The sequence below is a fragment of the Toxorhynchites rutilus genome, chromosome 3 (assembly GCF_029784135.1).
Source record: "Toxorhynchites rutilus septentrionalis strain SRP chromosome 3, ASM2978413v1, whole genome shotgun sequence".
Taxonomy (NCBI): Eukaryota; Metazoa; Arthropoda; class Insecta; order Diptera; family Culicidae; genus Toxorhynchites; species Toxorhynchites rutilus.
In genome coordinates this window covers 53,635,740-53,779,918 of record NC_073746.1, presented here as the reverse complement: position 1 = coordinate 53,779,918, position 144,179 = coordinate 53,635,740, and positions in this window count along the sequence as shown.

Sequence of the window (144,179 nt, the reverse complement as noted above, 5' to 3'; positions counted from 1 at the left end):
CATGTGCTCACTCCTTCCTGAGCCACGATTGATCTTGGGAGACTTCAACTCTCACGGAACTGCCTGGGGGAACAGTACGACGACAATCGTTCACTGTTGATATATGATCTTTGTAACAGCTTCAATATAACACTTTTGAACACTGGGGAAACAACACGTGTACCTAAACCTCCTGCTAACCCAAGTGCTCTTGACCTCTCGCTTTGCTCGAATTCACTATCGTTAGATTGCAAGTGGAATGTAATCCAGGACCCCAACGGTAGTGATCACTTGACAATCAAAATTTCCATCACCATTGGGTCGAATTTTTCTGAATCTATAAACATGGCATATGACCTCACAAGACACATTGACTGGAAAAAATATACGGACGCGATTGCTCTAGCCATCAATTCCAGAGATGGTTTACCTCCATTGGAGGAGTATAACTTCCTTTCTCGTTTGATCTATAACAGCGCGGTTCGCGCTCAAACGAAACCCATCCCAGGTTCCACTATTCGTCGAAGGCCTCCCAATCTATGGCGGGATAGCATATGTTCCAAGCTTTATGTAGAAAAATCGAATGCATTTAAAGCTTTTCGGAAACGTGGAACCCCTGAAAATTTTCAGACGTATTTGGACCTTGAAAATCAATTTAAAAACTTGATCAAAGGGAAAAAACGTGCTTATTGGCGAAATTTCGTGGGAGGTTTGTCACGAGAAACGTCAATGAAAAAAATATGGAAAGTGGCTCGAAACATGAGAAATCGCTCTTCAACGAATGAAAGCGAAGAATATTCACATCGATGGATTTTGAATTTTGCACGGAAGGTTTGTCCTGATTCCGCTCCTGTGCAAAAAATTGTTCGAGATATACCACAAGATAGGTGCGATCTTGATTCCGAGTTTTCGATGGTAGAATTCTCTCTTGCTCTCCTTTCATGTAACAATTCTGCTCCGGGATCGGATAGAATTAAGTTCAACTTGCTGAAAAATCTCCCTGATGTGGCGAAACATCGCTTGTTGAACTTATTCAATTGGTTTCTGGAGCATAATATTGTTCCAGATGATTGGAGACAAGTACGAGTTATAGCTATTCAAAAACCCGGAAAACCCGCGTCCGACTTCAATTCGTACCGCCCAATAGCAATGCTGTCTTGTATACGGAAATTGTTGGAGAAAATGATCTTGTTTCGCCTTGATCGATGGGTTGAAACGAATGGCCTACTCTCAGATACACAATATGGGTTCCGCAGGGCCAAGGGGACGAATGATTGTCTTGCGTTGCTTTCTTCAGAAATTCAAATGGCTTACGCCGAAAAAAAACAAATGGCTTCAGTATTCTTGGACATAAAGGGGGCCTTTGATTCTGTTTCAATAGAGGTTTTGTCAGACAAATTACACTCTCGGGGTCTGCCGCCTCTATTGAATAATATGTTATATAACTTGCTTTGTGAGAAACATTTGAACTTTTCTCACGGAGATTCGGCAGTAAGTCGGGTCTCTTACATGGGCCTCCCCCAGGGCTCATGTTTAAGCCCCCTTTTGTACAACTTCTATGTAAGCGACATCGACAATTGCCTTACACAAAATTGCAGCCTAAGACAACTTGCAGATGATGGAGTGGTGTCTGTCGTAGGATCAAACGAATCCGACCTGCAAGGACCCTTACAAGATACTTTGAACAATTTTTCAACCTGGGCCATTGGGCTAGGGATCGAATTCTCCACGGAGAAAACACAGATGGTGGTTTTTTCTAGGAAGCATAGACCAGCAAAACCAAAGCTTCAACTTTTGGGTAAACCGATCACTCATGCTATGTCATTCAAGTATCTTGGGGTCTGGTTCGACTCCAAATGTACTTGGGGGGCCCATATTAGGTATCTGAGTAAAAAATGTCAACAAAGAATAAACTTTCTCCGTACAATTACCGGCACCTGGTGGGGAGCCCATCCCGAAGATCTTATAATGTTGTATCGAACAACTATCCTCTCAGTGATGGAGTATGGCAGTTTCTGTTTTCAATCAGCTGCCAAAACACACCTCATAAAACTCGAGCGAATTCAGTATCTTTGTCTCCGTATTGCGTTGGGATGTATGCCCTCAACGCATACCATGAGTCTCGAGGTTTTGGCAGGCGTACTCCCACTAAAAGATCGCTTCAATTTATTATTTCTTCGGTTCCTCATCCGGTGTAAGGTTATGAATCCATTGGTGATCGGAAATTTTGAGCAATTGATCGAGCTAAATTTTCATTCTGGATTCATGAGTTCATATCATGAATTCACCTCTATGCAGGTTGTTCCTTCTTCGTATATTCCCAACCGTGTTTGTTTTCCTGACTACATCAATTCCTCTGTACATTTCGATCTGTTCATGAAGGAGAAAATCCATAAAAATCCAGATTATCTTAGATTGGGGTTCGTTCCTACAATCTTCAATGCAAAGTATGGGCGTATCAATTGTGATAATATATACTTTACTGATGGGTCCTCTATGAATGAGTCCACAGGATTTGGAGTGTTCAACGTATTTTTAGCACCTCACACAGTCTTCAGAATCCTTGCTCGGTATATATTGCTGAATTGGCAGCGATATACTGGGCGCTGGACAGCGTCGCCTCACGACCTGTTGAACACTATTACATTGTAACGGATAGTCTTAGCTCTGTCGAAGCTATCCGTTCAGTGAGGCCGGAAAAGCACTCGCCGTACTTCCTTGAGAGAATACGAGAAATTTTGAGTGCTTTATCCAGACGCTGTTATGTCATTACCTTTGTCTGGGTCCCTTCACATTGCTCCATTCCGGGTAATGAGAGGGCTGACTCATTGGCAAAGGTAGGTGCAATTGAAGGCGATATATATCAGCGCCAAATCGCTTTCAATGAATTTTATTCTTTAGTTCGCAAACATACCATCGCTAACTGGCAACGCAAGTGGAATAAAGATGAATTGGGCCGGTGGTTTCACTCGATTATCCCAAAGGTTAGCCTCAAACCGTGGTTCAAAAGTCTGGACTTGAGTCGGGACTTTATTCGCACCTTCTCCCGACTCATGGCCAATCACTGTTCGTTAGATGCACTACTCTTCCGTTTCAATCTTGCCAGCAGCAATCTCTGCGTTTGTGGCCAAGGTTATCACGACATCGAGCACGTTGTTTGGTCGTGCGAGGTGTATCTGGTCGCCAGATCGAATTTAAAAAACTCCCTTCGGGCCCGAGGAAGACAGCCCAATGTGCCGGTGAGAGATGTGTTGGCTCGGTTAGACCTTGATTACATGTCCCATATATATGTTTTCCTTAAAGCTATCGATCTTCGTGTGTGATTGTCCCTACATCCTTATACCCTCCTTTCCTTCCTTTGCGGGTAATTCGTCCCCTTGCTATAAATAGTAGAATAAGTTGAAATGTAAATAAACTATAGATATACGAATAGATTTAAGAATTGAGTGCTCATCAACATTGTTACAATTTCCTTATATCCCATCCTTCTCCTAAAAATATGTCACCCTTCTAAACTCGAGTACACCGCGAGTAATCGGTTTTCCACCTTACTAACCATAGATGTAAGAAAATTGTTTATATATATATATAGTTTTAAAAATATATTTAAGAATTCGGCTCCTTTAAACTTTAGTAACTGAGCCTGTAAAAATAAACGAATTAATAAAAAAAAAACGAGGACATCAAACGCAAAGTCTCTTTTGATGGGAGACCTTTCTTCGTTACTGCATATTGACTCTCTGCTATGTTCATCATAATGATGTTTCCGAGAAAAAGTGAGTACCAGGTATTTCCAAGAAATGAGTCCAGATTTTTATCATGAATGATCAAAGTTTTTCGTGAACTCAAATGATACTGGTAATCTATTCAAAATCCTCCCCCGATTGTAACAGCAACTACAGAAACAGTTAACGTCAAGATGAAAACGTGTTTGATGCATGCTGGTTGTGATTCAAAGATGTAATGTTTCAGGTTTAAGAGATAGAAAGGGAAAACTTACGATATAACTACCGAAACAATATCCGGAGTACGTGTAGGCAAGCATCCATGATGTCTTGCTTCTGTTTTTATGAGCTTACAATGAATACATACTACGTGACAGAGTGGCACCCCAAACGTAAAAGGGCTTGGTTGTCGTTTGCCGTAAGACTTGATACAACAACAATGATGGTCTCATCCCAATGTGAATCAGCAGTATCATAAAATAGTCATTGGCACGATCTCGAGGGTACAATCACGGAGTTCGCTGCTAAGCAATGGAGTAAAATGAGATCCAAGCTGAATCTTTGATAAGTGCCAGTGCTGACAGCGCTCGTCAAAAAACGTGTGCATGTTTGTAGGGATAATGTTTTGGGATGATTAAAACTATCTGGTTCGCTTTACTATTGGGACTGTCTCGAGAACGAAATACAAATAGAGGAAGGGTGGTAAAGGCGAACACCGTAAGTAAACGTTGATTTTTTTCGTGAATTTTACGAAAAAACATATATATATATATATATATATATATATATATATATATATATATATATATATATATATATATATATATATATATATATATATATATATATATATATATATATATATATAGATATATATATATATATATATATATATATATATATATATATATATAGATATATATATATATATATATATATATATATATATATATATATATATATATATATATATATATATATATATATATATATATATATATATATATATATTTATATATTTATATATTTATATATTTATATATTTATATATATATAATCTCACCATAAATTGATAGTCTAATTCTATTTTTATAATAAAATTTGTTTTTGAGGGAGAAATTATGCAAAATGGATGTGTCCGGCATCTTTGAAAAAATAAGAATGAGTTGGGAAAGACTATGTATTCAATATGATTTTTCCACATTTGGAAAAATTATATTATATAAAATTATATACTATTTTTATGTAGATCCTTTCCATGAATTCTTCTCACTTTCCTCTGAGATCTCACTTCCTCTTCTATGGACCAATGATTTTTGGCACTCTGAAATTTGGCTTTTTGGTGCCTAAATTTTAGGTCAATTGGAATGGAATGTGTCAATTGTTCCTTATTGACGGTACGAGTTGGTAAGTACACAGAGCAGAGTAAATATATAGGGAAATAAGAATAGGTATTTTGATCAATTACCGACCAGGAGATTGTCATGTATAACATAAACTCATCCTCTTATATGGTAAGTTATCCTTGATATGAATAATAATCAAAATGATTCTTTTACTACGAGTTTTTCTTTGGCTAAATTTTGCAATGAATATACCATATACATCAGTCTAAACCAGAAGAAATACATATATTTTTATTTCACGAAACTGTCTGAAGTCAATTAGTACCGTTTGTCATTTATGGTACACTTGTTTGCTATATATTGTTGACCGATACTAGAATCTAGAATGAAATTATTGTTCATTGTTTAATTGTCTAGTGCTATCAATGTTCGCCGATTCACTATTCGAGAAAAAAAATGGATCGAATGAGTGTTGCCCTAAAATGGAAAATCATCTGAAATGAACATGATTTTATATTTTTAACATATTTAACATAATTAAATTTTATGAAACACATATTTTTGAATTTCAAATTTTCAAATTTTGAAAATCCATACTTCCAAAAAAATTATAATATAACTGTAATTATGATGTAAAATTTAGAAAATTTTAAATCAGACAATCTAAAATTAAAAAAAAAAAATCTAAAATCAAACAATATAAAATTCTTAGAACACTTTCATGAAAAGCCATATCAATTTCCATTCTATGTAATGCAGAATAATTAGTTACATTCAACCCGCTGTAACAGTTTTTACTTTGTAGAATATTTTTATTTAATGCAATAGTTACTATTAACTGTATATAAAGCTCAAAATATATTATTTCGTACAATTTGATAAGGAGATATATTGAGATAAGAGATTTGATATATTGAAGAATACACTGATGATTTCTTTAAGAAAAGTACCAAAGACAAATGACGATGAGGTAATTTTATTTGTATAGTAATTTTGAAAAATGGAGGCGATCTGGCGTAGTGGTAACATCCATGCCTCTCACGCTAAAGGTCACGAGTTCAATTCTCACTCCCGACATTCTTCCAAAAATGGAAGTAAAAAGTGACGAACCAGCCAAATGAGTTGAAAATCACTATAATACAGACAAAAAAAAAAAAAAAATTTTTTTTTAAAAAAATTAAAAGGGGTCATTTGACCCTGCCGTGGTATGTTTAGTGTTAAAATAGTTTTTAAATTCATTGGGAACAGTTGCGGACAGTTCCCTACAGACCAAATGTTATGCCTCGTATTCCGTAAAAACGTGTCAAAAAATCGATTTTTGACATAAATGTTTTATTTTTTTTTAAATTTTTTTTGGCAGACTTATCTCACTTCTTAACTAGGCGAACCTAGCCAGAATTTTCACCTGCCCCCGGGCTTCTGAATGCCAAAGGGGGACTAGGCTCTGCGGAATGCACGTATCTGCATGCTCGTGCTGTTTCAGTCCTGACCGAGAAATTGTCGGACAATCGCGCAGGTGCTAAGGATGACCGACTTTTGGATGCCGGCCAATTCCTTCTCCATATTCAACACCTTTAGCGCTTCCAGAAGTGTCTTCGGGACAATTCCAGTTCCAGAGAGAACGACTGGAACAATTCTTGGGACCTCCCTTAGCCCCCACAGTTCCTTGAGCTCCACGGCCAATGGTCGGTACTTGCAGATTTTGCGACCGTGGGTCTCCTCCAGATTCTGGTTCAGTGGAATAGCGACATCGATGATGGTGACTTTGCGGTCGCTCTTGTCGTAAACCATTATATCTGGGCGGTTGTGGTGGATCGAGAGGTCGGTCAGAACAGTGCGATCCCAGTACAGCTTGAAACGGTCATTTTCCAGGACAGGTGCAGGCAGGTACCGGTAGTTTGGTACGTTGTCTTCCAGTAGAGCACATTGGAGCGCCAGTTGTCGATGAACAATACGGGCCACGTTGTTGTGGCGCTCGGTGTAGGCTGCGTTGGCCAAAACGGGACAGTCTCCCATAATGTGCTCTATGTTTTCACCTGGTTGATGGCACATCCGGCAAATGTCATCAACGTCTTGATGCCAGACGTACCGCCTGCAGTTTCTCGTCGGCATTATCCTGTCCTGGATGGCTATCATGTCGGCTTCTACTACTGAAGAGAGTTCACCACGCGTTAGCCACAGATTAGATGCGGCCTTGTCGACGTGTGGCCGGTCCAGTTGATGGAGGTGGGCACCATGCACTGCCTTCTGCTTCCAAGCTGCAATCTTCTCCTCCACTGTCTGCAGATTGCAGTTGAGTTGGTACTCCGCTTGCGCCAAGTGCAGAGCGCTGAATCCTCTGTCGGCGGCGCAGACAGCCCGGTATAGCGCGTTTTGGTTGGCGCGTTCTGCGAAGTACTCGCGCAGTTGTCGTACCTGGGCAACACACAGTGCAGATATGTCGACTATTCCAAGTCCCCCTTCTTTGCGTGGCAGTGAAACTCTCTCCTGTGCCGATTGAGGATGGTGCATTCCGGCCTCTTTGAATGCTTTCCTCATCCTCCTCTCAAGGTCCTCTAGGTCAGTTTTGCTCCATTTGACTACACCAAAACTGAAGGTCAGCAGGGGAACCGCGAATGTGTTGATCGCGCGTACCTTGTTCCCCGCGTTGAGGAAAGTCCTCAGGACACAGTTCACTCGACTCAAGAACTTGTCTCGCAGCTCCGTCTTGATGTCGGAGTGGCGAATCCCGGTGAGCTGTCGGAATCCAAGATATTTATAGGATTCGCCACGAACCATGTCTCTTATGAACTCGCCGTCATAGACCTCGTAACCTCCGGATTCGGTAAGCAGCCCTTTCAGCAGATGGACACAGCGGCACTTGTCGAGGCCGAACTCCATGCAGATGTCCCTGCTTATGTCTTCGACAACCCGGATAGCTACACCTAGACGCTGACGTGAATCAGCGTAGACCTTGAGATCATCCATGTAGAAGGTATGGGTCACTTCTTCGTGGGCGCCGTCGCCATACCTTATTTTATAGCCATGACCGTTTCTATTGAGCGTCCTACTGAGGGGGTTCAGTGCCAGACAAAACCAAAGCGGGCTGAAAGAGTCGCCTTGGAATATCCCCCTCTTTATCTGCTGCGTTCTAGACTGCAACACATTTTCCCCATCACTGAGGTGCAGAGACGTACTCCACTGCCTCATCGCATGCTGCAGGAACCTAACGACGACGGGATCAATTTTGTAGAGCTCCAATACCCGGACGAGAAACGAGTGAGGTATGGAGTCATAAGCCTTCCTGTAATCGATGTAGGCCATACTTAGGTTCCGCTGGTTATATACCGCCTGGCCGACTATGGCTGCGTCGATGATGGCCTGGTCTTTGCAGCCATGCGTATTTTTCCTGCATCCTTTCTGCTCTTCTGCGATGATGTGATGCTGATCGCAGTGAGCAGAAACTTTGGCGGTAATTATGCTGCTCAGTATTTTGTACAGACTCGATAGGCACGTTATCGGTCTGTACTTTGATGGGTTCAATGTGTTGCTGTCTTTCGGGAGGAGGAAGGTGACGCCACGGGTGGCGAATTCAGGAAGGTTGTGTGGGTCACGTAGCACCTTGTTGAAGCACTCAGCTATCTTTGGATGTGCGACGGTCAGCTTCTTGTGCCAAAAGTTCTGGACACCATCGGGGCCCGGTGCTGCCCAGTTCCTCAGGTACCGCGAGGCTTCGCGGACATCGTTCTCTCCGACGATGATAGCTGGCATCTCTCCAATTTCACCACAACTCTCCTCCTCCCGTCTTAACCACATTTGCCCGTCGCGATGTTCTACTGGGGTCTCCCAAATACCAGCCCAGAAGTTCGTCACATCGCTAATATCTGGCAAACCTTCGCGGTAGTCGGGCTTCTCGTCGCTAATGTGGTCGTAGAACGCTTTCTCGTTATCTCTGAACATCCGATTTTGTTCCTGGCGCTTTGCAGAGTCAGAGTAACGTTTCAGCCGTTTTGTAAGGACGCTCAATTGCTGTACCAGTGTGTCGAGTTTTTCCGTCAGCTGGTGAGCTGGCGAAGTTCAGTAGGCCGCACGATCACAGCAACTTGGCGACATAATTTCACCGATCTGCTGCCTCTTTTGTACGCCATCAGTCTTCCAATTGCGGCGCGCTTGTTTAGGATCCGTTGCTCCAATCTCCTTCGCCATGGAGGCTCACGCCTTTCACGGAGATGTTGGAGCAGTCCGCCTCTTTGCCTAATACGGTATCCTAAACTTTTGGCGGTCGCCACAGCAGCACAGTAAACTTTCAGTTGCAGCTCCTCCATGTTCTCAGCATCAACCAAGTGCAGCGGAAGAACGTGCTCGTTCATGAGCTTTACTGCACTTGTCAGCCTGCGGGAATGCTGCAACTTCGGGATCCTGGGGCGCGACAAAGGGTCCGTGTCGCGGAACTGTGAGATCGCCTCGTCGTAATGGAAGACCAGATCGCGTAGTAGTTGTTGATCTGGCTGTGGATCTTCCGGCTCAGAGGGTTGTTGTACTGTGGCCTCCACTGGTGCTGATTCGCGTGCCCCACTCGCGAATGAATTGCTCAGCCGTACTGAACTTCGTCTCGACACATCGCTTGCTCTGCTTGTTCTGGAGCTTAGTTCTCTCTGCACCTGCTGCTTGATCTCGTCGACTTGCGTTTGGGAGAGCATATTGTTGCGTACAATCGCTCTACGCCTCGCGTTCATCGCGTTTTGGTCAAGCCTCCCGACGAACTCTGGATACGCTTCCTCGAACATTGCGAGTATTCGAGGGCGACCGCTCATGTCCGTCTCCAAAGCAGTGCAGATGTAATAGGCGCGGATCACGAATTCGTTCATTTCGTGTGTCCACATGATCCGTCGCCTAGTAGTACCCACAAGTGTGGACGACTGTCGTCTGACAGTCGCAACACGCCTCGTAGGCGCAGCGTTTCGTTGGTGATGTCGATGGCTGCTGTTTCCGTGTGGCGGTAGCTCTTCGGGTTGAACCCGGCTGGTGGCCCGCTCTTGCACATCGCCCTCCAGCCGCTGGCCGCTCGCTCTTACGCCCGTTCCAGGACCAGCTCCAGTTCGGGGACCCTCCTCGGGCGATCGCATTCTGAGTATTCTTCGTGAACGTAGCTCCATTTTCTGGGTGTATCTCCTTTGCCCGGGAGACAGCGGGTTGGCAAGGCCTCCATGACCCGGGAGGCCTTCCCCGGGAGAGATATAGCGCTCTGACTCGCTCGCACGCCCGATCTAAAAATGTCGTCATATGATCTTCGTGGAGGCGTGAGATAGGAACATTTGAGACCAACAGGTAGGCTCCTACCCTAGTGTTGATCCCCATTTGAGAACCATTTATCCATTTATATTTATTTGAGAACCATTTATATTTATTATTATTTATTTTACCGATTTTAAGTTTTTATTTATTTTTTTCGCATTTTTTTTTGTTTCATGTAATTATAAGACATGAGTGCACCCGTGGCCGAGTGGTTAGCGTCTCACATTATCATGCCGGGTGTTCGGGATCGATTCCCGTTCTGGCCGGCGGATTTTTCGTCAGAGCAATTTCCTTCGACTTGCACCGTGGTCACGCGTATTCTAGAGCTTGCCCCTCGGAATACATTCAAGACGTGTTATTTGGCTTAAGAAATATCAACTAAGTATTAATAAATGACGCTAGTTGATGCATACGTCGAGACGGCAATAGCTCCACAGGGAACGTTAACGCCATTCAAGAATTATAAGACATTTGGTATCAAACACATTTTTTTTGAAGACCCATATTCTATGTACTCACCCCTTGGGTAATTTTTTGGCAGCTAAATATATTTTCAGTTAGTATTGTTTTTTGGAAATTAACACTTTGCAAGAAGTTCCGTACGAAAATCACAGGTCAATATTTCCCATACTTTCAATTGCATCCTAATATACACAAATATATGAACGATGTTAACGATGATATGAAATCGCTGCGATGAATTAGTCAAACCCAAATCTGAATTTATTCATTATTTTACAGCGATCTTGCGATATTACCATTGTCAATGCCATATGTGTTATTTAGATGTCATCTAGAACACCTATTTTTCCTATTTTATGAGACACATTGATTTCGCTTCGGCACCAAAGACAGACAGTGTTTAATCAATCTTTTGTCAGCGACGGATGCGAAGGAACAAACAAAGCGAAACTCAAAGCATGATAAAACAATCAGGGAAGGAAATTTACTCGTTATTTAGTAATCTGGAGCTCTTGACGCGTAGTTTTGACGCTGAGGCCACTTACAGTGAGCGTACCATAAACTTATACCATTCAGTTCAGTTGTTCAGCAGAGCGTTTCTTTTTCGACAAGGAATAAGACTGTCAACGATCACGAGATTTGCAGATGTGTCGTAAATGCGTAATTGCAATTCAACAAGTGGAAAACAATTAGGGAAAGTGTAGTACATAGACAAAATTTCGAGTAAATATGCAAAAACCAATAAAATATGAATAATATATAGGACTATATCGACACTTCGATCCGCTATCTCCGTTAACCGATATAGTAAACTCTAATGAAAAAAGCGATAAACGACTGTTGCCGAAAAGTAACAATAGAAAGAATGACACTCAAAATGTCAATTGATTTTTATTTATAATTTCACATGCGATAGCTCAACTGAAGTCCAGGATGACTAAAAATCATGAAACTCTTCAAACATACAGTGACTATTAATACGGTATCAACAGTCAGTAGGTATGCTACTAAACAAACTACTACCTTATCCGAACTTCCCATATCTAAAAACACCCGAAATCTTCAATATATTTTGTAATTTATCATACAAACTGCGCTTCTTAAAGTAGATTACAAAATTGTTGGACAAAATGTCATATTTTCTGTATAACTCATAAATCACAGCGGTAGGATGTTTCAAACCCAGCTCTATTTCATTCAACAACCCAAAGTCAAATTCAATTACTCGTATCGCTTTCATCGAATGGCAGCCTCCCGGTATGGTTAGAAACGCTTCCAATGTGTACACACGCATGCAATTTATTTTATTGTGCGAGCCTAAGCGTGATATGAAGAGACCATTTTCCTGTCATCTCCCTAACGACAGACCGACAGTGATAAACTACACACAGCGGATGGCACTAGCGCAACAATCGCTAAAGGATAGTCAACAACAAAAAAATGACGAAGTATCAATCAATGCTATGAAGCCATGCCTACACTGCCAGTCACACTTGGATTTGACATATTTCGAATCACTGGCAGCGAAACGTGTGAAGTTTTTTTCCGTACAGCTCATTCGGCCAACGCAGTTGTGTACCACGTTGTGTCCTTTGTGGGAAGTAGGTTGAAACCGTAGAATATCTTGTTCATTCATCAAAAATAATTTTTAATAAATGTTCTGTTGAGACAATGGCGAATTCGATTTTTTTTCTATCAATCCACGTACAAAAGAGACTTGCAAATTTTTTTTGGGAATTTTCGTTTTGTTTCTTTCAAATATTGTTTTCTTCTGTTTAATCTATTTTTATTCAGATTTTTGAGTTGAACTAAACATTTATTTGGCTCTTTGAAAGAAGTTACTCGATATGGCACTCTGAAAAAAAAAATCTTCTTTCAAACCTTCCATTTTACAGATAACTGCAGGAAAATATATGTAGAAATATAAACCACATAATTTTCCTGTAGGAGGTTCAATGGTTTTTTTCCTACCTCAAAATCAGTGATCTTTTATCAAATTAATACTGTAGAAGATTCACATATTTTAATATTTTATTTGTTTCTGTAATTGAAATTAAAAACACCTTCCGCATATACTTGCTTTAAACCCAACTTATTGCCCAATATAGTGCTACAAAATTCAATTAATTTAATGATAAGTGTTTCTCATTTGGTGCATATACCTTATCATAGGGTTGCTTCCCTAAGACATGAAAAATGATCAAAGTTTTCTGGAACAGCTGACCAAAAATGGGTTATTATATTTGGCGCCACCAAGCCAAATTTATGGAACTCAAATGCATTTAGTTCATATTCCTCCATTCAACAATGAATGGTTGCTTTTGTTTTATTGTTTGTATAATAAATGTTTTTATTATTTTTACATCCGATTAACCGTACACCGTTCCTAAATTCCTCGTCTTATCCCATGTTCCTCCCGCCTTTGAAACAACTAACCAAACCGATTCAAGCCCGCTTCATCTTGCGTCATTCCGAGTGCGCCGAAAATAAGAGTAGGGGAGCCGCGGGTAAGACGGACAGTGGGGGTATAATGGACAGATGGTTTGTATAGTTGCATTATGGATTTCAAATTTCTATTGATGGGAAACCCTTCTACATGCTGCAAAAACCGAAAATCGAACATGAGTCGGCGTGAGGATGCAACTTTTGCAGCTTCGATATTAAGCATTTTGAGTGGTTTAATTGCAAAATTGAATTCGCTGATGGTTATATTACGGATTGTGAGTTAACAGAGAACGCGATATTAGATATGTACGGAAAAGTAAATTCATTCGTAAGTGGTTAATTTCAATTATTGAAATAATTGCACTGGGGGGTTGAAATGGACAGTCACATCCATAATCACATCCTATGCATAATAGAAATTGAAGGGAAGAATATTGAACTCTATTTTATATTGCTCTCAATTTTTGTTCTATATCAGTTACTGGACGCACAAACACTGAGAGGGAGTGAAATTATTTCTCTCGCGAGCGATAAACCTCTACGCTTCGTATATTATGAACCTGTCCATATTCCCCCACTACATGTCCATTACACCCGCACCGATAAAAATGTTCTTCTTTTCGACTTGTTCTAATTTCAGTAAAAAACATGGAAAAACATTTTTATAAAACATTTATTTTGAAAAGCAGTGTATTGAACTGTAAGAAACTGCTTTTAATTTTTTGAAAACATGAGTTTCCAAAGATACAGTTGAAGTTTTCCTTTACATGTCCGTCTTACCCCTATCTCCCCTACCTCTGGATTACAGGCGACAATTTTTTTCGCAGCAAACCAAACCACAGTGTCTATGAGACAGAAAGACGTCCGTAGAAAATATGAGAAAAAACGATATCCAATCAAGCGGGCAACTTACAGATTGGCTTGATTCAAATTGGCTGTTTGCGAAAACCCGTCTCTTGGTGCCCATCTTGCACTATTGAACCGATATCCAGCATGATGGTTTATCCCTTATTGGCACATTTCACGGTGCATCACATTATGGCTGCGATTTCCCTCAAACGTTACATCTATAAAATCCATTCTTTTTTTATTATTGCGGCCTAATAAATATTGTGCGAATTCGGTGTCGTTTTGATTGCGAGTATCGATGCTCTTAATAGCATTACTAATGCACTCGATATCATATAAAAAATGATCATGTTGACCGGCAACATGGATTGTTCAGAGCTGATACAGAATGCACGAATCTACGCTCCATCTAGACGTCTCCGAGGCAGACAACTCCTAGCGATCCCTCCACGCAGGACCACCTACGGTCAAAACAGTCCTCTACTTAAATGTTTCCGTGAGTTCAATGTAGCGAATAATTGTTTTGATTTTAATATATCCAAAAATGTATTCAAAAATAGAATTAAGGAACTAGCCTAAGTAAACAGTCTGTAGGAATCTTTATATCCAAGACGGTGAAATAAATTAATAAATAAATGTACTGTTTTATTTTATTTTATTTCTAGACAAACGAATATAATGAGATTCACAACCCAAATGGTGGATTGTAACATCACTCACTGTATACTTTTATCTTTTCCTCTCTCTAATTTTGATATCGATGTTGTGCCCTAGAGATTATTTTTCCAGAATTGTCCTTGTGCCACTAATTCAATGCATATCCTAAGGAAAAATCCAAAGAAAACTATAGCGTTTGTATTCGTAGTATTCGATTAGATTCACGCAATAGCGAATGAGGCCACCAAAAACAGCAAGATACTTTCACCCAATTCCGGCCGGATATAGCCCGGAGAATGTTTTTGTTTACTGCTGCCCCTTTCCAGATTAGACACCAGAGTGAGATGCGAAATGAGGCCTCTAAGAGATAGGATTTTTTATTAATCCCATAAATTACACAACTCATTATCACTCCATTGTTCGTGAGCATTGGATGAAGATATTCTCAACCGGAATGAGCTGTAGGAAATTATACGGATTAGAAAGATATACCTGAAGAACACTGGCTTTCAGTGGTCGGATTAATGGAGAATTGAATCAAGGGAGCAATTTAACGTCTCGTTTTACTCTAATGGATTAGTCTGTTTTTATGTTCTTTAGGACTGTGTGCGAGACTGTGTTAGAAGGTGTCTATTGACTGAGTGCATAACATAATCATAAAGTTGGAGCTTGAGGGTAATCTTCGAACAAATTTCTATATTTTTACCCCCTTGCCAATGCTAAGGTCGTAGACGCTTTTAAAAATACAATGTGTTTCATTACCAGCAGCGTCTAATTTACCATCAACAATGTCTCTCATTAATCTCAATTATTTTTTATCTTATGTAGGATGTAGAATAACGTTTTATGTCATCGTAAAACAAAGCACAATTAATAAAACAAATTAATTTAATAGCAGCGATAAATCTCCGACGGTTCTGTTGTAAAATTGTCAGGGTTCAATAAAAATATTGCTCAAATAAAGCTGTCTGGATTTAATTGATGATACGAGGACGTTTTCTGACTCTCCCTCCACTTGTTAATTGTTCACATAGCTTCCTTTATGATTCTCCATCGATAAATTCAGTTAATGACTCTTTTTTTATTTTTTGTAAACCTTACTACACATTTTCTTCAAACAGAACCAAACAAACATTATACACAACCATTCAAAGGATAAAATGTAGGGGAAGGGTGGCAAAGACGGACACCTTAAGTAAACGTTGATTTTTTCCGTGAATTTCACAAAATATAGCTATCTCACCACAAATTGATAGTTTAGGTCTCTTTTCTAATAAAATTTGTCTTTGAGGCAGAAATTTAAAAAAAAAGAGGGGGCCCGGCATTTTTGAGAAAAATAAAATTGAGTCGGTAAAGACGGACAATTGGCGGGAAAGATGGACACTAACTGAAAATTCAGATTTACGCATTCTATAAATGATCTAACAAAAAGGCTAGACTAAAATTATCTAGAAGGGCTTGTAATTTTTCTTATTTTTTCATGTCTAAAATAGCTTGCGGCATTCGGAATAACAAATTCGGATTACATTTTAAAACCCGCTCTGCTTATTATTCCATGATATCCAAGTGCTCTTGCAAACGTAGTTAGTGGCATCTGTTAACAAAAGAAGGAGGCGATAATCTTTTTTTTTTCTAAACAAATTGTTTGTCTTCAGTCGGTGGAGTGTCCGTCTTACCCGACTTGCTTAGTATTTTATTTTCATCAATATTTCTGGAGTAAAAATGAGAAAACTTCACCGTTGATTCGATAAATTGGAAGTGATGGTAAAACACTCACGTAACGAAAAACAACCAAAAAATTACTCGATAACAATAAGAACCTTCTATCCTGCAGACGAAAATTTACATCGCTGCTCTTTGTAGATTACTTATTCGTTTTTATTAATCATTTCAACAGAAAACCAGCGTGGTGGTAATGATACACTGTATTGAAAATTTGTACACCATTAAAATTTAAAAGAAAAATGTAATTTATCAATAGCCCCCCCTGTATAGGTGTCCGTCTTTCCTACCCTGTCCGTCTTTCTCGACTTTCCCCTACTAGCCACTTTTCAGAAACCTTCCAGAATGTTGCTAGTCTTGTTATTTCTCTCTATAATCTTTAGTTCTTCGGCCATATACTCCTGATCTCATCTTGTGTCTAGGAGGTCTAGTAGAATCGAATTGTTAATTTTATAACGTGTTCTCCAGCTTTTACTCTGAACCGGGATGCCAGATTTGTTTAACAAAAATATGTTTACAAAATAATGAGAGAGCAATAAAAGTTCGGGAATTGTCTAGCCTATTGATGGATAGCCCCGGATTCGAACGAACACTCAATCATTTCGGGCACAGAGCGGGGTTGTGAACGAAAGCACAATCCTAGATTAAGGATTATGGAAGCAAACAAACAAACGTCAAAAATACAAAGAATCTTGTCTGTTTCACTTCGTTTTACAAAATAATGTCGGCAGTTAACGGATCGCATTTCACGTGGTTTGCGAGATATTGATTTCTGTTACGAAATGCTTTGAAATTGCTACCGAAAATTTTCTATTTGATATATTTTTATTTCCCTTTCCCTGAATTTTCGAAGTCTGTAACTGCAAAAAAACTGTAACAACATTGAATTATGAATTTGTTATGAAAATTTACAGACCTGTCTCTGAAAAAGCTTCTCTAATTCTCAGGAACGCACAACACAAACGACACACCCGAAAAAATCAGTGTAAAGATAGCTGGATAACGAAAAAGTGAATGTAAAATCTTGATGTCGATTTTACATCCGTGTGAAATCTGCGATAAGAAATATAAAACCGAGATTAAACAATTAGGATAACTTGAATATTAAATTTTATCTTAATCTACAATCTGGGATCTAGTTATGGTATTAAAATCCGGGTTCTTGGAAAATATATACAGTCAACTCTCCCTAACTCGATATCCAAGGGACCATCGAGTAAGGGAGGTATCGAGATACAGAACATTTTTTAATATTTTTTTTATGCCACAAATTGCAAATATATGATGTTAGGGTAAGTGTCCCAATATTAGGGATTAAAAATATGACCCAATTAGGAATAAACCAATTATGGTACATGGGGTTTACTATAATTGGTACCATTGCGTATACAGGATATTACTATAATTGATTTGTTTTTGTGCATTAGTACATTTACCCTATATGTACTAATGCGCATGTACTATTATACATTCTTTTCTCAAGTTTTAATACAAATTTAAAATACATAGGATGTTTGTTTAGTAGGCCAATTTTATTGTAAAATGGAATTGGAAAAGGAACTAGGTTAACAAAGAAAATATTAATTATGTATGTAATTCAAACTAAATTGTAACGATCACGCAGGAACTGTTCAATCGCAAAGAAATGTTCAAATAGTTTCACGGGAACATTTTCAGTTGATTGCAATATCTCGGACATATTCTTTAGGTTCGATTTAACGTTCGAAGGTGTAATTTCAAAACAATCAGCTGAAACTTCCTGAACCTCCTCTAACTCCATAGGACTACTATTTTCAACGTTTTTTTCAGCTTCTTCAACACTTTCCAGTATATCGGTATCAGTCATTAGATCACAGCAAATCACGTTTTGATCCATTTCGCAATATTCATCAAATGACGATGAACAATCGAATGGTACTGCACTGTCGACAGCAGCAAGCTCACGACGCATTAATTCTGCCAGCGGAATATCATCATCATCATTTATGGAAAATCCGGCTTTCCTGAAGCAATTTTGAACAGTCTCAGATTAGACCTTGTTTATCCAAGAGCGTGAAAGTAATTCAATTGCATCCAATACCGATATATCTGAAGGGTCCTAGAGTATATTTGAATACAGTATGAGTGCTGAATAACATGAATGTAAAAAGGAAAAAAATACCGTTGTATCCTCCATTTCTAGCAGTCTTCGTTTTACTAATTCATGGCGATAGTACTGTTTCAGGTTCTTGATTATGCCCAAGTCCAGCGGCTGAACTACTGAAGTAGAGTTTGGTGGAAAAAACTGCAAATTTATCGATTTAAGCTTTGGTTCGAGAGATTTTGGGTGCGCTGTCTTTTTGAAACACCGTGGGTTTTTACTCTTTCTAATGACCAGCAATGGTAGTTTATCGCTTCCGTCCATGTTGGTTGCACACATGACTGTCAGACGTTGTTTCGAATATTTTCCTCCGTGGCAAGTTTCTGATCGAAATGCAAATGTTTTGTCTGGCAAACATTTGTAGAAAAGTCCTGTTTCGTCTGCATTGTAGATATCACGTGCATCATACTCGGCGATTATACTGGGTAGGGTTTGCGAAATCCAGTTGTCCGTTACACTGAGATCTACACTGGCACTCTTCTCACATAGCTTCCGAAATGTCATCTTTTGCCGTTTTAAAAATTTACTTAGCCATCCAGAACTTCCTTTAAAATTGGGAATTCCCAGTTTCTGGGCAAATTCGCAAGCCTTCTCCCGAAGAATAGAACCTGAGAGAGGTAAATTATTCTCTCTGGCTTGATTGACAAAAATTTCCATTGACCGTTCCAGCTTCTCGTTCCCAACCAACCTTATACGCTTTTTGTCTACATTCAATTTTTCCATCCGATGCCATTTTTCCTTTTGCTTGAATAGTGTTGACACCGTACTTTGTGCAATACTGAAATCTTTTGCAACTTCAGACACCTTTCGCCCATACTTTTCGACCTGCTCGATGATGGTCAAACGTTGCGCTATGGTTAGCGTTTTAATCGTTCGCTTGAAAGGTTTTCCCTGGTTTTCCATACTTGAAAAAAAAATCCTTGATAATACGAACACTTCGTCTTCACTTTCAAGAGCAATTGAAATGACAGCTAGAAACGCACAAAAACAAGTACGCGAAAATCAATCGAGTTAGCGAGGTAAAAATCCATGGAAAAATGAAACAAAGCTCATCGAGTAAGAGAGGCATCGAGTAAGAGAGGCATCGAGTAAGGGAGGTATCGAGTTAGGGAGAGAAGAATGCATGTAAAATCAAAGGTGCCATGAAGTTCATCGAGTTAGGGAAAATATCGAGTTACAGAACATCGAGTAAGGGAGAGTTCACTGTATCAAGAATCTATATAGTGGTTTAATGGTTCTCAAGTTTTCGTGAAAATTGGTAGTTTTGTTCTTTATCGCAAAATATTAGACCCGTTTTTTATAGTCATAGTGTCCATTTATATTTTCTGAAAAATCAACTACCTACAACCTTTTTTTTTTCAAAAATCCATAAAACTTTTGAACTACTGGACCATCATCTGATCGACATATGAAATTGGACCCAATGAGCCAGTCTTCTTTGAAAAAAATGTTACACTTGCAATAGAAAAGTATTTTGTCTTCATATTTATTGATTGTATTTGTTTTCGTTTGTTTTCGTTTTTGAATCTTGATTTTTCAAAGTTAACATTAACAATGTTTTAATTGCGCAGGAAGTTTAATGAAAAATATAACAGATAAACTAATAGTATCCCGAACCTGCCATGTGCGTAGTTAAAAACCATAAGATTGTCTTATCAAAATATAGTATCTAATCAAAATGGATTTCGATATGACAATAGTCCGGGATAGATGTATCACCTAAATTGAAATTATATATGAGATACAAAACCAATCATAGAAATTGATTAAGGTCTCTACGTACAATATGATAGCCGATGAATAAAAATTGTAATGAGTATTGATAATGTAACCATGTTACAGTCACTATAAATCATTGTAGGCAGATGGTAGTCAAGTCGCATAGGATTATTGAACGAAGACTAAAAACATATTAACTTTGAAAATTCATAACTCAAAAACAAAAACACCTTTCTGATTTTTGAATATGTTGGTATTTAAAAAAAACGCAGCCTTCTAGAAAAACATATTGAAAGAAACATTAAAACCTCTTGTTAGAAGAACTTTTTCCCTGTAAAAGTGTACATCTTCAAGTCAGTTGGAACAATTAAAAACAATACGTTTTTGAGAAAAATTGAGTTTCAATTTTTAAAAATTCTTTTCAGTGTGTATTTGTAAAAAATGTTTTTTTAAATATTTTTTTATGGAGTCTGAGATGGTGCTGTCATCTTCTAAGACGAGTTGGCATGAAATTCGTCCATAGTGAAATATAATTATGTCATCAGGATACAATCCCACTCTTAGAAAATGGTATATTCATGCAAATATATTCGAATTTCTTTGCCGTGTCAGTTTCTACAGTTTACAGCGGGCTCCTACACTACCCTTCCTTTGGATTATAGCCCTAAAGACCTTAACACGTCCGTCGCCCAGCGCGATTCGGTTGTGTATCTTGCGGGGTCCAAATTGTCTGTCGGTACGTTAGACAGTCTTCAGAGAAATAAACGGGAAATTATGGGTATGAAATTGGGTCAAAAATGGGGAAAGTTACTATTATAACAAATATTGCGAATATTTTTGAAAGCTGTGGGCCGTTCAATATGAGACATATTTCCACAACTTTCAATGTACGATACTTAACTGTAGTACAAATAGTTATTATTTAATAATTCATCGAAGCTTGATGTGTAAATAGCCTTCATGGCTCACCTCGGCATTATACAGAACTACTTAAATTGTAAATATTGGATATAATGATTCTTGACAGTGTTGCCAGATTACTGATTATGAGCATCAATTTTTTTTTTCTTCGAGTTTCAATATTTTCGAAATAATCTCTTATTTACACTGAGTGGGGGTGAAAATGGGTCAAGCGTAAAATTGTGATTGTCAGATTTTCATGAAAATTGGTAGTTTTATTCCCCTTCGTAAAATATTAAACCCGTATTTTTTTTCATTAGGGTGGCCATTTCCATTTTATAGTGGTTCAAAAATTCAACTTCTCTTTTTTTTTTCCAAAAATTACCTTATTCAAAAATTCATAACTTTTAAACTACTGAACCGATTTAAATGATCGATATATCAAATTAAAGCCAATGAGCTAGTTTTGTTTAAAAAACATTACACTTGAAAAAAAAAAAGATTCTGTCTTCGTAATTATTTATTACAATTCATTGGATTCAAATAAGTATATCGATCATCTGAATCGGCCCGGTAATTCAAAAGTTATGAATTTAAAAAAAACATTCTTGGAAAAAAGTGAAAATTGATTTTTCAAACCACCGGTTAATCAAATAATATGTCTGAGTTTTATATATGTCTGATTTTTAAATATGTTATGTAAAAATCCTCAGCTTTCAAGAAAAAATATAAAATTTATAGTCCTTGGTCCCGAGACTATGAAAGCTATAAAAAGCAAATACAACCAATAACTACGAAAACAAAACTCGAATTTTTACAAGTATAGTATTTTTTCAAAAAAGTTGGCTTTGATATGTCGATCACCTGAATCGGTTTGGAATCGATATGAAATTTTGAAAAAAAAAGGCATTCTTTGAAAAAAAGAGAAAAAAGTTGATTCTTCGGACCACCCTCAAATGTAAATTGTCACCCAAATGAAAAAAAAAAATAATAAAAAAATACGGGTCTAATGTTTTGTGATAAAGAACAACATTACCACTTTTCAGGGAAATAAGAGAATTACGATATCGGCAAGCCATTTATACTGAATCTGAAAAAAAAACTTCAACTGCAGGGATCTCTATTGATGTAGTCTTTGCCAAATTTTATGACACTGTACTGGATGATACTCCTCTCTGAGGCTGACAAAACCGAGCCGGACGAAGTATTACACTCTGCCGGAAAATTATACCACTGTGCCTATCATTGTCAACAGTCGAAAGGATAATGTTTCCCATGGAAGTGTGTCATAAATTGTACTGTGCGTTTTACACTCTTGCCGAAATTACATCTATAAAAACAACTGGACGAGAGGCTGAGGCGAGTTGGAGCGACTGTGGTAAAAAAAACACGAGTGGTGTCAATGAAACAACAAGCGGAAGATGTAGACAAATTGCACAACTGCCCAATGGATCTCTCCCCGAGGGGATATTCCAACAGAATCGTTCGAAGCAATGTCAAAGACCGCAGACCAATAAACTTTATGCTACACCGAATGTTGTCCGCAAATCATTCGTTATGGATTGTAAGTTTTGAAGAAGATATGCGAACCCAAATGGAAGACATAAAGTTATGGAAATATATTTCGCAGGTTTTATGGTCGGATGGTACAAATCATGAGGGTCGCCTCCCAGTAGAAACAACAAAGGAGAAATAATTTCTCAAAAGATTATGTGTTCCAATGTCCTCCGATGCTACTTATTAGATCTATCTCTAATTATTTTTGTACTTTTCGTTCGTTAAATTGCCGTTGCTAAATTGAGGATACCTTTTCAGTCTGTCCGAATGAAAGCATTTTATGTACACGTCCGCTCAGCCATTTATTCTTCAACAATTCCACAAGAGCAAGAACAAATAAATGCGCACATTATGAAAAGCTTTTTAATTAAGACCATGAAACAATCATTTGCCGTGAAATAATGGCTCTGCTTTTCGGTCTTTAGCTAACTTTTTCAAGGGCAAAGAGGATGGCGAGACTTGTGGTCTTTTCGTGACAATGAAAACTTTTCCTGTCGCAAGGATAATTAGAGAAGAGTGGGTGGGAGAGTGAGTGGTTGTGCCGAAAAGTTTTAGTTTTACGTATACACACCATTATTACTAATTTAATCCGTTAACATCGTCTGCCGTCATCTGGTGGGGCTCTCCAATCCGTTGGATCTCTGAGGCTAATCACAATCAGGACTGTGCGTACAAACCGGCGCTATTCGAATTCGTTGGACGAGTTGTATATTTCGTGTTGGGCAAGATGCCGTTAGGAACGTAACAGGAAGAACGGTACGGTAGTTTTGAGGTAGTTTTAGTTGTTTTAAGTTTCTTTTATGATTTTGATTAACAAACTTCCACCCATCTTTATTGCTGCCATTATTGTAATGATGATTATCCACACTAAGCGATGCACCTGTTTTCATCCAAATTACACACATTTTGTATTTTCTGGCTGCCTATTTAATCTACCGGGTTTGACAATCGAGTTTTTTTTCCAACCAAGTTGACTCAACCACAGAGATGCAATCGAAATAATCAATTTTGTCACCTGGCTGGCTGGCTATCCTCCTATACGAGGGATCAATTTTCATCTCTGTATTCCAGTTTCGATCAATTGAGCGTGAGTAGAAGTTATGACAATGAGAAGGTTGATACATTTTATCTCTCCACACAAATATGCAACCGTGTATTCTTTCTTTTTTCAGCAGTGTGGTTCGTTTTGGGTCACTGCCAGTGGCATACAATTTCCCTGAATATATTATCATAAACTTTATCTATTATTTGATTCTTCCATTTGCTGGCGCGTTTTGCCAATTCATGGAAAAAGCGGTGTTTTGTTTGCTTTTTTGATATATTTAGAGCCTGACCTAAGGGGGCAGGATCCATTGACGAAGATATCAGAACAATCAGAAAGGCACTTCCGCGAGAGATGGGTATTTTGGTGCTTAATCCATGTGATTCTGAATATCCCCCCCCAGGCGAAGCGATAATATTCATTAATTTTCGATGGTTGAATTTGGATTTCGTTTTGGGCACCAATTGTCACCAAAAGGGCCATATTACAGATGTTTAGGAAAATGAACCATCATTCAAATTAAATCATTTGAAAGTATTCAATAATAAAACGTGTCTCCAATTTGATTTGTCATCTGTTGATTTTATTGGCAAAATTGCGATTGTTCAGAATACAAGCTGTTCACAAATATAAATTGCAATACCAGGAAAGGATAGATTTTCACACGAATGAAACATCCGTGGTCGATCGAATAGCTAAACGTGACCGCACTACGAGTCAACCGCAATTAACCTTCAGTGGAAGATTTATTCTCTCGTTCGTTTCGTACCACATTGTACAAGAAGCTAGTTGCCCAATGGGGAAAAATTAAATCAACACCATTCCACCTGTTCCGCAAATATTTTCCTTAGCACGAACCGAGCAGCAAGAGTACCAGATAGGAGGGCAATAGTCACCGTTGGTCCCGTAAATCTTCACTCGGGTACGGGAACTGAATTGCTAGCGTTTGGAATATCCTTTTTTCAGAAACATTGAAAGAATAGTGATATGAAAGTGGGAAATATTGACTGCGGAATGTAATTAAATCCGTTTGATTGTGACATATATGTTTTAGGTACTTTGGGTTGCTATAAGTTCTATGTTGTATGTATTGAGCAAAGAGTATCTACTTCAGCAAATTATGATAAATTGTTTGCTCAACAAATGCTTCTTGTACCTCTGGTTTTTGAACAAATATCGTAACTATTGAACCTCATATCTATATACAGTAAAGTGCCAATGAATTGGTACACGAAAATTGTGTTTTCGAAAAAAAAATTTTGATGACAAATGCCCTAAAATTGATGAAACGTCGAGATCTACTGTCATCTCCAATTTTTTTTGTCAAAAATCTTCACTCTGGTACTTAGTTTTTTTTATCCGGCATACGAGGCAAAACGTTTAGTTTAAGGTGGCAATGAAAATACAGGGCGGACTCGATTATGTACAGTCTCCGATTTTCTTTTCACTGTATATGATTGAATCCTGTCAAAAATCGAGTCAAAAAAAAGTTTTTTTCATTGGTTTTTTTTTGCATATATGTTTCGTTTTGTATACAAAATACGTTTATTGATTCATCATATTAAAGTCATAAAATAACTTTCCCATATAAACAATCCATTTATTTTGGAGGATCATATTTGATCATATTTCATATTTAATGAAAAAAAAACTTCTATTTTTTTAACACTGACAAAGTTATTGAACTTTTTCTCTGTTCAGGATTGAGTTCACCTTAAACTGGTCCTAGCTCGAAAATACGCTACGTAGGACAATTCTATTGCTTCCATTTCAAAGATGAGAAAAGTCTACACAGGATACAGTTGTGCAACTTCTGAATTAGGGGGTTTAAGTAAAATTTTAGAAGTAAAAAACTCAAAAGTCAGCGGTTTTGAAGGTGTTTTCCAAAAAAATCACTTTAACGTTGAAATATTTCATCTTCCTTTGAAATAAGTCATATTTAAAATATTAAAAATATATTTCTTTTTTAACTGCATAACATCGAGTTTCAATTTGTATATAATCGAATTATATCAGGGTCTCAAAATGAAAGAGGTGTAAATGACATTATAGATTCCGCTACATCGACTCTCTCTTTCGGTTATAACTCAGTTGCAAAAATATTACCAGCTGTATTTGACAATGTGGAAGATAGGCCAGAGCCGCATCTGTCGGACTCTGTAGTAAACTCAAATTAGAACGTTTTTGCAGTTGAGTTATTAACTAAAGAAAAAAGTTGATGAAGAGCAATCGATCTCTTACACCCGTTTTATTCTGAGCCCCTCATATATAATCGAATCTGTATTTAATCGAGTTCGACCTATAGTCATCTCGATTTTTCATATGTGGATTTACACGATAAAATACCCATTGTAAAATTTTAGCTCACACGGAATTCATTTTCTAGTGTCGGAGACGTTAAAATGTTTAGGTTTTTTGAGAACCGAAAAATCATCCAAGGATGGAAACAGGACAGGAAATTGTCTAGGAAATTGGGGTCTTCAAAATTTTTTAATCCAAATGTCCTATAATTGCACGGAACGTTGAGATTTTGCATTATTTCGATTTTTTCTTCTTTTGGCTCTCGGTTGTTTTTTGTCTGGAAAGTCGTCTTTTGACATATTTTTTTTAGATAACCGTAAATGTAGTCGTTTCATGTAGTTTTAAAGCATCTGGAAAATTGTTTTTATTCGAAAATACCAACTTCATGAAACAAAACAAATATTTTTGTCTGACAGGACCGATTCTGATAATCAACATATCAAATTTAAGCCAATTATCTAGTATTGTTTAAAAAAACACTACACTTGCAAAAACATTGGATTCTAGACACATAGATCTAGTGTAGTCGCATAGGAATATTGAACAAAGACTGAAAACAAGTTAACTTTGGAAAATCATGACTCAAAAACGAATAAAACACATATCTGAATTTTAGATATATAATATTATGTAAAAAACCTCAGCTTTCGATAAAAAATATAGTGCCCTCCATGTAACCATGTAAACTATAAATAACAAATACAACAAATAATTACGAATAAAAAATCCAAAAATCCATCCAAATCCAGCACATCGACTTCAATTTGATATGTCGTTCATCTTATTCTTCTTCTTTTTCTTTGGTCTAAAGAGACTTTAAAATTTTCAGTTCATTCGCCTCCAATCGATCTTATAAATCGGTCCAGTTGTTGAAAAGTTATGATTTTTTGGACTATCGGTTATTTTTGAGAAATCAAAACTCAAAAAGGACAAAAATCACATCTCTGTTATGTAAGAAAAACCTCAGCTATCAAGAAAAAATATAAAAAAATAAAGCGCCCTGTAGTCCTAACCCATTTAAACAATATAAAACAAATACCATCAATAATTTGCAAGTGTAATTACTAAAATATCAAAAAAGACTAGCTAATTGTCTTAATTTTAATGTATCGTTTATCTGTATCGGTCAAGTAGTTCAGAAGTTATGGTTTTTGAAAAACGTCAGTTTTGGAAAAAAAATGGGAAAAAGGTGATTTTTCGCACCACCCTATAATGGAAATGAGCATCATAACGAAAAAAATAATAAATATGGGTCTAATACTTTGCGAAAAGGAACAAAACTACAAATTTTCACAAAAATATAGTACAGATTGAACTCGATTATATATTAGCTCGATTATGATTCTATTACATACAATTTTAGACTCGATAATATGCAGTTCAAAAAAAAAAATTTACTTCGCCGTTAGCTCTAGAATACGCGTGACCACTGAAAATTTTTTTTGACGAAAAATTCCCCCGTGGAAATTTAAAGCAAAAGGAAATTGTAAAGAGTCTAAAGGTAATCAATCAATGAAGAGTTTTGGACCTACGAACGATCGCTTAGTAAAAAAACATGAATTTTGAATTTATTCATATAAAAAAAGTGCGGGACGAAGTTCGTCGGGTCAGCCAGTTTCTTATATAATACAATATAAGTAATATTGTATATAGTAATGTAGGTTATGAGTTTTTGGTGTATTTCTGTGGTTTTGTAGATTGCGCTCCCGCAAAATAAATTATTATTTGTTTCAAACTTTTCGTCATTCGCTATCCAACTCTTGACGAGTAAAGTTCAGTGTCGGTATTGTGCGTTGCCACTTTTGCTATTGTGCTATTGGTACGAGTGTATCGTGTACGAGTGAAGGTCATTGCTATCCCCGACCTGACCTTTTGTGAAGTGGAACGAAGGAACAAAGGAAGCAGCGCTCTTGCAGCGAGCCGGATTGCGGCTGTTGAACTGATTCGACATAACGGGATCGCCATCGCGTGACTGTCGCAAACGGGATTCATCATCACGTGGCTGCGTAAGCTATTCTTGCGCTATTGTGTTGTCTCCGTAGCGCGTAGCCTCTGTCTCTCCCTGATTAGGGCAGTAGAGCGCATTATTGGAACAACTTATATATTAAGGTACACATATTTATTATTAATATTATTATTCAATTCATTTGTTCATTGTTTGATATTATTATCAAACAATGCTTTGCTTTTTTGCTTTTTTTTGCTTTTTTTTGAGATTATTGTTAAAATCAATAATAAATTAGAAATAAGACACAAATTTATGTAAAATGGAGAATAGTGGAGGATCTCCAGAGATGGAGATCTCCGATAATGAATCTTATACAAGATCTGGGAAAAAACATAAACGAGTCCCTCATAAGGAAGATAATTCTTCTGGGGACGAATCCGCTCATCCTACCAAGCCCCCCTCTAAGAAAATTGCAAGCCTCCCTTCTCAACCCACTGTTACTTCCACTCCCCCTCTCCCATCATCGATTTCGCTTCCCCCTTCTGATGTTTCCGATCCAACCCAATCCTCGTCCTCGTCCTCGTCTTCTCCCTCTGTTGTTTCCGCTCCACGTGTCAGAGTTTATCCAGAAGATGCACCTGGAACTAGCCCGTAGGTTGTTTTCCTCCGGCCAAAACCGAAAGGGAAAAACCTTAACGTGATTCAGATCATGAAAGATCTGGCCAGATACACTTCTGTATCTGAAATTCGCAGGGTTAGACCGAACAAATAGCGAGTTGTCGTGAATGACCGGAAACACGCAAACGAGATTGTTGCTGATCAACATTTCACTCTCGAATATCGAACATTTATACCCTCCCATAACGTAGAAATTGAGGGGGTGATAACTGAAACGGGTCTGACGAGCGAACGAATAAAAGCAGAAGGAAAAGGCAAGTTCAAGAAGCTCCCCTCAATGGAAGTGAAAATCTTGGACTGTCGTCAACTCGGGAAACTTTCCCATGATGGGGACCAAACTAAATTTACGCCGTCCGACTCGTTTCGAGTCACCTTTGCTGGTGCCGCCCTCCCTGACTTCGTTATGGTGGACAAATTGAGACTACCTGTGCGACTCTTCGTGCCAAAGCCCATGACTTGCAACAAATGCAAGTCAGTTGGTCACACTTCGGATTATTGTGCCAACAAGGAGCGCTGTGCCATTTGCGGAGAGCAACATGAGGGGAAATCCTGCAGTGCGACTGAGCATAAATGTCCATATTGCGGAGGATCCCCACACGAGCTCTCAGTTTGTGAAACTTACAAGAGTCGCTGGGAGAAACAGAAGCGCTCTTTAACGGAACGCTCGAAGCGCACATTTGCGGAAATTTTAAAGGGCGCTTCGCCACTGACCCAACAACAAGAACAACCAATCTCAACACACAATACCTTTTCCACGTTGCCAGTTGATGAAATGGAAGCGGACACAGCTAGCGGGGACACACCGTTTATTTTCAAAGGTAATCCCCGGCGCAAAAATGTGACCACTCCCAAAGTTCAAGAACAAGTCCCCACGGTTATATCCTCTGTTAGCTTGCCTAAAAAATCGAGTGCAGCGGACAAGCAAAATCAGGTTCCTCCTGGCTTCCGTGGGAATATTTCATCTTCGAACGACCCAGCACTCGAAGGGACATCAAAAACCCCAACTGTCCCTATTTTTCCGTCCAGTTCAACTTCCCAATCGGGATTTATAAAGTTGTCTGACCTTTTGGATCAAATCTTCAAGTGTTTTAATGTTTTTGACTCCATCAGAACCATTGTCATCTCAATGCTTCCAGTATTAAAGACAAGTTTGCAACAATTGATGCAAACATGGCCCCTGCAATGATTATCTCTCTTGATGTCTAATTCAAATAGAGAGGTCGGAGATATCACTGTTTTACAGTGGAATTGTCGTAGTCTTATCCCTAAATTGGATACATTCAAATTTTTAATTCATAACTTCAATTGTGATGTTTTTGCTCTGTACGAAACTTGGCTTTCTTCGCGAGATGATATCTCTTTCCACGATTTAAATATTATACGCTTGGACCGTGATGATAGATACGGAGGGGTGCTATTGGGGATCAATAAGTGCCACTCATTTTTTTGAATTGACCTTCCACCTATTGGAGGGATCGAAGCTGTTGCTTGTCATGCAAACATCAGAGGCAAAGACCTCTGTATAGTCAGCTTGTATTGGCCTCCGAGAGCTGCGGTTAGCCGCAAGTAACTTGTTGACATGTGCTCACTCCTTGCTGAGCCACGATTAATCTTGGGAGACTTCAACTCTCACGGAACTGCCTGGGGGGAACCGTACGACGATAATCGTTCATCGTTGATATATGACCTTTGTAACAGCTTCAATATGACCGTTTTGAACACTGGGGAAACAACACGTGTACCTAAACCTCCTGCTAACCCAAGTGCTCTTGACCTCTCGCTTTGCTCGAATTCACTATCGTTAGATTGCAAGTGGAATGTAATCCAGAACCCCAACGGTAGTGATCACTTGCCAATCAAAATTTCCATCACCATTGGGTCGAATTCTTCTGAATCTTTAAACATGGCATATGACCTCACAAGACACATTGACTGGAAAAAATATGCGGACGCGATTGCTCTAGCCATCAATTCCAGAGATGGTTTACCTCCATTGGAGGAGTATAACTTCCTTTCTCGTTTGATATATGACAGCGCGGTTCGCGCTCAAACGAAACCCATCCCAGGTTCCACTATTCGTCGAAGGCCTCCCAATCTATGGTGGGATAGCCAGTGTTCCAAGCTTTATGTAGAAAAATCGAATGCATTTAAAGCTTTTCGGAAACGTGGAACCCCTGAAAATTTTCAAACGTATTTAGCCCTTGAAGATCAATTTAAAAACTTAATCAAAGGGAAAAAACGTGCTTATTGGCGAAATTTCGTGGGAGGTTTGTCACGAGAAACGTCAATGAAAAAATTATGGAAAGTGACTCGAAACATGAGAAATCGCTCTTCAACGAATGAAAGCGAAGAATATTCACATCGATGGATTTTTAATTTTGCACGGAAGGTTTGTCCTGATTCCGCTCCTGTGCAAAAAATTGTTCGAGATATACCACAAGGTAGGTGCGATCTTGATTCCGAGTTTTCGATGGTAGAATTCTCTCTTGCTCTGCTTTCATGTAACAATTCTTCTCCGGGATCGGATAGAATTAAGTTCAACTTGCTGAAAAACCTCCCTGATGTGGCGAAAATCGCTTGTTCAATTTATTCAATCGGTTTCTGGAGAATAATATTGTTCCAGATGATTGGAGACAAGTACGAGTTATAGCTATTCAAAAACCCGGAAAACCCGCGTCCGACTTCAATTCGTACCGCTCAATAGCAATGCTGTCTTGTATACGGAAATTGTTGGAGAAAATGATCTTGTTTCGCCTTGATCAATGGGTTGAAACGAATGGCCTACTCTTAGATACACAATATGGATTCCGCAGGGGCAAGGGGACGAATGATTGTCTTGCGTTGCTTTCTTCAGAAATTCAAATGGCTTACGCCGAAAAAAAACAAATGGCTTCAGTATTCTTGGACATAAAGGGGGCCTTCGATTCTGTTTCAATAGAGGTTTTGTCGGACAAATTACACTTTCGGGGTCTGCCGCCTCTATTGAATAATATGTTATATAACTTGCTTTGTGAGAAACATTTGAACTTTTCTCACGGAGATTCGGCAGTAAGTCGGGTCTCTTACATGGGACTCCCCCAGGGCTCATGTTTAAGCCCCCTTTAGTACAACTTCTATGTAAGCGACATCGACAATTGCCTTACACAAAATTGCAGCCTAAGACAACTTGCAGATGATGGAGTGGTGTCTGTCGTAGGACCAAACGAATCCGACCTGCAAGGACCCTTGCAAGATACTTTGAACAATTTTTCAACCTGGGCCATTGGGCTAGGGATCGAATTCTCCACGGAGAAAACAGAGATGGTGGTTTTTTCTAGGAAGCATAGACCAGCAAAACCAAAGCTTCAACTTTTGGGTAAACCGATCACTCATGCTATGTCATTCAAGTATCTTGGGGTCTGGTTCGACTCCAAATGTACTTGGGGGGCCCATATTAGGTATCTGAGTAAAAAATGCCAACAAAGAATAAACTTTCTCCGTACAATTACCGCACCTGGTGGGGAGCCCATCCCGAAGATCTTATAATGTTGTATCGAACAACTATTCTCTCAGTGATGGAGTATGGCAGTTTCTGTTTTCAATCAGCTGCCAAAACACACCTCATTAAACTCGAGCGAATTCAGTATCTTTGTCTCCGTATCGCGTTGGGATGTATGCCCTCAACGCATACCATGAGTCTCGAGGTTTTGGCAGGCCTACTCCCACTAAAAGATCGCTTCAATTTATTATCTCTTCGGTTCTTCATCCGGTGTAAGGTCATGAACCCATTGGTGATCGGAAATTTTGAGCAGCTGATCGAGCTAAATTTTCACTCCGGATTCATGAGTTCATATCATGAATTCATCTCCATGCAGGTTGATCCTTCTTCGTATATTCCCAACCGTGTTTGTTTCCCTGACTACATCAATTCCTCTGTGCATTTTGATCTGTCCATGAAGCAAGATATCCATGGATATTCAGATTACCAACGATCGAGGATCGCTCCAACGATCTTCGATGAAAAGTATGGGGGTATCAATTGTGATAATATGTACTTTACTGATGGGTCCACTATAAACGAGTCCACAGGATTTGGAGTGTTCAACGAATTTTTTAGCACCTCACACAGTCTTCAGAATCCTTGCTCAGTGTATATTGCTGAATTGGCAGCAATTCATTGGGCGCTGGACAGCGTCGCCTCACGACCTGTTGAACACTATTACATTGTAACGGATAGTCTTAGCTCTGTCGAAGCTATCCGTTCAGTGAGGCCGGAAAAGCACTCGCCGTACTTCCTTGAGAGAATACGAGAAATTTTGAGTGCTTTATCCAGACGCTGTTATGTCATTACCTTTGTCTGGGTCCCTTCACATTGCTCCATTCCGGGTAATGAGAGGGCTGACTCATTAGCAAAGGTAGGTGCAATTGAAGGCGATATTTATCAGCGTCAAATCGCCTTCAATGAATTTTATTCTTTAGTCCGCAAAAATACCATCGCTAACTGGCAACGCAAGTGGAATGAAGATGAATTGGGCCGGTGGTTTCACTCGATTATCCCTAAGGTTAGCCTCAAACCGTGATTCAAAAGTCTAGACTTGAGTCGAGACTTTATTCGCACCTTCTCCCGACTCATGTCCAATCACTGTTCGCTAGATGCACTACTCTTTCGTTTCAATCTTGCCAGCAGCAATCTCTGCGTTTGTGGCCAAGGTTATCACGACATCGAGCACATTGTTTGGTCGTGCGAGGTGTATCTGGTCGCCAGATCGAATTTAGAAAACTCCCTTCGGGCCCGAGGAAGACAGCCCAATGTGCCGGTGAGAGATGTGTTGGCTCGGTTAGACCTTGATTACATGTCCCATATATATGTTTTCCTTAAAGCTATAGATCTTCGTGTGTGATTGTCCCTACATCCTTATACCCTCCTTTCCTTCCTTTGCGGGTAATTCGTCCCCTTGCTATAAATAGTAGAATAAGTTGAAATGTAAATACACTATAGATATACGAATAGATTTATGAAATGAGTGTTCATCAACATTGTTACAATTTCCTTATATCCCATCCTTCTCCTAAAAATATGTCACCTTCCTAAACTCGAGTACACCGCGAGTAATCGGTTTTCCACCTTACTAACCATAGATGTAAGAAAATTGTTTATATATATAGTTTCAAAATTATATTTAAGAATTCGGCTCCTTTAAACTTAAGTAACTGAGCCTGTAAAAATAAACGAATTGATAAAATAAAAAAAAACTTTTCGTCATCCCTGGTTGAATATCCAAAAATCGCTGTCAATCGAATTCTAGAAAATAAAATGTATTGAATATGGAAACGACATTCCTAACACACCGTTGGGCGCAAAATGTTTTGAAGCACGGTCGGGCGCATTGAGCCTGAGAAGCACTGCTAGATCCATTAAACCTTTCTGTCTATATAAATGTTTTTTCTTACGGTAACGGTTGCTAACTATTATTATTAAAAAAAAAACCTATATGTTCCAATAATACGCAAGAAACAAACCGGAAATGTGTGGATGACGTTTTGAGCGGGCGGAACAATCCAAAAAATTCGAGATATGCTTACCAGATCAGTTGCGCCCGACGGAGTGTTAAAGAATGCCTCTTAACAAAAAATTTAGTAGCTCTGTGTATCCTTGTGGTCATCGGTATTTATGTCAACCTGTCAACAATAAAATAAAATCATCACGACGAACCAACATTACCGCATTATTCTGTCCAAAATGTTATATGCATTGTGGTTTAAACCCCTTCATAGAAGCACAAACGTACATAACATGTTGGGCTACAGAACTTTTTTTCTCATATCACAAATAGCTTCCGGATGGATGATCTGGAACAACTTGTGGTTTGGAGTGCAATCGTTCGAGTTTTGCTGCTCCTTCTAATCGTCAGCCCTATTTTCTTCCTATTTCAATCTTTCTCATTCAAACAGTTTCTAGAAGCATATTGCACAGAATTGGTTGTAAAAATAAATATACCGTTCGTGTTCCAGCTGGTCCTGTCTCCGGAAGAATTCCCATATGTTGGTTTCATATCCGGCAGCTACTTATTTTCCATTATTTGTGCATCCTAGAGTAAAATGAATTTCCAAACTAAACCTCCGGTAGCCAACGTTTTATCACGATAAAATTGATCTCGAGTGGTTGAGATTTATTTTCCTGCCACTAGTTGGAAATGCTCTCGAATTGTGGCGTGACTTTGAATATGTTCTATCGTGACATAATTTCACTCTAGTGGTTTGAAAACTTCATTTTCCGTTCGATCGTGCTTTGTAGGTTCGTATAATATGGACGACAGGCGAGAACGTCCAACGTAGAACTTTGCTCGACAAAATGGTTGTTACTACGGAGGAAATGTCCACGGTTCCATAAATTGACGCCGACAAAAGTTAACCAATCGAACCAAAGCTTACTAAATCTCACCACCAAAAACTTTTTTATAGCTTTGGCAGTGGGCGATAACAACGAACAACGAGGAGCAGCGATTATGTCCTCGTTTAAAAAAAAAGACACAGTCAAAACTCTTACAAAATGCCTGGAAAATCGTGCCAGATCATGAAGAGCCTCGTTTTTTTTTCAAAAGGGCAGAATAGCGGCCGCCGAGATAATACTTTACGAAACGCCTACCACAACTATCATATAAAGGGAGTTTGTGGTTGGAATAACATGAAAACCATATCTCCTGTTTGGAGGAAAATGTGTGGCAAGTTATATTTCTTTACACGGCCTCACACTGTAGCCATGCCGTGCCCATTTTCCGCTAACATTCACATAATTTTACGTTAATTTTATCACCACTTATTTGGAAGCATGTACACACATGTACATTAACCTTCAAACTTTTTCAGCATTGTAGGATCTCAACTGTATAAAGTCTATTGTGGGCGAAAATTGTACTCTTTGGGGCGAAGATTGAATATATTTCGTTGATTAGGGATGAACTCTTCAGCTTGATTGATAGAAACTTTGACAGTCAATTTTAGACAGAGGATTTTTTGTTAGTATATTTTATCTCATTAGCGCATTAACTCATCAACTCGGCAAATATTTTGTTATATTGAGTTAGCATAATTATATTGCACTAAGTTGAAATAACGTTGATGGCACCACTTCATCTTATTTTACTTCCTAATATAGAAATACATTTTTGGTGGTGGTAAACATTGATTTTACAACACAAACCTAGACCCTACTGCCGCATCCAGATATTCTGAGGAAAGCACTTTTTCATATGCCGATCAGATGTTGATCCGTCTGGTCGAGGTCAACCTGCCTAATGGATGGGCAAAGAAATCGTAGCACATCTGCTGGTTGGTCCTTGTCATCTATATCTCTCAGCTCAGTTCCCAAAAGGTCGACAAGTCAACCAATTTATTCTTCAATTTGGACCGACGTCAGCATATGCCGTTCATGTTCTCAAAAGCGATGAGATTTTCGAATTCAGCAGCTGAGCCCCAATATGGGTTGGTCGCCTTTCCATTGCTATCTGGGTCATGCTTTTTCCGGAAAATGCCGGAGAGCCAGTAGTGGGTGGTGAAAGATTGAATTGTGGATCACGCTGCTCAACTACATGACCACCCCGTTTCGATACGCTTCTATTTTCCAAGGCAGTACATTCGGATACAGTGGCACAGTGAGTGTTTGCTGCCACAAATCCCTCCCACGCCAATGATTGAAACGATGCCGGTGGTTTGCTACATAATCGAATGCGTGGGATTACCATGTAGTGACGGAACAGAAATCAACCACTTCTGGCGCTTCCCCGAATTGCTTTATGCTGTATTCTTGGGTGCGAGATTTTGAAGCCGTTATTGTCGGGTGATACATAATACGATGCAAAAGGATTATCATAGGATTTGTGCAAGTTCATATGGTTTACTTGGGTTTCACACGACGGAAGCCACAACCGAATAGGGAGGGATATTTTGTGTGATTTTAGCATTTAAATTTGTTGGTATTGTGGAAGGCGTATTTACGATAGGCATGTGCAATACTCGATGGTGGCTTAACTGATATACAGGCAAACCTTTTTTCGTGCGGGGGATAGGGACCGCTCAAAAAAAGTCGCATAAAAAAAATCGTACAAAACTTCACCAGCAGCCTTCAAAACTCGTGTTCGGTACACATTTAAAAAAAAAATTTTGTGTGGTAGATAGGGACCGCATAAAAAAGTTTTCCCCAAGAAAATAACTCAAATCCACGCCATTCACCGTTCAATTTCCTTTTGTTTCCCTGCTTTGCGATGGGACACTTTGCCTTTTCGGTTGCGCGTGGCTGCTTTGTGCTTTTAGTTGCATGTCGAAACGTGTTGCTGTTAGAAATCATGTCATGCGAAAACTTAGAAAAACTTAGAGCATTTGATGAGAGGAGGGGAATGATTTCAGAAGTGGATAATTGAGACGCAAATATGAATTGCGCATTGCACTGAATTGCATATAAACCATCGAAAAAAACTAAATGGACGATAGCTTCGTGAAATATGATTCTTTTCATACACCGCACAAAAAAAATCGCACAAGAACAGAAAATCGCACAAAAAAATCGCACAAAAAAATCGACAGAATTGGAATATTTTACGAACACATTTTTATCTTGATATGCAATCATAAAATTGTGGGAAAGAAATAAAAAAAATCGATAAATTGACCTCATCAACCATCTTTGATTGTCTTTCATTTTCAATATTCTGTAACTGACAAGAGCATGGATTTCTTCTTCAGTATTCTTCATTCATTACACCTTGTAACAAAGTAACACGCTGCCTGCTCAACTTGAATAAGGTAGATTCAAGAACGTTGACCTGTCTTTTGACCGGACACTGCCCTAGCAGGTATCACTTCAAAAATTTGGGAAACTGATATATTATAATTGTCGATTATGTAATTTTGAAGCTGAACCACTGAACTGTGTCAATGAAGTGTATCAATTTAATTAAGACTGCGGTGGTAAACCTGAGTGCACTACAATAAATCAAACTAATGGTCGCATAATTTCTCTAGCCAGCGAGTAACTCAAAATCGCATGTTAAGGTTGAAATTGGACCTCCAAACTTTCAAATTGACTTCTTAAACGAAAAGTTAGGCGCACAATCGGCTAAAGAGTTATTTATTACATTCCCTTTCAAAATCGATTAAAATAATTTCGTAGTCCTACTTTAACAATACGATCATGCCTCGAACATTATCGTTATTTTTTCCATAATTTAATTCCATAATTAATTTTTTTTCCATATATTTTTTCTATCATTATGTTTAACAGAAAAGTAAGGTAAAGTCGAAAATATGATCATGGTTTGTCCGCTTTTTTGAATGCTCTAGTTCAGCGCATCTGTGTGAAATCAGGCATTCAAATTATCTTCTTCTTCTTGGATGGCTCTAACGTTCCAGTGGAACTTTTACCTTCTCAACGTAGCATTACTTGCGTCATTTTTATTAGTAATACTTGTTTGAGAACGTAATCGAAACGGGACGAAAAATTCCCCCGACCAGAACGGGAATCGAACCCGAACCCCCGGCATGATAGTGTGGGACGCTAACCACTCGGCCACGGGAGCACCTATTCAAATTATCTAAAACATATAAATAAAATTGTCTTTTTCATTATTTACAGTAGTATTATGGAATATTTTTCACGAATGAATACACATGTTTTGAAGGTTTATAAAATTCAAAAATTGGTGTCAATGCGCCCTTCATTTAAGCTAACTTTTAATCAACCACCAGATTATTATTTGACACGTATTAGGACTTTTTCTGGATTATAACACTTACAAATACAGGTCGGACTCGATTATATGTGATTCGATTATATACAATTTTGGACTCGATAATATACAGTTTGAATTTTTTTTCAAATATGGCTTATTTCAACCAAAAATGTAATCTTTCAACGTTAAAGTACCTAGTTTAAGTGGCTAGTATATGTACAGTGGGTTAAAATCGTGATTTTTGAAGATTTTGTTTGAATTTTCACCAGGAATTGTTTATATCGATATTGCAGCGAAATTAAGAAAGATAAAAGTTGGGTGTCAAGAAACAAATTGTAGAACGGTTAGAGAGATTTAATTTAATTGATAGAAACAATCAAGTTTAATATGAATTTTTAGAATAAAATTAATGATAACATGTTCAAAATTACTAACTGAAGTTCTTCATTTCCGAAATGTTATTTAAATCTACTAAATTAGATGTTCTACTACTATATCCTGTACTAAATGTTCTCATCTTTCAAATGGAAGCAACAGAATCGTCTTCCGTAGCGTACTTTTTAGTGAAGAGCCAGTTGGAGGCAACAGAGTCCGAAAAGAGAAGTTCTGGATAAATTAATTTATTTCATGTGAGAAAGGTGTTTTCTGACTTCAAGGGGATGAATCAAAAATTAAATTCTTCGTTTGTATTCAAAAAAACCAAACATATATGCATAAAAAACGAATAAATTTTTTTTTTGACTCGATTATATACAGTGAAAAGTCATCGAAGACTGTATATAATCGAGTCCGCCTTGTATTGTAAACACATGCTTGCACATTTATAGTATATCTAAATCATGTAATTAAGTCGTCAGCAGTGCAGTTTATATTTTGCTACTGTGTCGAGGGGGCATGTAAAATTGTTTGCCTGCAAATGCATTCTCAGAATTCTCTACAAAGCATGCTCCGTGCCAGAGATGCCAACCTTCCTGATTTTTCAGGATTTACCAGACTGCTCCTGATTTTTGTACTCTTTAAATTGTTCGTGATAAATATACTGGTTTCCATACCAAAGTTTTCTGTCATGATAGTTCGCCGGTCTATATATCTTACATTAAGTTAAACTTTGTACTTTTTTATCTCTACCCTCAATTGTTTCGTGGCTTCCCAAAACAGTGCTAGAAAATTTCATGAAACCAGATTGTCTGGCGAATTTATGAAATTATAACGAGATTAAGTTTGAAGAACAACAGTGCTTTATTGGGGATAATGTGTATGTAGATGTATCCCAAGAGTTATGATTGTAGGAATACATTTCAGAGTGTAAAATTACTCAAGAGAAAATTTTTGAATTCACAGTCAATATAAAAATATTTTATATGTAATTCGTTCGTCTGATTCAAAGTGGAATAAACTTTTATGATGGGACTTTGCTGAATATATCTATAACCGTACCCAATATCTTAATAATTAGGAAAAAGTCAACAAGTATTCCACTGCTGATATATTTTCCTCATTTGTTGAGTAAAGATTTATTCCAAAGCATGGATGATGAATTCAGTGAAAATTTGTATATTTTTCTGCAATTTACTGTAGTTATGCTCTAGGTGTTTCGGAAAAAAATATAAACGATCAAAAAGTCAGGCGAAACACTAGCATTTCCGCTTATGCGAGGATTTATAGCATCCTTATTATTTTTTTTTACATATTCGGTCTCCTCACAAATGGAAGATATACTCTGTTTCTGGTGGGATTTGGAATGGATTCTGTATTATGAGCTCACGCACAGAAACAAATTAGAAGAGACATACAGGGAAACCTTTTTTTGTGCGGGGGATAGGGACCGCACAAAAAAGTCGCATTAAAAAATCGTGTAAAATTTCACCAGCAGCTTTAAAAAATCGTGTTCAGTACACATTTAAAAAAAAAATTGTGTGGTAGATAGGGACCGCATAAAAAAGTTTCCTCCAAGAAAATAACTCAAATCCACGCCATTCACCGTTCAATTTCCTTTTGTTTCCCTGCTTTGCGATGGGATACTTTGCCTTTTCGGTTGCGCGTTGCTGTTTTGTGTTTTAGTTGCATGTCGAAACGTGTTGCTGTTAGAAATCATGTCATGCGAAAACTTAGAAAAACTTAGAGCATTTGATGAAAGGAGGGGAATAATTTCAGAAGTTTTTCTCACTGAAATGCATATAAACCATCGAAAAAAACTAAATGGACGATAACTTCGTCAAATATGCTTCTTTTCATACACCGCACAAAGAAAAATCGCACAAAAAAACCGCCCAAGAACAGAAAATCGACAAAAGAAATCGCACAAAAAAAAATCGCACAACAAAAAACCGCACAAAAACAGGTTTTACTGTACAGCCATTTCAAGCCAACCCGATATGGCGGTTCTCAGATTTTCGTGAAAAGTGGTAATCTTTATCACAAAACATTATACCCGTTTTTTTTATTTTTTCGTTAGGGTGACCATTTCCATTTCAGGGTGGTTCGAAAAATCAATTATTTCCACTTTTTTCCAAAAATAACTTTTGTTTTAGATTCATAACTTTTGAACTACTGAACCGTTTTAGATGATCGACATATCTAAGGAAGTCTAAATTTTTCGTTTATCCGATTATCGATTAATCGTCGGATCATTTTTAAATATTCGATTCATTCGAATAATTGTTTTTCAGTATTCGATTAATCGAGCGAATATATTTAATTGTGAACAGACATTGCATAATTAAAAAGATTATGATATTATAATTTTAAAAGTTGCATTAAATATAATTGTGAAATAAACATGGAGTAGAATCATGGGTTTTAAATGAAATGATATTTCAGTATATTGATAAATTTACCATTTTATGACTTTTTGTATCACGTTGTCTATCGGGTTGCCGATGCTAGATGGTCGCTGTTGGATAAAAAATCCATAGCCTAACTCTTATTATTTGAACTCGATCATTGGAATTAATCGAACGATTAACCGACGTCTCTAGACATATCAAATTGAAGCCAATGAGCTAGCCTATATTGAACCAGCAAAACATTTTTTTTTGTTTTCGTAATTATTGATTTTAGTCGTTTTTTGTTGTTTTCATGATTTTTTACATAACATATCTCGATATCAGAGATGCTTTTTTTTCGTTTTTAAGATATGATTTTTCAAATTTAATAAGTTTTCGTTCAATATTCCTATGTGACTAGACTAGACCTATGTGACTAGAATCCAGTCTTCCCACACGTGTGATATTTCTTCAAAGAAGCTTATTGGCTTCAATGTAATATGTCGATCATCTAAATCGGTTCAGTAGTTCAAATGTTATGATTTTTTGCAAAATGTCATTTTTGGATAAAAGGGGTAAAATTATTTTTTGAACCACCGGTTAACTTTGTTTTTTTATGATACGTTTATTTGTCGTTTGCATGATTAGTGAAATATCAAAATGAAATTTGAGTTCATGAATATCTATCCTATCATTAAATCTATGAATGGAGGTGATATAAGTCAACAATAATTTCAATATCAAAGTTCTCTCATTCGCTGCTATCCCCTCCAGTGAGAACCGGGGAAGATTATCTGAATGGAGAACACGTCGTCTGCCAGTTATCACTAGCAGCTTTTGTTATAGTGAATCGTACGCAGCCCGTACTCTAGGACATCCAAAAAAATTTTGTTTCAATTTGAAAAATATAGTGCCCTCCAGTCCAAAGCCATGAAAACAACAAAAAACAACTACAATCAATAATTACGAAAATAAAATCCTTTGTTATTGCAAGTTCAACATTTTTTAACATCATTGGCTTCAATTTGATATGTCGATCGTCTAAATCGGTTCAGTGATTCAAAAGTTATGAGTTTTTGAAAAAAGTCATTTTTGGGAAAAAGTTAAAAAGATGATTTTTCGGACTCCCTCAAAATGGAAATGGTCACCCTAACGAAAAAATAAAAAATACGTGTCTAACATTTCGCAATATAGAACAAAACTACCACTTTTCATGGAAATTTGAGAACCACTATATCGGTTTGGCATGAAATGGCTGCATATTCACCGGGCTTCTCAAGTATAAAAGAGAATTTTATATTTATTTTTCGCTGTATTCCGACGACAAAATCGTACCCAAACGAAAGAATATGATATCTCATGTATTAGAGTAGACCGTAAGGCTCAGTATAGAAATTTAAGCAACTTGAAGGAATCGTCACTGATGTGATTCAGCAGTTATCTTCGAGTGACCCGTCGACAACGATCCTCGAAGCTTTCCAAATGGGTTTACTCAAGGCCGTAAGTTAGATTTAGTTTAATTCTAATTGGCATTTTTCAAAATTTGACATGAGGCGAATGAACTGAGAAAGACTAAAGCTTCTATAATTCAAAAAATCATCATCATCATCATGTTAATGATAAAAGTTTATTTGGCAATTTGACAACCAATTCTAAATTATATTTTTATCATTCTCAATGTTATGACCGCTTTTCCGTTGTTTACAACGCAGGAAGAGTATTTTTCAGCACCAAATAAAATGAGTAGGACATTTGGGTTATCTGGAACGTAGAATAAATCAACTAGATGACGGCTATTTCTATGAATGCGATAAATGCCTTTCCAAACTGGTCAATCCCAACGATGAAAAATTTCGCTGCCGTAATCCCAGTCCTGCTCTGAGAGCGATGTAAAGTGAAACGATATCTGTTCTGCAGCTCAACGGATTCTCGGTACCAAGGCAGGTCGTAAATGGCTTTCCCAACGGCAGCGGCTTCGCTAGTCACTTCCGTTCCTACGTAGCAATAGCCGTAGGTTTCAACCAGCGACAGGAAGAAGAGTACCATAACATTGAGCAGTGATATGTTAAAGTTCTTCGAGAAAAAAATATATATTGGAATCATAGGAAACGAACAATTTTGTGGTTCGAAGATACCGTTGAGGCGTAGAACAAAGCTAAACACCAGAACATCATACAGGATATGAACTGCATCATCAGTGGGATGTTCACGATCTCTTCCACGAGCTTTGTAACTCTACAAATAGACACAGAACTTATACTGATGTTGAAATTTGTTGGTATTCGGTGAAAAACATACTCATATGCTCTGTTATGAAGACGGATGATTCGCGACATTTTCCTCACTTTCACAATGTGCTTCGGAATATGATGTAATTCTTGTATTTCAATGGTTATCAACCGAAACACTAACGCGCAATATTTGATCATTACAATCGCCGTGGCTACTTTAATGAGCAAGAAGAACGCACAGAAACAATAAGAACTCAGGGAGAGTACAACAAAAATATTATAGTGTACAAAGTCCGTCCGAACCCGCATACCATAAAACCTATAGAACGAGAGAATTGTCAGATTAATATTTGCCATTAAGTGAATTCGGTCATACCTTTGTTCCATGGGAAGTTCGAATCTCATCTCCGTTGAATTATTACCACTAATAGTGTAGTACCGCATATAGCTGGTGATTAGCGATGGGACGCAATAAACAAATGGTCCAAAAGCACAATAAATCGCATAGAATTTAGAAAACTTGTCTATCGTGCTATTTTGCTTACGAATTTCTTCATAGCATTTTTTCGGATAACCCCTGTGCGTGACTAGAAGGAAATTCAGGAGAGCTTGTATAATATGATGAGACTATTGAAATAATTTACCATGCTTAATGATTGCTGTTAACAGGTCAATAAATTCTTTAAATCTACTCTTATTTCTGGCAAGTATTACAATCGCTACTAGCATGTTGCCATCGAAGATGAATTCGGACCAACCTTTGGCAATTGCATCGAATCGATGACTTCCTATTCCTAGAACGGCTTTTGGAAAGAGGATGATAGCTACAATCCAAAAACAGCCAAACGCAAACAGATAGAGATGTTTTCCATCTCCCCAAAGACCGACGATTTTCATCATGCGGAGCAGAAACGGCATTACCGTCAGATCCGTTGGAAGTGTTGGATGGAATGCGTTGCACATGTATTGACACCAGTCTGCAAACAGTGGTTTTGTTTGGTAAATGTATTTTTATATCCTGAAAAGATCAGTACGGCGGATTAGCTTCAAGACTTTTTTTCTGATATCTACGAGAATTATTGGTGAATTCTGTTACAAAACATTTTTGTACTTACATTGATGACACTTGATTCCTGAAATTGGCAATGCTATGTAAAAATATCCGGACACTATCACTATTAATAATATTGAGATGTACGTTTTGCTATTGGGATGAGGATGATATGAATGGCCAGTTCTTTCTTTGAAATGGAAACAAACGTGTACGTTACCTGTTCAATCAATACAACAACATTTTATTCAAGCGCCTCCCTGGCGTCATTGGTTCGTGAAATAACCGGAAAAAAATACTATAAACTATTCAGTGAGAATGATAAAACAAGAACGCTCGTACAATGACTATGGGAACCATAAAAAAACTTTGGCAAATAACAATAATATTTCAAAGTTTCATTCCTCGGTTCGGTTGTAATTCCTAAAGGTATATCATATTCATAATCGTGTAACTTAGGTAATTTGTGAAAATTGAGGCGTTATGGAGTTTAGCTCGTCAAAGGTATGCCCCTGACCACTGTGCGATGTTTTAGAATAATTACCCATTGATGTGTGTAATCAGTGCACTCATTACTGCTACACGTGCAGTTGAGCTGAATATACCTATTATTTCGCAGGTTCTGTAGATGGAAACGTAGACTGAAAATCGAACATAAAAACATTGAGGATCAATTAAATGTTGGCAGAAATGCAGTAAAAACATTATTTGCATACTTCGTTGTTTTATCCACTATTTGTTTATTTTTATATTATTTATATGATAATTTTATTGCAATGAACAACAATTTTTAAAATAATATTGACTATCTTACTATTCGAAATTCAAGACAGCTGCTTTCATCCCCTAACCAAACTATGTGTATAATTTCTTTACACTATTTTGAAGCTTCAATTTGTGAATTCCGAATGCGGTAGGAAACAATGTTCCAATTCTACAAATTTCCTTCCCAAGTGAATGTAGACCGGAGAAAAGGTTTCGAACATTCGGTGCGCTTTAATATTTATAGTCGAACATTAACACAATCCGCGAAGGATGAAAAGCGCACGGCTGGATGGAGAGGTGGTGATAATTCGTGGCGGTTGATGCCAAACAGTATAAACGTTTTCAACACTCACATTGGTTTTGTCGCAGTGGACGGAAAGCACGCTGGAACACCAACAAGGTGCCTTATCATTCGCGTTATCCACACTTTAGAATTTTTTCCTCGGAACAACCCAAACACAAGAGACTATTTGAGAATTTTGAGAATTGAGCGGTAAAACGAATGAGTTCATACTATCATCTCGCACAGCCAGCGTGGAACGAATTGAAATTACCATAATTTCATGAAATTTATAGTGTGATAAACATGACTGTAACTTGTAAATTAAATTTATGCCTTCGTTTTTCCTCTCTACGTTTGCTTTTCATGGCTCGAGGAGGTACAATAATGACGTCAAATCCTTTTATGTCTGAACCCCGATAAGACCGGTTGTCAGCCCTCATTATCGACCCGCTCGCGGGAGCGATTCGCCGGCGCTGATATTGGTAAAGTGGGACAACTTTGTGCGATTATGGATGCGAAATTGCTGTCGATTGTCGCCCGTAAAACGAACATGATGGATGAGCTATTGAGAATGGAGCCATTTCTGGATAATAATAACCGAACGGCCTCGACAAAGCTATATTTTTTTTTCTCTTGTATTAATTTGAGATATCCGCCAGTTTTACTGTTAGGTGGAGGCTTGTGTCCCATTCACCCTAAACACGTTTACCAGAAGCACATTCACCCGAATGTAACACATACCCAAATGACATTCACCCGAATGTAACAAATACCCGAATGCAGCACATTACCGAATGGAATGTTTAATGTTATGAAATCAGATTATGAATTTTGTCGAATCTCCTGATACGAAGTAAAATAAGAAATTGTAATAAGGGAATTCCAAAAAGATGTTGAAGACTTCGCTGTGTCATTTTTAGAAATTAATGTAGGCACAATTGATATGCCGTCTTCTTTCCTTTCCATATAGCTTTTTTAGGCCAAGAGATCTTTCAAAAATGAGAATGGGTTATGGAATATTCTAAAAATTAAGCAGGTAACTGTACCATATAAAATTCAAATAAAAATGTGAAAAGGAATAAATAAGGAAAAATGGTATAGCATTTTACATTCAATGCGACATTTTGCTAAGATCTGTCCACCTGTGATGCGATACGTTTAATTGAACATTTTTATCACTAATTGGACATTTTTGTGAACATCGAGTTCGGGGCTCATATTATGGCACATTGAAAGTCGTCACTAGACACCGGCAGTGTACCACTCTCATCGCCAATGTCCAATTACAGGACAAAATCGCCTCCAATGCGACACTGAGTGGTGCCTCGACATGTCGCATTAAATGTAAATTACTGTACTTACGTGTTTACCATTACAACGCAGGTTTTATCATGAATTTATTATTTCGTGATGCAATTTATTGTTAGATCAATGTAATGGGGGCGAAGCCCCATTTAACGAGGATAAAGAGCCGAGGTGACGCAATCCGAGTCGGCCACCGACCCGCCGTCTGAAGCGACCGCTTCCCGCAAGCAAATTGTGTGACATCCATTACCGAGGAATCACCCAACGCGCTCCGATAAACCGAATCACTGCTTCGTTACTGTTGGTGTGTCGATGGGGAGATGCTGTACGACTCATAACGTGCGTGCGTGTGTGTGTTCATCAAGTATATGCAAAGAAGGTGGAATATCACTGTGAGGCATATCGGCAAGGTTGTTATTATTGCTTATGGTTTCACATATCTTCTCTCCTCTCCGAAAAAAAAGAGTTGAATAAAAAAAAAGTCGAGAAGACCAAATGCATGTGGGTTTTGTTTCAGTGTATTTTCCTACACAGAAAATATTTGAACCACCTTTGGGATGTATGAGTTCATTTATGACGTTTACCTAACAAAATATCGAGTCAGGTTCTGTTCTCCATACGGTCGTCTTGAGTCGTACTTGTTTTGTCCAATTCTTACATAACACGGTCATCCCGATCCACATTCTTATTACTATCAATTTATTCTATGGTCGTCCCGAGCCGTACTTATTTGTGCAGTCGTCCCGATCCGCATATAATTATTCATCCATTTTTGCGCAGCATAGTCGTCCCAATCCGCACTCTTATCATTATAATTACGGTCGTCCCGATCCGCAAATAATTTTTCTTCCATTTTTATACAGCACAGTCGTCCCGATTCACACTCTTATCAATATAATTCTTTTCATACGATCGTCCCGATCAGCATATAATTTTTCTTCCATTTTTACACAGCGCGGTCGTCCCGATCCGCTTCTTCTTCTTGAATGGCGTTGACGTTCCCTGTGGAACTTTTGCCGTCTCAACGTATGCGTTAACTAGCGTCATTTATCAATACTTAGTTGAGATTTCTTAAACCAAATAACACACCTTGAATGTATTCCGAGGGGTAAGCTCTAGAATACGCGTGACCACAGTGCAAGTCGAAAGAAATTTCGCTGACGAAAAATCACCCGGCCAGAACGGGAATCGAACCCGAACACCCGGCATGATAATGTGACCACTTGGCCACGGGTGCACTAGGGTGGTCCCGACCCGCAACCTTATCATTTTAATTTTTTTCATACGATCGTCCCGATCCGCATATAATTTTACTTCCATTTTTACACAGCACGGTCGTCCTGATCCGCATTCTTATCATTATTATTTATTCATACGATTGTCCCAAGCCGTACTTTTTCTGCGCAGTCGTCCCGATCCGCATATAATTATTCTTCCATTTTTACACCGCACGGTCGTCCCGATCCGCACTTTTATCATTATTATTCTTTTCATACAATCGTCCCGATCCGCAAATAATGTTTCTTCCATTTTTACACAGCACGGTCGTCCCGATCCGTTCTCTTATTATTATATTTTTTTTCACACGGTTCATGCGGTCTTCCCGATCCGTATTTTTTCATATTCTTTCTCATAGTCATAGCCGTTTGTGCGGTTGTCCCGATCCGTTATCGATTTGACTCGTCCGTCAACGCCTTAGATCAACATCGAACCAGAAAAATTCGGTTAGCTCAGGCTGCTACCAACAAAATCCTGCGCGGTCTTTGGAATCGAGTCGATACAGGAGAAATACTTCAAACTAAATAGTCAACCAAACGACGTCAAACGACCGTCGTAAGGGTAAACCATCACTTGGTATGATGGAGAATCATCTAATAGTATTTTGTTCCTGCGAGGAAGACATTCGAAGAAAACCAAACTTGTGGAAAGAAACCCTATTTCATACTCCTCCTTCGCCCGTCAAGAAAACAATCCTCTCCCGCCCAACGCTTTACGGCAACCATGTTGCTTCGATGATCACCAAACGAGAAGTGGTGTGGCATCAAATCGCGGATGGCTTATTTAAACCAAATATTATATGTTGAAAAAGGGGACATAAACGAATGTATTAGTGGCTCGTTATCGACAGCTCACACAAATCGGCAGAATAAATATATGGGAAAATAAGAAGACTTCCAGTTTTCATTAATTTAAACTGTTTAGGCATTAGTGGATTGTACTGTATAGTATATCAAACGAATATTAGAGAATTTCCGATTCCATTGGTGTGCAAAGTATCAGAATTGGTTCACTGTGAAAATAGTTATCAACGTTAACTTTATTTCACAAAAGCGTGACCTGTTTTCTGATTAGGCACCCTTCCTGAAAGATGTAGTTCTACGTCAAAAACAAATGAATATCCAAATTTCCTGCTAAAAATCAGCAATCTGGCAGGATCGCCAAAATGTGTGACATCCATTACCGAGGAATCACCCAACGCGCTCCGACAAACCGAATCACTGCTTCGTTACCATTGGTGTGTCGATGGGGCGATGCTGTACGACTCGTAACGTGCGTGTGTGTGTGCATCAAGTATATGCATACAATGTGGGATATCACTGTGAGGCTTATCGGCAAGGTTTCTATTATTGCATATGGTGCCACACACAAACCTGTGTTCCATCGATTGTCCGGTTTGTTTGAAACATAGGAGACGATCCTTTAGTCAGGTTCGACCGTGCGTTAGCGAGCGTCGGACGACATACGTTTACCTGGCGCATTACGTTTGCCTGGTTAATTATACATGTCATGTATTTTGATCTCAGAATAAATTTTATTGCGAAAAACTAAATTCATAATCAAAATTCCACTTCAGTCCCAATGTATTGCGAGACATTGACAGTTGCCGAGGAGTGAGGCATAGAAAGAGTATTATAATACGTGCGAGCTGACATTTCTTTTCAGGCAACCGATTTTTGTCCTATAGAGAATTCCTTACGGAGTTTCATATTTAGGCACAGTATTCTGCACTTTTGTTCAAAAATCTGTAATCTGTACCTAATATGTATAAAAAAAATCGAAAAAATCTTTCCAGATGTTAATGTTAAATTCACCCACTTAATACTCGTTAGATCTATACTTTCGAAGGTTTGTGGATTGGTAGAATGTTTTTGCATTAGAGCCTCATATGAAAAAATGTATGCGTATATTTCACTAGCTGACCCGGCAAACTTTGTCCCGCCCAAAATTTGTTTTTTGTTATCAATACCTTCAAACATTCACGTTTTTTACTAAGCGCAAGTTCATGGGTCAAAACATTGATTGATCTTCTAATCGACCCTGTTAAATTTACCTTTTACTATAAACTTCCTAGTACTTCTACCAAAACTATTATACCAAACCAAAATACTACCAAAATTATAATATCAGATTATTTTCTGACACAATTCTCGATCAAGATTTTTCAACCACTTGAAAATAACATGTTTCTCCGTTACATGGAATAAATGTTTGATACAGAAAATATGATAGAATGAAGACAGCCCTAAATCGGACAATTCCTTCCTCGAGTTTTGCTCTTATCATTATATTCGGCAATCCATGTTTATTGGAATAGATAGAAGAAAATAAAGATATTTCGTTAGCGCAAACTTCAAATGGACTAACAACGCTTGTCACTATGTAATTGTAGAACATATGGGAATTTAATTTTCCGAATTTTCCCTTTTTCCATCAGATTTTTCCGAAAATTTTCAAATTTTCAAATTTTCAACCCTTAGAAAGGGGGGAGGACTGTCTAACCACCATAGAAACATTTATTGCCCCCTAAAACCCCCACATGCCTAATTTGGTTTCATTTTCGTGATTAATTCTTGAGTAATGCTGAAATTTGTGTTTCATTTGTATGGCAGCTCACCCTTAGAAAGAGGGGAGGGGTGTCTAACCACCATATAAACATTTATTGCCCCCTAAAACCTCCACATGCCTAATTTGGTTTCATTTTCTTGATTAATTCTTGAGTAATGCAGAAATTTGTGTTTCATTTGTATGGCGGCCCCCCTTAGAGAGGGGGGTGGAGTGTCTAATCACCATAGAATCATTTATTGCACCCTTAAACCTCCATATGCCTAATTTGGTTTCATTTGCTTGATTAGTTCTCGAGTAATGCAGAAATTTGTGTTTCATTTGTATGGCAGCCCACCCTTAGAAAGAGGGGAGGGGTGTCTAACCACCATAGAAACATTTATTGCCCCCTAAAACCTCCACATGCCTAATTTGGTTTCATTTTCTTGATTAATTCTTGAGTAATGCTGAAATTTGTGTTTCATTTGTATGGCGGCCCCCCTTAGATAGGGGGGTGGAGTGTCTAACCACCATAGAAACATTTACTGTACCCTAAACCCTCCACATGCCAAATTTGGTTGCATTTGCGTGATTAATTCTTGAGTAATGCAGAAATTTGTGTTTCATTTGTATGGCAGCCCACCCTTAGAAAGAGGGGAGGGGTGTCTAACCACCATAGAAACATTTATTGCCCCCTAAAACCTCCACATGCCTAATTTGGTTTCATTTTCTTGATTAATTCTTGAGTAATGCTGAAATTTGTGTTTCATTTGTATGGCGGCCCCCCTTAGATAGGGGGGTGGAGTGTCTAGCCACCATAGAAACATTTACTGTACCCTAAAACCTCCACATGCCAAATTTGGTTGCATTTGCGTGATTAATTCTTGAGTAATGCAGAAATTTGTGTTTCATTTGTATGGCAGCCCACCCTTAGAAAGAGGGGAGGGGTGTCTAACCACCATAGAAACATTTATTGCCCCCTAAAACCTCCACATGCCTAATTTGGTTTCATTTTCTTGATTAATTCTTGAGTAATGCAGAAATTTGTGTTTCATTTGTATGGCGGCCCCCCTTAGAGAGGGGGGTGGAGTGTCTAATCACCATAGAATCATTTATTGCACCCTTAAACCTCCATATGCCTAATTTGGTTTCATTTGCTTGATTAGTTCTCGAGTAATGCAGAAATTTGTGTTTCATTTGTATGGCAGCCCACCCTTAGAAAGAGGGGAGGGGTGTCTAACCACCATAGAAACATTTATTGCCCCCTAAAACCTCCACATGCCTAATTTGGTTTCATTTTCTTGATTAATTCTTGAGTAATGCTGAAATTTGTGTTTCATTTGTATGGCGGCCCCCCTCAGATAGGGGGGTGGAGTGTCTAACCACCATAGAAACATTTACTGTACCCTAAAACCTCCACATGCCAAATTTGGTTGCATTTGCGTGATTAATTCTTGAGTAATGCAGAAATTTGTGTTTCATTTGTATGGCAGCCCACCCTTAGAAAGAGGGGAGGGGTGTCTAACCACCATAGAAACATTTATTGCCCCCTAAAACCTCCACATGCCTAATTTGGTTTCATTTTCTTGATTAATTCTTGAGTAATGCTGAAATTTGTGTTTCATTTGTATGGCGGCCCCCCTTAGAGAGGGGGGTGGAGTGTCTAATCACCATAGAATCATTAATTTCACCCTTAAACCTCCATATGCCTAATTTGGTTCCATTTGCTCGATTAATTCTCGAGTAATGCAGAAATTTGTGTTCCATTTGTATTGCAGCCCACCCTTAGAAAGGGGGGAGGAGTGTCTAACAACCATAGAAGCATTTATTGCCCCCTAAAACCTCCACATGACTAATTTGGTTTCATTTTCGTGATTAATTCTTGAGTAATGCACAAATTTGTGTTTCATTTGTATGGCAGCCCCCCCTTAGAGAGGGGGGTGGAGTGTCAAACCACCATAGAAACATTTATTGTACCCTAAAACCTCCACATGCCAAATTTGGTTGCATTTGCGTGATTAATTCGCGAGTAATGCAGAAATTTGTGTTTCATTTGTATGGCAGCCCACCCTTAGAAAGAGGGGAGGGGTGTATAACCACCATAGAAACATTTATTGCCCCCTAAAACCTCCACATGCCTAATTTGGTTTCATTTTCGTGATTAATTCTTGAGTAATGCAAAAATTTGTGTTTCATTTGTATGGCGGCCCCTCCTCAGAGAGGGGAGAGGGGTCTCAAATTATCACGAAAACCTTCCCCGGCCCCAAAAACCCCTACATACCTATTTTCATGTGGATAGGTTCAGTAGTTTTTGAGTCCATAAGAATCAGACAGACAGACAGACAGAAATCCATTTTTATATATAGATTCAAGTGTCAATTTTATTCAATCGCCTGAAATAGTAAATAAGATGGGATTAATAGTTTGGAGAGAAATTCACAGATATGGCTGATTCATATGGCTGTTCCACTAACACGAATGAACGAATGAGCACAAGTTCAAGGGAGTACTCCTGAATCATTTACTACTGTTTTTGTACCGAAACCACCGAGATGATTGAATATTGCAACAGGATAACGCATCAGTTCATAAAAGTCGGAAGAATTATTCAGCAGTTTTTTCGCATCCCATCGATTTTCACAAGAGCTGCGATATCTTCTCCCTGCTTCATCGTGTCTTGTATATAACTTTTATGAGAGAACTTAAGTCTCTTGGCTTTATTGGTTTTTTGATGAAAAGTATCTTCCGAAAATGTATGCTTTTCAAATAGTGTTTTACCACTCTCTGGAAATAGTTCGACCATTATGAGGGTTTGTCGTATTTCACTAAGAAAAAAACTTTATTCTTGTCTATATTGAAAGAAAAAATCAATTGTCGTTACACACATTTGATAAAACCGAATTATGATTACCACGAATTTCTAAATAAAGTATGGCTGAACAACTATACCAAAAATGTAACGAATTTTTGTTTTGTAAAAATGGAATATTGCATATGTAGCTTGTTGCTTAAAGCTTGGCTAGCAGCAACCGCTTGAAACTCGATGAGCATTGAGAAAGGCATTCTCAAGTAAACTCTTTCGAAAACTTTGCTCTTTTAGTTGCAGTAGAGGTGTTGAGTTACAATTCATATCATAAGGTACACTGTTTGTCCGGAGGTCAAATATTGGACACTTTTTGACAGATAAAGTATGGTTTGAAATTTTTACAAACAAAATTTTGTTTGCTAGGCACTATTCACTTATCAACAGTGGAAAACAATGTCGAACATTGAACATGGAAAAAAAAGGAGTGAAAATACATGGTAGCCTAACCATGTATCGACAGGCCAGACCAAAAAATATTGTAGGCATCCAATAACAGAATAAAGGGTGTGTTACATCAAATTGCATCACGGAAAAAACGCTGTAGAAATTTAATTTTTAGGAATTATATCTTCAGCTTTCGCTTATAATCAGATAAGAGTGTATAGATCACGTTGGTCATGCTTCACTGTCAATTTTTCGTAAATTTGGAAAAATGTCGTCGAACGAAAAAGAGCGTCGTGAATTAATCCTGTGCACTCATTTCGAGAATCCGGAGTTGTCACATCGGGACAGGTCGTCTGAGGTCAGCTCAGAACTCGAGGGTTATCGGTGCCATCAAAAGGAAGATTCGGGCGAATCCATTGAACGCACTGAGGAAAAAGACAAAGGAAAGCGAGATCAGTGACTTTACGACACGTAAGATCATAAAGAAAGATTGTGGGACGAAGTTGAGAGCACGAAAAAAAAATCGCATGATTACAAACTGCACCCGGGAGCTACAAGTCGCGTGATATAAGAAAATCTTCAATTTCCTCAAGCGACAAAATCCGGTTATTCTGTGCCTCAAGTCTTGCCTACCCTTTATCGGTTCTATTCGACACTTCTCTACAGAAGAGTATGTTTCCTTCACTATGGAAGCAGTGATGTTTCCAGTACACAAGAAAGGAGACAAACGTATCATAAAAAACAATCGAAGAATTACATCTCTTTGCGCCTGTTGGAATATTTTAGAAATCATTGTCAATGAAGGGGGTCTCCGTAGCCACATTGGTTACGCGTTCGCTTATTAAGCGATCGATCGTGAGTTCGAAACTCAGGGCCCTCATTGACCATCTTTGTGTTGTTACAGAATAACTACGTCCACGCAACAATCATCAGCGATGGAGATCGATCCACGGTCGAAATAAGATCGATTCATCCATACAACTGCTCTGCCCTGCAGACACATCGGGCTACTGTTCTATAAATAACTCAACAATGATCAATCAACTGTCTCCGCTGTCCGGTGGTCCAACTGGATAATGGAAGAACAGAAATAATACTCTTACGCCTAAATGGCTACTGTGTGAATGTACCATATGTAATGGTATAGAAGGAATACTGGCGAATGACAACTGTGTAATGTGCTAATTATAGATATGATAACCATGTGACATGTACACGATTAAAATTCGGCTCTGTTACAGCTAAAATGCTAATGAGCCTTAAATAAATAAATTGGATAAAAAAAAAATTGTCAATGATGCTGAGTTTTCCTGTTGCAAGAACTAACTGTCATCGGATCAGAACGGTTCTTCCTAAAAAAGTCTGTCGCTACCGTTTGGTCATCTGAATCGTTTCATTAGTTCAAAAGTTATGAATTTTCGAAAAAGGATATTTTTGGAACAAAAAGTAAAAAATGATTTACTCTAAAATAAAATGAGCACCCTAATGAAGAAAAAAAACCCGGTCTAATATTTTGCGATAAGGAAAAACAACCACAAAATTTTTACGAAAATATGAGAACCACTATATCGGTATGGCTGATATTAATGTTCAATGTAAATATAAAATGACTGGAACGAAAAAGGCTTAGCTCGGAGTACGCTAATAAGAACGAACATTTAATTCGTGCTCGGAGACGAATCACTCGTAAGATTTGATGTTTCCGTAAACAAAGGAAAAGAAGAAGAAGTAGAACATTTAATTACCAACGTTTCTGGATCGTGTGGATCTAAAATTCAAAGCGCCGGGAAAAAAAACTTTTAACCTCATCAAATCGAGAAGCCAAAAACAATCTTAAACGAGTTGTTGTATCGCATTCAAACTTGACACCATCTGAGTTGGGTTGAAGAGTTTGAATGGGCGATTTAAAAATAAGCATACAAACCGGACTTGTTGAGAGGGATTTTTGATGTGGGTGAAGGCTGCTAATTTTGATTTGAAAGAGCTGCTTGTTTTAAATGAATGATGACAGGGAATGCTCGTATTCATTGGGAGGGGTTTATAGCTCATCAGTGTTAATACCATTGCACTGCATTCGAGTGAAAAATATTGTTCTAATCTAATCAAATAGAATTTTGAAAGGCTTAGTGATATATGTAGAATAAAATATTTATGCTCGAGATAGAACTGGTGAAGGTAATTGATATTTTCTCCTCGCATCACAACACGCATCAGTTCAAAGCGGAAATTGCGCAGACCACTGAAGTAAATTAACTCCAATGGTCGATTATTTTAAATTTTCTCACCATACTCGAACATACAACGTCACTTTGCGATAAAAATTATCGCAACTAGCCACTATCTTGATGTCTGCTCTCCGTTGGGTTTGTTCCAGTTTTATTATGTCTCTTCAGTCAAATATTGGAATATTGGATTACACCTTTGACAAGCTTGCAAAATCTCAAATTATTATACAAATATTATGACTCTAGGTCACACATATACCCAATAATATTTAAATATTTATTTTAAATATTTTTTACCTTTGAAAAAAAAAACTGGCGTATTTTCCCATCGTCGGCCAGATTTTTTTTCGTCCGCTGCAGTGCTCTTGAATAAATTATGTGAAAAAGCGTAAATAGTACAACCAAATCGAGGGTAATACCGTCAAGAACTGTTCTTGTTGGCATCTCACGAACATCGTGTTATGTACAAGACAGTATTCTTTTGATCAGTGCATCCAAAACCATAGGGGTGGATTTTTATCTTGCCACATACGAATCCTATTCGCTGTTTTGTTTACAAGGGATGCTGAAGAGCATCTCTGAAGAGGATACAATTAGAGCAACCCCATGTTGAAGAATCCTTGCACACTGATTGCTTGCAGTTAAACAAACAAAAACCTGTAATGGAAGCATTTGTATTCACTGTAGTTCCATGCTTCCGTTAACAGTTCTTCAAATAATTGGAACCATTACACATGTCGTGAATAACTTAGGGTTCTAAATAAAAGATCTAAAAAGTAAAAAGCGAAGTCCCCTCCTCTCATTAAAGCGAAGTCCCCTCCTCTCATTCTGAACTTTGACTTACTGTTCCCCAACATGGATCATAAGTGTGAGTACAAACATCATCAGGTACTATTCTCCTGTCGCAGGGGTGAGAAAAACTAATTGCCATCTCATTATATCCAAAGCCAACCAAGCGATTCATCACTAGAACTTTACTGGCGTTCATATCCAATACTCGGTAAATTGTATTATCTCATAAACCATGTTTTATCATATTTGTCTCCGCACAGCGCGCATTACCCAACGGTGAAGAATCACTCATACTGGTTTCTCGCTGAATTGAAATTCCAACGATATGACATTGGTTCCGGGTTGGCGGGGTGGAAGTGTAACACATTCTAGCGAAGGGGTCAATGCTTTACATGAAAAATCATGAATCCGAAATCAGCAACCACCCATCGAAAACTCCCCCCATGCTGGCCTGTTTCCGGTTGAGGAGGGGTCAAATTGTTTTTAATAATTTATGGAAATTGCTGCGTCAGAAGGGGTTCCGTTTCTGAGGGACACGGTCTTGTGTTGTGCGTGTTGTGCTAGGGGACGGGAAAGCGTGCTTCTCTCGCTCAAATTCAATTCATTTAAATTGACCTTTTATTTTTACATTGTTACTTTGGTATCCACACACACTGGCTGCAATTATGGTCTAACAAATGAGATTGAAGATGCGATGAACAATCCGAGGGTGCATGATACTGTAGATCAACTCTTTATGACGAGCAATGCACCTTAGAAAAGAATACCTTTTTTATCACAACTCATAAATACATAACCCTCTGCTTACAGCGCAGCCAAACGAACCATAACCCGTGTCAAGAGCTCCATTGTCAATTAACTGAAACATAATTCGGTCCACCTTAAAACGGAAAAACATAAAGCAGCACCCGGAATCAAAATCTGATCTCAGCTCGGAGGGTAATAAAATCAAATAAAAAGGATTTTTTTCCCGACGCGGCGTCCATCAACAAAGGGATCCTTCTGAGAGCTGCTGAGATGAAGAAATAACAAAAAAGAAAAACACAATGACGAGGCTTATCACACTGGGAATATACTGACAGGCACAGTGTTCGATGATGACAGGTCATAACATAACAATTTCACGACGTGATCTCTCCTGAGAACTGACCGGCAAGTGGACCGTGTAACGAGCTTTGAATAAATTGAAAAGTCCGTGAACAGACAGTTTTTTTTAAGCTGGATACGGTAGTAATCTTCCGCAACCGAAAGGTGAGAATGACTCTCGAAGGGGGGGCTCGGCGAGGATATACGTTACGTTACGTTGGCGATGGTTATATACAGCTGGTTATGGCTAACTTAATGACAAACGAGGCGGATCTGGCTTTGATTAAATATTAAATTTTATATTATGATGCGATGCGGATGTGCTCTGCGCGGACAGTGAATGTGGCTGTAGGAATTATAATACTGCGTGCACAGTGCCTTCAGAAGATTATTTCCCATGGAGAAACAAATACAGTTATATGTGTTGTAAAATGATCATAATTTGGTGATGATAATAAATTGTCATTGCATAACCGCAATTGAATGCTATTTGATGTGTATACATAAATTGAGATAGATTAGATTTAGGAATATTCTCAAGATTTGGCCCCGTACGACTTTTTTTAGTTTCAAAACTTGAAAAAGTCACTCGCCGGGAAGAAATTTGAGTCGAATGAGGAGGTCACCGCCGCAATGGAGGCCTACTTTGCAGACCTCGAGGAAACGTATTTTTCGAAAGGATTAATAAAGTTAGAGCATCGCTGGGTCTAGTGTATCGAGCTAAAAGAAGAATGAAAGGGTGTGCGAGCTGCCTGAATTCAAGATTATTCGGCATCAAGGAATAATCAGGCCAGTAAAACGATTCATAATCAACTAGCTGTACCCTGCCACGCTTTGTTGTGGCACATTGTGGTTGCATGGTTGAAATTAATTTTTAAATTTTTCATGTTGGAACAACAATCCTAGATGTGTTCGGTTGTTTTGTATATTGTATCATAGTTTGAGCACAATCGGCTCCGAACTTTTCGAGTTTTTGACGCGTACACGAACGAACAGAGGGTTTATATATATATATGTATATATATATATATATATATATATATATATATATATATATATATATATATATATATATATATATATATATATGTATATATATATATATATATATATATATATATATATATATATATATATATATATATATATATATATATATATATATATATATATATATATATATATATATATATATGTGTGTGTGTGTGGATGGAGAACCAGACGACTTTCTTCTTTATGATAAGATCATAGATATTTTCGATTGAATCGCGATGCAATATTCGTTGTTACAAATGCTCCGGAACGCAGTGCTCACCTCCGGGTTGAACGTTGGATGCAAAACTCAAAACAATGGATCCGAAAACCACGTTTTTAGCGTTACGTAACTTGTGTACCACGCCTTAGTGAAATTTTTATACGAAGTCGAAACCTTAGTCGTAATGTCCAGCAGCGATATGAATTTTATAATATGACATTAATTACATTTTTTCAAGCAGAATCGCATGTAGATTCCATTTTTGTGTGTTACTTTTCACAAAGATTGAATTGAATTCCACAAATTTTCAAAAATTAATATCTCCATTTTGGTGAGTTTTTCACGGCCTCTTTCTAAGTCAGACTTTGTTAAATTGGAAGAGTTTACCAGTAAAAATATGCAAACAAATATCGAAGGAGGAACGTTTTGAGATATAAACGTTTTTAATATTAAATTCAATTTTTGAGTAAGATTTATGAACCGTGTATTTCAAATGTTATTGTTCCTTAATAGTTCATAAATGTTCCAACAACTTTTCCAAACAACATATTTTGATTAGACACCTGGATTTTGAGTTACGAGTTACGAAAGAATGATCAATGTTTTTGAATACGTCCTTCTAAAAATCAGTCGAAATTTGTGTGGTTCTCCTTGATCCGGAACAGGTAATTTTCGATGACTTTTCGGCACATATGGGGCGGTATCTCGGTCATAACTTCACGAATGTATCTTTTAAATGTTCAAGAGTTTGAGGAGAGTTGGCATAGACACGGTCTTTCGCATAACCCCACAAAAAAAATCTAGCGGGTTCAAATAGCATGATCTGGACAGCCAATTGGCATCACCACAACGCGAAATTATGCGTCCCTCAAATTTCGTTCGCAATATGGCCATGTTCGGTCGTGTTGTGTGGCACGTGGCGCCGTCCTGCTGAAACCACATGTTATCCGTATCCATATCTTCAATTTGTGGCAAAAAAATCGGTTAATATGCGGCCATAGCGCTCACCATTCACAGAAATACGGCCCGATGACTCCACCAGACCATAATGCGCACTAAACAGTGACTTTTGGCGGATGCAATGGCCTCTCAACAATCACGTGTGGATTTTCTGAGCCCCATATACGGAAATTTTGGGTGTTCACATAGCCACCAAGCTCGAACTGTGCCTCATCGCTGAAGAAAATTTGATGCGAAAATTCAGCATTTTGCTGCTGTTGTTCGTTCACCCAATCGACGTATGCCCGACGCATTCCATGGTCATCACGCTCTTATTTTTGTACCAGTTGGACTTTATATGGATGTAGGTGCAAGTCCAAATGCAAAATTCGCCACAATGATGTGTTTGACAAGCCCAATTGCAGAGCACGCCGTGGAATCGAAACATTCGGGTCATCCTCCACACTGGCAGCAACCAAAATCCGTCCGTAATGCTCGAAAAACATTTGCCGGTTCATTTTTATAGTATAATTTAACAAAATTAACACGTTGTGCGATGTTAAAACGATCCATATTGTAAAATGGCAGACATTCACCTAACGATATGACGCTTTGGTTGACAGCTATGTCAAACGGTTGTCAGCGCAGGGCTGTATACTTTTGGAAGCCCGAAATGGAAAACCCTGTATGACACCACTTCCTCCTCTGGAATGGAGAGGGGGTCCCGTAAAAATAATGCATATATTTCAACCAAACATATTCGATGACGTTTGAAATTTTTCGGAAAACTCCGAAGCAAAATGGGAAAACTCGAAAAATTCAATTCGCATATGTTCTTCGATTACATATTGCCAAACGTTGTTTGCGTTTTTTGATGTTTGCGCTAACGAAATTGATCTTCGCTAGAATGTGGAAATGGATTTTAATGTGATAAAACGCACTCCTATTTATTCTTCTATTTATATAAATAAGAATGGATCACCGAATGTTTAGGTTAGAACAAAACTCGAGAAAGGAATTGTCCGATTTAGAGCTGTCTTTATTCTATAATTTTTCCTGTATCAAACATTTATTCCATGTAACGGACAAATCGAGTTTTGGTAGAAGTACTGAAATTTTATAGTAAAAAATAATTTTAATTGGTAGTTTAGAAGATCAATCAATGAACAGTTCTGTGATTGGACCCATGAACGTGCGCTTAGTAAGAAAACGTGAATGTGATAACGAAAAATAAATTTTGGGTGAGACGAAGTTTGCCGGGTCAGCTAATTCTTAATAAAATATGTAGAAAATCTGAACTATGTTCCTAATACTTATAATAGGAAAATAGTTTGGTAATATATGAACACAGAGATTTTCTACCCAATTGTCATTATTGCAAATTAGCTCAATTTATTCACATTGTGTCCTGTTGGAAAGGCAAATTCACCTTTTCGCCCCGGGCAAACCGAGCGATCGCTATCGTTTGACAAACCATAGCGATTTTCCTATTGTTTGGATAGATTGAACCATTAATCACTAGACAGGCCGAATCCCATTTCTTCACTCTGCTGCTATGAAAACCATTTATGTTGGTATAGATAAACCTTTTGCAGGCGCGTTGATTCGGGAAAGGACCCATTTGTAGCAGCGTGGTATATCCATCCATCGGGAACGGGAATTGTATTCGTGATAAATGATATTCGTTATGGGTTTCAATTTATTTGATAATCACTTTTCATCCCTTGACTACGCGTGACATGGAAAACATGGTACCCTTGTCGGTGGACGTATTCGAAATTCATTCCTTGAGTTTTTTTTTGCAAGGGAAGTGTTAAAACCGTCCTACAAGTGCGGCAAACCTTATTTCAAGCTCAAGGCTTCCATATTTACTCCAGTAATCGGATGCAAAGCCCAGTCATTTGGTAGAATTTAGTCGCAAAACACGACTATCCCCCGAGCTAACGAAATGCCATAAAACACGTCACGATTTCATGCGAGTTTCATTACTTTATTGTGAATAAAAAAGACCGTGAAAATTATTGCAACTTATATTGCGCTAATAGCTGCGTGAAAGACGAGTTACAGGGAAACGTTAAAATTCATGAGATGTGGTGTTTACGATGTAAGTAATTTAGCTGATGTGGTTTTCAAAATTCTTCACCGCCAACCTGCATGTGCGCCAGCTGGTAACCATTTTCTCCCTTTGGGACTCTGGAAAGTTTAAATTGTTTGGGAGATGTATATCTTTTATTCGCTAGAAAAAAGTTTGCTTCTCTGTGTACACAGTGCATACTTCTTGCAGCAGATTGTCGGGTTGAGAGCCACCCCTATCTTCGCCAACATATTTCCCTGTGAACGAAAATATGTTTGACGAGGTCGACAATGGAATGGTACTCACGTGTGCATTTAGAAGAAGATTCCTTCGGTTTTATATCGCCCGGTTTATTTTTTGCCCCCTTTTCCCGGAAATGTATCTCTGCGGAGTCATGAAAGAGCGCAATTCTACTGAGTAGCAACAACTTGTTCGTATTTTTATTTCTTTGTTTTTGAAACCGTGGTTCGCCGTTAGCGGAAGCTGCACTTTTTCCCACCTTAGAACGGGTGCAAATGAAACGGAGGAATGAACGGAAATTTAATAGCATTTTGGGGAGTTTGTTTTGTTTTATGTTTTTTTAGTCCAGACATGCACACAGGGTAACAAAAGAGCACGTCAGTTAAAGGATTTGCAATTTAATTGTACAATTGTTATCATTTTGTAATTTTTATGAAGCTAAGGATCAGCTACTAGCCAGATACACAACTAATTAAGGTGGGGTTATTTTCAGCGGAACATAATTCTCGATTTCAATCGATTCTTTTTGGGTGAGACGAATCAAAGTAAGTGTGTGGCATGCATAGTTCTGGTAACACGGGCAGTTCAGCGATCAAGTGGGCCGGGCACTCGGCTCATTTCTCCGCCAACTCCTCAGCAGGAAGTCACCGCTCGGCTTCGGGCGGTCTCTGATTATCCCGCGGACGCTTATGGGCACACACTGAGAATTAGTTGTCTGTGTTCTTACTGGCTATTGATATATGTAGTGAATCGTATACCGAGGATTACTTCTGGTTAACGTTTCAATTTTGTTATCTTCAGTTGCGATATAAGCTTATAAGACAACCCAATATATTTTCTGTTTTCAATTTTTTTTAAATTTATTCATTGGCTGGTGATACCAAAGCCATATTTTTTTTCACGATAAATATGTACTTTATCTACTACTGATCATATCAAACATCATCTATAAATAACGTTCAATAAATGAAACGAACCGCACACCGCAAAAAATGACAACTTCAAACAATTCAACAATGCAAATCTGATTCAGTGGAACAAAAATCAAGTACAATCAACCCCAATAACTTCAATCCCATTATGCATGAACCATTTCCTCCGGCATCGTTCGATTTCAAAGCGACCGTTTGCTCGAATATATTTCATCATAAAATCTGTGCAGCTTCCCTCATGTTTTACAGCCCTATGCTTCTTGTCCCACCCCTGCTACCGGTAATTGTGAAAAAAAACTATGAAAACTATGAAACCTGGACGAAATCCAACTCTCTCGTAATTCTGCCAACAACGATTATTCGCTCGCTTTCACGTACGTGCCCACTTACATTCCACATGCATACTCTCGAATCCGCTTCTGCGAATCTCCGTAGAAGGCAATCCAGAAGCGGAAACATTACTGTGGGGAAATATCAATTTTATGCAAATTAGCCAATATGAGGTGCTTTCAGTGTTTGCCCATTCTACTGTTGAGTCTCGATCATATGCCAAAATGCAAATGTGTGATTCGGAATTTGGTACGGATGTCGTATGGAATAATCTCCCTCAACTAATCCTTCCAAGAGAAGTGGTATTCCCAGAGTACTGTTTGCAATCAGGAAATTGGATCGAAGTTAGTTTTATGAATTAGAGCGTTACAAAATTGCTTTGATACTATGGTGCATAGAAGTCACATGTATGTGAATAGACGAAAGAAGTTGGGTGAAGTGACTAGTCTTTTTTTTCCTGAAGATTAGTCAACTATGGTACTATGAAAGAGATGAATTTGACAATACGAGTTATTTGTTTTTGACGTAGAACTACGACTTTCATTAAGGGTGCCAAATCAGAAAACAGGTCACGTTTTTATGAAATGAAATTAACGTTAATAGCTATTTTTGCCGCGAACGGATTTTGTTGATTTACATACCAAACGAATCGGAAATTCCCTAAGATTTGTTTGATATGCTATACATTACAATCCCACGGTGTGTAAATAGTTAAAATTCATGAAAATTAGAAGCGTTTCTATTTTCCCATACATTTGTTCTATCCATTTGTGTGCTTTCCCTTACAGAGCTGTCAATAACGGGCAACTTATTGACGACCAACGGAGGGGAAATCGTAAGACTTAAAGTCTCCGTGAACAAAGGAAAAGAAGAAGAACGAAGGGGAATATTTGCCTAGAGTATAAACAGTGGATCTCGCTCAGGCAAACTTTCATTCTTCGCGAGGACACCGACTGAACAACATCATTGTTGGGCGAGCTGGACGGCGAGGGATCGAATTCCTTTCTCAAGGCAATGGGGGTGGAGAAGTAATACGAGGAAAAAGTCAAGTTTTCCAAGGGCCTTTTTGAAGGTTAGAGACGAATGAACTGAATAAGTTTAAAGTCTCACATGTCTTAGTTTCGGATTGAGCTGTGGACGCGACCAAATTACTGACTGATCATTGCATCAAACTGACGCCATTGCATTAAGGTTCTGAACTACACAACTATGTGGGGAATCATCAAGCTAGGCTATAGTCAGCTCACCAAGAAAATTAATGTTTTGGAATTTCGTCCATGATTTGGTTTCGCATGACGGATGACAGCTAAGCTGATCTGGATCGGCAATATTAACAAAAAGGGCTTCTGTTGAGAAGAGCGCAAAACGGAGATAAGTTTGTGTATATTCAATAGATTCAAGCCATCGATTTATGGATATTTGTGTGCGTACGTGCATGCGTTTTAACGGGGTGAACATGTCGATCCGAACGTGGCGACAACGAGGGGAGATAGCGGGAGGGAAATATTTGCGCTTGGATATTAGTAATGAATCTCTGCTGAGGCAAATATTCAGCCTTTCTCCAAGCAGTTGACATTGTTTGTTTTACGTCATCATGAAGGCTTCGTTGGTGCCTTTGAAATTGCATCAATGCATTGAACTGACGCTATGGTGAAGCAGGTGTTAAGGTTGTGCACCAAAAAATTATTTGGAGAATACCAAGTTATTCAATAAGTTATAACAAGTTATTAATTTATTTGGATTCGCGTGTCAGTTGCAAAACTCCCTTCAACTAGGATTGCATTTGCGCTGATCTTGATCATAATGAAGCAGTGCTACACTTTTCGAGGTTATTGAGATTAACAAAAATAGTTTATTTCGTTTATTTAGTAACCAAGAATGTAAACGTCGTTCTGGTATTTTGCATGTGATTTGGTTTCTCTTGCCAGTAGCAAAACTTTCTCCACTAAGGATGATAACTGCGCTTATCTCGAGCATGTATTGTTCAGCGAGGACAAGAATGAATCATCAAACAATGATCAAATGATTTCACGAGAAAAAAATTATTTCAGGGCGACCAAACGGTAGAATGGTTATTTCTAAATTTTTGTAGCATTATAAAATAAAATTCACAATTATAAATAAGCGACTTGAATCAAACTACACCGTGTCCGAGACACGACCGTCAACAATGCGGTCGTGTCTCGGACATAAGTAAAGTTTTCATTTTGTTCCGAACTAAAAATTCTTATAAAATGAACCGGCATCTATTAATATACTGAGTTATTTATTAACTGAAAAAGTGAGATTCCCGAATGGGAAGCACACGATTCGCAAATATAAGCATAACATGGTATTGCCACAATTGGGATTACAAAAACCATTTACAATTCACGATCGCACGAGTAGTTTTAAATGGCACATTGGGAACCGTGTAGTATAGATTAATCAAAAGACAAAAAATATAGCTTAACATACCATGCTAAATTTACAGATATTTTTGATATGATTGCTACTGACGAAACTTTATCAGACAGAACAAAGTTCTTCTCACTCGAGAACTTCACTCACTTCTCCATTGATCGATCTTCTAATTGGCAATAGCTAGAGGCTTCGTTGATCAAAGGAAGCGACACATTACACAATCCACGGGGCGTCTTCCATTGTTATCGGAAGCCTTCCGACTAGTTCTGTTTCTGCTAATGCTTCGAAGCTGTGCGAACCCGATTGAATGCCGGGCGGAGGTTCACTTTCACCTGTTTTTAATTAAAAAGGATTCACTTAGAACAAAGCACTCTCTTGTTTTGACCTCATTGGTCGGGCCGAAGTGTGGGTAGAGCGGGACTTCTGGCAGCAGGATTTATTTTGCTCTCTACTTGTTCCGATTTATTTGCCCAACGCGAAAGCAGAGTGTACCATCGCTTGAGGTGAACATGGAAAAGTTAAGTTTTAATTAGCACCCGAGTGTTGGATGGGACCATTGGAGAATCGTTCGTACGGAGTGAAACAATGCGAATTGAAATCGGTAGCAAAGCATCTAGTTTGAGATGCCCTCGAGAGGAACAGATGAAATAACATTTTTGTTGTTTGATGTTCCTTTTATTGCGCTTGTTTTTTATGAGCTGTCTATTTGACAGTTTGTTTTGCAATTTTTGATAATATCGGAGAGATCGTGGTAAACATTAATTCATTAATATTAAGTGTTACAATCGGGTATTTAATTGTAGAGAATGAATGTATTCGGGAAAATGTGTTTTGGATGAATGGTATTCGAGTAAACATTTAAGAATCGATGAGTTTGCTTCATTGCATGAATAATTAACTTCCCCAGAAATGGCTCGTTTGTCAATCAGTATGTAATCACAAGTAGTGCTAGTTGTCTGAATAGTATCAAAGATGAATGGAACTACTTTCGCTGCCCGTAAATGAGTCTCCCTAATCCAAATATAGCTTGTAGTACAAAATTTCATCAGATCTCTGCGGGATGACATTGAATTACAAGCGACTCCAACAATTTCAACCAACGAAAACATAAATGATAAGAGAAATTAGCATCTCGTGACAGTAACAAGGATTTATTGACACATTATGTCTGTTTTATGTGAACAGATGTTGATGTGCGATTTTAGTGCTATTCTGTCGTACAATACATACTGATGACAAACGTACAATGACTTGAAAATGTGAGCATACATTGAGCATCATTCACAACAGTAATTCCTCGTTTGTGATATGTAATCGTCCGATTGCCAACAATGGTATATCATCACTCATGGTATCACTCATCTCAACAGCATTCAATAAACTTCAACAACATTTAAACGATGTGCTTGATCCTCCATCGCTCATTGTGACAGGATTAGGTGCATGCAATGTTCCACCACTGCAAATATCTGAAGATCTGTGTTTAATTCTTCTGAGGTGATTTTAGGTAATTTTTCGAATGCTGGTTTTCAGCTGCCAAGAGTTTTAAGATTTTTCGGCGTTTGCACGACTTTTAATGTCATCCTACGGTGTTAGATAGCTTGATTTCAGGTGTCAGTTGATATCACCCAAACTCGACGTTGTCCCACGTTGTAAAATAACAAACCTTAAACTGAACAAATAATTATAATAATCTAGCTGACCCGGCAAACTTTGTCTCGCCCAATATTTATTTTTTGTTATCAATACCTTCAAACATTCACGTTCATGGGTCCACACGCAGAACTGTCCATTCTTCTAATCGATCCTTTAAAATTAGTTTTTACGATAAAATTCTTAATACTTCTACCAAAACTCATCATTATAATATCAGATTATTTTCAGACACAATTCTCGTTCAAGATTTTTCAATCACTTGCAAATAACATGTTTCTCTGTTGCATGGAATATATGTTTGATACAGAAAATATGATAAAACAAAGACAGCTCTGAACCGGATCCATTTTCAATTATATAGATAGAAGAAGATAATGATCAATTTAGTTAGCGCAAACATCAAATGGACTAACGACGCTTGTTAATATGTTATTTCAGAACATATGGGAATTTAATTTTCCGAATTTTCCCATTTCGCTTTAAAGTTCTCCGAAATTCTCAATTGTCATGTTTGGTTGGAATGTTCGATTGAAATATGTGTGGTATGTTTATGGGATCCCCTCTCCATTCCAGGGGAGGGAGGGGTGTCGTACTATCATAGTAACATTTCTCGTACCCAAAACTCTCACATCCCAAAGTTAGCTCCAATTGCTTGGTTAGTTCTCGAATTATGTAGAAATTTGTATTTCAGTTGTGTCTCGAATCACGGCTCAACGAAGAAATTTACAGATTTTGAACAAATGTAATATGATTTTGTGGATGCAACATTCTGCATATAAAACAGGCCATACTATATTTTTTATTCATATTTCGTGTTTTCTTGCGGAAACATGATCGATCCAGTTCTCATATTAGTAATTTATTTGGTACGTACTGCGAGCACACATACATGTCTCTGTGATACATAGATTCCTCCACCAGGTAGATTTAACACGTTGACTGCCACGTCAGTCACCGGTGACTGACACCGAGTTTTCGCTCAGGCTGCGTCAGTCACCGGTGACTGACAGTATAACATATGATAATAAAGGTAACTAATATAATCATATAAGCTTATAGGCATTCCCTTTCGAACAAAAATACCTTTCACTATGATAAGAAACGATGGCCCTAATTTAAAAATTGCCATAGAGTCGCTATAAAACCGTGGCACTCAACGTGTTATTCTAGTTTCCTTCCATTAGATTTACACTACATATCTCAGTAGAACACGACATGCCAGCTTGCTTCACATTCTCAGTCTTTTGCTCTGTATAACATTTCCGACAACATAAAAGACACGGAAGGTGACACCGAGCCAGCAGGTGACACCGTTAATCCACCGTAAAACAGCGTTAAATAGAGATTTATTGTCAACGTTTCGTTCCATTGCGCACCGTGTCAATTTGGTGTAGACAGGAAAGATATTTATTTGTTTACATTTTACCTTTTGCTGCGATATTCAATCATGGTTCTATTAAATATTAAATATTTGTCCCCTTGTGGCAGGCCTGTTGGGGTTTTACCTTTATTTCCGCTCGAGAGTGTCTCTGGAAAGCACCTGTTTGTGTGTGTTGGAATGGAACACTGGAATAATATAAATCATATTGCAAAATAACTCCTAAGTTGCTGATATAATTAACCGAATCCGACATTCACGATCACATGAAAGGATACTTCATTTGTTTATTACTATTAATACATGAATGAGTTTTACCTGTTCTAACAGAAAGGAGTTTATTTCGTCACATTTTAATTTTATTTATTAATGATGTGGTGTTCCCCTGTCACACTAATATATCCGCATCTCGTTCTTTTACATAAATCGTTAAACTAGTATACTGAAAGTAAATTCTGCGTTTGGGATACCTCTTTTTCAACTATACTTGCCCTTTTTTTTTTGTAAAATTCACACAAAACCCCAACATATGATTCTCTACTAAAAACAACAAAAATCAATCCTATGAAAAGTCTTATACGGACGAGCCGAGTCAACGGTTTCCGGATTACTTGTCTGCTTGTTGTTTCATGAGGTTCGTCCAGGGGACATGTGGTTAAAAATTACTTTTCACTCCAATCACTTGTGCCGCAAGTTTGCATGTATTTGTAAACTGGAATAGTGGACGAACTGTTTTTTCTCGACTGTGACGTTAGAAACATAACATCATTATGTCATCACATATGGTCGGTGTTCAGTCAGACCGGACCATGTGACATTTTTATGATTTCGAGTAAAAGAACTTGAAGTTTGGTGCTATAAGGGGTTTTCGTTGGGCATTCGAAACAATTTCGGTACGTTATTCCTGCTTTACACGTGATTTTCCGAATCTGTTAAATGTGGTATGTAGCTTAAGACACGTTCAACCTAATGTAATCAATAAATGGAAATTTTGAATCTTGCGACTCCCTTCTGATTTAACACCGACCAATTGTATTGTGACTTATATTCATTCTTGAAGGGGTAAAAGGGTCCAAAGAACAGGCGTATTTCCAGTCCTCGGGTATAGCAGAATTTGCAATGAAATGTTGCTTAATTGTAAACGGTTTTTTTAAATCACATACACCGACACTGTTAGCCTTAAAAATATCGTCATATTATCGCGGAAATAATGCAAATCAGTTTTTTCTATGAAGGTGAGAGAGTGAAGAAGACACACAAAAATATCACTTCTATCCACCTCTCCGACATGATTCCACAAATATCTTCTGCACACTTTCACATTATAGTTACAGCGGGAACTCCAAAAATATATGATTTTAATTGATAAGAAACCTACTGAAAATAGCGTTTTTACATGGATGTGGAAGGCAATTGAATAAAAACACAAATATTGACGTCACGATGTGAAAAATAAATGAGAAAAAAAAGTTCAATCAAGTAACTTTTAATTGAAAATGCTGCTATTCCAGAGAACTAAGAATGCTACTGTTCTCTGGCCCTTTTCCATCTTAAATGATGGAAATATACAATTGAGATCTATCAAAAAATATACTTTACCTACTGCTCCACTTCATATGTACCTCATTGTGCTCCACCTATAATTCCTGCTCATGGATATTAACCCCCGGAGTTAATTTCATGATTAGGGATGATCCTTTCCCATGAGTATGTTATTGGGTGATCTCAGGGAAATTGCACCGTTACACGAGCGATTTCCACCGAAGATGCATCATACACCATCCAAAACACATCCTAGTGCAAATGTCCATTTCATGATTGCTTGTCTGCTTGTTGTTTCATTAGGTTTCGCCCAGGGGACACTCCATTATTTGGGTAATAACTGTTCCTCGCTCCTGATACGTCCCACAAACGTTTGTATATGTGAACTGCAACAACGGATGGACTGTTTTCTCTGGACCGTAATTCTAGAGTACCACGGCATCTGCTCACTCAATATAACTTTTAATTGACATTTATGTTTGTGCAGACGTAGTGTAGCAAGGAGGTGAATTTTCCACTCCCAATTTTTACAATTCACACTTCAAATTTGATTAAAAACTTGCAGTTGCCATAAATTTGAAAACGAGGTGTTCGTCGTTTTCATTATTTTAGTTTATGATTTTCCACTTTTAGTAAATCGCAATTTACAATGATGCGCTAGAGACTCATCAACAATCCACGTTGTTTTTTATCATTTTGCACGATGTTTGGGTGAATATGGGTTTGGGTGAAAATAGAGTCATATTGTAGAATTGTACGTGCGACAAAAATGTTCATATGCCGCTCCACTGGCGACACTAAATTCATAAATAGTTGGAAGAAGCATCGAATGAAACTATTTGCTTCTGAATATATTTTTTTAGGTCTATTTCGATCTTTTGTGTTCGGAAGAAATAGACAATAACTGCTACATGTCATGGAGACGCATGATAATTCAATAAAAAGAAATAATGATGACCCACCTCATACCCATACAAAGGTTTGAGCAGGTCGATTTATCTTATAGATAGTATTTATGTTTGTATTAAAGTTAAGAGACCATCATTATAAAGCAAAAACAAAAGCGAACTGACTCTGTTGCAAGCATGAGTTTCTATTAATCGAACATTATAAATTGGCCTACTCTCAGATACACAATATGGGTTCCGCAGGGGCAAGGGGACGAATGATTGTCTTGCGTTGCTTTCTTCAGAAATTCAAATGGCTTACGCCGAAAAAAAACAAATGGCTTCAATATTCTTGGACATAAAGGGGGCCTTTGATTCTGTTTCAATAGAGGTTTTGTCAGACAAATTACACTCTCGGGATCTGCCGCCTCTATTGAATAATATGTTATATAACTTGCTTTGTGAGAAACATTTGAACTTTTCTCACGGAGATTCGGCAGTAAGTCGGGTCTCTTACATGGGACTCCCCCAGGGCTCATGTTTAAGCCCCCTTTTGTACAACTTCTACGTAAGCCTTACACAAAATTGCAGCCTAAGACAACTTGCAGATGATGGAGTGGTGTCTGTCGTAGGATCTAACGAATCCGACCTGCAAGGACCCTTACAAGATACTTTGAACAATTTTTCAACCTGGGCCATTGGGCTAGGGATCGAATCCTCCACGGAGAAAACAGAGATGGTGGTTTTTTCTAGGAAGCATAAACCAGCAAAACCAAAGCTTCAACTTTTGGGTAAACCGATCACTCATGCTATGTCATTCAAGTATCTTGGGGTCTGGTTCGACTCTAAATGTACTTGGGGGGCCCATATTAGGTATCTGAGTAAAAAATGTCAACAAAGAATAAACTTTCTCCGTACAATTACCGGCACCTGGTGGGGAGCCCATCCCGAAGATCTTATAATGTTGTATCGAACAACTATTCTCTCAGTGATGGAGTATGGCAGTTTCTGTTTTCAATCAGCTGCCAAAACACACCTCATTAAACTCGAGCGAATTCAGTATCTTTGTCTCCGTATCGCGTTGGGATGTATGCCCTCAACGCATACCATGAGTCTCGAGGTTTTGGCAGGCCTACTCCCACTAAAAGATCGCTTCAATTTATTATCTCTTCGGTTCTTCATCCGGTGTAAGGTCATGAACCCATTGGTGATCGGAAATTTTGAGCAGCTGATCGAGCAAAATTTTCACTCCGGATTCATGAGTTCATATCATGAATTCATCTCCATGCAGGTTGATCCTTCTTCGTATATTCCCAACCGTGTTTGTTTTCCTGACTACATCAATTCCTCTGTGCATTTTGATCTGTCCATGAAGCAGGATATCCATGGAACATCAGATTATCTTCGATCGAGGATCGTTCCAACGATCTTCGATGCAAAGTATGGGGATATCAATTGTGATAATATATACTTTACTGATGGGTCCTCTATGAATGAGTCCACAGGATTTGGAGTGTTCAACGTATTTTTTAGCACCTCACACAGTCTTCAGAATCCTTGCTCGGTATATATTGCTGAATTGGCAGCGATATACTGGGCGCTGGACAGCGTCGCCTCACGACCTGTTGAACACTATTACATTGTAACGGATAGTCTTAGCTCTGTCGAAGCTATCCGTTCAGTGAGGCCGGAAAAGCACTCGCCGTACTTCCTTGAGAGAATACGAGAAATTTTGAGTGCTTTATCCAGACGCTGTTATGTCATTACCTTTGTCTGGGTCACTTCACATTGCTCAATTCCGGGTAATGAGAGGGCTGACTCATTGGCAAAGGTAGGTGCAATTGAAGGCGATATTTATCAGCGTCAAATCGCCTTCAATGAATTTTATTCTTTAGTCCGCAAAAATACCATAGTTAACTGGCAACGCAAATGGAACGAAGATGAATTGGGCCGGTGGCTCCACTCGATTATCCCTAAGGTTAGCATCAAACCATGGTTCAAAAGTCTGGACTTGAGTCGGGACTTTATTCGCACCTTCTCCCGACTCATGTCCAATCACTGTTCGTTAGATGCGCTACTCTTTCGTATTAATCTTGCCGACAACAATCTTTGTGTTTGTGGCCAAGGTTACCACGACATCTAGCACGTTGTTTGGTCGTGCGAGCTGTATCTTGTCCCCAGATCGAATTTAGTAGTCACCCTTCGGGCCCGAGGAAGGCAGCCCATGGTGCCGGTGAGAGACGTGTTGGCTCGGTTAGACCTTGATTACATGTCCCAAATATATGTATTCCTTAAAGCTATCGATCTTCGTGTGTGATTGTCCTTATACCCTTAGTTTTTCCTTTTCCTTTTCCTTTGTGAGAGATCGGATCCCTTCTTAAGAATGAGATGAAATGTAAATACATATTAGATATAAGATAGGTTTAAGAATTGAGTGTGATGAGTGTGATTGAGAGTGTGAGTGTGATCATTGTCAACATATCCTCATATCCCCTCCTTTTCCTGAAGAAAATATGTCACCCTTCTAAACTCGAGTTGACCGCGAGTAATCGGTTTCCTATATTATTAACATTAGAATTAAGAAAAAATGTATATATACTAGTAACAATACAGTAAGGAGTTCGGCTCCTTTAAACCTATGTAACTGAGCCTGTAAAAATAAACGATTTAAATAAAAAAAAATATTATAAATTGACGAAAACTGTAAAAAAAATGTTTCTATCCGTATCAACATTGACATAATCATAGTCTCAACTTCAGATCCAAAGCTTTCCCAAGACATGTCAAGAAAATTTCCAACCCGGGAAGATCCTTGACTGATTGGGGAATTAACCCAATATCTAAAAGTGTCAACTAAGAACATACTAGAGATCTACCACTATTCAGAAATACTCGATATAACCATCTTATGAAAAGATAGTTTACGATAATTCTGAATGAGCTATCCCCATTCCAGTTTCCTCTTCAGACCCATATAAAATTTCATTGTGTATCAGTGTTCTGCTAGTGTTGACTATTAACACAGTCCAGACCTACCAAACGCGCGAGGCTCAAACTTTCGTAGACAACGTTCGTTATTATTTTTTACAATATACATTAACAACAAAGAAAAAAGAACATCATCATCATCAGCACGATGCAATTACAAAACTTATTGGAGGAAGACTCATCATGGTAGTTTTACCTGTACATCTTCTTCTTCTTCTTCTTCTTCAATGGCACTAACGTTCCTAGAGGAACTTCGCCGTCTCAACGTAGTATTACTTGCGTCATTTTTATTAGTACTTAGTTGAGATTTCTATGCCAAATAACACGCCTTGAATGCATTCTGAGTGGCAAGCTCTAGAATACGCGTGATCACAGTGCAAGTCGGAGGAAACTTCTTTGACGAAAAATTCCCCCGACCAGAACGGGAATCGAACCCGAACACCCGGCATGTTAGTTATGACGCTAACCACTCGGCCAAGGGAGCACCCCCTGTACATGAATTTTGTAAATGTCAATCAATTATAAACATAAATAAATTATTGAGCAAAAATTTTATGGAAACCTGTTTACAAAACAAATTTTACGTGTGAAATACATGTGAAATACATATTTTCTTAAACTCTGCCATTGTTGTCGCACATTCCATTTCTCTGGGCATCGCATTGAACAAATTTACACCTTTATACAAAAACGAATTCTGTGACCTACTAAACATAAAGTTTGGTGTTCTTGCACCATTTGCGTTTCTTGTATTGTATCCATAAACATCACTTCCCCTTTCAATTCGATCTACTTCGTATCTACTACATCTTAAAATCAAACACATTACCTTATTTCGCAAACGCTGCAGTCTCGTTAATTGTGTATTGTTTGCAAGGAATATAGAAAATCGACGAGCAAAAATCTATATGCGGTGAAATCAAAGATTTGTACAAATTAACTTACTGTCAGCTCTTTCTTCAAACGACACAAAACGCCATACTTCTTGGCAATCTTCTCGATGACATTGTTAATGTGAGACTTAAAAGTTAAATTGTCATCAATGATAACTCCTAAGTATTTTATATCTTTCACGCGTTCTAATGTCTCACTGTCTATTTCGAAATTAACGTCAATACTGGAGTTTACTGCAGAAATGAGCATGTATTTTGTTTTGCCAACATTTAACCTAAATTGCAAAATTTGAGCCATTGAGCCAGAGAATGCAAATCTTCGTCTATGTGCTCCGCGGTTTCTTTTATATCATTAGCTGCGATGAACAGGACAGTATCATCCACGAACAAATTAATGTCACAGACTGTGACTCACAGTATCGTAAAACTCGTCGCAGATCTTATATATATAGAATGAACAAAATAGGCCCTAAAACACTTCCCTGTGGCACCCCGAGTGAGTTACCAATGGGATCGAAAAAAAGAATCGTTGAAACGAGTCTTTTGAGTTCTGTCGCACAAATAGCCTTCAAACCATTTGTACGCCATTCCTACAATTCCAATGCGCTTCAATGTTTGTAACAACAAGGGCCTAGAAATTGTTTCAGTGTTTACATTGTGGGGACGCTGAGTATTTAATGAACCTTCTTGATTGGTACTAACTTTCCTTCGTCTTCTCAACGTATAATTATTTGCGTCATGTTTTTCTTTTACTCAGTTTATATCTCTGTGCCAAATAGTACGCTTCGAATGAGACAAGTTCAAGAATACGTGAGTACCAAGTGGGAAGTTCTCTGACAAAAGTCATCAAGAGTCACTGTAGCCATAAACCTATAAACTTGGCTCGATGCCATGTGCTACTAGTTTGTCTATGATTTATTTTTAATTGAGTGGAGTCTAAATTGTAGATATCATTTGAGACCATGCCACATGCAGTGGGACCATTCATCAACATTCGCAGTTTGGCCAAAATTTGCCCAATGGGACAGCTGAGCCTAATTTATTTCAATAAAGGAAAAAAAATCAACACTCGCAAGGTCGTAGCGCTGCTGTTATTGCTGTAATTAAAGTACAAATGAAAATCCTATAATCGAAATGAGTATAAACGAAAATCATTCCATCATAGGAGCTCTGGCGGAATTGATAAAAGTCGGAGCTTGCTTCTCAAATATTAGGCTGTCAAAAAATTCCTGCGGTATTTCCGCGAGGTGTCGTTGTAAGCGCGTAGTTCTAGTTGTATTCATTGTATCGAGTCATACTAAAGGGTGTGTCACATCAAATTGCATCACGGAAAAAACGCTGTAGAAATTCGCCCACCGATCCTTTTCAAAATTTTAGACAGTAAAATAAAAACTATTAAACAACTTTTGGCATTTCCTTTTTATTCATTTCGAGCCCAAGCCCGTATGCTCGCACCTTCCTCTTTGCCCCGTCCATAAGGTTCTGTACAACGTCAGGTTGTAGTTTTTTTTGAACAGAAATCCATTTTCTCTTGAAGTCCGCCTCCGATTTGACAACTTTTGGGTTCTTCCGGAGGGCCTGCTTCATAATCGCCCAATATTTCTCTATTGAGCGAAGCTCCGGCGCGTTGGGCGGGTTCATTTCCTTTGGCACGAAGATGACCCCGTTGGCTTCGTACCACTCCAACACGTCCTTTGAATAGTGGTACGAAGCGAGATCCGGCCAGAAGATGGTCGGGCCCTCGTGCTGCTTCAATAGTGGTAGTAAGCGCTTCTGTAGGCACTCCTTAAGGTAAACCTGCCCGTTTACCGTGCCGGTCATCACGAAGGGGGCGCTCCGCTTTCCACAAGAGCAGATCGCTTGCCACACCATGTACTTTTTGGCAAACTTGGATAGTTTCTGCTTGCGAATCTCCTCCGGAACGCTGAATTTGTCCTCTGCGGAGAAGAACAACAGGCCCGCAGCTGACGAAAGTCCGCTTTGACGTAGGTTTCGTCGTCCATTACCAGGCAATGCGCCTTCGTCAGCATTTCGGTGTACAGCTTCCGGGCTCGCGTCTTCCCCACCATGTTTTGCCTTTCGTCGCGGTTAGGAGCCTTCTGAACCTTGTATGTACGCAGGCCCTCCCGTTGCTTGGTCCGCTGGACGAATGAACTTGACAAATTCAGCTTATTGGCGACATCCCGGACCGAACTTCTCGGATCACGTCTAAACTGCTTAACTACGCGCTTGTGATCTTTTTCACTGACAGAGCATCCATTTTTGCCGTTCTTCACCTTCCGGTCGATGGTTAGGTTCTCGAAGTATCGTTTTATTACTCTGCTGACCGTGGATTGGACGATTCCCAGCATATTACCGATGTCCCGATGTGACAACTCCGGATTCTTGAAATGAGTGCACAGGATTAATTCACGACGTTCTTTTTCGTTCGACGACATTTTTACAAATTTACGAAAAATCGACAGTGAAGCATGGCCAACGTGATCTATACACTCTTATCTGATTATAAGCGAAAGCTGAAGATATAATTCCTAAAAATTAAATTTCTACAACGTTTTTTCCGTGATGCAATTTGATGTGACACACCCTTTATAGCTTGTTGGAAAGGTATTTTTGCGCGCTATAATATAGTCCTTGACAGTGTTTTGTTTGGTTAAGTCGTTCGTGAGTTATAGTGTCGCAAATATGGAGCAAAATAAAGAGAAAATCCGACATATTTTACAATACTACTATGACAAAGGCAAAAATGTTTCTGGAGCATAATATTGTTCCAGATGATTGGAGACAAGTACGAGTTATAGCTATTCAAAAACCCGGAAAACCCGCGTCCGACTTTAATTCGTACCGCCCAATAGCGATGCTGTCTTGTATACGGAAATTGTTGGAGAAAATGATCTTGTTTCGCCTTGATCGATGGGTTGAAACGAATGGCCTACTCTCAGATACACAATATGGGTTCCGCAGGGGCAAGGGGACGAATGATTGTCTTGCGTTGCTTTCTTCAGAAATTCAAATGGCTTATGCCGAAAAAAAACAAATGGCTTCAGTATTCTTGGACATAAAGGGGGCCTTTGATTCTGTTTCAATAGAGGTTTTGTCAGACAAATTACACTCTCGGGGTCTGCCGCCTCTATTGAATAATATGTTATATAACATTTGAACTTTTCTCACGGAGATTCGGCAGTAAGTCGGGTCTCTTACATGGGACTCCCCCAGGGCTCATGTTTAAGCCCCCTTTTGTACAACTTCTATGTAAGCGACATCGACAATTGCCTTACACAAAATTGCAGCCTAAGACAACTTGCAGATGATGGAGTGGTGTCTGTCGTAGGATCAAACGAATCCGACCTGCAAGGACCCTTACAAGATACTTTGAACAATTTTTCAACCTGGGCCATTGGGCTAGGGATCGAATTCTCCACGGAGAAAACAGAGATGGTGGTTTTTTCTAGGAAGCATAGACCAGCAAAACCAAAGCTTCAACTTTTGGGTAAACCGATCACTCATGCTATGTCATTCAAGTATCTTGGGGTCTGGTTTGACTCCAAATGTACTTGGGGGGCCCATATTAGGTATCTGAGTAAAAAATGCCAACAAAGAATAAACTTTCTCCGTACAATTACCGGCACCTGGTGGGGAGCCCATCCCGAAGATCTTATAATGTTGTATCGAACAACTATTCTCTCAGTGATGGAGTATGGCAGTTTCTGTTTTCAATCAGCTGCCAAAACACACCTCATTAAACTCGAGCGAATTCAGTATCTTTGTCTCCGTATTGCGTTGGGATGTATGCCCTCAACGCATACCATGAGTCTCGAGGTTTTGGCAGGCCTACTCCCACTAAAAGATCGCTTCAATTTATTATCTCTTCGGTTCTTCATCCGGTGTAAGGTCATGAACCCATTGGTGATCGGAAATTTTGAGCAGCTGATCGAGCTAAATTTTCACACCGGATTCATGAGTTCATATCATGAATTCATCTCCATGCAGGTTGATCCTTCTTCGTATATCCCCAACCGTGTTTGTTTCCCTGACTACATCAATTCCTCTGTGCATTTTGATCTGTCCATGAATCAAGATATCCATGGATATTCAGATTACCAACGATCGAGGATCGCTCCAACGATCTTCGATGAAAAATATAGGGGTATCAATTGTGATAATATGTACTTTACTGATGGGTCCACTATAAATGAGTCCACAGGATTTGGAGTGTTCAACGAATTTTTTAGCACCTCACACAGTCTTCAGAATCCTTGCTCAGTGTATATTGCTGAATTGGCAGCAATTCATTGGGCGCTGGTCAGCGTCCCCTCACGACCTGTTGAACACTATTACATTGTAACGGATAGTCTTAGCTCTGTCGAAGCTATCCGTTCAGTGAGGCCGGAAAAGCACTCGCCGTACTTCCTTGAGAGAATACGAAAAATTTTGAGTGCTTTATCCAGACGCTGTTATGTCATTACCTTTGTCTGGGTCCCTTCTCATTGCTCAATTCCGGGTAATGAGAGGGCTGACTCATTAGCAAAGGTAGGTGCAATTGAAGGCGATATTTATCAGCGTCAAATCGCCTTCAATGAATTTTATTCTTTAGTCCGCAAAAATACCATCGCTAACTGGCAACGCAAGTGGAATGAAGATGAATTGGGCCGTTGGTTTCACTCGATTATCCCAAAGGTTAGCCTCAATCCGTGGTTCAAAAGTCTGGAATTGAGTCGGGACTTTATTCGCACCTTCTCCCGACTCATGTCCAATCACTGTTCTTTAGATGTACTACTCTTTCGTTTCAATCTTGCCAGCAGCAATCTCTGTATTTGTGGCCAAGGTTATCGCGACATCGAGCACGTTGTTTGGTCGTGCGAGGTGTATCTGGTCGCCAGATCGAATTTGGAAAACTCCCTTCTGGCCCGAGGAAGACAGCCCAATGTACCGGTGAGAGATGTGTTGGCTCGGTTAGACCTTGATTACATGTCCCATATATATGTTTTCCTTAAAGCTATCGATCTTCGTGTGTGATTGTCCCTATGTCCTTATACCCTCCTTTCCTTCCTTTGCGGGTAATTCGTCCCCTTGCTATAAATAGTAGAATAAGTTGAAATGTAAAAACACTATAGATATACGAACAGATTTAAGAATTGAGTGTTCATCAACATTGTTACAGTTTCCTTATACCCCATCCTTCTCCTAAAAATATGTCACCCTTCTAAACTCGAGTACACCGCGAGTAATCGGTTTTCCACCTTACTAACCATAGATGTAAGAAAATTGTTTATATATATATAGTTTTAAAATTATATTTAAGAATTCGGCTCCTTTAAACTTAAGTAACTGAGCCTGTAAAAATAAACGAATTAATTAAAAAAAAAAAAGGCAAAAATGCATCTCAAGCTGCCACTAAAATTTGTGCAGTTTATGGACCCGATACAGTTTCCATTTCCACCGCACAACGATGGTTTCAACGTTTTCGTTCTTGTGTAGAGGTCGTCGAAGATGCAAAAACGCTGAATTAGCCGAGAAAGATCGGCATAGTAGCAGCCGTAGCATCGGCCAAGAGCTGGGGATAAGTCATCAAACCGTTATTAACCATTTGAAGAAGCTTGGATTCACAAAGAAGCTCGATGTATGGGTGCCACACACGTTGACGCAAAAAACATCTTTGACCGTTTCGACGCATGTGAATCGCTGCTGAATCGCAACAAAATCGACCCGTTTCTGAATCGGATGGTGACTGGCGATGAAAAGTGGGTCACTTACGAAAACGTGAAGCGCAAACGGTCGTGGTCGAAGCCCGCTGAAGCGGCTCAGACGGTGGCCAAGCCCTCATTAACGGCCAGGAAGGTTCTGCTGTGTGTTTGGTGGGATTGTCAAGGAATAATCTATTATGAGCTGCTTCCCTATGGCCAAACGCTCAATTCGGACCTGTACTGCCAACAACTGGACCGCTTGAAGGTAGCACTCATGAAGAAGAGGCCATCTTAGATAAACAGAGGCCGCATTGTCTTCCATCAGCACAACGCCAGGCTACACACTTCTTTGGTGACGCGCCAGAAGCTCCGGGAGCTCGGATGGGAGGTTCTTTTGCATCCGCCGTATAGTCCGGACCTTGCACCAAGTGACTACCACCTGTTTTTGTCCATGGCGAACGAGCTAGGTAGTCAGAAGTTAGCCACAAAAGAGGCCTGTGAAAATTGGCTATCCGAGATTTTTGCCAATAAGGAAGCGAGCTTCTATAACAGGGGTATTATGAAGTTGGCATCTCGTTGGGAACAAGTCATCGAACAAAACGGCGCATATTTGCCTTAAAACAGATGATTGTAACTAATTTTATGAACAAATAAAAATTCAAAAAAAATACCGCAGGACTTTTTTGACAGCCTAATATTATTAAATAATAGATTATTCCAAAAGTTGTCAGGTTTGCTGAGGTGTGAAAAAACGCTCTGGAGAGACACCATCATTACATTTTTGTAGTGTAATAGCAGGAGGTGAGGTGAGGTAATTAATCTGGTACAATATTTTTGTAGGCTTTTGAATTATTGTAAAAATATGGGTTCTAATTTATGTTTTGTTAATGCTATTCCCACATGAATATCTACTGATACGATGACATTCACAATTTATTATCATACTTGGTTTATTTCTTGATCTCAGATGTCTACTATAGGATAAATTTCTATACATATTCCCGATATCTATTTATTCCCGATATCAGATTCCAGACCAAACTTTCTGAAATCCAGTAATCAAGTTTCCAAGATCAGAAATCTTGTTGGTAAAAACGAATTTTAAAACAAATTGGTTGAATATTTGTAGATTTTATTATGTAGAGTAGGTTGTAGTTTCTTCCAGTTTCAATACATTGTTTACATCGATTTTTTAGCGATTGAATTACGTTCTCTAACTCGCTTCGAGAAATGATATGCAACCTTCCGGTTGCCTGTTTTCGCAATTTGTTGTCTTTTCTTTAATAATGCAAAATTGAATACTGAACTGTATCTTTACATTCTTTTAGAAAGAAACCAGTTAATGGCCCACACTAATACCTTGACCAGATTTTAGTTGACAAGTTTGTCATATATAAATCAACAGAAATATACAAAAATCAGAACAGCACGAGTGGATACAAATACCCACCTATCGGTCTAGCTCGAGGATCCTTCTCATATCATTCTCCATTTCGGACAGAACAAACAGCATGACATTAGCACAAAGATCGCAATTATAGCTTTCTTCTTGTCAGTAGACCCGTACGACAAACTAAATCAACCCGTTTTGCTAAACGGGTATGAAACGCCTTTTCTAGATTCTGAACAAAACACGCAGATTATTTCGGCGATAAATGCCCGCCCTAAATTCACTCCCTCGATTCGGTGAAGGAGAGTGAGTAACTAGAATGAATGCTAATGTAGAAAACGAGTCAATTAATCTCTTTCAGTCAGTTGCAATTGCTTTTGTTGTGTTCCCGGAAAATAATGCAGTTTCGTCTTTTGTTTTCCTATCTGAACTCTTATTCAAATCTCGTCTTCATTGTGGCTCGAATTTTGTTTCCAAAATGTCTAGCATTTCAATGACCTTGCATAACTTCCACTATGACATTGAACATCTTATAGCCACTTTTCACTTTCGAGCATCTGACGACTTACAAACTGAAATAATTATTTCTATTAGAATGGGAAACTTTTGCATTGAATTTGACCCCCTCGTATTACGACGCAATTTTCCTCCGTACGCTCGCTTGGCAGCATCCCACAATTTCGAACAATGTGAAAGTTTTACTAAGCTCATCCGCGCTGAGATGAGCTGCGGAGATGCGAAATCGGGAAATTGCGACCCTGGGATTCGAAAAAAATAAACGGATAATAGCGGAAGGCATCAGAAATCGATAACCATCCTTTATAGCTGCTGCCAAAGTGCCCCACTGTATCTGCAAAGTGAAGTTTTAAAGAGTTTCCGCAAAGTGTTGACTTCGGAGCGATGACACACGAAACGAGCAAGTTCAACAAGTTCCTTTCGCTAGGTTATTTTATTTCACGCAAAAAAAAATTTCATTAATTTTTTCCCTGAAGCTTTTTAGATTTTTGAAAAATAACCAACAATAAATCAATTTTCCTATCTAGACTTCCTATCTAGAGAATTTCTGCGGGAATTGGGAACGGAGCATAATTATCGTACCTGTTTTCCCCCATTCGTTTTTTCTAATTGGTCAATCGTTTCTAATAAAAAACATTTTAGTTTGCAAACAACAGTAACCAACAATTGTGAGCCACAGTATTGTTGTGTGAATGCATTATGGTGAAAATTTTCATATTTCCATTTCTTTTGAGGAAAGTTAACGGTCTCAATGCTAAACTGTGGCAATGCTATTTATAAATCCATTCTCAAATACCTCGCACTCAACTTGAGCCGTAATCCAATTCCACCTGGAAGTGAGCAATCATTAAAACTTTCTCCAGGAGTAAGCCTCGCAAGTCTTACCGAGGTGATGAATAATTGCAAAGTTTATCTTTACGCAGAGAACTTTGAAAGCAGCGTGGTAAGAAGCAACGAAGTTTTCATTATGGATATTTCAGAGCCACAACCAACGACCGATGCAATTCTCCGCCTTTTTCCGCTAAACTAAGATGCATCGCTGTTTAAGCCTTTTCATGGAAAAACGACTAGCGATGGTAGAGAGTCTACGAAAACCATTGTCGACAGACAACTTTGCATTGAAGATATTTTATGCAGGTAGAATCCCGTTTTCTTCGACGAAATACAATGCTTCCCGTTGAAGCAAGTCAAAGTTTTCCGTGGGGATTTAACGTTCAACACCACTACCCATGATCGGAGAATGGTCTGATTTTATGTTTGTTATCCGTTGATGATGGATATATTTGAATGTTTTTGCTTCATCCAGAATAGTGTAAATAGGTCTTTCCTGCGATCCAAACATGCAAAACAACGAATTAACTTATTTGTCATTTCGATAAATTTAGAAGTTCTTGTGTTGAACGGCAAACGTGCTCGTCCTACTCGTAAAAGCAGTTTCCATCAATCGTGAACATTTCATCTGCATTTAGCATTTAGCTTTTCTTTGCCGTCAACTTTTGCTCGAATCGAAGCGATTTTGATCAGAGCCCGGGATCGTTGACACAGTCAGTATTTAGGCAAAGAATGTTTCCAAAGTAATTCTAGATCTACGCGAGGTTTTGAGCTTTTCAAGGGCCGCTAATTAATCCATGTGTACTAAAGAAGTTTTGTTCGGATGTTTTTAAAATAAATAATAGAAAATACATGGTATGCGGGAAAGCGGGTAGGAGGTACAAGAAAATTATCAAAGACTAGACAGCAAGCTAATCAGATTATAATTCTTATGCCCTCAAGTTTGGATCAGATTCTAGATACTATCAACTCATTCTTGTGTAATTTTGTTTTTTGATCACCATCTTATGATTACACAAATTTTTACTATTTGTTTTAGCAAATGCACACCATGCATCCCGAACAGCTTTTAGTGAAATTTTGGAGCTGAACTGATTATTCTCGGTATTATCTCTTACTCAATACATTATGAATAATATCAAACGAACACACAAATATAAGTGAAGTGTCATAGGGGTAATAATTAAAACCACAAAAGTCACATACCAATGAAGTTCTGTAACCTGCACAAGCTCCTATCTCGAGGGGAACAGATCATCAATATCACTTCAAGTAGCAGCCATTACATGAAATCTCTTTATCTTTTCCTTTCTTTTCTCTTGGATACATACTCCCCTTTATTCCGCACGGCGAGTGAGGTGAGATGGCTCAAGTCACTGCATTCCCGTAGGCGAATGGCCTGACTATAGTTTGTCACTAAGTGAGATTTGAAGTCGTGTCCCCATATGTTATCGATTCGGGTATCATAAATAAGTTGAAAAGTAATGTAGCTTCCACAATGAAGCGTGAAACTTTGCTATCTCACGTCACTCGCCGCGTGGAATAAGGGGGACTGTTGTCAGTTAATGGAAAAAGAATTGCAGTCTGCTATGGAAAACATATATATAGCGGTACAACCCATGACAATTCTGAAACGCTTGTAGGCGAAAAAGCAAAACTATAAGCTCCAATTACCATCACACTGAAAGCAACATCAATCGACACTGCTGTTGCTTTTGCTGGTGGTTTAACATACATCACATATTGCCATCACCACTTCGAAACTGTGGAGTAGAGCAATTTGTAAGCTTACTCTCCTTATGGCATATAAAACGCTAACTGCAACGATCGTCGGTTGCTTTGGAGCGTTGGGCAGAAGACAGGGATAAACAATTACGCGCTATCTCATCCCATACATTGCCCATCGATTTAGAACCAACAGGGCTATGCACTACTTGGAGCTGTGCTAAATATTGTACAATTGAATAAGCAGAATAATTGCAACGTCTCGGTACCATGTTCAATCCGGAACCGGATAAAATTTTACCAAGCCGCCGCTTCCAACTCGTTGGTTTGGTGCCTTATCCTCCTTATCCTCGTTGGATGGGGACTTCGTCTCCATTACATTAACCTCTGAATGGAATAAATTACGAAAAAAATAAATTCATAATAAAAATTGCGTTGCGGTGGTGTTAATACGTAAGTACTATTCATTTTATTACCAATTCTTTTCACATTCTAAGACATTTATGCTTTATATTTTCCATGTTAAAATTACCTGCCTTATTTTCGAAAAATTATTCCAAAGGTCGTGTTCATTTCTAAAAGCTCTCTTACCATTGAAGAGCAAAACGGAAAGGATAGAAGACGACTTGTTAATTGAATCTGCGCTAATTTCTAAAAATGAAACAACAAACTCTCCCGCATCATTTTCTAATTTCCGCATTACAATTTTTCATTTTTCTGTGTATTTTTGTGGCTCTCTCATGATGTATTGATTAAATCTTATTTATTAGCAGGAGATTCGCCAAAACTCATAACCTGATTTGTCGAAATTTTTCCATATCGCATCCGGGAAAATGTGCATTCGGGTAAATGTTTCATTCGGATATTTGTTACATTCAGGTAAATGTGCTTCGGGTAAACGTATTCCGGGTATATGGTATTTGGGTGAATGTTACACGACCATTAGCTACAATACTACACCTTTCATTGTTTCTGTTCCAAGTATATTTTAAATACTTGTTCCACTTAGATAAAATTGCGAAAAAAGTTTTTCTGTCAATGCTGATGAATGTGGAAGAAGTAGTAACCATCATATAAACTCTCGCATCAGTTGAAAAGTCAGTCACCAGATCATTCAATCGATAATATATCTTTCCGAAATCCTACAGCATTTTATGAGGGAATCGTTGAAAAGTCAAGATTAATAATTTCTCCGAGTTCATCGTCATCATTCATTCGTCAAATAAGAAAAGCATAGAAGGACTAAAAGAAAGGAGAATTCTATTTCTAATGTTGGTGTTGCTCGCATCGATTTTAGTTTTAGTGTCTAACTAGCATTCTGTATTCTGATAAAGTTGGAAAAATCAAGATTATTAACACGTTAAGCCCCGAGTTTTTCTTGCTGCGCTTCCCATTCAGCCCGCATCAAGAGCGTTTGCACAATATCAGTGTCGGTCCCAATTCCCAAAAATACTTATTGTATAAATAGAAAATAGTCAGCAATTTGACTAGAAAGTGCTCACATTTTGTAAAACATTCGAAAACAAACCATATATATTTTTATTTTATTATTTTGTAACTGTCAGTCCCAGTAAGTCAGCGATTTTCTACATGGCCCTAACATCAAAATCAAAATAGAGGAATCATTCTACACACACACACACACACACACACACACACACACACACACACACACATACACATACACACACACAAAGGCGCGCGCGAATCTTACAAATAAGGGATGTTCAAGTTATTTTTCAATGTACATTTAGACGAATGTTTGAGCAAATTTTCGAAATTCCCATTTGCTCAATTTAAATTTGACGTACCGTCGATGTGGGTGAAAATGGGTTAAATATGGAAAAAGTTACTATTAGTAATATCTTGACAAATATTGCGAATACTTTTGAAAACTGTGAGCCGTTTCATAGGAGACATATTTCCACAACTTCCAATGCATAATACTTAGCTGTAGTACAAATAGTTATTGTTTATTAATTCATCAAAGCTTGATATATAAATTGCCATCAAATAATACCTCAGAAAAAATCTCATGCCCAGCATTATACAGAACTACTAAAATTGTAAATATTGGATAGAATGATTCTTTAAAGTCTTGCTAGATGAGCCATTACTGATATTGAATATCACAATTTTTCTACCATTCGAATTTCAATATTTTCGAAATAATCTCTTATTTACACTGAGTCGGGGTGAAAATGGGTCAAGCGCAAAATTGAATTCCATGCAAAACCGATATAGTGGTTGTCAGATTTTCATGAAAATTGATTTTCCTTAGCGTAAAATATTAGAACCGGTTTTTTTTAATTTTTCTATCAGGTTGGCCATTTCCTTTTTATGGTGGTTTGAAAAATCAACTTGTCCCCTTTTCTTTTTTTTTTTCAAAAATGACCTTTTTCAAAAATTCATAACTTTTGAACTACTGGACCGATTTAGATGGTCGATATATCAAATTAAAGCCAATGAGCTAGTTTTGTTTGGAAAACATTATACCTGAAAAAAAAACCATATTTTGTTTTCGTCATTATTGATTGTAATTGTTTTTCATAGCTTACATGGAACTAAGGTCACCATATTTTTTATTGAAAGCTGAGGTTTTTTAACTTGAATTCAATTTTTATGCATATGTGGTATTTCATGTGTCTTCAAATTTGTATATCGATCATCTGAATCGGCACGGTAGTTTATAAGTTATGAATTTAAAAAAAGTAATTTTTGGAAAAAAAAGGGTAAACAGATTTTTCGGAGCATTGGTTAATTTTGAAAACTATAATATTAATATTCACTATTTTGACCCATTTTCACCCCCATTGACGGTATATTTAAGTTGACCAACTTTTCAACAGTTCACCCGATTATTATTAGTCCCCAATATATATTTATAACGTTGGATATTTTACCATGTATCGATTATTCAAGTAAGTGCGACTATAGGAAATGAACTCGCAAAATGTTGAAAACATGTAGTTTTGACACATGTTGCAAACACACGATCTAAATGGACTAGGTAAAACATGTGTTTTACCAATACTGAAAGACGCACACTTTTATATATAATTTCGATCACGTTGTAAACATACAAGTGGTGAAAAATGGAGGCGCAGCCTTAGAAAGTGGCCGAAATACCGCGAATACCATTAAGGGAAACCAAATGCATTGTTATATTGGCAGTCACAAAATGTACTCTCTTAAGGTACAGAAGAAAAAGTGAAAGTATAAAAAACATTTTACGGCTAATAACTTTCATATAGGCGAATCTATTTTCCCAATAATTAAATCATTTACAGAATACGAATTTATAATAATGCTAACCTCGTAAACCACACGATATCAAACTAATCAAACAAATGGTTGCAGTGATTCATGGATCCTACAGAAAACGAAGCCTCCAAAAACTCTGCTATGATAAGTCACATTATTTCGATTGTCTGTCATTAGCAAATCGAGCGGAAATCCTAGGCACTGAAACATTCTTCTTAGGGCCCGCTCTTGACTGATGGTAGTGGCAATATTATTTCCACTTTGAAATGACTCTTCTTTTCGTTGAGCAAATGTACCATGGGAGAATTGATTGGGTTGTTTGCCGAAATTGAGCAGCAGACAGCGGAAAATCAATCGAAAGCAGGCTACCGCAATCGAAAGTTTGTCTTGCATGACCAATGTTTGACTTGCTCGGTAGAGAGTCGGGGCTTTCTGTTGGTTGATGCTATTGAAGTCATTTAACAAATGGTTTCTTCATTTGCGGCTTTGTGTTCGTCGGTATTCGAGTTTGAAATTGATGGTACTTTGTAATACTTTAGGCCACGTGCCACGTTTCTTTCGCTTTTGCTTCGATGAGATAAAGGATGTTTTTTGCAAATAGTGTGTCAATTTATAGTTCGATGAAATCTAAATTGAATCAATTATCAAGAAAAATAACATGATTCGTAGATCACGCGTGCAACTGTCTTCTCCTTAAATTCACTTCATTATTCATTACTCGCTTTGGTCTAATCAATTGCACAACCCTTTGGCAGCTACAATGGGAATCATGAATTCTCTTTCTGTGAAAACAAGCAATAAAAGTCTCGCGACCAAGTCCAAGCGATGATTCCGTGGCCATACTCATCTCAGCGTGGGCGAGTTTAAGAAGTCGTTATCTTTTCGAAAATGGAATCGACATTGTGAAGGCAACCATTACCACCGTCCGAAGTTTGCTTATTCAATTATGCTAAGTTCTCAGCGGTGAGGTTAAAAAAGCAAAAGATGGCACACCGTAAAATAGTATCGCACCAGCAGTGCGAATGACGATAGTAAGTGAATGCTTGGAGGTGATATTTACCTTCCATATTTCTCGTATTGAGCAAGGTGGTAAGGAAGAAAGTAACGCTCTCCCCGTAAGACTTGTTTTCTCGCTTTTTATCGAACAACTCATTTAAAATTTCAATTTCATTTTGAAACACTACTCCTTTATATGTGCCCCCGGCAGTTACAAGATCTTCGCAGATGACCAAACGAACGACCTGGTAGAAGTAGTTGAGACTTTTAATATAAAGTGTTGTTCACGAATCGTTGTGCGGGAAATGACAGGGGTTGTTTAATATTGCTGGGATGATATCCGCATTTGATATTCGAACATTCGAAATCATCGTTGGAAAACTTCTGAAAAAATTCTCTCATCACATAATCGCTCCAAAACGAACAGTAGGGGAACCGCGGGAAATACGGATACTGGGGGTTAAATGGACAGGTGGTTGATTTGTATAGTTACATTTTGCATTCAAATTTTTTAAGCCATCCTATGGCAATGAATACTAAAGGGTGTGTCACATCAAATTGCATCACGGAAAAAACGCTGTAGAAATTTAATTTTTAGGAATTATATCTTCAGCTTTCACTTATAATCAGATAAGAGTGTAAAGATCACGTTGGCCATGCTTCACTGTCAATTTTTCGTAAATTTGGAAAAATGTCGTCGAACGAAAAAGAGCGCTCGTGAATTAATCCTGCGCACTCATTTCGAGAATCCGGAGTTGTCACATCGGGACATCGGTAAGATGCTGGGAATCGTCCAATCCACGGTCAGCAGAGTACTGAAACGATACTTCGAGAACCTAACCATCGACCGGAAGGTGAAGAACGGCAAAAATGGATGCTCCGTCAGTGAAAAAGATCGCAAGCGCGCAGTTTAGACGTGATCCGAGGAGTTCGGTCCGGGATGTCGCCAATAAGCTGATTTTGTCAAGTTCATTCGTCCAGCGGACCAAGCAACGAGAGGGCCTGCGTACATACAAGGTTCAGAAGGCTCCTAACCGCGACGAAAGGCAAAACATGGTGGGGAAGACGCGAGCCCGGAAGCTGTACACCAAAATGCTGACGAAGCCGCATTGCCTGATAATGGACGACGAAACCTACGTCAAAGCGGACTTTCGTCAGCTGCCGGGCCTGTTGTTCTTCTCCGCAGAGGACAAATTCAGCGTTCCGGAGGAGATTCGCAAGCAGAAACTATCCAAGTTTGCCAAAAAGTACATGGTGTGGCAAGCGATCTGCTCTTGCGGAAAGCGGAGCGCCCCCTTCGTGATGACCGGGACGGTAAACGGGCAGGTTTACCTTAAGGAGTGCCTACAGAAGCGCTTACTACCACTATTGAAGCAGCACGAGGGCCCGACCATCTTCTGGCCGGATCTCGCTTCGTACCACTATTCAAAGGACGTGTTGGAGTGGTACGAAGCCAACGGGGTCATCTTCGTGCCAAAGGAAATGAACCCGCCCAACGCGCCGGAGCTTCGCCCAATAGAGAAATATTGTGCGATTATGAAGCAGGCCCTCCGGAAGAACCCAAAAGTTGTCAAATCGGAGGCGGACTTCAAGAGAAAATGGATTTCTGTTCAAAAAAACTACAACCTGACGTTGTACAGAACCTTATGGACGGGGTAAAGAGGAAGGTGCGAGCATACGGACTTGGGCTCGAAGTATGAATAAAAAGAAAATGTCAAAAGTTGTTTAATAGTTTTTATTTTACTGTCTAAAATTTTCAAAAGGATCGGTCTACTGGGCGAATTTCTACAGCGTTTTTTCCGTGATGCAATTTGATGTGACACACCCTTTAATCAGAAGTGGAACAGGGAAACAAAAATTGAAAATCATACATGATTCCGCGTGTGGATGTAATTTCAGCTGCTTAGATATTAAGCATTTTGAGTGGTTTAAAATCAAAATTCAATTCACTGATGGGTATAACGGGGGGGGGGGTTTTCGTAGCCTAATTGGTTGCGTGTCCGCTACTAAGCGAACGATCATGAGCTAATAATTCAGGGCCCCTCAACTGACCATCTTTGTGTGTTATTCTAGCTACTACGTCATGTGTCATGTGTCGGTAATCCCAGTCCCTTACCGCTCACATTACGATCTGCTACATCGGTAATTGGTGCTAATTCTACCACAGCAATGGAAGCCTCATATCAGCAGTCCCGTTGTGAACAGTCCAACTGTGAACATTCGAACAATAGGAATATTCTAACGCCGAAAAAGGCGGCATGTGATGTGTATCGATAGAAATGGAATACTCGGCATGTGTTGTGTATCGATAGAATTGGAATATTCTTAGGCCTAAACAGCTACTGTGTTATACATAAAAAAAACAAATGTTTATCGATGGATAGGAATCTTAAGCCTAAATAATATACAACAATAGTTATCTTAACATAAAAATGTATACGACTAAATTCGGCTCTGTGACAGCTGAATTGCTAAATGAGCCTAATAAACGGATGGGATAAAAAAAATATATCGGTTTGTGAGTTAACAGAGAAGTGATATTAGGTATGTACGGAAAAGTAAATTCATTTTTGAGTGGAAGATTTAAATTATTGAAATAATTGTACTGGTGGGGTTACACGGACAGTTGCCAGTGGGAGTGAGATGGACTGTGAAAAGCCTGTTCAATCTATTCCTAAGGAATGCCCTGCGTCTATAAATGGAAATCAAATCGCCAAATGTGGACTGGAACCAAAAGCAAAATAGTTGAGGGTCTTTCCGTTTATACTGCTGAAATGCACGATATCACTTCTAGGTGGATTAATTCGATTTTTTCATTATTTAGCGGAAATTCGTGATGAGTTCATACCTTTGTTGAATAAAATTATTCCTCTCACGATCGATAAACCTCTACGCTTTATATATTACAATCCTGTCCATATTACCCACATCGAAAAAAAAGTTTTAATTTGTTTTAATTTTAGTAAAAACATTGGAAAACACTTTTTTGTAAAACATGAGTTTCCAAAGATATAATTGAAGTTCTTCTTAACATGTCCGTTTTACCCCCACCTCCCCTAAAGCAAAAACAAACCAAATCATCAGGCAAGCCACTAAGGCACAAAGTTATCACCACAGGGAAATTAAAGTTGTATTCCTAATCCCTGCGTTGGTGGGGAAGAGTGCGTTTCGTCCGAAAGCTAAGCCCACCTGAAAAGGAATTCAACCGACCAAAGCATAAACAATACCGTTGTTTTGAGTAGCCCCAAGCCAATATCAGTTATCTAACGACCACTGCTACCAGTACAAGTGCTTCCAACAGAAAACCAAATAACGGATGCCGGACAACCACAAGGCCAGCAAAACATTGGGGCTTTCGAAATTGCATCAGCGAACTGACTCTACAAGAGTCGAAGTTGTTCAAGCGAACCTTGACGCTTTTTTGGCCACTGCAAGCTAGCTTTATCAGCTAGTCTAGGGTGGAGCTAATGAGTAGGAAGGTGGGTGGACAGCTGCAGAGAGCTGATAGAATTATGCACAGGATGATAATGGAAAAGAACCGCAAGCTAGAGAAGCTGTAGCATATGGGTTCATCATTTGGTTGTATGGTTTCTATTACATTGGACACCTTGATATAGTTTGCCTGTGTTTTGAGGTAAACGTGACCCTGGTAGGTTTCTAAATTGTGGCGGTTAGGTTATGTAGAGGCCAAGATAAAATTAATTCAACCAGGCTTTTTAATTCGTTCAATCTGAAAATCCTCCACTCGTAAAAAGCGGAGTAGTAACCTAGCATGTATGCTGAAAAAATATAATGAGCCTACCAGAACACTTTCAAAAGTTTATTAGAGGTGAAAGAGGACTATCATGAATAGTAATCACACAATTGAACCTTCTGGGGGTCCCTTTTGTAATCAACTGGGGCGATGAAAAATACTGATGTCTAGTGAAGAGTGAGGCTATGCTGTAAAATTTGACCTCGTGAGACACACGGTTGCTGTGACACCTCCCTTAGACTGAGTTCTTCAGGTATAATTGGAAAGGCTTGTGAAGAATTCATGTTGGTAAAATAGTTTTTTTTATTGCTGTATCAAATTTTGACTCAACTCTTCTGCATTTTATGTTACTACTATTTTTTATAGGACGGGAATATTCGTCTGTGTGTAAAAATCGACGTTTCCTGTATCGACCCAATCGAATTTTACACGGCATATTTCTTCCCTCGCCGATGCAACCGTTCAGCGCATAATTCAACTGATACGATTTAGTACTTTATTCGTGAAGCCGTATCCTAGGACATTTCGTTCGTACGATCCTGGGTAAGACCGGGGGGATTTGGCTTCACACATGTACAGTGGCTAATATCCTAAACGAGAGCTACACTGAATTGCGAGATATTTCGTTCAGAAAACTCTATAAAATATGTCGTGTTTCCTATTGTGTGTCCGCGTGACAAAGAGTCCAGCACAGCAACGGGACGAGACGGAATTCACGTGCTCAACTGGAGGTATTCGAGTTTGAAAAATTTAAATTTTATCGTGACATTTTTATTGCCTATGAACCCAACGACATAGACGACGCATGGCAACACAAACACATGAAACATGCTGCCGGATATTTCGCAAATGGCACAGGAAGGGCTCATTAATCTCACGTGCAATGTTTTGGCTAACCATGGAGTACTATGGTTTACAATGGTATGAGAAGAAGAGGTAACAATTATTCACAACAGAATAGCTTCAGTAGATTTCGATGGAAGTTACGGTCCATCTCGCATGCACATATTGTGCGGAAAATTCGGAATAAAAAGATTTCACGCTCTGATTTTGATATTGCTGATATTGCTATTATTATATGGAAGTAACAATAAAACGACGGTACGCTTAAAGTGAGCAAACTAAAAACAGCGCACTGACAGTAAATCTATTAAATTTATTGTTAGGAAAGATCACACATCCTAACATTAGATTGATTCACATTATTTACTATTTTTAAACGGTTTTATTTAGCTTGCCCTGTTTGTATGTTTATATGTTTATATGTTTGTAACATGTTTGTATGTTTGTAACATGTCTGTAGCGCTGTCCCAAATTAATAGAAATTTGACCCCCTTGCAGTTCACCGATTGATCTGAAATTTGGAACACACCTTTATCTCTGCAGTCACTATAAAACTGCGTATTTCATTATCTTGAAAATCCAAGATGGCGGATTACACATTTTCTCAAAACCCCATCAATATTGGTATCAAATGAAAGGGCTTGACTAGTACAATACAGTTGTGTATGACAAATGCAAATCCAAAATGGCGCCATATATATTTTTAAAAATTCATCAATATGAGTATCAAATGAAAAAGCTGAAAATAAAAATTAAAAAAAAGTTGAATGGTTTTATTATAGAGGACTATGCTAGTGATACAAATAATAAAAAAACTAAAAAAATAAAATATGTAAAAAAAAACTTTTCAAATAAAACGGTTTCTTTGTGTTTAAACATAATAATAATACAGCCATTCCATGCCAAACCGATATAGTGGTTCTCAGATTTTCGTCAAAAGTTGTAGTTTCGTTCTTTATCGCAAACTATTAGACCCGTATTTTTTTTTTTTGTTAGGGTGCACATTTTCATTTCAGGGCGATCCGAAATATCTTCTTTTTTTAATGACATTTTTCAAAAGTTCATAACTTGTGAACTACTGAACCGATTTTGACGGTAGATATATCAAATTAAGGCTTATAAGCTAGTCATTCTTGGAAAAATGCTACGCTTGCAAAAATTTAAGGTTCAGGATTTTTCATTATTGAATGTATTTGTTTTTCATAGTTTTCATGGTCTCGGGACCAAGGACGCTATATATTTTTTTTATATTTTTTATGGAAAGCTGAGAATTTTTCACATAATATATCTCGAAACCAGGAAGGCGTTTTTTTCGTTTTTGAGTTATGATTTTTCAAAGATACCCGATGGTTCAAAAAATCATTTTTCCCTTTTTCCCAAAAACGACATTTTTCAAAAAATTATTACTTTGAAACTACTAGACCGATTCAGATGATCGACATATCAAATTAAAGCCTACTAGCTACCTTTTCTTCAAAAAATAACACGCTTGCCAATTAATTGGATTATAGTCACATACATCCAGTCTAGCCGCATAGACATATTGAATGAAAACTGAAAACTTGTTAACTTTGAAAAAACATAATTCAAAAACGAAAAATAACACCTCTCTTGTATTCGGATATATTATGTAACCTCAGCTTTCAGGAAAAAATATTTAAAAAAAGGCGCTCTTGGTCCCGAAACGATGTAAGCTGTAGAAAACAAATATAATCAATAATTACGAAAACGAAATCCATTCCTATTGAGAGTGTAATGTTTTTTTTCAAACAAGACTAGCTAATTGGCTTTAATTTGATATGGCAATCATCTGAATCGGTTCAGTAGATCAAAAGTTAAGATTTTTTGTAGTGGAAAAAATGGGAAAAAAATAATTTTTCGGATCATCGGTTATTTTTGAAAAATAATAACTGAAAAACGAAAAAAACGCCTCTCTGCTTTCAATATGTTATGTAAAAAAATCTCAGCTTTCCGAAAAAAATATAAAAAAGCGCCTTTGGTCCCGAGACCATTAAAACTATAAAAAACAAATGCAATTATTATGTCGAAACCAAAATTAAAATTTTGTGCAACTCTAGAGTTTTTTCAAAAAAAGCTAATTGGCTTTGATTTGATATGTCGATCATTCAAATCGGCTCAGTAGTTCAAAAGATATGAATTTTTAAAAAAAGCCATTTTTTGAAAAAAGTGGAAAAATTTGATTTTTCGGACCACCCTAAAATGGGAATGGTCACCCTAACAAAAAAAAATAAAAAAATACGGGTCTAATGGTTTGCGACAAAGAACAAAATTTCCACTTCCCACAAAAATCTGAGAACCACTATATCGGTTTGACATGGAATGGCTGAATACTGATAATGTACTTTAGTACACGTTGGATTTCCATTATCCGCATTTAACGGTTTCATCATATGCCCCGCGATTTTATTTTAGTCTCATCAATGTCCTTGATTAACACTCCTATACTCGCGCATTGGTCTGTCAGACCGCGAAATCAATAATTCGTTCATTTCTCAGAAAATATCAACACTTCGACTTTGCGATTCTCTCTAGCTTTGTTATTCGTCGTTCGTCATCGTTTAGCGTATCACATGCGTTGGTACAAAGGGGACGTGTGCCACTTTTTTAACACTTTCGGTCTGATACACCGACGAGTATAGGAGTAACTTTTTTGGACAAGTGCCTTTTTTCATATTCTAGAATATTGTTGAATGAAATGTATAAATTAATGTTAGTGGCGTGGAATATTCATTGAATATAATGCATGAGATCGTTACCGGACTATTCTTATTTGATTTCAGTGCCTGTAACTGGATTGAATGGATCCATATATTAACTATTCATCGTTAGATTCATACGTTTAAAAGCAAAATATAAATGTTTGACATTCGTGTAGTTATTCGCTAAATATAATGGTCATACATATACACACTTGTGAAAGAATTTCACTTGTGGAAGAATATTAAACAGTAAACTATAAACTAATCGGTAGTTTTTAACAGTTACAGTTTCGGGGAGTTTTCTTTTTATAATGGGCAATATCAACAAGAAAACAAGAAAAGGAATAGGAAATTTCAAGAAATCCTTTTTATATCATCATTTTATGCCCCATCTAAAAAAGGCATTCATTCTCAGTTTACCAAAAACAGAGACAGAGACAAAGAATATTAGAAATATGCAAACTTTATATTCCAGAACCTTTATCATCTGGTAATTATTTAGAAGGTCATTATACATTCTTCTCTTCGATTAAAGACTCGAAAAACACGCAACAACTGCATGAAATGTAAAAAATATGTTTCTTTCGAGCATGCAGTTATGCTATGTTCTGATTCTTACTCCAATGGAACCACAATCAATTAATACGTTTTTATGTTATTTTATAGCTCTTTATACTTCCATGAATTATATCAGTCGCTTACTTTTAATTAATAACAGTGAAAAATTTGAATTTCGTTATTTGTGTTGGAGTATCAAAAATTACTCTATTTTGAGAAGGCTGAATTAGATGACTATTAAAATATAATAAAGACGAAGAAAACATATTTTTTGGAGTTTTTTCATTCAATCATACCCTCTTCTTCAAAATAATGCCAATAAAGCCTGAAAAATAAACAATGGCAACATTACAGAGAAGTTCAATTTTCGGTCTGTGACACCGTGCGCGAGTATACGTGTTATGATTTTTCACGCGAGTACAGGAGGGTTAATGAAAGAAGGGGCATGATAACTGCCAACTGCTACTTGCCTAATTATTTTTTGGCTTTTAGTACATTATCTGTATTATTATTATGTTTAAACACAAAGAAACCGTTTAACTTAAAAAGTTTTTTTTTACATATTTTATTCTTGTTTTAACCGCACACATCTTGCATGGGGTCTCAGGAATTTTCAAATTAGATAAAATATCTTCTTGACTCAAACTTTCTAACTCTTCGAACTTCGATCAGATTGCTTGAATATTCGCAAACATTACTTCAACGAATCGCTTCTTCAGGGCCTTACATTGGAGAAAACTGACGTATAAATGAAACACAAATTTCTGCATTACTCGCAAATTAATCACGCAAATGAAACCAAATTTGGCATGTGGAGGTTTTAGGGTGCAATAAATGTTTCTATGGTGGTTAGACACTCCACCCCCCTCTCTAAGGGGGGGCTGCCATACAAATGAAACACAAATGTCTGCATAACTCGGGAATTAATCAAGCAATTGAAACCTAATTAGGCATATGGAGGTTTTAGGGTGCAATAAATGTTGCTATGGTGGTTTGACACTCCTTCCCCCTCTCTATGGGGGGCTACCATATCAATGAAGCATAAATGTCTTCATAACTCAAGAAATTACTGAAATTTTATAGTAAAAAATAATTTTAAAGGGTAGATTAGAAAATCAATAAATGAACAGTTCTGCGATTAGACTAATGAACATGCGCTTAGTAAGAAAACGTGAATCTTTGAAGGTATTGATAACAACAAATAAATTTTGGGTGAGATGTAGTTTGCCGGGTCAGCTAGTGCTTAATAAATGTGCAAATTGAAGACATGTTTTCTCGATGAATTACTTCACACATTATGAACAGAAATGAAAACCAGTGTTTTGTAAACCCGCTGAGTTCTACGTGAACTTTTGCATCATTTGGAGGAGACATTTATTCTGCCAACTATAATCTCAATTATATAGCCTATAGAATACCTAATCGGAAAATGCGGGACCGACTAAATAAAGGTTTCCATGCAAACTTCGTCACATATACCATCAGACTCTTTCGTCAGGAAACTGCCAATAATTCCACTATGTGACACCTACCTATCTAGGCTAGCACTAGAATTCGTTTGCTTCTGTTATAAGCTCATCCCACCTGGGACTCATTTCGATGTCTCAGCTAAAGACACATCCGGACAGCAGTTCGTGGGAGGACAAAAACATCAATTTGCCTGTACCACGGCAGGGAAAACCTCTCGTGCTCGTGTCGCACCGGAGGACGCATCATGGCATGCAAGCAGGAAAACCACCTATCACTTCGTACCGCCGCAACATCGCAAATTGACATAGGATCGAGTGACCTGTCTCAATTTAGAATAGAAGGAACATAACATGGCGTCATTTTTTCAATACTGTTCCGGAAATAAGTAAGCTCTGCTGTTGCTATGGAACATGAAAATATCCGTTCTTTAGTTTTTCTGAGATAGTCCCCAAGGGCTTGTCAAATTCAGAAAACGTTTTTTCTTCCTTCCTTAATAACAAATGCAGTTTTGAAGAAAAAAAAATAATAGCCTTTGGAGGGCATCACACAAAAAGACGGATCTAATTGGGGTGCAAGAAAATTGCAGTGAAATAAAATTGAAAAGTACACAGTAAAAGAAATTTATTTAACAATTAAGTAGGGGAGAGGGGGGCACATTCGGACACTTTTTTTTCCTTGATTTTTAATATTTTTTGTGAACCTAAAAAAAATCCTGAATACATCCTGGTTGTCATTTGGACATCAATGTATAGTATTAGCGTGTCAGAAGTGTGCGTTGATGCGATTACGAATGGTTTATTCGAATTTTTGAAAATTGCCTTTTTGTCCGAATGTGCATCATGTGTGGGGCACTTTCGGACAAGGAAATAAAAATAAAATTTCATTTTTATCAACAATTACTTCCGTTTCCTCTTATTTCCAGCATAGTCTTCATTTTTCTGTTTATCTGTATTTTTCTGAAATGGAACTGCTTACTATGAGAGTCAGGAAAAAATCGTGATTTTGCTTTCTTCCGTTTTCGAGTGATGGTTTTCCGCGGTGAAGTTTTTGGAAAAAATTCAACATTTTCCGGGAACAAAGTAAAATCTAGCTGCGCTGTGGACGCAATGTTTTGCAGCACTGTTGTATTACCCGATGAGTCAGTTGCTACCTCCGCTCCAGTAGGTGAAATAATTTGAGCATTCAAAATCCTTGTCCGAAAAAAACCTTTCTTGAGAATGGATAGCAACCTGTCATTTTGAATCCAGTTAGTGATATTACTCAGATTGAAAGAAGCATTATAAGCCGATGCAACTATACCTGAAAGGTCGTGTATAGAAATAGTTTTTCCAGGATAGTTGGGTAGCCAATCGTTCTGGGAAACTGATAGCTTTTGCTTGAAAGGGCCCATAACTGAAACATCCAGCGGTTGTAAGCGATTTGTGACATAAGGTGGAAAAGATACATGAATTGTGAAATTTTCTCGGCAATATTTAATTGTTTCCAGAGTGCAATGACTTTTTGATTGATTTTTGATTTTTTGAAATTGATTCGTTTACGTTGCTTTTTGCTACCTCTTTCAAATGTTCCAGAACATTGCGGAACAGTTTTCCCGTTATGCAACCATTAGTTGCAAAGTTAGCAAAGACAATGGACCAAGTTGAACCACCTGTGAGCTAGAATCATGAAAACGTTCTATTCGAAACAAGTTCGATAGCTCTTTCCATCTCATCTTCGTTGATGCTGGTTCTATCGGTTTTCTTTTTGTGGTTTCGAACCATCATTAGGTATGAGAATCAGATTAAATTGATGTTTGTTAGTAAACGACAATCAGACACAAATTTTATGAGCTATTAAACAGTGTCTGAATGTGTCCCACCACCATCTGAAGACAAATCATAATTTTATCTAAAAAATAGACCTTTATTTCCCCGTTTTTTTAATTTCATATTAGTTATTAACTGAGGTGGTGTACTTAAATTTATAAATCATTCACAAAGGAATTAGGGAAATACTTACAACTTCAAGCTCAAAAGTTTCGAAACGTGTATGAAAAAGGGCACTGTGTTGTTTTCGTGAGTAATAAACGACCAGGAGATATCAAACCGTATAACAGCTGGTGGTGGAAGGGCTGTTAACTTACTTACATTTTTAATTTGGTTGAAAATTGTACCACTTAATTTTTACAAGCGTTGTCCGAAACTGCTCCCGTACGAAACTGCCCCCCTTTCCCCTACAAATGAAGTGTGACGAGAAGGATGAAAATTCAAATTCGTTCGAAGCAAACAGCCAAGTACCATCCATCGATCCTTTCCAGATGGTAAGTGAAGTACTGTTTGCTGCATCGATTCATATTGGATGTTGGGTGTCACTCGGTAGGGTAGGGCGGGGCTAGTTGCTCATTTTTGAATACATTTGGCTATAACTTTGTAGTACGAAGTTTTGCGTTAAAATGTTATGTACCACAATAAAGCTTACCTTTTACCCTTTCAATGAAAAATATCCAGAGAATCATTTATTCGACATTTTTCTTTTATTTAAAGTCTTCATATTTCAGAATAAATTGACCAACTAACCCCACATACGGGGTAAGTTGGTCAATAATTGGCATGTTCTTTTTGAGCAAATAATAATCGTTTTTCCATTAGAGGTTTCCTTCATTATAAATTAATCAATTAAATCAAAACAAAAACAATTAACAATTAAATATCATGTAGTCAAGTAAAAACCCAATTAATAAAAATTTCGATTCGATTCGATTCGATTCTTTGTTTCTAAGAGGCTTTAAACTTTGCAGTTCATTCGCCTCTAACCAGGAAAATTTCAAATTCTCATCGTTATTGGAAATTAGTCAGGCAACCTTTCTAGCGATTTTGTCTCTTTTTCACTTTGCCGCGCACCAGAGAAGGCAGATTTGAAGACATGTCTTCATTTTGAAGACATTCGATTATGTGAAGACATTTTAAAGACATTATGAAATATGTGAAGACATTTCAGTATGGTAGCGTACGTGGATTTTTAAAAGATATTATTTCCATGAAATTTTAGCTATAGGTCGAAAATATCGTCAACAAAATAGGGCCTTAGCCTCAGCGAATGAAGCGCTCTGAATACATATTGTCTCTAGAAGACATTAGTTCATTTGTGCTCGAAAATTCGAATGATTGTGACATTGCATTTCTATTATTTTGGGCCTATTCTATACAATAGATTAACCTAGATCTTTCAAACGATCACTTCACAAATCGAATCTTTTCTACAATTAGTTTCATGGATATGGTTTGAGTTACAACAAAAACTTCAATACTTAAATAAACAAATAGAGTTATCACAGTTTAGTTATGGTGTAAAGGACTTTACTCGGATATTATGGTGAAGGCATTTGAAGACATTTGAAGACATTTTCTTGTACCATGTGAGGACATTTGAAAAAAAAACACCTGGCATCCCTGCGGCGCACAACCGGTTTCTTGCTTGCATTTGTTTTGATGACATTTGTACCGTTCGCCTTAAAAGTATAGGCAAGCTACATTACTCTATGCGTTATTGTGATTTTTTTATATTCAATGGTAGCTTTTATTATATTTAATGAAAATTTCACAGCACAAAATATAAATATGACAATTATATTGCAAGTGGTTTGTGCGGTGGTTGGTATCAGGTTGTCTTGTTTCGAATACACTGGGTTTAGCAGTGAAACAAATGCTTTCTATACTTGTTTATAGCATGCGTATTTCAACATTTCAACAACGGAGCTATTCGTATGCCCAACTAGTCCCGCTGTTGTGTAACCAACTAGCCCCTCTGTATATGATTCATGAATATTCATGCAAAATCAATAAAGGGTGTGTCACATCAAATCGAGAACCTAACCATCGACCGGAAGGTGAAGAACGGCAAAAATGGATGCTCCGTCAGTGAAAAAGATCACAAGCGCGTAGTTGAGCAGTTTAGACGTGATCCGAGAAGTTCGGTCCGGGATGTCACCAATAAGCTGAATTTGTCAAGTTCATTCGTCCAGCGGATCAAGCAGCAGGAGGGCCTGTGTACATACAAGGTTCAGAAGGCGCCTAACCGCGACGAAAGGCAAAACATGGTGGGGAAGACGCGAGCCCGGAAGCTGTACACCGAAATGCTGACGAAGCCGCATTACCTGGTAATGGACGACGAAACCTACGTCAAAGCGGACTTTCGTCAGCTGCCGGGCCTGTTGTTCCTCTCCGCAGAGGACACATTCAGCGTTCCGGAGGAGATTCGCAAGCAGAAACTATCCAAGTTTGCCAAAAAGTACATGGTGTGATCTGCTCTTGCGGAAAGCGGAGCGCCCCCTTCGTGATGACCGGCACGGTAAACGAGCAGGTTTACCTTAAGGAGTGCCTACAGAAGCGCTTACTACCACTATTGAAGCAGCACGAGGGCCCGACCCTTGGCCGAGTGGTTAGCGTCATAACTAACATGCCGGGTGTTCGGGTCGATTCCCGTTCTGGTCGGGGGATTTTTTCGTCAAAGAAATTTCCTCCGACTTGCACTGTGATCACGCGTATTCTAGAGCTTGCCACTCAGAATGCATTCAAGGCGTGTTATTTGGCATAGAAATCTCAACTAAGTACTAATAAAAATGACGCAAGTAATACTACGTTGAGACGGCGAAGTTCCTCTAGGAACGTTAGTGCCATTGAAGAAGAAGAAGAAGAGGGCCCGACCATCTTCTGGCCGGATCTCGCTTGGTGCCACTATTCAAAGGACGTGTTGGAGTGGTACGAAGCCAACGGGGTCACCTTCGTGCCAAAGTAAATGAACCCGCCCAACGCGCCGGAGCTTCGCCCAATAGAGAAATATTGGGCGATTATGAAGCAGGCCCTCCGGAAGAACCCAAAAGTTGTCAAATCGGAGGCGGACTTCAAGAGAAAATGGATTTCTGTTCAAAAAAACAGGAAGTGGGTTATATCTATGGTATAACCGCAAGGGTGACGTAGGACTATCGTTGATTTAGAGATCATTTGTATGAAGTTGAATCTGAATTCATTCTGCATGAATGAATATTTGGAGAACTTCGAAAACGAGAGCGTTACGTTATAGTTATAGTTATAGTTATAGTTATAGTTATAGTTATAGTTATAGTTATAGTTATAGTTATAGTTATAGTTATAGTTATAGTTATAGTTATAGTTATAGTTATAGTTATAGTTATAGTTATAGTTATAGTTATAGTTATAGTTATAGTTATAGTTATAGTTATAGTTATAGTTATAGTTATAGTTATAGTTATAGTTATAGTTATAGTTATAGTTATAGTTATAGTTATAGTTATAGTTATAGTTATAGTTATAGTTATAGTTATAGTTATAGTTATAGTTATAGTTATAGTTATAGTTATAGTTATAGTTATAGTTATAGTTATAGTTATAGTTATAGTTATAGTTATAGTTATAGTTATAGTTATAGTTATAGTTATAGTTATAGTTATAGTTATAGTTATAGTTATAGTTATAGTTATAGTTATAGTTATAGTTATAGTTATAGTTATAGTTATAGTTATAGTTATAGTTATAGTTATAGTTATAGTTATAGTTATAGTTGGCCGTGGAGCTGCCGGCCTAGAATAGCACTTCGGGTCTTGGTCCCTGTCCCTGTCGTAGAAGGCGACTAATCGGGTGACAACGCGAGTAAGGGCGCGGTAAAGCCTATGGAGATTGCACGGGGGAAATACCGTGTACAGGAGCAACGTAGGGAGTGCCGAGCACATCAGGGTTGACGCCAGTAAGATCCTGATTACGACATACTGGTACGACACGGAAAACGGACATGTTAAGGATGAGAACTACTTTCGACGCTAAAGGCTGACAATCGTGCTATCCTGTTCCCTGAGTAAGGAAGGGTGACACCTTCCTGAAACGGCGTGTGGGCTAATAGCGCGGTTGCCCCCGTCCCGGTAATAACTTGGCAAGTCTTCGGGTACGTTCGATGCTCGTCTAGGCTCAGGCACCAGGTACTAGGCGTCAGATGTCACATTCCTGACTTGCGCTGATCTGGCTCTGAACACGGTCCCCATGAAGGACCGTGTCAACCCCCTGCATGGCCTCACTGCTTGCATAGATAACCATGGGATCACTGATAGCGACTATGTGCAACGAGCGGAGATAGCGGCCCGGAGTTGGGACCCAACAACAAAAATGAGTTTCCAAACAAGTTCAACAGAAATCGAGAGCGAAATCGAAGAGGTAGGCATCTTTGCCAGAAGGGGACAGGTGATGAGATCTCCGCCGCTGAGCCAACCACCAGCACCAAAATCCACAAGCGATAAATACATCGGAGAGCAGCCAAACCTGCAACACGAGAAAACTAAGCTGGGTGAGGCCAAAAGGGCATCTGATGAACTCTACGAGTACATTAAGCCTCGCAGTAACGTTCACGCCGTCATAAGGACCTTGACGATTAAAATCAAATCGGCGCTTGCAGCAGCCGAACGCGAGCAACAATTCTGGAGAGCAAAAGCTGAAAAGGCGGAGAACGCACTGAAAGAGAATGTGCAGAGTAAGCCGATAGAAGCGATCTCGACACCAATGAGTGACAGTACCCCGTTAACCGCGAAAAGGAAAAGACTAACTCCTGAAGAGAAAAGGGCAGCAAAGAAACAGAAAGATGGTAGCGAAGTGGCTAATGGTGAAAGCAAACAGAACAACGAAGAGATAAATGAGTGGAAAAAGATCGAAAGAAAGAAAAAAGAAGAGAAGAAGAAAGAAAAATTAAAGCCTAGGCTGGAGAGGCCAAAGCCGGACGCTCTGATTGTGGCTACAGCGGGCGCTGCAACATATGCTGAGATCTTGCGGAAAGTAAAAGAGGATCCGTCCCTGAAAAATCTCGGAGAAAACGTGGCCAAAGTAAGGCGAACTCAAAATGGACAATTGCTGTTCGAATTAAAGAAGGACCCAACGATTAAAAGCTCAACTTACAAAGAGCTTGTCGAGAAATCGTTGGGCGAAACAGCGAAAGTGAAAGCTCTGTCCCAAGAAACAGTGGTAGAATGTAGAAACCTGGATGAGATCACTACAGATACCGAATTGAAAGAAGCCCTGAATGAACAGTTTAAGCTGGGAGAAGTCCCCATATCAATCAGGTTGAGGAAAGCATTTGGAAATACCCAAATAGCAACCTTAAGACTGCCAAGAACCGCAGCCAGCAAGCTGTTGGAGGCTGGTAAGATGAAAGTCGGATGGACGGTGTGCTCCCTGAGAGCTATCCAGCAAGTATCTAGGTGTTTCAAATGCATGGACTTTGGCCACCAAGCAAAGTACTGTAAAGGACCTGACAGATCGGAGCTCTGTATAAGATGCGGCGACAAGGGGCATTTGGCAAAGAATTGTACGAAGCCCCCAAGGTGCTTGCTCTGCACGACTGAGGAAGAGAAGGACCACGCTACAGGGGGACCGAGATGCCCGGTCTTTAAAAGGGCGATGGCGGCAATAACCAAATGGAGGTAACCCAGATAAACCTGAATCACTGCGACACGGCGCAACAATTGCTATGGCAAGCCGCATCAGAAACCAAATGCGATGTAGCGATCATAGCAGAGCCGTATCAAGTACCTCCAGATAACGGAAACTGGGTGACCGACAAAGCTAGAATAGCTGCAGTGAAGACAACGGGAAGATACCCCATCCAGGAAGTGGTATCCAACGCATATGAAGGGTTCGTGATAGCCAAAATAAATGGAATCTTCGTATGTAGCTGCTATGCCCCCCCGAGATGGACGATAGAGCAGTTTGATCAGATGCTCCACAATCTAACCGAAGATCTCGTAGGAAGGAGCCCTATAGTCATCGGCGGAGACTTCAATGCCTGGGCAGTGGAATGGGGTAGCAGATTTACCAACACGAGGGGCTTTAGTCTGCTGGAAGCTCTGGCAAAGCTGAATGTGAGACTGGCCAATGAAGGTTGCACCAGCACCTTCCATAGAGATGGTCGAGAATCAATTATTGATGTCACATTTTGCAGTCCGACACTGGCATCAAACATTAATTGGAGAGTGTGTGATGATTATACTCACAGCGACCACCAAGCAATTCGCTATACCGTCGGCAGCCAGAACTTAGTAAAAAGACGAATAATGAGAACAGAGGGTCGAAGATGGAAGTCGAAGGAATTCGACAAAAATCTCTTCCTGGAAGCACTCCGAGAGGAACGATCAGTCAATAACACGAGCGCCAGTGAATTGACAAGTATAATGGTGAGAGCATGTGACGTCGCCATGCCGAGAAAAAGAACACCGAAAAACGAACGCTGCCCAGTTTATTGGTGGAACGAGGTGATTAACTCCCTTCGCTCGGACTGTCTCCGAGCGAGAAGGAGAATGCAGAGGGCTAGAACTACTAGCGAAAGACTAGAGCGTAGAGAATTATTCAAAACGGCAAAAGCCGCCCTTAAGCACGAAATCAGATCCAGCAAGAGAAACTGCTTCAAAGAGTTATGTCGCGATGCCGATGCGAACCCTTGGGGCACAGCATATAGGGTAGTGATGGCCAAAATCAGAGGCCCATCGATGCCCCGTGAAAGCTGTCCGGATAAGCTGAAGAAAATCGTAGAAGGGCTCTTCCCGAAGCATGATCCGATTACCTGGCCAGCAACGCCATATGGCGATGATGAAGAACGCGTCGAGAGAGTGTCAACAGAGGAGCTGATTACGGCAGCAAGAAAATTAAAAGTCAACAAAACACCTGGCCCCGACGGAATCCCAAATGTGGCGGTTAAAGCCGCAATACAAGCGAACTCTGACATTTTCAGGGCAACGCTGCAAAAGTGCCTGGATGAGGGGTACTTTCCAGACATGTGGAAGAAGCAGAGACTGGTGCTACTGCCAAAACCAGGGAAGCCACCAGGGGATCCATCCTCGTATAGACCGATTTGCCTCCTTGATACCCTTGGGAAACTGTTAGAGAAGATCATCCTCAACAGGCTGTCGAGATGCACAGAAAGTGAACACGGACTCTCGAGGATGCAGTTCGGATTTCGGAAAAATAAATCTACGGTGGATGCCATCTTGTCAGTTGTCGAAGCAGCTGAAAAAGTGTTGAAGCAGAAAAAACGTGGAAATCGATTTTGCGCAGTAATTACGGTCGACGTAAAAAATGCGTTCAACAGTGCCAGCTGGGAAGCTATCGCCGAAGCGTTGCACAGACTGACGGTACCAAACTATGTTTGTAAGATCCTGAAATGCTATTTCGAGAACCGAGTTTTGATTTATGACACAGACATGGGACAGGAGTCATTTAACATAACAGCGGGTGTCCCACAGGGTTCCATCTTGGGTCCAACACTATGGAATGGAATGTACGATGAAGTGCTGAGGTTGAAGCTTCCGCAGGGTGTAGTGATTACCGGCTTCGCCGACGATATATCCTTGACGGTAACAGGCAAGTCCCGAGAGGAAGTAGAAATGTTGGCTACTGAGGCAATACAAACTGTTGAAGATTGGATGAACGATGCTAAACTAAGGATCGCACACCACAAAACAGAAATGGTGATAATCAGCAACCACAGAGCAGTACAGCAGGCAGAAATAACAGTTGGGGCGCATACTATCGTCTCCAAACGCGAACTTAAATACCTGGGTGTTATAATAGACGACCGACTCAATTTTAAGAGCCACGTGAAATACGCGTGTGAAAAAGCGGCTAAAGTTTCCACGGCGTTTGCTAGGATAATGCCCAATAATGCAGGGCCAAGCAGTAGTAAGAGGCGCCTTCTGGCCAGTGTAGCCACTTCGATATTGCGATACGGTGGTCCGGCTTGGACAGCAGCGCTTAAATTACAACAAAACCGTAGACTGTTGAACAGAACTTACCGGATGACGGCGATGAGAGTAGCCAGTGCCTATAAAACGATATCTGCGGAGGCGGTATGTGTCATAGCCGGATTGGTTCCTATCGAAATCACTCTGAGCGAAGATAGTGTGTGCTACAATCTGAGAACGACAAGCACACAGAGCAATAGAGAAGCTCGAGTAACAGCAAGAGCCGACTCCATGAGGAAGTGGCAGCAGGAGTGGAACAGCACCCCTAACGGTAGATGGACCCACAGACTGATCCCAAATATAATCAATTGGGTACAAAGAAAGCACGGTGAAGTCAATTTCCACTTGACGCAATTCTTATCCGGACATGGTTGCTTTAGACGGTACTTGCACAGATTCGGCCATGCAAGTTCACCGTTTTGCCCTGAGTGTGATGGAATAGAGGAAACGTCGGAGCACGTGGTTTTCTACTGTCCTCGCTTTGTCCAAGAAAGAGAACAAATGTACCGGGAGATCAGCCCAGATGTGAACGCTGGAAACGTTGTTCAACGAATGTGCGAAAAAGAGAGCACGTGGAATGCGGTTAATTCTGCTATTACCAAAATACTCACGATGCTCCAACGAAGATGGAGAGAAGAACAAAGAAGTAGCAATTCATAGAGATGAGTGCATGAGCACAGCCTCCTCCCGAAGTAATACCAAACGGTGGTTCCGGGGGGGGGGGAAAGGCAAGGCGCATAGGAGGTGGTTTTAGTGAGTAAGAATCTCACACTACCCAGTCAACATGGCGACTGGGTGTCTATGAAGATCTCCACCTTCTTCACCAAAAAAAAAAAAAAAAAGTTATAGTTATAGTTATAGTTATAGTTATAGTTATAGTTATAGTTATAGTTATAGTTATAGTTATAGTTATAGTTATAGTTATAGTTATAGTTATAGTTATAGTTATAGTTATAGTTATAGTTATAGTTATAGTTATAGTTATAGTTATAGTTATAGTTATAGTTATAGTTATAGTTATAGTTATAGTTATAGTTATAGTTATAGTTATAGTTATAGTTATAGTTATAGTTATAGTTATAGTTATAGTTATAGTTATAGTTATAGTTATAGTTATAGTTATAGTTATAGTTATAGTTATAGTTATAGTTATAGTTATAGTTATAGTTATAGTTATAGTTATAGTTATAGTTATAGTTATAGTTATAGTTATAGTTATAGTTATAGTTATAGTTATAGTTATAGTTATAGTTATAGTTATAGTTATAGTTATAGTTATAGTTATAGTTATAGTTATAGTTATAGTTATAGTTATAGTTATAGTTATAGTTATAGTTATAGTTATAGTTATAGTTATAGTTATAGTTATAGTTATAGTTATAGTTATAGTTATAGTTATAGTTATAGTTATAGTTATAGTTATAGTTATAGTTATAGTTATAGTTATAGTTATAGTTATAGTTATAGTTATAGTTATAGTTATAGTTATAGTTATAGTTATAGTTATAGTTATAGTTATAGTTATAGTTATAGTTATAGTTATAGTTATAGTTATAGTTATAGTTATAGTTATAGTTATAGTTATAGTTATAGTTATAGTTATAGTTATAGTTATAGTTATAGTTATAGTTATAGTTATAGTTATAGTTATAGTTATAGTTATAGTTATAGTTATAGTTATAGTTATAGTTATAGTTATAGTTATAGTTATAGTTATAGTTATAGTTATAGTTATAGTTATAGTTATAGTTATAGTTATAGTTATAGTTATAGTTATAGTTATAGTTATAGTTATAGTTATAGTTATAGTTATAGTTATAGTTATAGTTATAGTTATAGTTATAGTTATAGTTATAGTTATAGTTATAGTTATAGTTATAGTTATAGTTATAGTTATAGTTATAGTTATAGTTATAGTTATAGTTATAGTTATAGTTATAGTTATAGTTATAGTTATAGTTATAGTTATAGTTATAGTTATAGTTATAGTTATAGTTATAGTTATAGTTATAGTTTAGTTATAGTTTAGTTATAGTTGTAGTTGTAGTTGTAGTTGTAGTTATATATTTATGATTATAGTTATTAATAATAACAAGCTTCGCCAGTAACACCGGCTGAGTGTATCCTATGGTTTACCTTCCCTACTAACACATTCCTAAATTCCCGAGACATTTATGAGAGGTCGTAGAGTTCTCTGCATCTCTCTTAAGTAAATGCCGAACTAACATTCCTTCCCTTTCCTTAGCAGTTGCAAGGACGTGGCCAGGACAATTCTTAACTGTTGGAGAAACATACCTTCATCTAAGAGATATTACCAATCATCAGCAACGGATGGAGGCTAGTTTTTAACTTAACAGTTCTGGATTCGTACCACCTACGATATTGTGCAACTTGCTCAATGCTAATGCTAATGCTAATGCTAACTTCGAAAACGAGAGCGTTACGTTGGAGGCACAAGGTTTTATGCATCCAATATTGGATACGGAAATATCCTACTGATGGGGAAGAATAATCTTCAGAAGCTATCCTGTTGATTGCGATTGATTGAAAAATCACAAAACCTAATGTATTTGGTCACAGTGTTACATGGATAGAAAACATTAAAATAAACTCTTTCAAATGAATGTAATTTTAAATTCCCAGAGGAACTGGCAGATTATTTTCAGTAACGATTAGATATTTCCACATTTTCCTCGATACTGGAAGCCCACCAGTGGTTAATGCTAACTCGATAACCATCTGTTAATAGCACTTGATTGAAACATATTTGGTCACAGTGTTACATGGATAGAAAACATTCAAATAAACTCTTTCACATGAATGTATTTTTAAAATCCTAGAGGAACTGGCAGATTATTTTCCGGATCTTTCTCGATCCAAACGGAAAGAATTCCGTGCGTGTATGTGTGTGTGTGTAGCGGCTGCTTCGAGATCTTCCCGGGGAACCGTTTGTAGCATCACTCTCCTCCTGATGGATTCCCTTCTGGCCTAAGGTGCACAAACAGGCTCTTGGTGACACCGTTCATCCGCGCTTTCATGATAAATGAAGAGCTTCACCACAACAGCGACAACATGCTCCAATCGCTGTTCAATTAGAACTGAGTGGATTTCCGAGCGGCGCTCGCTTATATACCGATTGGTGATTTCAATAGCCTATTTTGAAAGCAAACTTAAGACTATTAAAACAAGTTTTTGGATCAGAAAGTAACAAGTATAGAACGCGTAGACATTTTATCTTTCGAATGAAGTGTTTATCATACCATTTCGTTCAGTTGTTTAGGAGCTATTAACACTCAAAATCTCAGTCTTCGGCGTAACGCTTTCGTTTTCGAAACTTTGATTTTACACCCCGGTATAGAAATGAAAGACGTAGTCCTACGTCAAAAACTACAACCTGACGTTGTACAGAACCTTATGGACGGGGTAAAGAGGAAGGTGCGAGCATACGGGCTTGGGCTCGAAGTAGGAATAAAAAGAAAATGCCAAAAGTTGTTTAATAATTTTTATTTTACTGTCTAAAATTTTCAAAAGGATCGGTCTACTGGGCGAATTTTTACAGCGTTTTTCTGTGATGCAATTTGATGTGATACACCCTTTCATAATAATCTTAAAATCGATTCCCATCAACATTTAAAACAAATACATGCAATTAACTTTTGTTTCACGTTAGAACATTTTTTTTCATGATTATTACCTATTTTCAGAACCAATTTTATAATGCGCAAACCGTGAATGATTTTTGGAAAAATCGGCATCATGTTCGCATTTTTTATCCTATTTAATAAAAAGTTCTTCCAATTCGCTTATTCTATTGCATCAGAAATTCGCAATTTTTCATCCATATATTGCTAAATTTTTGGACGCTCAGATTCTAAGATATCGTCACTGACCAACTTACCCCTATGACCAACTAGCCCCGCCCTACCCTATCTGAGAGATTAGACAGGTTAGCACTATAGAACACGTTCCAATTATTGCAGTTTAAGCACTCGCTTACAACAGTATATTTCATTGATGAGACACTGCTTCCAAGCATGAATATTTATAAAGTATATTAAATTTCACAACACGCCTTGTGACAAGTATTACGTAATATGGAAATTGAGAATAATGATGTCCTTCACAACCATATTCTGCTAAATTCAAGCAGATAATGTTTATGTCCCTCGAAGTGTCCGCGGTAATTTTGGAAGGTATATAAATATTTTGGTGTTAATGTTTATCAAGAAAATCCGCTTAGGGGTTCTAAAAATGTAGATTGTGATTTACTCACCATAAAGGCAACAATATCGAGATTTTACATTATCTTCAAATCCCTGTATTCCTATTAAAGGCATGGGGTTGTAGTCATTTCAGGACATTTTCTGGTCTGAATAGACAGTCGAAGGTAAATGAATTTCTGTTTTGGTTGTCATCCCACGACTGTAATTCGCTTTGATTTTGAAATTTGTAAACAACGTTTTGCACATTCCAGAAGAATAATTTTCTACGGCTGAGGTGGTTAAATTTATGATATATAATTTAATCCAACATTGATCCAATTCTGTTCGGCAATTACGTTGAAGCATGAAATTTTTATTTCTCAAACTATCAAGTATTCAAATTTAGGCTTTAAAAGTGAATAATTATGGATTTTCATGGAATATCAATTGCTTTGGAAAAGTGTCGCTTAAAAATATACCGTTTATACCGGGTTATACACTTCATATATTTTTTAATTTAAATTTATTTCGTCGCATTTGTGATCTCTTATTTGCATTCCATTGAATCGTTCCAGGTTGATCACTTGGGAATCTATATTACCAAAGAAAAGAATTCGCTTGCTTCGTCCCACCTTCAATGCAAATTGGGTTAGTAATTTTGAGGTTATTAAATGCTGTCGGGAGCGATTATCAATTACCATACTCCCTTCCGCATCCTGTTTTTCCGCGTCATACCTTCCTTCCACCAGCCAAAAAGCAAAAACCATCGCCGGTGGGAAATCGGTTTTACTGAATAAATCTCAGATTTGCATTTTTCGGCACATTTGAATAATCTTCAGAATCGAGCACTGAATCGTGATAAAAACGGCACTCTGAAACACTGCTGTACAGCCTGTCGTTGATATAATTTATGACTGTGGCCGTGGAGGGAGGCGTGAGTCGGTGGCAGAAAAGTTTATCATCCCCATTGGGAAAATTACCGTTTGAAAAGTGAATTTCCTGTGTGAGTCCAAATAATAAGCAAAATTGATCATAATATATTCATGGTGATTTAAATGCTCTACGGGTAACCGCTTCCCATCGGGGCTGCCACTCAGGAGTCAAATCGGCAGTCGGCGTTTGCATGAGTTGTTTTGTGCTCTATTTAATTTAATCGGATTACGGAATGTTTGAAACATCTCTTTTGAAGCAGCAGTCCAGTGTCCGTTTTTGTCGAAGCATCTCGATGACCCATCGTCATTAGTGACGTTAAACTTTTCCAATGTACTCTGGCCGATTCGGAAAGCTGGTGGGATTCGTTCGAATTTGATGAGTTTGTGGAATGAACATTTGCTATGAAATCTCATTCCAATCTCAATATAATATTTTAATGGTTTCAAAAATAAAATAATGGATCTTGATTTCCTGGTAGCTACGCCGGGTGGGCACGACTTCCGAAGAATGTAAGCAATGCCCATTTCATAAGAATTCCCATTCTTTTCTTGCTTTATTTGACTGTTTTGTTTGCTACTATGCACAATTTCCCGTGAGACATTCTCTACTCTGGATTTTCGATGGAAGTGGCACAAGGTGAAGCGAAGCGCTTAGTATTGACTTTAAAGGCATTACATTACTATTTTGTCAACAATTTCGTCGCCCCGTCACCCAGATATGGGTGACACTTTCCCCGCTCAAATTGAATAGGACTTTTAAAAGGGATTTGACAGAATAGGCCCCTAAGTGCAGCTGTAGGATATGTAGAAAAATAATAAAACTAGAACCATATCAGTATAATGTTTATACTATACTTTTTATTAATTTATAGAGCGGATGTTTTGTACTGCAACTTTTTGCGAAACCCATATAATAAGACTTTGGCATGGGTTATTGATGTCAATTCATCTTCAACTTAAATAAATATTGCTAGGTCATGTAAAAGTCAAGACACATCGGGCTGCTGTTCTATAAATAACTCAACAATGATCAATCTACTGTCTCCGCTGTCCGGTTGTCTAACTGGATAATGGAAGAACAGAAAGAATACTCTTACGCCTAAATGGCTACTGTGTGAATGTACCATATGTAATGGTATAGAAGGAATACTGGCGAATGGCAACTGTGTAATGTGCTAATTATAGATATGATAACCATGTGACATGTACACAATTAAAATTCGGCTCTGTTACAGCTAAAATGCTAATGAGCTTAAAATAAATAAATGGGATAAAAAAAAGTGTATTCATCTTCAACTTAAATAAATTCATCTTCAACTTAAGTCATCTTTATCTAAATTCATCTTAAGTGTAATTCATCTTCAACTTAAATAAAATATTGTAAAAGTTGTCTACAAACTATGTTTGATCTTCATTTAATAATTTATACGAAAGTTGGGCTCCGCAAGAAACTCAGAAAAGTTGCTTTCGGCGATGAACGTGTTAACGGTAACAACACGTTCATCGCCGAAAACATCCATTTTGGAAAAAAATCTTGCTGCCACGTAGAAATGCACTTGAGAGTAGTATAAAAAGATGTGATGGGGATAAAATTGCAATGTTTCATAGAACATCAATATGAATGATATGTTCGAGTGAGCGAAGAAAAAATGCCTCTCCAATGCATGTGTAAGAGGATGTCTGAAGGAACGTCATATCATAACCAAGATATAAAAAAAAAAAGTTTTTTAACTAGTTATTTTTTCATATCTTTAGATACATCAAGTTGCATGCAAAGAATTTATTGTCCTCAATTTATTCATTATTTTAGTCCCGCGAATATATTTTTGTTCTCATCAATTTGATTTTAATGGAAGTTTCCTCATAAATATAAATACGTGAAAGCTATCAATAACATTCCCGAAATCTTTTTTTGGTCACCTCTCCAACGCATGCAATTCCGAGACCATTTTTGACCAACCGCGTATGCACTGCGGCCATAGCAGCGATTGTCGTGCACTAAATATTATTTTCAGACCCAACAGTATAATCGTTCCGCTGAATTTTGTTCCAGTGTAGCTATAACTGTTTCAGATATTGTTCATCCAACCACAATTCCACTGTTTTTTGACGTGGGACTACGTCTAACCGGAGTATATGGGGGGTAAAATGGCAACCTAAACACAGAACATGCAGAAAAAAATGAAAGATTCCGAATGCTTATACTCGAACATTTCTTACTGGATCGGAAAGATGTTTGCATCAACTGATAGGGAATATTTCTACGCATCTATCGCAATTAATAAAATGTTATTTTTCATTAGACAAACAATTGAATTACTGTAAAACGTTAAGCGTTATATAAACGCCCTAACTACCTCGTTTTGATCGTTTTGAAACCAACCAGCATTGGGAAAATCGGCATTGCAAATATATGAAAGTATGGGGATTTTTGTTCTCATCGAAACGTGTTCCCTAACACAGACTTCAAAACCAAGCAGTGTTGGAGAAATCGGCTTTGCCAATACATGAAAGTCGGGGGTATTTTTGTTCCGACTGAAATGTGTTTCCCTAACACGGACTTTAAAATCATTGAGCGAGGGGAAATTGGCATTGGCATACATGTAAGTCGTGGTCATTTTTGTTCCGACTATTATGTGTTTCCTGTGGAGCCGATCTGGCGTGGAGGTAACATCCATACTTCTCACGCTCAAGATCACGAGTTCAATTCTCACTCCCGACATTCTTCCAAAATGGAAGGTAAAAGTGACGAACCAGCCAGAAGCGTTGAAAGTCACTATAATACAGAAAAAAAAAATGTGTTTCCTTAACGTAGACTTCAAATCAATGGAGCGTGGGGAAATTTGCATTGCAAATTCATGCAAGTCGGGAGTATTTTTGTTCCTGCTGGAATATGTTTCCCTAACACAAACTTCAAATCCATGGAGCGTGGGGAAATTGGCATTGCAAATTCATGCAATTCGAGGGTATTTTTGTTCCGACTGAAATGTGTTTCCCTAAAAGCCCCCGCAGACTGCAGGCATTTGCATATGCGCACACTTCACCGATTCAGAATCGGCCGATAAAAAGTACGATGGGCTTCCCGATTGCATTCAAACTGTTTTGTCGGCAAACTATCGACCGTCTGTTTAATCAGTACTGGCTAGCTTTGACCTGCGGCCATACGACGATTGTCTATTGGTCGATTGTTCAATTCGCTCTCAATTTTGGAATCCGACATACGTGCCGTGCAAATCACTGAGAATGGGATGCACCCAATACTCTCGGATTCTGATTCTGTTGATTTTCCTTCTCCGTTGTCAAACGATGATTAAACAATATGCGTTCGATGTACATGTCAAAATCGAAACTGAGTACCTGAAGTTCATCAAACCAAGCAAATTCGCGGTTCGAGAAGTACGTACACTTGAGAGATGCAAACTTCAGAGGGAAATGTAATATAAAATAATCGTTTGATAATTCTTCCGTTCACATCTTTTGTCCTAGGCATCATACCAAACGTAAAAGAACTGTCATTAAATTTACTTATAACGAAGAACATAATCTATCACAATGCGTGGCATTTATTCAATCTTTTTACTCACAAACCGAATATATTGAATTCTGAAATTGGTTCATTTTATCAAAAATTCAATCAATACAAACAAATGATTGCTAAGCTTAGGTAGTCCCACGTCAACCTTGCGGCTATATCATAGATATAACCCACCCATTTTTTTTTGTCATCGTAATACCATCATCACAACGCTCGCACCCAGCGCCGGATATTGTAAGCGAAAGCTGGCTGGATAGACTCTAAAATATTATCTGTCCCGATTGTTATTGTTATTTTTACGTTACGCATTTTCATAAATGCGCATAAAAGTACCAGCAATACAATTTATGGCGATTATGGGTGTACGGCAGCGTTGTGCATTTTTTTCGAATTTGTTAAAAAAATCAACGAAAGAAAATAAATACATTTCAGGTTTTTTATTGGACCCAATTTACCAATGGTCCGGTGCCTTTCAATGTAGAGGATTTCAACCTCTCGGAACTACATCCGTAGCCCTAAAAAGCGTGAGTAGAGTGCACGAACGCACACAAATCCATATATCGATGGTTTGAAGCAACTAAATATGCACTTATCTCCGCTTGTTATCTCCGCTTTGCGCTCTTCTCAACAGAAGCTCTTTCTATTAATACTTCCGGTCTCGATTAGCTTAGCTTTCATCCTTGGTGGAAATAATTTTGTTGCTGTCTTGCGAAACCAAATCACACACAAAATTCCTGAACAATTATTTTCCTGGTGAGCCGATGATAGCCTAGTATGATGATTCCACACACAGTTGTGTAGTTCAAAACCTTAATGGAATGGCGTCAGTTTGATGTAATGATTGCAATGCCAGAGACATTATCAAAACTCACGCTGTGAATTGCGACGCAAATTGAGAGAATGAAAGGAGCTACTTCTTTGTTTCCCTAATATGTTCCTTTTTGTATCATTTCGTTCAATGGGGTCACACGCGACAATTATGAGCAATTCTAAATGAAATCGTCCAAAAAATGCAGATTTAAAAAAAATGTATTTTTGATTCGAACGAAAGTTTGTATTCCGTTTGAGTTGGAGGAAATATGAGTTTTCCACAGCAATAGGGATTTTTTTTGACTCAAATGTAACTTTTGAGGGGGTCTCCGTAGCCACATTGGTTGCGCGTTCGCCTAGTAAGCGATCGATCGGGAGTTCAAAACTCAGGGCCCTCATTGACCATCTTTGTGTTGTTACAGAATAGCTACGTCCACGCAACAATCATCAGCGATGGAGATCGATCTACGGTCGAAATAAGATCGATTCATCTATACAACTGCTCTGCTCTGCAAGACACATCGGGCTGCTGTTCTATAAATAACTCAACAATGATCAATCTACTGTCTCCGCTGTCCGGTTGTCTAACTGGATAATGGAAGAACAGAAAGAATACTCTTACGCCTAAATGGCTACTGTGTGAATGTACCATATGTAACGGTATAGAAAGAATACTGGCGAATGGCATCTGTGTAATGTGCTAATTATAGATATGATAACCATGTGACATGTACACGATTAAAATTCGGCTCTGTTACAGCTAAAATGCTAATGAGCTTAAAATAAAAAAATGGGATAAAAAAAAGTGTAACTTTTGAAAAGTACCTATCGATTGTAGTAAGTGAAATCTTTGATAATTTATATCTCAAAAACTATGAGTCGTACCGAAATAGTTTCAATCACATCAGGATTCATAATTTGTGGCAAAATATGATTGTTAACATACAAAAATTCAAAGTTCTAAGACACTATTTCGGTACGATTCATAGTTTTTGGAATATAAATTACCAATGATTTATCTTACTACAATCGATACGCCTTTTTCAATAGTTACACCTGAGTCAAAAAATTCCCAAATGCTCATATTTCTTTCAACCAGAATGAAATATAAACTTTCATTCGAATCTAAAATACTCATGTTTTATCATTTGTCGTTTTCATTTGGCATTGCTCTTCTATGACGTCAAGTCCGTAGAGTACAGTGGATGCGACAAAGTTTCCCAGCCTAGATCTGCGAATTCTGGGTAAGTTCTCGTAAGAAGATGAAATTATATTATTCAATAGTGATCATCTATAATGTTGTATTTGGGAGGATAAAATGGACATAACTTCCCAGTAAGCCATTTCTGCGTTTATTTTTTATTAGTATTATAGAAATATTATGCGGAAGTTTTCGAATGATCCAACGGTTAGTTCAAAAATATTCAATACATTCGTGCTAAACCTGTTCTGTGTTTATAATAAACATGGATACAACTTCCAATAGCAAAGAATTAAATAAACTGGAGGAGACACGTGATTTTCAAGTAGGTGAAACCTACTTCGAACGCATCATTAACTCGAAAAAAGACGTGAATTTATGGATATGGCTCTCAATCCAGAAATCAATCATGTGAATTTTTATTGTCTAATGAACTTTACTTTACTTGTTTATATTATAGAAGGTTTAAAAGTTTCAGTTCATTCTCCTCTATGTCTAATATAGGAATACAAAAAAAATAACTAGATGCAATAGTGATCAGTACTCATGACATCGTGCATCTCGTTTTTTCTATAATAATGTACGTTCAATATTTTATGGTAAATTCTGTAAGACGATATACAGAAAAGGCATGATTTGTGAGCAGACAACGCGCCGATTTTATTCAATTGCAACCCACCGTCACCCAAAGACATGAAGTTACGGCTATTTAAATCTTAGGCAGCCGTGAACTGATCTTCTGCTTCATCTATACCTGTTCCTCAGAAACGCCGATGTCAACGTTTAATGATGTTTCCTTCGTTGTGTCCCTGTTTCATATCCCTCCTATCCGATCTATAAACTTTTACTTAGTCGCGGCAATACATACACACACTCTTTACAGATACACGGGCCAAAGGTTGTGCAGTCCACTGATCATTCAACAAGAGCCCGGCCCCGTCAGGCTAACGCCATATGAGCTTTGATAATGGTATATATTTTGGAAAAAAAAAACTTAACAATTTAAGCCCCGCGTCGGACTCTAGGGACTGACATTACATTAATGTTTAAAAAAAAAATAAATTATTTTATTTTCTAGTTTTTAGTATATTATCTGTATCATTAGGATATTTCTCTAGCATTCAATATTTTTTCAAAATTTTTATTTCACACTTATTTTTTTTCTGATATTGATGATGATGATGCTTTTCCATTTGAAATCCATATGCGGAAGTTGGAGTTGATAAATATAATTAGTCATTTTGTGATAGCGGTCATTTCGGATTTAGATTATTTATGATCTACTGTATTCTAGTAGTCAAGCTGTTTCATTTGCTACCCATTTCATGTCAAACCGATATAGTGGTTCTCAGATTTCCATGAAAAGTGGAAGTTTTGTTCTTTATCGCAAAATATTAGAACCGTATTTTCTCATTTTTTCGTTAGGGTCCCCTTTTCCATTTTAGGGTGATCCGAAAAATCATTTTTTTCGACTTTTTCCCAAAACTGACTTTTTTCAATCATTCATAACTTTTGAACCACTGAACCGATTTAGATGATCGACATATCAAATTGAATCCAATGAACTAGCCTTTCATTAAAAAATATTGGACTTTCAAAAACAATGGATTTCATTTTCGTAATTCGTAGCCGTGTTTATTGTTTTTATGGCTTTGGACTAGAGGGCGCTATATTTTTTTATATTTTTTTCTTGGAAGCTGAGCATTTTTTACATAGCATATCTCGATATCAAAGATGCTATTATTTAGTTTTTGAGATAAGATATAAGTCAAAGATAAGATAAGAGATAAGTTAAAGTCAAAGTGGTCCGAAGAATCATTTTTCCCCTTTTTTCCAAAAATGATTTTTTTTCAAAAATTCATAACATCTGAACCATTGAACCGATTTAGATGATCGACATATCAAATTGAATCCAATGAGCTATGTTTCTTTGAAAAAATATCACACTTGCCCTAAGATTGAACTCTAGTCACATAGGAATATTGAACGAATACATAAAACATGTTAAATTTGCAAAATAATAACTCAAAAGCGAAAAAAGCATCTCTGATATCGAGATGTTTTATGTAAAAAATCCTTAGCTTTTCCAGAAAAAATATAAAAAAAGTATAGCGCCGTCTATCTTTACTTTGGCACTGCTGAACATTAGTCAGAGCATCGAAAGAAAGCTGACGACCCTGAGCGACAAGAAGCTTCAAAGGATGCTGAAGAGGAAGATCGAGGGAAAAGTGGCTACATCACTGCGTGCGCTTGGCCGGGAGGTCGGTGCAACCGGCCAAACAGTGAAAAAGTACCTGGCGAACGTCAAAGCCGTTCTTTTTTAGCTTCGGACTGGCCGTGAGCGGGGAAATTTATAGTACGAAGTGCCTGCCGGAAATTGCGTCCTTCATCAAGAAATGCTATAAGAGTAAAGACGCGCTGTTCTGGCCGGATCTGGCGTCGGCCCACTACTCAAAGCGATCGTTAGAGGAAATGGAGTAGCAGAATATGGACGCCCGACGTCCCCCAGCTGCGTCCCATCGAGAATTTCTGGGCAACTCTGAAGCGTAAGATCTACTCCAACAATTTTGTCGCGAAAACTAAGGAGGAATTGAAGACAAAAAAACGAAGAAAAAACTCAAAAACATGCTTGTTTTCGTCCGTCATGGCAAATGTTCCGGTTAACTGCCAGAAGGCCGCTCGCAAGGCCATAGATTTTTTTTCGCAAATAAGCTAATATAATTACCTTCCATGGAAAATTTATCAAACTCATTTATCTGGTCTAGTTTTTTTATCACCATCCAAAAAAAAGCTCTTTTTGAAATGCAAACGTTAAAGGATCAATGCCATGGAAGATCGAACCACAAATTGATACTCGAACTAGTATAGCTTTCAAATGACAGCACTTGCAATTGAAATTATAGGATGTATGTTATTTAACCAATAAATCCCTCCAAAGCACCGCACCGGTTATACATATTGACACAATCGAAAAAGCTACATTATATCATTAATTTGATACAATGGCAATGAATCATTAAACTACTCTCCAGCGTGAACAACTAGCTCTCAACTAAACGACTGACCCGAGTATCGATTGTATACGTAATACTAGAACTGCTGCATCAATTGAAAATCGTTTGTGTGGCCATGCGTTTATGTGCACACCATCCACCATGTGCACAACAAAAATGTTTGATTTCCCACGAGAATTAGTTTTGTCCAATGAAAATACAGCTATTTTTGGACTGCAGCCAGTCTGCAAAGCGGTTAACTACAAAGGTCACGCTGCACCGCATAGTTACTGTTTGTTCATTTTAGCATGGTTTGACTTCTCTTTGATGCGATACGAATTCATTCATATTCGAGAGCACACGGTTCCACAGCTAAATCAATAATTGTCGGAAATTTTGGGAGGTGGTGGAAAGACTTCAAAATGAAAACTAACAGGAAGTGTATTGAAACCTCGTCAAGTAATAGATGAAATTTATAAATAAGAATATAAAATATGATCTAGTCAGAAGATGAAAGAATGTTATTCCTTATACATTTGCTAGTAATAGTTATGCTTATGTTAGCATAGCATGCAACCTAATAATTTTAGGAATTTTGTTCCGCTCAACTTGAACCATTCTCATTCTTATTACATACCCAGTAGCGGTGTTTGTTCGACCGTAGATCCACTTGCACTGATGTTCATGGGCGTGTTTCCACTCTTACTGTGCTGCAGAAATGGTACCTAACTAAAAGAATTTTTAGTTTCTTTATGTGTGCTCGGGGTTTTTTCAACCCCTTGCCGTATTATTTAATTTCAAACAACTTCGACCAAACACGAACACAACGAATCGTAGTTGTGCCGGTGAACAAATACCCTGTGCCTGGGGCTATGTTATCACTTGACATCGATACACCACGAGTGAGGATCGATGTTGTACGCGAAAGGTTTCATTAGATTTTTTTTTGCAAACATCATAGTTTTCCGAAGCGCGCCGCTCTCCAACATTTGGCCCAGGTCGCCAAATTTGGCCCAGATTGGAATTCGGTTCATAGTTTGTTGCTATTCAGTGGAGCAACAGTGAGTAGAGCTATAGCGCTACCATGTTAGCGTTCGAGGCGATCGTTTTTTTTTCTATTCATGCCGTAGCATTGCAATTTTTCTACGCACTAAGATTTGTGCAATGGGGTCAGAAGTGTGATGCATTCCATTTTGTATGTTTTTGTTGTATGAAAAAGTAGACGTGGTTATAGATGATCAAAAAGGGGTCACTTTGGAAACACCAATCTGATACAGCTATAAACGGATTGTAGATGATTGTGATGATTGTTGTGCTAACAGAGGTCAGGATCCCTAAAAACTTTCTCTCGAGTAAATAGTGCTTACCTGCATATAATTAGACAGATATGAATACGTAAGTGGAAAGCTGTTTCGCCAGTGAAAAGGCTAACCATCTTTTTCATGTTCAGATGCACAAAGTGCCTCATCACAGACACAGCGATTTTCAGTCGCTTGTTGCTACTTGACTGTGAGATGCTGTGCGCTGTGACGGTCGAGTTCTGTTTATTACTAAACTCTCAAGTGTCAGACGGAAACACAAATGAATGCAGCATTCGTGCTCCTAATCCCTGATGCAAAGTGGTGCTGTATGAAGGGCCATATCGTTGGCTGTATGGTATGTATTGGGGTATGCAGCCACCGTCAATGCCACCGTTGTCGCTATTGAAGGTGTCGTCCTTGTACGAAACCATAAAAGTTGTTGCTCTAAATGTGCGGTCCTGTCCTTTTGATTGCATAGCGGATTTCAAGTGTGTGTAAAATTCACGCGAGACGCGATTATTGAAGGGTGCAGGGGTTTACGTAAGCTTTGAAAATAATATAATAGTGGGACATGTATTTAGCAAGTTTCGAGTGCACATATTACCATATATTGCTATTATCACACTGCAACTCGTTCGAATTATATTGTCATCTAGCTGACATGACGATCTTCGTCCCACCCAAAATTAATTTTGGCATAGGACCATGTCTTTGATTTGTATATAGGGGAGTAACTCTACGACAAATGTAACGATTCATTAAGAGTTTTCAAACGTATATTACTCAAAATCGTTATCGCGACGTATGTTGTGTTATATACCATTGGACAGGAAATTTATCCAGAATTTTTTTGGCTCAAGACATGAACAGTGAATATAGTAAAAAAAAAGTTAACAATTTGACAATTCAAATGGGTATGTTTTATTCGATTTTACTAGCCTCGTTTTCCCCCACAATGCAACGAGCAATCTTTTTGCCTTCAATTAGGCGTTAGCTCATAATGTGATTAGATGCGTATTGTGAATTATTCTCGAATTGCCGATAATAGGCATTTATCAGTTGTCAGAATCAATGGAGGGATGATTTAGGAATGATCTTGAAGATGATATTGGATGATTTCACTCTATACTACCCAAAGATTTGACGAGAGCCTGGCTCAAAAGGTTAAACGTCAATAGAAATTGTATTAGATTGAAGTTCGAGCATGTTTTTTGGTTATGTAAAAAATGCAATTAATGAATTTAACCGGCTGCTGACTTAGAAGTTCGAAATGGTATACACACGCATATGTTCATGACTTCCATTCGATGTATCAAAAAAGATGAAAATACAGATTTTGAACAATGAAAAAACTCAATTCAAATTCAATTACTATACGCAATAACAGTCCTATGTCAAGATCACGTCCGTGCCTCTAGGCCCAGACCCATCAACTTTTTTGATATGAATTATTTCGAACATTAACATTTTCATACTTAGCGAACGTTCGTTGGTTCAATCGGAGATCTCTCCATTAATTGATCTTCTAATTGGCCCTTTACAATTTCCTTTTACTATAAATTCATCACTACTTCTACAAAAACTTCTACAAATTTATTTTCAGACTAAATTTTCGCTTCTTAATTCACTTGCAATTGATGTGTTTCGCTGTAATATGTAATTATCATTTTTAAATTGCGTTATTCCACCTGATAATCTATTGGCATTTTCGCTTCACACCAACGGAACACGAAGTTCAATTCCGCAAACGCGAAATCTAATTGAACTAACAATGTCATCGTCATTGTGGAACATATGGGAATTATTTTTTTTAACTTTCTCTCAAAGCTTAACAAAAAAATCAATTTGGTTTAGATAGCTCTTCATCAACACGAATGAACAGTCAGAAGTGCAACGAAGTACTTCAGAATCATTTACTGCTGTTTTTGCATCAAAAACAATTTGATAATTGGGTAATTTGGCATCAATTCGTAAAATCCGGAAGGTTATGGCATGGTTTAATGAATAGGTGCTTCAGATTCTGGACTGGTCAACTTGTTCACCGAATCAAAACCCATATAATATATTGCTATCTGCAAAATGAGTGTGGTTTGATAAAAGTAGAATATAGGATATGAAATACTTGATTGTTTGCTAATTTAAGCTTATTATTTTGTTACTTAGTCTGGTCTGACCGAACACCGACCATATTAACACATTAAGGATCGCACGTTTTGGGGCAAACTTGTATGCCTCATTTGTTCGGATTCCACGAGTGAGATCGTTTCCTTCGGTGTGGATGAAACGAGGGCGAGTCAGATTCTTGGCAGACCAAGGATTTAACCATTATGTGTAGAAAACACGGATTATTTGGTGATCTATCCGTAATAGACGGAACGCGAAACACGAAAGAACTCGTGAGCGGTCCGCAATGTGTTAAAAGTACTAGAATACTCGCCCTGAAGCGGCCTCCCGTGGATCTCAGGAGTGATACTACCAACTAAATTTTGAGTAATGTGAAAGGAAATGTATTACTATTCCTTCAAGTTTGGTTGGTGACATTTTTTACTTTTATTCTAAAGTTGTGTGTTTTCGATTCTTCAACCGCCGAAATGAATACGGCCGTTTCTCATTTTGTGTTTCATGCTTGAATGTACGTTAATTTAATATATATATATATATATATATATATATATATATATATATATATATATATATATATATATATATATATATATATATATATATATATATATATATATATATATATATATATATATATATATATATATATATATATATATATATGCTGAATTGTATTTTTCACGCGATTAATGCGTGCGCGCAGAAAAAAAAAAATCACTGAATTTCGACAGGTATGATTTTTATCCACATTTTTATTCACTCACAGGAATAATTTTTATTCATTTTATTCACATTTGCGGTATCCTCTGCAGAACAACACTAGCAGCATTCGGGCTGTTATTTATGCCAAATACATCAAAACTTTTAGTATGTTTTGAAAATTTACAAATCATAACTGATGTATATAATATATGGCCTCAGTGTTTCACCGACATTGCTCAACGTTCAACATTTATCGGGTCCGTACGAGAATCTTGTACAACAAGTTAATTCCCATTCATAGTTTCATATCGTTGGAGAAAAGCTTACAAAATCATCACAAAACTCATACTCTTGTAAAGTTGCACCAGAGAGTACATTCCATCGCTACATTCTCATGTGAATGTTGTCTGTTTCCCTGTCCCATTACCCTTCTAGAAGTCTAGAAGTGGAAATTTATTATCCAATTACAAGCATTATTGTTATGCTTCTTCAGCTTACCAGCTCATACTTCGTCACAGCATGTAGCGACGTGGGAAGCTTCTCAAAATGCAAACGCCGAGTTGGGGAAATGCGGTTAAAATTAACAAGGTTGGTAAAATGAACCGGTGATTAAACTTCGATAATTTATCTAAAAACAAATTGATACTTCTTGATTGTCCTATTCTTAGAACATTTAAAGCTATGTAAGACACCCTGTTTTAGACGAAACTGTCAAATGTAAAAAATAATAAATAGAACAGAAATTTCTCTAACGGTAGCCATTCGGATGTAATTTTACGCGCATCGTATTTAAGTAATTTCCCGTGAAATTTGAATTATTCGACCTGATATCTTCGGCAAATCATAAGTTTTGACGACTGTTCACATATTCAATGGGAGGTAAACAGTTTTTTTTTTATTTCGACGATTAATTCGTATTCGAAATTACTTTGTTGTTTGGGGCAAAATGAGCCACCACCGGATAACGACTTACAAAGTTATGTTTTCTAAACCTGATATATCACATGTTACTCTTCAAGGAGTTCCTTTTGTTACTTTGACCCTGGAAAAATATGTCACCCCACCAACAACAAACCTCGATATGTGAAGCGTTATGTGTTTCTTACTACGTTTTTGTACGTATGAGAAAAATCTAATTACTACTCTTGGTGAATTCAGTTCAAACAAATTTGGACATGAAACAATGTATAAATCTAACCTATTAAGCATAATATGAACATTAGAGTGCCAATGGAAATGTTCATCTCGGATTTCAAAAAGTTAGCCAATACAAAATGTTCACTACCTCGGAAAAACACCCAATGCCAAATATCAGCTCAATCGGACTTAAGGAAGAGTGGCGCAAAACGGCCAAAGTTTGAGTTTTTTGAAAATCGAAAAATCATCCAAGGGGGGAGGAAGGAAATAGGAGATTTAGAAAAAAAAAATTTTGATGCCAAATGTCTTAAAATTGCATGAGATCTACTGTCATCTAGAAAAAACTTTTTTTTTTCAAAAATCGACACTCTGGGACTTAGTTTTTTCCGGTATATGAGACGAAAGGTATGGTTTTGGATGCCAATAAAAATAGCTATCTCGAATTTTCACGATAATTTGCACGATAATATACCCGAAACCGAAAAATCATCGTAAATCGAGATTTCCAAAATTTTTTTGGTGCCAAATGTCTCAAAATTTGCATTACTCGGCGAGATTTATTGCAATCTCAGAAAAAAAATTGTAAAAAAAATAACGATTTTCCACGAATTTTTTTTCGAGATAACTGTAACTGTAATCTGTAATCTCGAAAAAAATGGAAACAAAAAATTATTGGCACTTGATCTTTTTCCCATTTGAAAAGTCGATTTTCCACGATATTTTTTTCGAGATAACTGTAAATCTCGACGTATCATGTAATTTTAAGACATTTGGCACCAAGAAAAATTATATTTGTGATATTTTGGATTTCAAAGAACTCAAATTTTATCGTCTGCAACATTAATAAATGAAGTCCAAAATGAGCTAATATTTTGCATAGGATATATTATCGTACAAATCAACATTTCGCAGCAAGTTCCGAATCAAAAATCGAGATAACTATTAGCTATCTCTTATTGGTACCCAAAACCATACGTCTCGTCTCATATACCGGAGTGTCCCAGAGTCCCAGAGTGTCGATTTTTGTCAAAAAAATGTTTTCGAGATCAGTAGATCTCGACGTTTCATGGAATTTTAAGACATTTGGCATCAACAAGTATTTTTCGAAAACCCCGATTTCCTTTACTTAAACCCCCCCCCCCCCTTGACAGTGATTTTTCGATTTTCAAAAAACCCAATCTTTGACCACTTTGCGCCACTCTCCCATAAGTCCGATTGAACTGATACTTTTTGTTTATTAAATCGTTTATTTTTACAGGCTCAGTTACATAAGTTTAAAGGAGCCAAACTCCTATCTGTATTGTTACAAGTATATATAAACATTTTTCATTAATGCTAATGTTAATGAAGTAGAGAACCGTTTACTCGCGGTTTGCTCGAGTTTAGAAGGGTGACATTTTTTTTTCCAGGAAAAGGAAAAAAAAAGGAAGGATATAAGAATATGTTGACAATGTTCACACTCACATTCGCCCTCACGTTCATCATACTCGATTCTTAAGCCTATCTTATATCTAGTATGTATTTACATTCCACCTCATTCTATTTTTAGTAAGAAGGGAATTGATTTTTCGCGAAGGAAAAGGAAAAGGAGAATATAAGGATATAAGGAAAATCACACACGAAGATCGAAGCTTTTAGGAAGACATGTATTTGAGACATGTAATCAAGGTCTAACCGAGCCAACACATCTCTCACCGGCTCATTGGGCTGCCTTCCTTTAGCCCGAAGAGAGTTTTCTAAATTCGATCTGGCAACAAGATACTCCTCGCACGACCAAACAACGTGTTCGATGTCGTGGTAACCTTGGCCACAAGCACAGATATTGCCATCGGCAAGATTAATACGAAAGAGTAGCGCGTCTAACGAACAGTGATTGGACATGAGTCGGGAGAAGGTGCGAATAAAGTCCCGACTCAAGTCCAGACTTTTGAACCATGGTTTGAGGCTAATCTTAGGGATAATCGAGTGAAACCACCGGCCCAATTCATCTTTGTTCCACTTACGTTGCCAGTTAGCGATGGTATTTTTGCGAACTAAAGAATAAAATTCATTGAAGGCGATTTGACGCTGATAAATATCGCCTTCAATTGCACCTACCTTTGCTAATGAGTCAGCCCTCTCATTACCCGGAATTGAGCAATGTGAAGGGACCCAGACAAAGGTAATGATATAACAGCGTCTAGTTAAAGCACTTAAAATTTCTCAAGGAAGTATGCCGAGTGCTTTTCCGGCCTCACTGAACGGATAGCTTCGACAGAGTTAAGACTATCCGTTACAATGTAATAGTGTTCAACAGGTCGTGAGGCGACGCTGTCTAGCGCCCAGTGTATCGCTGCCAATTCAGCAATATACACAGAGCAAGGATTCTGAAGACTGTGGGAGGTGCTAAAAATTTCGTTGAACACTCCAAATCCTATGGACTCATTTATAGAGGACCCATCAGTAAAGTACATATTATCACAATTGACACGCCCATGCTTTGCATTGAAGATCGTAGGAACGATCCCTGATCGATGATAAACTGGAATTCCATGGATTTTCTCCTTCATGAACAGATCAAAATGTACAGAGGAACTGATGTAGTTAGGAAAACAAACACGGTTGGGAGTATACGAAGAAGGATCAACCTGCATAGAGATGAATTCCTGATATGAGCTCATGAATCCAGAATTAAAATTTAGCTCGATAAGCTGCTCAAAATTTCCGATCACCAATGGGTTCATAACGAGCTGATACTTGGCATAGGGTGTTTTTTTCGAGGTGGTGAACATTATGTATATTAAGCTATAATATTCCTCGAGGGACGAAGATTGTTGCGCTATGTGGACGCAGTAAACGGGCATATTTCTTAGAGTGTTCATTTTAACCGCTTTTCCCCTAACTGCTATGAATAAACGACAACACATAATTCGCTGGCTCTGAAGATAGTTGTTGTTAATTTAATTACATCGTAAGTTTGTGTTCGAAAGCTACTACCGGAAACAGTTCATTTTCGTACGGGTTCCGAAAATTCTCCTGTTTAAACTTTGGGTACTTTTGAATGTTAGTCTTCCAGCTTCGTTCCATCAGTACGAAACAATGTTATCCAAAATAGGACGGGGTAAATCATGACAAGCAAAACTAAATTGTGGCAAAATGTAAGGAATTGAATGTAGCAATCGTGTGCTAAATTTGTGTGCTGATCCAACGAAAAAGGTTCGCTCGTTGCTGACGCAGCAATTTCCAGGGAGGACCGCGATAAGATATAAAAATGAGAAATAATTTCCGTACGATAGCCCTGTCTCTGAATTCTTGCTCAGGCGAAGCGATAATTATATTAATTGAGCGATTATTAATCCGATGGCTTGGTGTAATGACTCATAACCGCAATGATGCGGAAAAATTTAAATAACAAGTAAGTGTGGAAAACTGAATATTACGCGAAGTTTTTTCTGGATTTTTTTATATAATGTTAGCATTGAAAAAAATGTTGTTGTATCGAGATTCTACGACTTATGGCGTTGATCTTCTACTTGTAGGGCTACGCAAGAATCGTGTTCACGTGAACAGTGCCTCTCACTCATTATTGTTCATAAACAATTTGAGTGAATAAAACTAAAATACAAACTGAGTGTCCGGTCATTTCCTTAGATGTTCAAAAACAAGCATAAATCAATGCAAACTGAAATAACCAACAAAATCAATTTCTTTTAAGAGGTTTGATTCGATGGGATAAAATTTGCAACCGCAAAAGTGTATACTCCATCAGTTTCTGTCAATTCTTTTCTATTTTCGTTGGGTTTACCGCAACTTAGCTTTGAAGCACTCGAGCGCAATAATGTTCCTCCATCTGCACACAGTATCCTCGGGAACATGAAACAAATCATTATTCTGTACGATGTTCGTAATAATAAACCTGACCAATAATAATTGTTTAATCAACTCAATCATGCGTCAATGATTGATAAAGGGTGTGTCACATCAAATTGCATCACGGAAAAAACGCTGTAGAAATTCGCCCAGTAGACCGATCCTTTTGAAAATTTTAGACAGTAAAATAAAAACTATTAAACAACTTTTGGCATTTTCTTTTTATTCATACTTCGACCCCAAGCCCGTATGCTCGCACCTTCCTCTTTACCCCGTCCATAAGGTTCTGTACAACGTCAGGTTGTAGTTTTTTTGAACAGAAATCCATTTTCTCTTGAAGTCCGCCTCCGATTTGACAACTTTTGGGTTCTTCCGGAGGGCCTGCTTCATAATCGCCCAATATTTTTCTATTGGGCGAAGCTCCGGCGCGTTGGGCGGGTTCATTTCCTTTGGCACGAAGGTGACTCCGTTGGCTTCGTACCACTCCAACATGTCCTTTGAATAGTGGCACGAAGCGAGATCCGGCCAGAAGATGGTCGGGCCCTCGTGCTGCTTCAATAGTGGTAGTAAGCGCTTCTGTAGGCACTCCTTAAGGTAAACCTGCCCGTTTACCGTGCCGGTCATCACGAAGGGGGCGCTCCGCTTTCCGCAAGAGCAGATCGCTTGCCACACCATGTACTTTTTGGCAAACTTGGATAGTTTCTGCTTGCGAATCTCCTCCGGAACGCTGAATTTGTCCTCTGCGGAGAAGAACAACAGGTCCGGCAGCTGGCGAAAGTCCGCTTTGACGTAGGTTTCGTCGTCCATTACCAGGCAATGCGGCTTCGTCAGCATTTCGGTGTACAGCTTCCGGGCTCGCGTCTTCCCCACCATGTTTTGCCTTTCGTCGCGGTTAGGAGCCTTCTGAACCTTGTATGTACGCAGGCCCTCCCGCTGCTTGGTCCGCTGGACGAATGAACTTGACAAATTCAGCTTATTGGCGACATCCCGGACCGAACTTCTCGGATCACGTCTAAACTGCTTAATTACGCGCTTGTGATCTTTTTCACTGACGGAGCATCCATTTTTGCCGTTCTTCACCTTCCGGTCGATGGTTAGGTTCTCGAAGTATCGTTTTAGTACTCTGCTGACCGTGGATTGGACGATTCCCAGCATCTTACCGATGTCCCGATGTGACAACTCCGGATTCTCGAAATGAGTGCACAGGATTAATTCACGACGCTCTTTTTCGTTCGACGACATTTTTCCAAATTTGCGAAAAATTTACAGTGAAGCATGGCCAACGTGATCTATACACTCTTATCTGATTATAAGCGAAAGCTGAAGATATAATTCCTAAAAATTAAATTTCTACAGCGTTTTTTCCGTGATGCAATTTGATGTGACACACCCTTTACTCACATCATTTGCGTGGAAAATATTACTATATGTACAACGTTATTTCTCAATTACTAAAAAGCATAATTTCAATATCAGCTTAATCACTCTGGGTTATACGCAAAGGAAAAGTTCTGAGCATATCTCTATATTTCACTAGCTGGAATTATTGCACTTGAACCTATCATGCTGAGTAGGCAACCGCTGCCGGTGGGTGTTATGTTGATAGGTGACGCCGATAAAGTCTAATGAGGCCAAAATATTGCGTAATTGAGTGCAATCGGTGCTAGAGCCAACAGTTCCGAGCGTTATGATTTATGGCCCGGCACAAATTTACACCGATGCTGGCCTAATGTTGCGTATGAAATTGAACATTTCGATTTCTATGCCACCTGGTCTCGATATCCACATTGCAGGATTCAGCTCGGAGCGTGCTCTAAATCTGAAACATAATGAAGCCTACGTATATTGTGTACACATCGATAGAGAGTTAATTCGTCGGAACGATATTCATAATTAAAGCAATCAACGCGAATCATCCACAATAGCAATTCGAAGTTTACTTTCAGCTTCAAACGCAATAGCGTGTTAGTCAATCAATGACGGCTAATTCGGCTTTGCACATACTAACCATAATTGATTTGCTCTGATTTGAATTAGGTGTACTTCATTGTTTATGGTACAGTTTTGTTTCAACAAAGCTATGTTTTCAATGATAATTTTTGTTCATTTTGATATAATCTTAATATTTTATGAGTTCCAGCGGAACCGTAGTCTCTCATACAACCGAGCTGTCACTGCTAAAAGTGGTTCTCCGCTTATTTTAGTGGGCAGATCAGAATTTTAGCCCACACTAAACGAGCTCGTGCAACGTTTCAACACGAAACAGGAGAAGAATGATATTTTAATTAACGAGATAAATTCTGACGAAAAGATATGTCCAATCTTCATTTGGTGAAAGCTGCCAGAAGAGACTGAGACTGTTTCGCTGGCTTGAAGTAGGAACGACATACTTCACATTCGCCATCACATCACTTGGAGCATTTCCAATTGCGATAGACAGCATGCATGATAGAGAGCATGCAGGATACAAAATAACACATCATTTCAAGTCCCGAGTGCCGTGTTTGAGGCTGAATTAGCAAAGACTTCAACAGTTGTTCCACTTTATAATTGAATGGCAATATAGCAGATAGCAGATGCCCGTTCGTCCCTCACATTTTACAACCGGGCGTTATACAAGCACCAACAGGCTGAGTCCTTGAGAATTTATGCAGAATACAATACGCTTTTGATTATTTTCATAAATTGGGAGGGAAATTGTATAGTTCAACTGCTTCTCTGAAATTGCATTAATTGATCCGTTAGACCGCTTATTTCTCTAATTCCAAATTTATATTCGAAAATTCTTATCTTGTAGAAGAGATAATTGGATTGAATCGTAAAGCATATTGATTTCTTGTATATCAAAATCTTTCGTTGACTATATGTACACCGAACAATCAAATGCCTGGACAAAATCGCCAAAAATGACAATTGAATTTTTTCTTTGATCGGTGATTTTTATATGGATACCGATTTGTCTCAAATCCCGAACACTTCATTTTAAAATGTAATTTTACTAAACTTTAATTAATTATTTTTAATTATTGAGAAATTTACACTAAAATTAGTATTCAAGTAGTGCTCGGAATTTGCGTCAAGTACAGTAGATGTTTGATCACACTATTTTCAAGCAAATACAGCAATAGTTCACATATTGGGTTACAAAGGCAGTTCAATTCTGGAGCTACAATATAAAAAAAAAACTCTAACACCATTTGTGATATTGATAAATTATATTGCAGTTAAATTATAAAATATAGGAGTTAGATTGTGCTCCCTTGGCCGAGTGGTTAGCGTTATAACTAACATGCCGGGTGTTCGGGTTCGATTCCCGTTCTGGTCGGGGAAATTTTTCGTCAAAGAAATTTCCTCCGACTTGCACTGTGATCACGCGTATTCTAGAGCTTGCCACTCAGAATGCATTCAAGGCGTGTTATTTGGCATAGAAATCTCAACTAAGTACTAATAAAAATGACGCAAGTAATACTACGTTGAGACGGCGAAGTTCCTCTAGGAACGTTAGTGCCATTGAAGAAGAAGAAGAAGGAGTTAGATGTCAACGAAAAAATTAAAGAGCGTTTAGAGAATTCCGTGATGTCTTTGTCTGATCGGAACTGCTATACAGCCATTCCATGCAAAACGGATATAATGGTTCTCAGAATTTCGTGAAAAGTACTAATTTTGTTCCTTATGTCAAAATATTAGACCCGTTTTTTTTTTTCGTTGGGGTGACCATTATCATTTTAGGGTGGTCCGAAAAATCTTGTTTTTCTCCCATTCATCCAAAAATGCCTTTTTTCATGAATTCATATCTTTTAAACCACAGAACCGATTTAGATGATCGACATATAAAATTAAACCATAATAGCTATAAAAGTGTTACATTTGCAGAAGATTTGGATTTCGTTTTCGTAATTATTGAGTGTATTTGTTTTTTTTAAGTTTACCAAAATAAACTTCTTTTATATATTTTTATGTTTTTTCTTGACAGCTGAGGATTTTCTACATAATATATCCAAAATTCAGAGAGGCATTATATTTGATAATGAGATATGTTATATAAAAAAAAATCTCAGCTTTCAAGAAAAAATATAGAAAAATATAGCGCCCTCTAGTCCAAAGTCATGAAAATAATAAAAAACGACTACAATCAATGATCATATTAAATTTTTTTTTGGAAGCTTGGAAAATCATATAAATTGGTTCAGTGATTCAAAAGTTATGAATTTTAATAAAAAAATTTTTTTTGGAAAAGTGGAAAAAATGGATTTTTCGGACCACCCTAAAATGGAAATGGTCACTGTTACGGCCCAGACAGCCGGAAATTAAAAACAAAACACATTTTCTTTAATTCATAAACACTTTATTCAACACATTAGATAAACTATAAAATACTTAACACTAAACACACTAGAAACACACACAATGCCGCACCTGAAAGGAAAATAGTCATTACCTACATGTGCTTATTATCACTTACCTGTACATCGACGACGGATACCTGAAAAAACCCTGAAAAGACAATCTTCATATCATTATTAAACATAATACACATAATACTTACCAAAGCACAAAACAACAATCACAACAAATAAACAATAACATCCCAATTGTCATAGAACGGGAACGGATGGAAACGAACCCGCTATACAACGCGTAATTGTTTATAGCGAACTTTCGAGAAGGAACCCGACCAAAGAAACAATTGCTAAAGGCTATTCAAATGACTATGGGCCAATAGTATAAATAGGGCACAAAATGTCAAGAACAAGTCAGTCTCAAATAAACCTTAGAACAGTATAGACCAACCAGCTTTGGCTATATTCGTTCTCATCATTTCTACATCATTTTTCGGGTAGCCAGTCTACTCTCTACTTCGGAACTCTGCTCAGATACCTCTCTGGACGGAGACAGTCACCCTAACTAAAAACTAAAAAAAAAAATCAAAAAAATGCTGGTCCAATATTCTGCGACAAAGAACAAAACTACCACTTTTCATGGAAATCTGAGAACCCCTATATCGGTTTGGCATGGAATGGCTGTATATTATAGTGCCAATGGATGTATGGAAAAAAGTGACCTTCGAATTTTTAAAGGAAACTTGATTGAAAATGTTGACTCCTACGAAAAACTACCCTATGCAAAATATCAGCTCAATCGGACTTCATTTATAGTGTCGTACGGCCGTCAAAGTTTGAGTTTTCGTCAAATTTCGTCAATTTCGTCAAAAAACGACTTTTCAGACAAAAAACCACAAAGTGCCAAAAAGTCAATTTTTGATCAAACATTTATTTCGGGATAACGGTAAATCTCGAAGTTTTATGCAATTTTCAAACATTCGGCATAAATTTTTTTTCGAAAATCTCGATTTCCTTTACTCCCCCCTTTCCTGAGCTGATATTTTGCATAGGGAAGTTTTTCGTGGGAACATTTTTAATCAAGATCAATCAATTGAAATATTGATCTTCTTAAATATATAAGAAATTTCAATATCTCTTAGCAAAATTACATCTCCAACGCAGAACGAAATATCTCAAAAGATGCAGAACGACAATAGAAAATCGGAGGCGAAAGCAATAGCATCAAAACGAATTTTCAGTTTCAGTTTTCCACCGGACAACACAACTCTCAACGCTGAACAATGCCTTATGTCTTTTTTAACCCAGAAACAATAATCATTATCACGAAAATTTAATCATCGATTAAAAAATCACAAATAAGCGAATGAACAAAAAACGAAATAACACCTCTACAATTCAAAACAACATCATTACACCAATAAATCCAAACACACTGCTGAATTTACAGAAGCTCCCTTCAGTTAAAAATAAAAATAAAATAGGTTTTTAGAATGCATCGAAATTTCTAAAATGAAGAGTTATTTTTGATAAAATCAACATTTTGTACAATCTCCACGGTACGAAAACCTACGACGTACGTTCTATTTAATATTTCTCTTCTACTTTGATTCTGCTCTACATAATATTTGCTTCTTGCATATTCTGAAGATGTATTCTGCAACGAAAAATATTGTTGAATGCAGTAGCAAAATAAAACTGAGGTTGGCACAATATTTGAAGAACTCTCACTATCAACCCACGACATGCATCGACAAATCATGACTAAGATGGACTTTCTAGCAGGTACCCATATTCATAGATTTTTGTGATTTCAACGGTTTGCTTTCGAAGCAATTTTGAGCTATTCAAACAAATTTTTGGGTCCAGCATTATTAAACATCTTCTAACTTTCGAATGAAATGATTGACATACCACTTTGTTCAACTGACAGCTCCCGTTTCAAAAATTTAAAACTCATAACCCAGTACAGATTCAAATATGGTGTGATGCAAAAATACAAAGGCCCCTTCACCAGACGGTATGTAAATTGCAGCCCTCACCGAATAAAATACTGTGCAATATATATTTTTCATTCTTCTATTGAATCGAGCAAAATTACAGTAACATCATTGTGACCTCAGCATTGAAAAAGACTGCTGTCTGATAACTGGTGCGAGATCACTTGAATTATGGTGATGATGAAGTTTTGAATTATATAGGCTTTGAGACGAATCAGTTCATTCGTCTCTAGCCTTAAAAAAACAAATTTGGAACACTAAAATAAACACTCGGCCTTGAGAAAGGTAATTCTGAAGGCCTTGCTGCCACCTGGTCGCTAGTTAGATGACTGATGAATTGTGAATACTGTAATTTGAAATCGTGGGTGGCTTGTTTATACTCAATGAATAGAATACGGAGCTAACATTGCAATATTTTCTCTATCCACATTGTCCGTGAACCAATTTACGCTCGTCTGATTAGCAATGATATTTAGATATTGTACCTCGCTGTTACAAATTCTGCCACGGGAACACGATATAAAAATGTGTATTCTTCCAATGTTCTTTAATTTAAATTATTTATGGGTTAGGGAACCGTAATTACAACGTATCAAAAATTTTGGAAAATTTCCGATTCGATTGGAAAAATCAAAATCCGATCAGAGCTAAAATAACTATTAACGTTAGTTAATTAGTTAATTAAAATAGGTAATTCATATTTCCATTTTTATTCACGAGCGTCAAAAGGATTAGCCCTAATGATCAGATTAAATATATTTCATAGATATTCACATACACAAATCACATACACATACATGAAACATACGAAATGGTAATGGATCAAACGGGCCAACCGGAAGAGCTCGGCAGGCCGCATGCGACCCGCGGGCCGCTGTTTGAGTATAGCTGATCTAGCACACTACAACTCCTTAGTTTATATTTCTTCTATTTTCGATCCTTTATACAAAAATTCTACTATCGGCTTCCAACACTCTTTTCCAATTAAAACACTGCCCAACTTTTAATATCGGCTATTTTTGGCAAACATTCCCCAGAGCATGAATTTTCTTCTATTCATTTGGCTTCCGCAGCGAATTGCTCGTTATAACCCTCGTTCATCGTGAAAAATGATGTGATCGAAAACATTCCGGGGGAAAGTTTAATCCTGGATAATGTGCCAGTAGACAATTCCAATGATAAGTACAGAGCGGATTTTTTAGCTTGTTTCAAAAATCCATTATTTTCTGTGTTGCGTGTTGAGGGAAAAGTTTTTTTTTAATATTAACGAAGGATAAATTATTTATTAATTATTCTTACGGATAGCAAGTAACACATTATATCCCTACCACACAACACAAATAACCCCTACCAATATCACTCAGCCTTTCCAATTCCATCTTTTGAACGTGTAACATCGCTATACTATTGAAAAAGTGTATAGGTTAAATTCCGAGATGGTTTTTCGTGAGCTATCAATACTGGGACCTCCTTTTGCCGAAGAATTCGTCAATGTTCAGAGCCACGACATTCTCTAATAATATTTATTTTTATGATGTTACTAAACTTTAATGTTTTAAATAAATAGTGTGAGAATGGCAGACGCCCAAATTATGAAGAACATTAATCACCTGATATCTGTCAGTCTGTTGCATTCGTGAAGTCGAGCATTGAATATGGAGATACAAGAAAACAAACAACTTGAAAACAAAGAGTGTGATACTCATTCGCGCTACATAAAAGGTCCAACAAGAATTCAGTCTCAAGTCTTCATAACGATATGATTGATTATGATAATCCTGAGTCGATGAAACAAACGAATGTAACAAACTTGTGTATGCTTATAAGAAACAGGAAAAAATCGTGGTGCCGGAAGGGTTTTCAATCTTTGGCTCATCTACGGATAACCATTCAATTCGCATAGTAAATTTCCGATACAATCCTCTACCAATGATCAAATCTTATCGAGCTCATACTCACAATTGGTCTACGCCCAGCATACAAACACCCATGCATAAACACAGCAGAAATTGTTCCCTGGAAGCCAGCCAAGCAGCCAGTCACGCTGAAATTCTGCAATCCACAGCATTATAGAGCGTGGGACGCAAGCGGTGGCGGCGAACAATCGGAAGTCTAATTCGATTCGGATTGAAAATCAATACACTAACGTTTTGGTCGCAATCGTCCCGTCTCAATTCTGGGAATTTGGATTATAGCATTCGCCATCGTACTCGTTGGCTGATCCGGAAGCAGGGGGCGAACGATGCAGGACATCAAGTGTGCTCAATTTCGAGCTGTAAAATTAGAAAAGCGAAAGACAAACTGAGACCGCAAAAACACTCACTTCGAGAAAAAGGGGTGGAGACAATGGGTGGCTAATGTGTCGTTTTGTGGTCGTCGCCACAATTCGAATTCTTCTATTGTTTTTCCGGGTATTGGGTGGATAAAGTTTGATGCAACAAAAACGATTTCTATTTTCGCTCTACTGAATTCTCATTGAAAATGTTCGGGATGAGCATCCACAAGAGCGTCCGGAGAAGCGGATGAGTGGATGAGCTGCTTCATTTTTCGATGGATATACAGTAAATCCAACCACCCGGAAATTGCGATTTTAGCTATTGTTACACTTGACGTTGTAAAATATTTTTTCACAACTTTGTTCCGACGATTCAGCTGTTTATTATTTACTCCGCACGCTTTCGGGTCAAATTAGCGCACCTCAGTACCAATGTTTTGTATAGCTTGTATACCTTGTAGATCTCGTTAGATTGTTTACCAGATAAACAATGGTTGTTGTTCGACGGTTGTCACTCGAATTCGGATGAATGAAACCTTTAAAAAATAGCTACGAAGAAATTTAAATAATTGTTCTGTCTATTACATTTTTTCTACAATACTTCGGACTTCGTTCTGTTGAGTATACAACGAACGCAACTTAAATGATATTATATCATTCCGCCCCTGATTGGCCATTCTACTCTAAATTGTTCAGAAGGCAACATTTATGCAAGGGCGGAAAAACCCGCCCTATAATTGCTATCAACATTCGCCCTTCTCACCAGAAGTCGAGCAGCCTTTGATTGATCCGTAGATGGTGAGTTGAAAAATTAATTCCAACGGGCTGATCGTTTAGCTAATCTGACTCATATCTGCCGTCGTTCGTGTCTGGCCCTTTTCCTCCAAACCCAATCTGCAATCTCATCATCATCCTCATCCTCTTCGGAAAGGTCAAAACCGCTGAGGAATAAGATGAGTGGAAAAGCCGTCAGATACATTCGCATGTTTTTTTCTTCTTTTTTTTCCTTTCTGGAATGATTACGATTCTATCACCTTATCACAGAGGGCACCAGTCAAATCCTAACGATTCGAATGTTCTGTGCTGATCCGTTGAATAGCTTTTTTTGGCTTTGCTTCTCCTCGGCAATAGACATAAAAAGGGAGCGTAGATTGTGCTTTTGAGGCACGATGAGATTGAAAAATATGCCTCTCGTTCAGGAATGAAGGATTGACTTCAACTAGGGAGGGTTCTGGTGTGGTAGTTCTTTTGCACGACCTTTGACATGCGATGAAAATGGGAATTATTGCTGTAGTAAATTGCCGTGAAAACAGAAAAAAACATTAATTGTGTGAACTGCAATTTCTTTTGATCATTTGTTTTAATTCTTGAACACATAATGGTAATAGTGATGGCTGATTTGGATATATTGGGTTGGGGAAAAAGAAATGTCGTATATTGTCAATATATGGCAACACTTAAACATATCTTGTGTTGTACTTATCGCATCGGGTCATACTATACGGCTATTTAAAGACGACAATCTGTGCTACAAATGTAGTTTTGACAGTGTTGTGATTGTCCTTTTCAGTCTCAAGTTATAGCGCGTCAAAGATGGAGTCCACCAAGCAACAAATTCACCATATTTTACGTTTTTACTACCTGCGAGGTAAAACTGCAACGAAGGCGGCCGAAAAAATTCGTGTAGTTTATGGGCCCGATACTGTAACGATTCGCACAGCACAGCGCAGTCGAAGAAAACCCCGTACTGGTAGCCCAATCGTCATGAAAACCGATAAAATCGTTGAAATCATCCAATGTATGGGTGCCACACGAGTTGACGCAAAAAAATCTTTTAGACCGAATCAACGCCTGCGGTGCACTGCTGAAACGGAACGAACTCGACCCAGTTTTGAAGAAAATGGTGACTGGTGATGAAAAGTGGATCACGTACGACAACCTAAAGCGAAAGAAGTCGTGTTCGAAGCGCGGTGAGCCGGCCCAAACCATCGCCATGCCCTGATTGACGGCCAGGAAGGTTTTGCTGTGTGTTTGGTGGGATTGGAAGGGTATCATCCACTATGAGCTGCTCAACTATGGTCAGACCCTCAACTCGGTTCTCTACTGTGAGCAGCTTGACCGTTTGAAGCAGACGATTGACCAGAAGCGGCCAGAAATGATCAATAGGAATGGTGTTGTTTTCCACCAGGACAACGCTCGGCCTCACACATCTTTGTGGACCCGCCAGAAGCTACGGGAGCTCGGATGGGATTACCTATTGCACCCGCCGTATAGTCCGCACCTGGCTCCAAGTGATTATCATCTCTTACGGTCCATGCAAAACGCTCTTGGTGATACTAAGTTGGCCTCAAAGGAGGCTTGCGAAAACTGGCTGTCTGAGTTTTTTTTTTTGCAAATAAGGAGGGAGGATTTTATAAGGGGGGATATTGAAGTTGCCTTCTAAATGGCAACAAGTTTGCGAACAAATCGGCGCATATTTGACTTAAATTGGATAATTTTAAGTATGTTAAATAAAGCGTCAAATTTCGATCAGAAATACGACATTTCTTTTTCCCCAACCCTATATTTTGAAGCACTTCGGCAATGTGAAAAATGAAATGTTAATTCATGTGAAAAAAGTTTCAGTTTTCCAGAAATTATGTAAACGAAAAAAAATAACTAGATTTTCTTCGACATCTTGGTGCTTCTAAGAGTAAAATCTGTCGACCGCGAAGGTAAACCTTGAATTTGTATTATTCTAAAACACGTTGAATCCCGCTTTGGTCCCTAGGGGCCGACACTGAGCTTGTTGTTACAATTACATTACAGTTTCAATGCTATCTTCTGGAGCTGGAACCGACAGTGATATATGTTTTCATATCAAACAAATTCATTGAATGCGCTTGAGAGCTCCCGAGTCATTTATCAGTTATTTTTAGATGTGTCCACATTCTTCGGTTCGATCTATACGATAAAGTTCACGCTTATTCGTTGGCTTGGAAATCATTTAATTTTTATTTTGTATTCCAGGGCGGACTCGATTATATACAGTTTCTGATTTCTTTTCACTGTATATAACCGAATTCTGTATATAATCGAGTCAAAAAAATAATTTTTTATTGGTTTTTTTTGCATGTATTTTTCATTTTTTGAATATATAAGAGGAATTTGATTTTTGATTCATCCCCTCAAAGTCAGAAAACAACTTACTCATATGAAAAAAATTATTATCCAGATTCTCTCAGGTGATGAACGATCATATTTGATGAAAAAAATCCTTCTACGCATATGTTCGAATTTCAACAATAACAGATTGTATTTTCTTTTCGGACTCTGTTGACTCCAACTGGCTGTACATTAAAATGTACGCTTTGGAAGACGATTCTGTTGGTTTCATTTTAAAGATGAGAAAATTTAGTACAGGATATGGTAGTGCAACATCTAAATTAATAGATTTTAATAACATTTTGGAAGTGAAAATCTTAAAAGTTCATAATTTTTAATGTGTTATTATTAATTTTATCCTAACAATTATATTAAACTAGATTGTTTCTATCAATTGAATTGAAGCTCTTTATTCGCTCCACAATTTGTTCTTTAACACCCAACTTCTAACTTTCTTAATTTCGCTGCAATATCGATATTTACAATTCCTGGTGAAAATTCAAGCAAAATCTTCAAAAATCATGATTTTTACCTCACTGTACATGTGATAGCCATTTAGATTTCACCTTAACGT